Source organism: Zingiber officinale, chromosome 5B (assembly GCF_018446385.1).
Source record: "Zingiber officinale cultivar Zhangliang chromosome 5B, Zo_v1.1, whole genome shotgun sequence".
In the NCBI taxonomy this organism is placed as follows: domain Eukaryota; kingdom Viridiplantae; phylum Streptophyta; class Magnoliopsida; order Zingiberales; family Zingiberaceae; genus Zingiber; species Zingiber officinale.
In genome coordinates, this window is record NC_055995.1 from 119374659 (window position 1) to 119488831 (window position 114173).

Below are 114173 nucleotides of genomic sequence, written 5' to 3' on the forward strand. Positions count from 1 at the left end.
TTCACTGCTGTAAGAGGCTTCTCCGCCTGAAGGAGTATTTAGCGCGCTTCACTTCTTTGTATTAACAACCTCCCCGGTTGTAACCAAGTAAATCCTCCGAGTCTGAGTCTTTCAGTTTATTTCTGATTTTATTTATGCAAGTGTTCATTTAAGTCCGAGAAGGGTATTTTCTATTTTATTTTGCACATGGATCTTCAACCCTCCTTCTAGCCGGCCCAACGGTCCCAACAACATACACTTCTAAAGAGGAAGAAACACATCATAACACGTGTTTCATATTATGTGTGTTGATCCTGTCCGAACGCTGAATCAACGGACGCTGGGCACGTGGTGCTCTCCTAGTTGCTGATGTAGATCTCCGACCGGCAGTACAGCGCTCCGGCGAACCTGCACAGAAGTCGGGCCTGGAAGGGGTTCCCGGCGACGACCCTCCGACGCTCAAGTCAGGCAAGCAGGCAACAAAGAAGTGGCTCCAAAAATCGTAGCACGCGTACCTCTGGTGAAGTGCAAAGCTCCTTATATAGAGCTGGGGAGGAGCTCAGGCACACATACCTAGGCAAACACGTGTCCTCAGCCCATACCCCAGTAAAGGCCTGTCAGCAAGCTTACCTGACACCATACTGCTACAGTCCAAGCATGTCTTCGATGGGACCCGCTGTCAGAATATGTCCTTTGTCCTTTTCTCCTTACTCCCTGTCGGGCGTCCGGCCGGCCAGCACTTCCGTACTCCCTGTCGGGCGTCCGGCCGGCCAGCACTTACCTTACGTCCGGCCGGCCATATATGGTGATCTACTTGGGAGATACTCGGTAATGTGCTTTGTGGAGACTGTTAGCAGTATGCTACCTTATGTCTTCGGCTGAGCGTGCCATCCGCTCAGCCTTATAATCCTGTTTGACGAGCGTCAGAACCCTAACTCCTCGCCGGGTGCCTTTGACTCCGCTAGGACCTCGCTCGGCCGACCGGTCTCCTCTTCTCCGGTCGACCGTTCGGCCCTTTGACTTCCACGTGGCGTTGACTTCCCAGAACGGGGGTCCCCTGTTCTTACCGCCGGATCACTTGTCTCCCCTTCAAATCTAGTCGAAGGAGGCGATTAGTCCGACTGACTGGACTGCGAGTTTAGCCGGGCGGCTTCTTCGTGCCATTACCCTCCGCTCGGCTCCCGCAGGGATGGCCGTAAGGTTAGTCAACAGCAACATTCCTTGAATCTCCTCGCAATCTGCGCCAATCTCGGACATTAAGACTGAGCATGCGCTCATTAAATGCATCGAATGGCTGACTGCCATGTGGCGCACTGCCGTCATCGTACGGTGGCGACGTGGTCGAGCGATGAGATCGAGGCGGTTTGAAATGAACGGCGCGATGAGTGCTCCGATTCTCACGACCTGGATCCAACGGTGGAGGCCGCTCGGGCTCCACCCTATAAAAAGCTTCGTTCTCTCTTCGTCGCACTATTGCTCTTGCGTGCCTTCCAACTTCTCGCGTTCCAGTTCCCCGGCGATCTCCTTCTTCTGGTTTCGGCAATCTCCGGTGCTCTTTTCTTCGATCTTCCTCTTCGTTGCAAGGTTCTTTCTTTCCCTCTTTGCTTCCGGTATTTTCTTTACATTTCCTTCCAAGTTTCCATCTTTGGGATACTGTTCTGTTGCCATTTTGCCTTTATCTTCTGCTTCGTCTTTTTTGGTTTCGTCCGCTCGGATAATGGCTAGTTCTTCTCATCCTGAAGACCAATCCCTCGGCCCTTGGTACACTACCATGCAGTCACGATTCGATCGACGTGACTTTGATATTCTGACCGATAATTTTGAAATCCCCGGTGATTTTAAACTTCTTTTAGCCGGTCCCTCCGCTCGGCCACACAAGCCACCGCGCGGAGCTTTCTGTGTCTTCCCCGACCAGTTTACTGTCTGTCTGCGTTTCCCTGTACATCCCTTCATTATAGATGTTTGTAACTTTTTTGGTGTTCCGCTCGGCAGTCTAGTACCCAACACCTTTTGCCTTCTCTGTGGTGTTGTTGTTTTGTTCAAGATCCACAACATCTCCCTCCGACCGGAGGTCTTTTATTATTTCTATTACCCCAAGCAGTCCGAGCCGGGCACCTTCATGTTCCAAGCTTGGCCCGGCTTAGTCTTCTTTAATAAACTGCCTTCTTCCAATAAATATTGGAAGGAGTATTTTTTCTATATTCGTATGCCCGATCAGGCCAATTTCCGGACCAAGTGGCAGGTCGACCTACCCCCCACTCCTGAGCTGAAGAAGTTCAAGACCCGACCGGACTACCTCCATGCTGCAAATATGCTAGTCGGTCTGCGGCTTGACATCAATAAGCTTCTGCACGAGGGAGTGATGTACATCTTCGGCCTGAGTCCTATACGGACTCCTCTTCCAAGCAGCTTCGATAAGAATTTTACTTGGGCATATGCTTTGATTGTTAACTGATTTCTCTTCTTTCCTTTGCAGCGGACATCGTCATGGAGTCGGTAATGGCTGGCATTTTGAAGAAAAAGGCGGCGGCGCTCGAAGCCGCGGCAGCAAAGGAGATGGAGGCGCTCGACATCCAGCCGGTCGGCTCGCATGAAGGGGAGAGCGGTACTCATGAAGGGTCGGCCGCTCAGGCCTCTCATCAAAACGAGGCGAGAGGAGCCACCCCCAGTGGAGGACCAACTGTCCAGGAGGAAGGTTCCGCTCGGGAGGAGGAGCAGCCTCGACAAAAGAGGCGCCGAGCGGAGACTCCCCTTCGATCGGCTGGATCCGCGGTCCAACCATCTGCCCGAGCTACTGCACGGGCTCGTGGCAAGGCTCCAGAGGTCGAAGCTATTTCTTCCGACGGCCCTCTGAATGGGATGAGCCGGCAGCCCCTATTGAGGCTACTCCGGTCAGCATCCTTCCGCCCGCTCGTCAACCAGTCCAGCGTTCAACCATTCATTCTCAGTTTTCGGCGCCGGCCTCTGATCCTCTTCCGACCGCCGGTCAGACGACCCCTGGTCATGGCCGCACTGTACGGGTCACTCTGCATCTTCCGACTGAAGAGCTGCTGCCAGAGGCCGACCGCCCAACCGCGCCCGAGCACACCATCACCTTGAAGGGGACCCTAGCTGAGATGTGGGCCGACGCTCGGGCGCGCGTCGCGCTGATCCCCCTCCGAAATTTGGCCAATAGCCACATGCAGGAGGCCACGGGGGTAAGTTTGTTTTCTTCGAAGTTCAGTATGCATTATCTCCGCTCGGCCACTAACAACTTCTAATTTTCTCTCGCCAGAGATGGGTGGAGGAGATAGCTGTCTCCAATCGCCTGGTGATGGTGGACGAGGAATTAAGACAACTGAAGGCGGCTGGCGGTCCGTCCGGCTCTCAAGGCCCTTCGTATGCCGAGCTACAAAAGGAGCTGAAGAAAGCTCAAGATTTGTTGGCGGCCGAGCAGAAGAAGACAGCCGATCAGGCCCACGCCTTGGCCGAGTTCGAGCGACAGGTCAAATCGCTCGACACAAAAATAACCCTGGCCACTACTCGCAAAAACACGGCTATCTCCGACCTGGAGAAAAAGAATGTGGAGGCTCGGGGTCTAGAGCAGAAAGTAAAGGAGCTGATGGACCAGCTTGACGGCGAGAAGGCAGGCCGCTCGGCTGATGCAGTCAAGCATACAGACGAGCTGAAAACTCTGCAGGAGTCCCTCGCTGCGTCTCAATTGGCCTTCAAAGAATACCAAGAGGCCGAGCCGAGCCGGGTCGCTACTCTGAGACAAAATTACATCCGCTCGCCCGAATTTTCAAAGAAGGTTTGCGAGCGGATGTACACTGCCTTTGACCTCGCCATGACCGCCACCACCACATATCTGAAGTCTAAGGGTCTTCTTCCGGACTCCACTACTATTCCGGCCGGCGATCAAGTGGCGCTCCTGAACAATATTCCCAAGGACCTTTACGATTATATTGAGTAGACGTTTTTATATGTAATTAGGCCGCTCGGCCAAAAAATGATCCTTTTTTGTACTTAGGCCGCTCGGCTCAAAGTTTTATTTTTAATGCAATGCTTTCCTTTCGCGTACTTTGCCCCTTTACCAGCCAATGTGTGTTGTCCGCTCATCTATTATCACACCTCTAATATCCGAAAATCCCTAAGTATTGGGTGTGACCCTTCCGCTCGGCTAAATATATAATATTCCGCTTTGATAGCAGAGATCGCTCGCTATATGCCGATGAAGTACCTTTGGGTACAGAGCCGAGCGGATCGAATACAGGAGCGGTCGAATGATATTGACGCTTTGATAGCAAAATTCCTTGGACACTTGCCGTCCTTATTGCCCTCTTCCGCTCGGAAGATTTATAGACGCCGGCTTGTCTCTCGATTTTTAACGTCGGAGCTCGACGGTCTTCCGCTCAGAAGGTTTATAGACGCCGGCTCGTCTCTCGATTTTTAACGTCGGAGCTCGACGGTCTTCCGCTCGGAGGGTTTATAGACGCCGACTCGTCTCTCGATTTTTAACATCGGAGCTCGACGGTCTTCCGCTCGGAGGGTTTATAGACGCCGGCTCGTCTCTCGATTTTTAACGTCGGAGCTCGACGGTCTTCCGCTCGGAGGGTTTATAGATGCCGACTCGTCTCTCGATTTTTAACGTCGGAGCTCGACAGTCTTCCGCTCGATGGGTTTATAGACGCCGACTCGTCTCTTGATTTTTAACGTCGGAGCTCGACGGTCTTCCACTCGGAGGGTTTATAGACGCCGGCTCGTCTCTCGATTTTTAACGTCAGAGCTCGACGGTCTTCGATGATGAACTTGTAGCTCGGATAATATACTCCCGGCCGCTCGGCACGGGGTCTTCGCAATCGAGCATTTGGCTCGGATAATATATATTCCCGGCCGAACGGCGCGGGGTCTTCATAATGCAAGATTGTAGCTACCCGCTCGGTCCGCCAAAATCATGCATTTGCTTTGTTCTAATAGATTTTATTCCTGCATTTCAAGTATACAGCCGAACGGAAAGAATATAACATATATTACATTTGGCACACCTTTCGCCCCGCCCGGTGCGCTTCCCCTTGAATGCCGATCGGATCGTTATCTCGGCCCCTTGGTGAGATGTTCTCCGGTCGACACTCGGATTCCGCTCGGCCTCCTGACGCCGACGTCGCTTGTTGCTCCATCCGCTCGGCTTGCGACTTTTGTCTTTGTTCCACAAGCTTCGCTGCTCTCGTCTCGATCAAAGCGTCGAGCTCCTCTGTGGAGAGCTTCACCGAGTGCTGTCGTCCAGCTTCGTCCATTTCTTTCGATCGGATGCAAGAGCGTTCCCACAGACGGCGCCAAATTGATCCTGTCCGAACGCTGAATCAACGGACGATGGGCACGTGGTGTTCTCCTAGTTGCTGATGTAGATCTCCGACCGGCCGTACAACGCTCCGGTGAACCTGCACAGAAGTCGGGCCGGGAAGAGGTTCCCGGCGACGACCCTCCGACGCTCAAGTCAGGCAAGCAGGCAATAAAGAAGTGGCTCCAAAAATCATAGCACGCGTACCTCTGGTGAAGTGCAAAGCTCCTTATATAGAGCTGGGGAGGAGCTCAGGCACACATACCTAGGCAAACACGTGTCCTCAGCCCATACCCCAGTAAGGGTCTGTCAGCAAGCTTACCTGACACCATACTGCTACAGTCCAAGCATGCCTTCGATGGGATAGCGGAACCCCTTGTCGTCAGATTTGGAGTATGACCGGATTATAAAGCATGTCCGCTGTCAGAATATGTCCTTTGTCCTTTTCTCCTTACTCCCTGTCGGGCGTCCGGCCGGCCAGCACTTCCGTACTCCCTGTCGGGCGTCCGGCCGGCCAGCACTTGCCTTACGTTCGGCCGGCCATATATAGTGATCTACTTGGGAGATACTCGGTAATGTGCTTTGTGGAGACTGTTAGCAGTATGCTACCTTATGTCTTCGGCTGAGCGTGCCATCCGCTCAGCCTTATAATCCTGTTTGACGAGCGTCGGAACCCTAACTCCTCGTCGGGTGCCTTTGACTCCTCTGGGACCTCGCTCGGCCGACCGGTCTCCTCTTCTCCGGTCGGCCATTCGGCCCTTTGACTTCCACGTGGTGTTGACTTCCCAGAACGGGGGTCCCCTGTTCTTACCGCCGGATCATGTGCTAAAGCGACCATTTGGAAAATGAGTAGTTGAGTCCCAACTCATTGTGTGAGATTCATAGGTTTATATATACAAACCTAATTTTATACCCTTAAGACTTTCAACTGTTTCTTTTATTTTTTTTTATTTTAGTGATGCTATTTTAGCATGCTACCAATAGCCATGAAAGATTCGCCAATATGGTACATGTCTAAAAAGTAGCTAAAATAAGATTGAAAGATTCTGATGGGAAAGGAAAATTTATTTTTACACTTATTTTATATTCACAAGCCTTTCTTTTTTGGCTTTCTAAAACAAAGTGCGTAGCGGAATATAATTAAGTAAGAAATAATAAAACAAGACACGATTGATTTTACTTGCTTCGGAACCTTTATTGACTCATATTCCAAGACCTAGGTTTCTTGGACCTTTTCGATGGATAATCCACTATCAATTGTAAAATCAATACAGATAAAAAAAATGTAACAACCTTACACTTTCTTAAGTAATAAATAACTTAATTAAGATGTTACCCAACACATAAAGATGAAGATCGAGATTAAGCTCTAGTGATGGAGTTGGTCTAACTGTAGCCAAGTGTAGTAGCGTCATAGTAGAGTGAAAGCACAATGTCGGAACATCCTAACGATCAAGGATGCACGTTGAAAAGTTGATTCAAAGCCTTTGCTCGAAGCCCTCTTTTAAACAGTATTGGAAGCGCCTCTAAGGGTCCAGGGCGCCTCCAATAGCGCTTAACTGATCGCAACCTCCGATTTTTATCCGCGCGAGGGCGCCTTCATTAGTTCCAAGGCACCTCCAATGTGCTCTGAGACGCCTCTATTAGTACAGTTGACACTAATAATTGAACTTTGGTTTTGATGAACGATAAATAGTTAAAGTTAGATTATGTGTTATCTGATACCTTTACCGAGTGTGCAAGAATTGACGGATCTAGAGGACCTAACATTAGGCTGAAGCCCAGTTAGGTATGAGAACCTGATAATTGTCATAAAGCCCAGATAGGTCAAAGTATGACTCGATATCTGGCAAGAAGTCTAGTTAGGTCTGTGGGATCTAACAACTGGTTGAAGTTTAGTTAGGTCTACGAACCTGACAGCTGGCAGGAAGACCTAGTGGGTCAAGAGGCACGTCAAATGATTAAAAATGATAAGTAAGATAAGTCATTAGAGGAGAGTAATCCAGTGAGGACAAGTCCCAATAAGATTATAGGCGCCAGTCTAACTTACATCCATTTTGGAAGTCTAAGCCAAGACCATGAGTAGATCCTAAGACATGATCTAATTAATAATTATTTTATTTTAATTATGCTAACTCTGTTTTGTAGATTATTTTTTGTTATTGGGCTAACATGAATTTACATGATTGAATTACAAATAACCACCTTGGATAAACAATGTCTGAGGCGCAAATAATCACCTTGGATGAGCAGTTTCTAAGGAGACACCCTGGATTGAGAGGAGGCACCCTCGGACGGATAAACTTCGAGGATAGAAGTTTGCTATGCGAAGACATCTTAGAGCGCATTAGAGGCTCCTCGGAAGTGCGTTGAGACACCTTGGAGCATTTGGAGAAGCTCTCGTGCAGATAGAAACCGAAGGTCTCGAAGCTAATAAAATCCGAAGTCTGCACGATCAAATTTGAGATTGGAGGTGCCTCAGATAAGGGTAGAGGTGCCCTCAATACTCCTTATAAATAGTGTTCAGCCAACACTTGAGGAAGAACTTCCACACGCGCTCTAACAATCATTCCGTGACTTCATTTTCACGCTGCGGCTATACCACTACTCTACTGCACCCAACCACTGCCAGAAGACTGACATTAGGGCTGGATTTTTTTCCAAAATTCCCGACCCTTCCCGACTCCCAACCCGTTTCCGTCCCGAATTTTTCCCGACCCGATGTTTCCCGACCCGAGTGGTCGGGATTTTTCCCGACCCGACCAAATTTGGGAAAAGGATCGGGGCCACAAGTTTTACCCGGCGGGATTCCCGACCCGACCCGAATATATTAATAATAATTTTTAATTAGACTTTTAAAAAAATAATAATATAGAAAATTATGCTTAAAAGTTAAAACACACAAAAAAAATAGAAAAGTAATAAAACTAGGGTACCCGTACTTCACAATTCAGTGAGTTCACGCTGAAAAATCACGCCGCACACGAAGCTGTACTCCCTTTGCTGTTCGCCATTCACCACTTCACCCTTCGCCCTTTGCCCTTCGCCCTCGCCCTCGCCCTCGCGGTCTCGCCCTCGCCCTCGCGGTCTCGCCCTCGCCCTCGCGGTCTCGCCCTCGCCCTTCGTCGTTCGCTGGTCGCCGACTTATTCCACTAGATCCCTAGCCCTCGTCCCTAACAAGTCAAGCCGCGCTGCCTCCCCTGTTCCCGTATCGAGTCTTCACGGTTGACGTTTCCCTCCCTCCCATAGTCTGTGCTCTACTGGCCAGTAAGCCAAGGCAACAAAGAGCCACATTTATCTATAAAGGTATTTGCCAAAACTTTGCTGCAATTGCTACATTAGTTTTCTATTCTAATTTCTATGTACTCGATCTCCATTGAGACCTCGTGAACTACTCATTCACCTTGCAAATAAAGTTTACAAACTATGAGCTGTTAATTTCGAATTCATTGCAAATAAAGTTTACCGACCAACATTTACTGGAATTTTTATTTCTTCTTCTTTTGAGGTGAATCTATTTTGCTCGATCTTGTCAGATAATAAAAAGTTCTTATGAAATGTGAGTAATTGTGAAGGTTGCCATTACTTTTATTCCTCCAAGACAAGTAAAAGAAATTTAATTACAAGATAAAATACTTTACAGGTAAATTCAATTGAATTAAAAAAAACTAGGTTTGGTTAGTCCCACAAAATTAAACAGATAGGATTTATTTGACATAATTTATTTATCTTCAAAAGATATGAATTACCTCTCTAATTTTCATGTTATCGAACCTGTTAACTTCTGTTACTTTCTTTTAGGGCATACTTGAGGAATAAAAATGGTATTTCTCTTAATTATATATACCATGAGTTTGAAAATAATATCAAAGATTATGAAAAGCTTTTTCATATGTTTTTTTTCAAAATACGGCTGCATTTAATTAGTGAAAAATATTAACCATCTGAGCCTAATTAAATATTTTTTTTTAATATGCCATCTTTTTAAAAACTCTAAGAAAGGTGCTATCTGTTTCATTATGAAATGAAATGTTAGGTTAGAACATTGCTTCTGTTTGAATCTTGCTGCAGTAAGCCCCCATTGCTATTTTTCTTAAATCTTGCTCCCCTAGCATTATCTTTTTAGTAATATTTGAATGTTTCTAACTGTGCTATCTGATTCTGAATGATATTCGTATTATTGTAGCCGTTTATAAGTTCATTCATGGATGCATCTAGCGGAAGTGGTAGCTCTCCTTCCACCACTCAACCTCAACCTCACACTGACACAGTATTATCTCCATCCAAAACATCAATCATTCATGAGGAAGTAGTAGATATTGGAGGCAAAAGGAAAAAAGTAGCGGATGTATGGTCACACGCCAAGAAAATTATAAGGAGAAATGACAAAAATGAGGTCACTGCTGTTGTTGCTATTTGCAATTATTGCAAAACTGAAGTTCCTGCCCATAGCAAAACACATGGTAATAATGGCATTGATGGGCATGTGAAGAAATGCAAAAAGAATCCTCATAATGTGGTGAAGTCAGGTTCTTCTCAACCAATCTTAACACAGTCATCCATGAATAATGCTTTGACACCCCACATCTTTTGCCAAAAAAAGCTTGAAGATAAGGTTGTTGCATTTGTTGTTAAAGATGAGATGCCATTCAGGGTAGTGGAAGGGGCAGGGTTTGTAGAGATGATGAAGGAAGCTCAACCTCGATTCAAGATTCCCAACAGAAAGAAAATTACATCTCTTGTATGGGATTTATATGCACTGGAGGTGGCTAAGATAAAGAGTGTCATTGGTGATCAAAGGGTAAGTATCACGACTGATACTTGGACCTCAATTCAGAATATCAATTACATGGTAATCACAGCTCATTTCTTGGACAATGATTGGAAGTTGCATAAGCGAATAATAAATTTTACCAAGATTACCTCTCACAAAGGAGATGACATTGGCAAAGTTTTAGAAACGTGCTTGAGCTATTGGGGGATAGATAAAGTTTTCACTATCATAGTTGATAATGCTAGCACGAATGATAAAGCGGTGGAGTACATGGGAAAGAGGCTAAAGGAAATGGGCACTCTATTATTTGATGGTAAATACTTGCATTTGAGATGTTGTTGTCATATTATAAATTTAATTGTCAAGAGTGGGTTGAAGTTTCTTAATGAGTCAGTTGAGTCCATTAGAAACTGTGTGAAATACATTCACTCTTCTGGCGCACGATTGGACCAATTTAGGGAGTGTGCTATTCTATTGAAGATGGATAAAATGTCAACCGTTCCAATGGATGTGCCTACGAGATGGAATTCCACCTATACAATGCTTTCTGTAGCATACAAGTTTAAAAAAGTGTTTGGTAGGATGGCAGAGAATGTTCAATTTGTTGAATACTTTGAAGAGGTAGATGGTTCAGAGAAGAAAAAAAGAGTGGGGCCTCCTATGGAAAAAGATTGGGAGAAGGCACAAGTCTTTGTGAATTTTCTCAAGAGGTTTCATGATACTACATTGCAACTTAGTGCTACCAAGAAAACTACATCACCCTTGATTTGGGAGGAAATAGTTGCAATGAGGATGATCATTGATGAGACAATACTTGACACTACTGATCCTTCATTACAAGAAGTTGCTAAGAGAATGGAGAGTAAGTTCAAGAAGTATTGGGGTAATCTTGAGAAGGTGAACAAGCTGGTTTTCCTAGGTCACATTCTAGATCCTCGTTATAAACTTCAAATGATTGGGATCCATTTGGGAGATATGAAATTGGATGCTAGTAAAATACAATCCTTTGTTGATGGTTTAAAGAATTGTCTAATGGAGTTGTATCATGCATATAAAGGGAATTCACCTTTGGATGATATTAATGGGATTGATGATGGAGATGTTGACAAAGATTTGATGGAAATGTATAAGAATGATCCCATTAAACTAAATTATCATCTGAAAATGGCTCAACTAAGAAAAGCTCAAAAGCAAGCAGAAATAACTAATGAGGTGGACAAGTACTTCTCGGATCCTTTTGTGAAATGGAGCTCAAGCTTCGATATTTTGGAATGGTGGAAAGGAAATACAACGGCATTTCCAGTCTTGTCTAAGATTGCCAAGGATATTTTTTCAATCCCTTCATCTACTGTTGCTAGTGAGAATACTTTTAGCCTTGGGAGGAGGGTTGTAGATCCATTTAGGGCATCATTGCATCCCAAAATGGTGGAGGCACTAGTGTGCACTAGTGACTGGCTTAGAGGTGAAGAAATTAACTTATACAAGGAGCCTACAGAAGACGAATTCAACTTTTATAAGGATTGTGAAGAAGTGGTCACAAGTAAGTCAATATTTACTTGTTTATCTTGGTATAGACTATAGACTATAGACTATAGATTATGCTTATATGATATTTGTTGTTTGTAGGTACCCTCATTGCTTAATTGTGGATGCTCCTGCTTACCAGATAAAGGCAGATATTGAAGAATATGAATATCATCAACACTAGTGTTTTGTGAATGATGATCTTTAAGACATCTACTTAGTTATCTATTGACATTTTCATAATCAAGTTTCTAGTCATTTATGAAGATGTATATCTTTTTATTTATGACTGTTGCAGTGTTGCTATCTCCATCAATGTGTATCTTTAAGACTCTGCATTTTAAGCTTATTCTCTTTTTGTTGCTACTCCTCTATTTTAAACTTCAATGATTTCATTAACATTTCTCTTCATATATATTAGACTACTTTGTTCATTTACACGAGCTTTTAATGTGGTGAACATGATGTTAATATGTTATCACATGTTGTCAACTTGTCATATCTGTCATTTGATACATTGTTTTTCGATACATGCATTAGCTTGTGGATTAAACCCGTCCAAGTTTTGACTTTTGAGGCTATTTCTTTGTATTTATTGTTTCTTGTGAAGTGCAAGTTGACTTCATGTGAAGTGCAGGCTGGCTTCATGAAAATGTCATTTTCTGATGACACATTTGATGTAGTCTATGCAATTAAAGCAACTTGCCATGCTCCAGATGTGCTATGTAGTTCTATCTACTTCTCTCATTTTTGTAGATATTCTTATGACTTATGAATGGTTTTCAATTTGATTTAACAAGGTTGGCTGCTATAAGGAGATCTACCGAGTGTTAAAGCCTGGTCATGATTTTGCCGCATATGAGTGGTGCATGACTGGCCATTACAATCCAAGTAATGAAAGCCACAAAAAAGCCAAGGCTGAAATCGAACTTGGTAATGGACTTCCTGATGTTAGAACTACAAGACAATGTCTTGATGCTTTGAAGCTTGCAGGGTTTGAGGTAAATAATAAATGTGGCTTCTTATATCTGTAATCCGTATAACCTTGTTGGCCATCATTTGTGTACTCATCATGTTCCCTTTTAGGTTATATGGGAGAAGGATCTTGCATCCGATTCTCCTGTACCTTGGTATTTGCCTCTGGATACAAGTCGATTTTCGATAACTAGCTTTTGTTTGACAGCTTTTGGCCGATTTATTACAAGAACTATGGTACAATATTTTCTATTTTCTAAGTTTTTTTACATTTCAAATTGTGTTTTATTATAGTTGATGCCATCCTACTTTGCAAGTCAAGGCATTGGAATTTGTCAGAATTGCCCCGGCAAGAAGCAACAGAGTTTCAGCATTCCTTGAAAAGGCAGCTAAGGAACTTGTGGCAGGAGGAAGGTAAATAAAACTTATCATGCTGCAAAATATATATATTGCATATGATGAGTAGTGTTGATGCCAGCCAGCTTAGTCAAAACTACTTATTATGTTATGCATTTTTTTCTTTGTGACAAATTATTAAATCTTATGCATTGACACTGTCTTTTGTTCGAGTATTGCAGGATGGAGATCTTCACGCCAATGTACTTCTTTTTGGCGAGGAGGCCTTTTTTAGATCATTGAGAAAGACAGCTATAAAGCATGTATTGAAAGACATAACTATGAAGCACTTAAAGTTCTCATTCTGCTGTAGCGTTTGGAAAAAGTGTTATAAATAGTCAACAATGGAAGTCAGAACTCTTTAAGGTGTAAAATTTCCTTCTGCTTCAGCGTTTGAAAGGTACTGTCAAACCTTTTCAAAAATTATAAGCTCCATAACATCTTGTGGAAGAATCTTTTGATACTGATCTCATTCAAATTGGTTATTTTTATTCTTTTCTTTTCTGAAATGTAAGACTATCTACTTTGGATTGCGAGAATTGTCAACTCATGATGTTGGCAATTCAAGTCCTTTAAAGTTGCTTCATGACACCTCGAGATCGTCTCAACCTCTGCAATATACAATGTGCAACATGATCTTTTAATAGTTTGAAACACTCCAGTAATTTAGTTTGAAACACTCCAGTAATTTAGAATGGTGGCGGCGATTGACTGGAAGAGTAGGATCTGTTGGATTGCAACGTCAAGAAAGCTAAATTGAAGACGGATGGTTTCATGATGTCTCTCTCTGTATAATGAAAATATTTAAACATTCGGGATATCATCTCCCTACCCGACGGGATCCCGAACATTCGGGATCCCGAACATTCGGGTCCCGACACTTGTCGGGTACGGGATCGGGAGAAAAATTGATTCCCAATTTTTATCGGGACGGGGATTGGGTAAGATGGTTACGGGACGGGTCCCTACCCGATTCCACCCCTAACTGACATCAACACACGAGCTCATCCAGATCTTCATCTTTTGATGTTGGTAACAAATTTTCTATTATTTTTTTTATACCTACATAAAGGAAGTGTAGTTTTTTACACTATCTTATATTCTTCTTGTACTCGATTACTCTATCGGAAGTTTACTGGTAGAGATTTTAGTTGATTGCCCATTGATAGATGCGAGGAACTAAGTCTTAGAGTAGGAGTTGCTGAATGCTCTAAACTAAGTAACCAACCGTATTTTGATTTTTCTCGTGTTTTATTTTCTTTTATTCCGCTACATCGGGACCCCACATGGCGGGAGCTTCATGCACTGGCCTACCCTTTTTTTTTACTCTATTGCACACTCACTTGTTTTAAAAGTTTTTAAAAAAAGATTTTTAAATACACGTGATTCACCCTCTCATGTGACCAATGGTCCTACAACCTCCATGCAACGAACTTCTATCCTTGAATCGTATCTACGTGAGGGAGACTCCGCACTATCCAGGACGCCTCCATTCAGCTCTACCCCCCCCAATTAGCTCTGAGGTGCCTTGAGCATTTTCATCTGAGACTTATAATTTGTGCACTTTAACTCCTATAAAACATGTTAGTTTAAATACCAAAGATACCATGCAAAATAAAGTTAACACATAAATAAAATAAATTTATCACTTAGATCATATCTTACCAAGACAAGGTCTAATCATGATCTCAACTTAGATTTCTAAAATGGATCTAAGTTTGATCATCACTTATTATTCCCTTAATGGGGAATATGTCCTCATTGGATCTCTCTCCTCTAGTGCTTACCTCCAATTACCTGCCAAACATATGGTCCTCCAGACTTATATGAGCTTTCTCTAATTATGCTTAGTGTCTGATCAATCTGATCTACTAAAACTTTCTTGCAACACGAAGTTAGCATAATATATATAAAATATTAAAGTAAATCAGTTTTAGCATCTTTTAAAATTCACTGGTTTGGTCGATGATGCACTTCTCTTATTAGGACTTTCATCATCTAGCTTCATTATTAGGATCTGACTTCACTCATTAGAACTTCCTCTTGTCTAACCTCCAGTTAGGACTAATTACTTAGAAGACTTTTCACCTGCTAAACTTCTAGTTAGAACTTACCCTTGCCTAACCTCCAGTTAAAATTGTCACTTAATAGACTTCTCACCTGTCTAACCTTTGGTTAGAATTTACCCTTGCTAGTCCTCTAGTATTGACTAGACTTTTCTTTTCCAAATATCAAGTCATGTTTGGATTAACCTTGCCCCCATGGGCTTAGCTGAGTTGGTAAGTGGCAGGTTGATTGCCACATAAGGTATTGGGGTTGAATCTCGGGGCTGATGAGGCGTAAATCCCTACAACCCATGTAAACCCCACCTGCCACTTGCCTTCTCGGTCATCATGATTTACCTTATTCGTGTTGGTCCTAAGGCGAGTTGGCGGGGGCGAGCGTAATCATCTTTTACCACATGTTTGGATTACCCCTTAGTCAATCTGACCTGACAATGATATATTGTCAAATATTAAAATCCTAGAGGTCGATTATAATAATAGTTAAAACATAATTATGAAACATGAATATAGATAAATATTTTGAATTAAATATGCTCTTATTATTTTATCTGGGACAAGAGATATGTTGATTAGCAGAGTAGTATATCCTCGTGAATAGTTTGAAATAAGTTGATATATATCCTTAACAGGTGTATGACTATAAACTCTTATTTAATATGCTTATTGGTCACATAATCTATTTGCTTATATAAAATTGGTGGTATATGATTATGATTTATTTATATATTGAAGAAGTCTAGCCTTTATATGTGAGTGGGAGATGTAAAAAATTTATAATGGCTAAATGAGTCTTCCACGAGGATGGACTCCATCAGACCTAAGATAAATTTAAATATTAAATTTGAATGTAAATATATGAGGGGTATTTTAGTCATTAGGGAGGAGTAGGGTTGGGGTTAAAATGGGGCACTGTAGCACAGCGTGGTGGGGGGATGCTTGGCCCGAGAAGCTTGGGCGCCCTTCGACGCCATCCTCGAGCGCCGGTTGCTGTTCACAGTTCTCCTTCTTCCTCCTCCTCTCCTGCTGCTCACCGACTCCATCGTCGACCGCCACTGTTTTCACTGTCTTTGTCACAGCGTGCATAGCCTGCCGCTGGTAGCTTCTTCACGAGTTGCGCCGCCGCTTCACGCATGCAGCCGCTCCGGGCGTTGCCTTCCTTCTCTCCCTCCGGCCGCAAGCACCTCCTCTCTTCCTCGTGATTCCGCCACTGGACAGGCACGACGCCGCCTCTCGTGGCTATCGCCGCTGCCTCCAGCGGCTGGCGTCGCCTCCAGCGGTCGGCGCCGCCTCCTGCAACCTTCGCCTCCTCCTGCGGTCGTCGCCGCTCCTTTCCCGGCCGCTGCCACCTTCTCCCGCAGCCGCTGGCCCCACCTCCGGCAGTCGCTACTGCTTCCAACAGGGGTCGACCGCTGCCACTGCCTCCGGCGGGTGCTGTCGCCCCCAGCGGCCATCACCGCTACCTCACGTCGCCTCCGGCAGCTACGAATGCCACTGCCGACGCTCCCAGTGGGCATCGACACTTCTTCCAGTGGCCACCGGAGCTTCCCATCGCTGCCGCCGACGCCGACGCCTACAGCGGGTGTCACCTCCAGTGATAGACGCTGCCCCCGCTCCTTCCGGCACCCACCGCAACCTATAGTGGCTGCGAGTGCCACTACAGACGCCATCGGATAGCCTCCTCCGTCGCCCTTCGGGCGGCCGCCGTTCGAGCGCTCAGGTATCGTACTATTTATCTATTTCGGCCTGCGAGCCGATATGGTGTCCGACCTTCAAGGCGCTATGCTATTTCGGCCTGTGAGCCAATAGAGTGTCCGACCTTTATGCCACTGTTGTATTCCGGCCGCCGTTCGAGCGCTCAGGGCCATGACAATCTGATCAGCACCGCGATCAGTTCACCCATCCATCCGAGGGTACCTCCCGGGGCCAGGGTACGCCCCTATATTCATATCTCATTTACGTCATTATTCTACTATTCATTTATTCGATTGCTTATGCATTATTGGGATTCACCTCGAGTATCAGGGAACCAGAGATCGAGGCGACCCGGTCAATGGCTACAGGTGTTGTTGACCAGAGGATTCCGGGCGACTTGGTCAACACAGGAGACAGCTCACCATCCGGGTCATGGAGATGCGGTCAACATTCTGGACACGTCATTCCGGCAGATTCGTCTTCTCAACTTCCCGACAGGAACAAATTGGCGTCGTCTGTGGGAACGCACCTGGGCGGGAACGTGAAGATGGACGATGCCAAAAAAGTCTACCATCCTCATGACCTCGGTCAGTTTTTGCATTATCTTTCCTCTTTCAGTTATATGATTTGCCCTAGTTCCTTGATTGAGGACCCCGCGCCGATTGGCCGGGTGTATATTAGCCGAGCCCCGAGCTCGTTGACGAAGACCCCGCGCCGATTGGCCGAGTGTATATTAGCCGAGCCCCGAGCTCGTTGACGAAGACCCCGCGCCGATCGACCGGGCGTATATTATCCGAGCCACTGGCTCGATGTCGAAGACCCCGTGCCGATCGGTTGGGCGTATATTATCCGAGTCACAGGCTCGATGTCGAAGACCCTATGCCGATCAGCCGGGCGTATATTATCCGAGCCACCGGCTCGATGTCGAAGACCCCGTGCAGATCGACCGGGCGTATATTATCCGAGCCACAGGCTTGATGTGGCTCGATGTCGAAGACCCCGTGCCGATCGACCGGGCGTATATTATCCGAGCCACCGACTCGATGTCGAAGACCCCGTGCCGATAGGCCGGGTGTATATTATCCGAGCCACCGGCTCGATGTTGAAGACCCTGTGTCGATCGGTCGGGCGTATATTATCCAAGCCACAGGCTCGATGTGGCTCGATGTCGAAGACCTCGTGCCGATCGGTCGGGCGTATATTATCCTAGCCATAGGCTTGATGTGGCTCGATGTCGAAGACCCCGTGCCGATCGGCCGGGCGTATATTATCCGAGTCATCGACTCGATGTCGAAGATCCCGTGCCGATCGGTCGAGTGTATATTATCCGAGCCACCGGCTCAATGTCGAAGACCTCGTGTCGATCGGCCGGGCGTATATTATCCGAGCCACAGGCTCGATGTGGCTCGATGTCGAAGACCCCGTGCCGATCGGCCGGGCGTATATTATCCGAGCCAACGACTCGATGTCGAAGACCCCGTGCTGATCGGCTGGGTATATATTATCCGAGCCCCGAGCTCGTTGGCGAAGACCTCGCGTCGATCGGCAGGGTATTTATTATCCGAGCCCCGAGCTCGTTGACGAAGACCCCTCGCCGAGCGGCCGGGTTTGAGTTATATTTGAAGATCGTCGAGCGACGACGTTAAATCCCAGAGTTGAACCGGCGACTATAAAACCCCCGGCTTGAAGACCGTCGAGCGGCGACGTTAAATCTCAGAGTCGAACCGACGACTATAAAAACCCCGACTTGAAGACCGTCGAGCGGTGACGTTAAATCCCAGAGTCGAACCGGCGACTATAAAAACCTCGGCTTGAAGACCGTCGAGCGGTGACGTTAAATCCCAGAGTCGAACCGATGACTATAAAAACCCCGGCTTGAAGATCGTCGAGCGGCGACGTTAAATTCCAGAGTCGAACCGGCGACTATAAAAATCCCGTCTTAAAAATCGTCGAGCGATGACGTTAAATCCCAGAGTCGAATCGGCGACTATAAAAACCCCGACTTGAATACCGTCGAGCGGCGACGTTAAATCCCAGAGTCGAACCAGCGACTATAAAACCCCGGCTCGAAGACCACTTCATGGACCAATTCATCGGATATTCTATCTCCCCGTTCGGGGCCGAACACTCTTCACGACATCTATCTCCCCCGTTCGGGGTTGAGTGGTCGTCACTGGTCGTGGATCAGCTTATCAGATATTCTAGCTCCCCCGTTCGGGGTCGAGTAGTTTTCGTGAGCATTTATCTCCCCCGTTCGGGGTCGAGCAGTCTTTAACAGCATATCGGATATTATTATCTCCCCCATTCGGGGTTGAGTGGTTGTCACTGGTCGCGGACCAGCTTCGGATATCTTATCTCCCCCGTTCGGGGTCGAGCAGTCTTGGCGAGCATCTATCTCCCCCGTTCGGGGTCGAGCAGTCTTGGCGAGCATCTATCTCCCCCGTTCGGGGTTGAGCAGTCTTCACTGGTTTCAAACTAGCTCTAGATATTTTATCTCCCTCGTTCGGGGTCAAGCGTTCGTCACTGGTCTAGGACCAGCTCCAGATAATTTACCTACCCCGTTCGGGTCGAGCATGCGTCACTGGTCTCGAATTAGATTCGGATATTCTATCTCCCCCGTTCGGGGTCGAGTGACATCTATCTCCCTCGTTCAGGGTCGAGTGGTCTTCACTGGTCTCGGACCAGCTTCGGTCTCTTGGTCGCATTTTACGGCAATTTGATCGACATTTTATGATCACCCGGTCGGCATTCTCTAGGCCGCTCATACAGCACTCTCATAGTCATCCGACCGGTATCGCTTAGTCATCCGTTCGGCTAGACACTTGAACTACTCAATCGAACGCTCGACATTTTCTAGATGGTCCTGTCAGCATTTCGCGGTCTATTGGTCGACATCTACGAGGTCGTGTGCTCGACATCGCTCGTCCGCTCGGTCTACTCCCGCATGTTGCTCGGTTTACTATCATCGTACTCGCCGCTCGCTTAAGGTTGTGTCGCTCGCTTAGCATCAGTTCGGTTATCGACTTGGTCAGCTCGGCACGATTACCATCTTATGTGGCACCATAACTATAGCGACCGCTCGTGAAACATTATATGAGGGTTGCGACGATTTAACTTCGATATTGAGAGTGATTCAGCCTCTGCGGTAGATTGTCTAGTCAGTCGGACTCGCGCTTCTTTCGACTAGACTGGAAGGGGAGACTTGTGATCCGGATATAGTGAGGGGCATGGGAGTAATTAGGGGAGGAGGGAGGGGTATTTTAGTCATTAGGGAGGAGTAGGGTTGGGGGTTAAGATGGGGCACTGTAGCATAGCGTGGTGGGGGGATGCTTGGCCCGCCGCAGCTAAGGAGAAGCTTGGGCGCCCTTCGCCGCCATCCTCAAGCGCCGGTTGTTGTTCACAGTCCTCCTTCTTCCTCCTCCTCTCCTGCTGCTCATCGACTCCATCGCCGGCTGCCACTGTTTTCGCCGTCTCTGTCACAGCGTGCATAGCCCACCGCTGGTAGCTTCTTCACGAGATGCGCCGCCGCTTCACGCACGCAGTCGCTCCGGGCGTCGCCTTCCTTCTCCTTGTTGGTTGCTACTCGGAAAGCCTAGAGGTTCCACTGTACAAAAATTTTGTACAAAGGTCTGAACCTTTTCCTAGCTACCATGTGTTCTTTTAAATTAAATTTTGGATCGCCTGCGGAACTTAACACGTTTGATCCAAAACTTAATCTATTTGTTCTTTTAGGTTTTGACTTGGATCTCCTGCGGAACTTAACACGTTCGACCCAAATCACCTTAAGTTATTAATTTCATTAAATATTAATTTCCATAATCGGTTCCCAGTATTGACGTGGCGAGGCACATGACCTTCTTGGATATGGGAGCAACCACCACCGACTAGACAAAATCTTTTATAGAAAGTTAATATTTAATTTCCTAAAATAACTTTAGGTTAACCGAAAAGAACAATCAAATCACAAGGAAAAAAAAAATAAAAGAACACAACATCAAAAAACATATTCGAAATTCTAGAATCGTAAGCCTCTTGTATTTGGTATTATTTCCAAAAATAACTAGTATGATGCGGAAAGAAAAAATACTAGTTATACCTTTTAGAAAGACCTCTTGATCTTCTACCGTATTCCTCTTCTAACCTCGGAAGTTGTGTGGGCAACGATCTTCCAAGATGAGAAACCACCAACCACCTTCTTCTCCTCCTTGCTAGGTTCGGCCACAAAAAGCTTAACCAAGGATGAAGAACAAAACACCAACCAAGCTCCAAGAGATGCTAGATTTCTCTCCTTCTTTTTCTTCTTCTTCTCCAAGTAGTATCCGGCCGCCACAAGAGCTCCAAGCCTTTGAGAGTTTCGGCCACCACAAAGAGGGAGAGAGGAAGAGGATGGCCGACCACTCCAAGGAATAAAAGAGGGAGAGAAATAATAGAGGTTGTATCTTGTGAAGGCACTCTCACCCCTTCTTTTATATTCCTTGGCCTAGGCAAATTAGGAAATTTAATTACAATAAAATTTCCTTAATTCCCTTGACATGATTTAATTGAGAAAAATAAAATAAAATTTCCCCAATTAATCTCTAATGGCCGGCCACATTAAAAGAGATAAATTAGACAAGTTTTAATCAACAATTAAAACTTCCTAATTTGTTTCCGGAAATTTTAAAAAATTAAAATTTCTCTTTAAAAATCTCTTCATGGTTGATAAAAAGAAATTTTCATAATTTTAATTTTATCAACATGTGGATAATTTTAAAGAGAAAATAAAACATCTCACCAATCTACAAATAAGGAAAGAGATCTAATATCTTTCTTTAATCTTTTATAGATCTTTTACCAGAGAGATATTTTAATTTTAATTCTCTTTAATAAATTATTTCTTCCACATAATAAAAATTAAAATTAAAATTCCTTTTTAATTTAATTTGGCCGGCCCCCACTAGCTTGGGTTCAAGCTAGGGCCGGTCACCCCAAATTATACCTAGGCCGACCCTAGCTTGGTTTCCAAGCTAGCTTGGCCGACCCCCTTTGGGTGGGTATAGAAGGTGGGTATAGGTGGGTATAGTACTCTATAAATAAGAGGCTACGATAGGGACCGAGAGGAGGAATTGGTTTTGGTCTCCCGATAAAATTAAGCATCCCGTGTTCGTCCCGAACACACAACTTAATTTTATCAATAATAATTCATTCCACTAGAGAACTATTATTGAACTACCGCACCAATCCCAAATTACATTTTTAGGCTCTTTCTTATTATGAGTGTGTTAGTCTCCCTGTGTTTAAGATATCGAATGTCCACTAATTAAGTGAGTTACTGACAACTCATTTAATTAATGTCTTAGTCCAAGAGTAGTACCACTCAACCTTATCGTCATGTCGGACTAAGTCCACCTGCAGGGTTTAACATGACAATCCTTATGAGCTCCTCTTGGGGACATTATCAACCTAGTATCTCTAGGACACAGTTTCCTTCTATAATCAACAACACACACTATAAGTGATATTATTTCCCAACTTATCGGGTTTATTGATTCATCGAACTAAATCTCACCCATTGATAAATTAAAGAAATAAATATCAAATATATGTGCTCGTTATTATATTAGGATTAAGAGCACACACTTCCATAATAACCAATGTCTTTGTTTCTTTATAAAGTCAGTATAAAAGAAACGACATCAAATGGTCCTACTCAATACACTCTAAGTGTACTAGTGTAATTATACAGTCAAGATAAACTGATACATAATTACATTACGACCTTCTAATGGTTTGTTCCTTTCCATTTTGGTCGTGAGCTACTGTTTATAATTTATAAGGTACTGATAACATCATCTTCTTCATGTGGCACCACATACTATGTTATCTACAGTATAAATTAATTGAACAACTACAACTAAATGTAGACAATTTGACCAAATATGATTCTTTATTCATAATGAATGTTTACAAAGCTTAGACTTTCAGTATACACTCCAACACTCCTCTCCCTCCGGCCGCAAGCACCTCCTCTTCTCCTCGTGGTGCTGCCACCGGACGGGCACGACGCCGCCTCTCGCGGCTATCGCCGCTGCCTCCAGCGGCCGGCGGCGCCTCCAGCGGTCGGCACCGCCTCCTGCGGCCTTCGCCTCCTCCTGCGGTCGTCGGCGCCTCCTTTCCCGGTCGCTGCCACCTTCTCCCGCAGCCGTTGGCCCCACCTCCGGCAGTCGCTACTGCTTCCAGCAGGGGCCGGTCACTGCCGCTGCCTCCGGCGGGTGCTGCCGCCCCCGGCGGCCATCACCGCTGCCTCACACCGCCTCCCGCGGCTACGGATGCCACTGCCGATGCTCCCAGTGGGCATCAACACTTCTTCCAGCGGCCATCGGAGCTTCCCATCGCTGCCGCCGACGTCTACAGCGGGTGTCGCCTCCGGCGATAGCCGCTGCCCCGCTCCTTCCGGCACCCACCGCAGCCTATAGTGGCTGCGAGTGCCGCTACAGACGCCTCCGGATAGCCTCCTCCGTCGCCCTCCGGGCTGCCGCCGTTCGAGCGCTCAGGTATCGTACTATTTGTCTATTCCGGCCTGCGAGCCGATATGGTGTCCAGCCTTCGAGCCGCTATGGTATTTCGGCCTGTGAGCCAATAGAGTGTCCGACCTTTATGCCATTGTTGTATTCCGGCTGCCGTTCGAGCGCTCAGACCATGACAATCCGATCAGCACCGCGATCAGTTCACCCATCCATCCAAGAGTGCCCCCCTGGTCAGGGTACGTCCCTGTATTCATATCTCATTTACGTCATTATTCTACTATTCATTTATTCGATTGCTTATGCATTATTGGGATCCACCTCGAGTATCAGGGAACCAGAGATCGGGGCGACCCGGTCGATGGCTACAGGTGCTGTTGACTAGAGGATTCCGGGCGACTTGGTCAACACAGGAGACAGCTCACCATCTGGGTCATGGAGATATGGTCAACATTCTGGACACGTCATTCTGATAGGTTCGTCTTCTCAGCTCATGATCTATTTGCTTGTATATGATTATGATTTATTTATAGATTGAAGAAGTATAGCTTTTATATGTGAGTGGGAGATGCAAAAAAATTTATAATGACTAAATGAGTCTTGCAAGAGGATGGACTCCATCATACCTAAGATAAATTTAAATATATATATGAGTCTTCCATGATGATGGACTCCATCAGACCTAAGATAAATTTATATATATATATATATATATATGAAAAATGATATGCACAGTAAAAAAAACTTAAGGAAAACCTTAAGGATAGACACATAAAATGATGGGGCCCATAAAAAGTGAAATGATGGGCCATAACTTTATGTGTCTATTCTTGAGGTTTTTCTTGAATTTTTTTTCTTGTGCATATCATTGCTCTCTCTCTCTCTATATATATATATATATCAAAAGAAAGGTGTGTGAGAAAAAATTGAAAAAGAATTCTTATTTTATTACGAAAACGCCCCTACTTCATTCTAATTTTGTAAATAAAAAATATCATAATTATTAAATATTTGGATTGTCAGAATTAATCCTTTTCTGTTCGTGATCAATGTCAGACCATTGAGACATTTCTATCGCCCGTGAAGGAAGGTTAGTAAATTAACTATAAATCATCCTAAATCAAATGATGTCTTTTTATTCGATTTTCTAGTTAATTTTCCGTCATACCAACTTCCTTTGTCACGACATGTCTAGATCAGCCTCTTCTTGTGGAAGTACCCCTTTAGGTGCCGCAGCTGCAAAGCCGAAGACAAAATGCACACAACGACAGACATCAAACTGAACAACGCCACCCTGTAGTTCGCCTTCTCACTATCATTCTTCATTTTTTCTCCCCTGCAGAATCCATAAACCGAAACGCAAGTCAATGAGTTGCACGTACTCAAATGCCAAGTCGAAACTAAATTACGAACACAGAGAATTAGTACTGTTCTTACTTGCCGACCAGATGCAGCATGCGTTGATGGATCAATTTCGCATACACCACCACCTTCCTTAGCCCAAGCTCAACACCCTTTGGAAATCCACAAAGAAGCTAAGGTACTCGAATAAGAATTAATGAATTTAAACACAAGTTCCAACTCATAACGCATCATGCATGCCTCAATGTTTTCCTTCTTGGCAATGGCTTCCCAGTCCTTCGCAGCGAAACCGATCTTCCAGTCGATGTTAACGCCTGTTTGAATGCTCGTGTTCTCCGTACTGTCCAGCGTGAAACAGAGTTTGTAGGTGCCTTGCTCACTCGCGGCGAATCCAAACTGGCCTGTTGTTATATTTTCTTGATGGTGAAGGGTGTTCTCCGACGGCGAAGTCACCTGGAATTGAAATAGCTTTAGAATCTAGAAATGCCCATAAAATCGATGTCGCGGGCTTTCACCTTGACGGAGACGGTGGGCGTGACGTCGGACTTGTTCTGGCGGGCGACCGCGTATTCGGCCAAGGTGAGGACGCCGGCGTCGAGATCCTCCCAGATGCATTTGGTGCCGTTCGGCGCCGGCAGGCTCAGCCACAGCGCCGCCGCCGAGGGGGGCTTGACCAGTGCGGTCAGTATCCAGGTCGCGAGCAGCAGCATCATGCCTGCCGTTTCGTCCATTTTTTGTTGCTCCCTTAATTCTGGATGCATCGCATTAGTAGTTGGATTTGGCTTAATAACTCCAGTTAGATTCTAATTAACTGCGGGCATTTAATTCTTCTTTCGGTTTTGGATTTAATTAAATACACCATTAACTCTTCTAAATCTGGTTTCCAAATTTCGTAAAGAAATTAAAAATTAATCATTCTCTCTTTTTTCCATTTATATGCTTATCCAGAATACAAATAAATAAATGACTTTGAATGGATCACCACATGGGCATGCTCTATTCAGGAAAACAATTATTATGTATTTATATGTGAAGCTGACACGGCGGAGGTTGACGTGCACGATCGAGACGTGACGTCCGGCACGATGACGAGAAGTGGTTTATCAACTACGCCTGGTCAAGCAATTACGCTGGCGCTCTCCACTCTAAATTATATAAAACAAAGGTATATTACGAAGTCAGTTTATAATTGCATTTTTAAAATGTTTGGTGTGATGACGGGTTAATAACGTTAACGGGCAAGAATGATATTGGTTGACGAGCAAAGCATGCACTGGGTATCGACTAGCGAGTGGGGCCGGCAAGACTGTCAATTGCAACACGTCTCTATAACAAATACCATACGCGTATTCGTCTCCCGAACAAACCACGCAGGTAGCGCCAAATTGCTATTTTTTTCCCATTAACATACACGTATTTTTTCGTTTTGATGCCCGAGTCCCTGTACATTTTAAAATTGCAGATTCGTCATTATTTCTTGTCCTTTTAATTGCTTATTAAAGCAAGCACCGCCATCAGCCTGACAAAAATATCTCGGTGTCTAATGTCGCGGGCCCCCATCGTTAGGGCTGGGATATTTAAAGCTACTTAAAACTATAGACATTATTGATACTTGAATGAATAAAAAAAACGTGAGTCAGCGAAGAGAGGTTGCTTAAATGAATATAAAAAGTTGGAAAGTGGAAGCAAAATTAAGAGGTGAATATTGAAATATCTCATTTTGAAGGATTAGATATGCAAATTTCGCCGAGGATATATAAAAACAAGAAAAAGGCAGGCTTTATTCACGATTGCCACATTCCATTCCTTTACTTTCCGTCGTTGGTAAAAAGTAAGGCACAGTGGAAAAAACAAGACACTCCGATTCCGACGGCAAGCGGCAGCACCAGCGGCGGAAGAACGAGGCAAGAGGAAAACAACAGAGAGGGGAAGGTAAAGCCGACGTCGTGCTTGAAACGAAACAAAGACTCGGAGAGAGATGCGGATAAAATTATGGGGCAGGATCGTTGGATGGATTCCGGTCGGTGCGTCGTGACGGAATCGATGCCTCTTACCACTTGTTCTGCTCAGTTGGGAGCTCTATCCCTTTTTTGGTTGGAAAATTCTTGATCCTTGGCGCGTCCTGTTGGCGTTTTTTCGCTTCCGGATTCGCCAAGCTGGTTTCTCATTCTTTGGTTTCCAATTTCTCCTTTGCGTCCTGGTGCGGTTGGTGCTACTCGTTTTCATATTTCTAGTGCATCCGGAGGGAAGTTTGGGGTGCGAGTCTCGGCGAGGTAGGGTTTCGATTTGCTCTTAGCACTTTATGGTCTGATCGGTTTCTTCGAGTTCATGGGTGAAAGTGATTAAAGAATGATACTCTTTGTGAGGCGAATTTAATAGATTTGAGTAAGATATAGTACTTTATTCCGTTAGGACCTAAGCTCGTGGATAAATGAAAAGTGTAGTTTAGATATATTTGTAATATCTTTGATGATGAACTTGAAGCATTGTATTTCAATGGGAGGGTGGATTGATTTGCAGGGTGAAAGGCTTAATATATACGTAATAAATTTCCTTACTATTTCCACACTCACAACTTGGAGATCAGGAACCTCAATTCAGTTAAGATGAGGTTCAGATTTTGTGGTGATGGAGATTTCTTGGAAAGTGTTGCTTTATTATGTGGAAGCCATTTTCAAATTGAAGTTCTCCTGTTTATGTCTCTGATTACACTTCTTAAGGTTAAGGTTACCAGGGCGTGTTGTCCTGATTTTGTCTATCAGTTTTCAACATTGAGATCTCTCTTATACTCAATGCCTTCCGTAGCTGTGTTGTTCGGAGCTAATGGCATATCATTTAGAATTTTGAATAGGGAAAGTACCCAAATAGGACCTCTACCAACGAAAAATTATGAGTTCTGATACTCTCACGGTTTTAAAAAGTTTTTGCTTAGGATTTCTATGAGGTTGTCTAGGCAAATTTTATAGGGAATTGCATGGAAACCACATGTGGCTGCATATGGCATATGCACTCTGCATGTACTGTTAAAAAACCGTATTTAGTTTCCTCAAGTCTATTTAAACAAACAAATTTACTTAGACCCATAAATTTTCCTATTCAAAATCCTAGTGTTAACTTGATAAATATGTTTGACATCAATATAAATATTTCTTTAAAATTTTCAATACTGATGTGCATATGCTCTTGCATTCCACTATGCGATATAAAATGAGTCCATTGCATTACCACCTACTTAAACTCTTGAATCCTTGTGTCCCTTGTTTAAAAATACCCAAATTAGGCCCCTTCTACTAAAATACCCTTCTCAGTCCATGTAGGCAATTCTTCTTGTATAGACTTTACTGGCAAATCTATTGTTGGATCTGTGAATGTCAACATTCAGGTTCCACTTAGAGGTCTTAGAAATGGAACGTTAGAGCATACAAAAGCTAATATGTGATTTCATTAGTTATTAAAATATGTCAACCTCTTTCAAATCTTAATATGGATTTTGTATATGTTTAGTTGGATGTGTTGGCCAAATATGATTTTGCCATACATTGTTTTTCCTGGCCCTAAGAAAGATTAATTGTGTACTTCGCCAAGGGGAGCATACATGAGTGGGTGAATGTGATGGTACCTTTGTACTGTGCCTTCTTATGGTTCTCGTTTCCCATTTTCAATTATTGCGAGATTACTATCTAGCTTTTGGACTCATAGACTTTAATGCTACTGTTTGTTTAATGCTGAAACTGTCTTGCAGTCTCATATACGGAGATCTTTGCTTGTGGTTTTATCTTATCTTGATGCTTTTTTCATGTAGATCTTAGTCGGGAACATAACATGGCAGGTTTGAATATGAGCCCTGAGCTTGGTGGAAGGTGAGATGTTTTTGCCCTTGTTTCATCTACCTAGGTATTACATTATTTGCTCTCATCTTAAACAACACATCTATACATTCTAAGATGGTTGTTGTTAGAGTCTTCTTGATAAAAGCATCAAGTTAGACAAGTTTATGCTCTTCTTATCTTCTATTGAAATTTTATTTGTCACTTGCTTGCTAGCTATGGTGAGAAGGTACTCTCAAATGGTGATGTCTATGTTGGAAGTTTTGATGGTTTGCTTCCTCATGGGATAGGAAGATATACCTGGTCAGATGGAATGATATATGATGGACAATGGGAGAAAAACAAAATAACTGGTAGAGGAAAGATATATTGGCTATCTGGTGCAACATATGAAGGTGAATTTTGTGGAGGTTTTCTCCATGGTTCAGGTACTCTTTTTGGACTTGATGGTTCTGTCTATAAAGGTTTATGGAGGATGAATAAACAACATGGAAAGGGAGTCAAAACTTATTCTAATCTAGATGAATATGATGGTCTGTGGAGGGAGGGTTGCCAAGAAGGTCTTGGAACATACAGATGGTGTAATGACAATACTTATACTGGAAATTGGAAGGCTGGAAAGATGTATGGTAAAGGGGTTATGAAGTGGGCAAATGGTGATATATTTTATGGTGATTGGTCAGATGGATTAGAAAATGGCTCAGGCTGCTACAAATATGCGGATGGATCAATTTATATCGGAATTTGGAGTAAAGGGTTAAAGGATGGACATGGAACCTTTTTCCCTACCGGAAGCAAACTACCTAATGAACTTAGATGTCCAGAATCTGTTCTGTATGATAATATGGCACAAAGGCTTTTTCATTCTGCATTATACAGTGCCGAAGCATCAGTGAGCAAAAAGCCCTTTAACGGAAGATGTAAAATCACTAGATGGAGCACACTTGGTTACTTCCATAAATCAAAGCGAATATCACATAGGCCATCATCTCTTGGAGTCTGGAACATCGACACTAGTTGTAGCAGTTTGTCAGAGAGCACATCTCATACACAGTGTTCTTCATCTGATGGTCGCCATGTACTTGTAGATGCCTGTGTTGTAGCATATGATAGAGAGTACATGCAAGGAGTACTAATAACCGAAAGCATTAGTCATTATGATTTTGAAAAATCTCAAAGAAGTAAAAAGAAGTGGAAAATGAAGCAACAATCAAGGGGACCTGGTGAAAATATTTACAGAGGTCACAGGAACTACTATCTGATGCTAAACTTGCAACTTGGAATTAGGTAAATATCTTGAATTAGTGAGCTTGAGAACATTGTTCAGTCTTCTTTTTCATTCCTTAACTCCTTCATTTTGTAGTTGTGTAACTCATATTGCATCAAACTATTTACCAATCCTTTTATTGGATTACTCTGTGCTTTGAAGTTAATTTATTCTGATGACAGAGAAATTTTTAAAAAATTTGGTAGGTTTATTTCTACATAGGAATTCAAAACAAATCTCTTGCCTATTTATTAGTCTATGTAGATTTGGTTGAGCTGAGTTTTTATATATTTTGGTTGAAAAGCCCGTGCAAATAAATCTTCATCACATTGAGCCCTCTAGAGTGTTTTTTTCCTCCCTCACCCAGTTGACATCCTCTCGTTGAAAAGAATGTGAATCAAAATAATGAAAAAGGAGAATCTGAATTGAACTTGATTCAAATGCTTATGCACAAACAATTGGCTTAGTGATGTTACCAAGGTTTAAAATCTTGTTCCAAGCTAGGCTTCTCCTGGCATGAACAAAATGTGGCAACGCTACATCGAGTATGCCGACATGTGCTGGACATATGAATTAAGAGGAAGGAATTGGGGAGGAGAAGAGGAAAAAAATAGAAGGAGAGGAGAAGATGCAAAAATCCAAACCCTAGCTTCTCATGGTCGCCTCATCTAGCTTGAGATAGCCTTGAGTGAAAGCTCCAACATTGTCATGGTAGTTTCTATTATCATGGAAACCTCATGTGAAAGCTTTGATGCTATCACAATTAGCATCTAGGACATAGCCGAGTTGGTCACTACGTGGTACATTTATAGAAATGGGCAAAGGTTGATTCCCGATGAAGCCGGTGGAAATAACCTCCTATGTAGTGGCCTACTCGGGGCGCCTGGGGCTTTGACCTTTTGCAGAAATTTGATGCTATCACAATCATCACAAAGCCCACGTGAAGGCTCTAATAGCATTGCTGTCATTGTTGACCTCGAGAAAGTCAAATCTGTCTCAATTGTGGAATGGGTTTTGTCTTCTTGGCCACTTTTTGTGTGTTGGTCAGCAGTTAGATTGATATATCTCACCCATGTTGATTGGCATAGAACAAATAAGAAACTGTGGATCATATTAGTTATTAGCATAGTGAAGATTGATAAAATAATCATTTGATAATAAGAAAGTTAGCTTCTTTTCATTAGCATGTAACTTTCCTATTGAAATGATTCTCATGGGCTATCCTTTGTGGAATCTATCTTCCTAAGCTCTATATTTAACTTTTATTTGTTTTGATTATTATTTGTTGCTGTAACCTCAACGTTGAGAAACTGAGTTCTCCTTTTGAAACTGACAGGTATACAGTTGGGAAAATCACACCAGTGCCTATGCGTGAAGTCCGATCCTCTGATTTTGGGCCTCGAGCTAGAATACGAATGTACTTCCCTTGTATGGGATCTCAATTTACACCTCCACATAACTCCATTGGTTTTTTTTGGAAGGACTATTGTCCTATGGTTTTTAGGTAGTTCAGCATCATTCTTTCTGATTCTTTATTTAACTTAAAACAATCATTTTAGACATGTATTCTAGTGATTTACATCAGCTTAGGTATTGTTTTGGTCTTCCATGTTCATGCCATGCACAAGCAGTGAGAAATAGTTCTTTATCTTGGTTTTGATGCTAGAGGTTCACCCATTTAATCAAAAATATTATATAAGGAACTTTGCATGAGTCTTTCCAACATTATCATTTTGTATTTTCCCAACTCCCCCTCTTTCTGTATTGGAGTATAGACTTAATGACCTACATTTCCAACTTTACTGGCCTCGACAACATGGCATGCATAGCCAGGGATGGTGGGACAGTTGGTGCAATGGGGGTGACTGCCCCAACTATCCCATAGGGAGTTAAATGGCCTTTTTATTCCTACTCAATCTAGTGAATATATTAATGCAATTTAATTTTTTTCTGGAATCAATTTCCCCTAAAAGTACTTGGCTTTGCAGCAAAAGTTATGAACAGTAAGAGTACATGGTTTCATAATCTATCTTTCCTTATATATATTTTAATCATACTCTTCTTGCATTGCATTGCATTTCTGTGATATATTCCTTTTATTTTGTTCTACTGTAGAAATTAGAAGTTCAATCTGCCTCCTAGCCTTGGGTAAATTATAAGAAGAAGATTGTGTTGATTTTTGTTTTCCATCATCAAATGATAATAGAAGTAGAGGAAAGGGTTTTCATATATTATAAGTTAGTGGTTGCACCCAATGCCCATAGTGATTAGAGTGTCTACAGCTTTATAAGTTTCAGCAGACACTTGCAGGGACACAAGCAAAAGTGCAGATGTTACAATTTACACCACCATTTGTTCACTTTTATCATTTCTTTTTAATACACAATATATCTGAATATTTGTGCCCTAATAACTACTCTGTGTCTCTTTGCACTTGCTTTGTTGGGTGATTTCTTATATGCAACCTGTCCATTTGATTGCTTGAGAGTTGGTGCTCACTGTTTTTCTTAATGCAATATGTTTTCAGGAATCTTCGTGAAATGTTTAAGATAGATGCTGCGGACTACATGATGTCCATATGTGGAGGTGATGGTCTGAAGGAGCTTTCATCTCCAGGAAAAAGCGGCAGCATATTTTACCTTTCGCAAGATGAAAGATTTGTAATAAAGACTCTGAGAAAATATGAACTTAAGGTTTGAATACTCATCTATGCATTTTATCACAGAAAAAATGAATTTTTTTTCCCCCACAGGGCATTTGAGTGTTTTTTTTTTTTCAATTTTCAAATGTTGCTTGCTTTGGTACCATTTAAATGAAATTAGTCACATGATGTTAAATTGTCAAAATTTTGTTGTTTCCCTCCCGTCCTTGCTTTGGATTGATTGTGTAATAGATGTAAAAATGGGTATATATTCAGCGCAAAAACATTGTTATCTTTTAATTTGGCAGCATATTATACACTTTTTGTGAGCAAATCCTATACAAATTGCTAGTTGCAACTCTTTTGCATAATTTCTTATCCTGAATCCTTTATCCATGATATTTTTGTTTCAAACACACAGGAGTTTTCTTCTACATGCTGCTTGATGAAGCACCTAATATGTAGTTCTGTAGTATTCTTGGGCTCTAGTGCATTAATTTATAGGTACATCTCTTTTTTGTTTTAGAATCAATTCTTCTATCAGTTTGAATTCAGGAAGGGATAAGGTCCAAGGTCATAAGACGCTTTCAAACTGTGTAAATTTCCAACCTAATTTGGTCTAGTTTAGAAGAATTTTTAGTAGTTCCAGAAAAATGCTGCTTAACAAAGGATTCTGTCATTGCTTAACTGTGACAAAGTAGATCCACTATTAGTTGTTCATTAAACCTAGTTGGAACATAAGCAATAATTTGGATAGCAACTGCATTAGCATAAAATTTTCAATTTAACTGAAGGTTCTGAATTTCAACATTTAACTTGTAGATCCTGTTAAAGATGCTTCCAAATTATTATGCTCATGTTGGAGCCTATGACAATACCCTAATAACAAAATTTTTTGGTCTCCACAGACTGACTATAAAAGGGAGGAAGGTGTGTTGACAAATTTTCATCACAGTTCTACATTTCAAATGCTTTACTGCTATTTAACATGTTGTTGTTGTAGATTCGCTTTGTTGTTATGGGAAATATGTTTCGGACAGAACTGCGAATTCACCGTCGGTATGACTTGAAGGGTTCCTCTATTGGAAGATCTACAAGCACACATAAAACTAATGGGAACACAACATTGAAGGACCTTGACTTGTCATATGTTTTTCATTTAGAGAAATCATGGCGACAGTCACTTTTTAGGTCAGCTACTTAAATTCATTGTCTTTAAGATGATGTTTAGTATCATGTTAGACTTTCATTTCTACCAGAGGCAAGGAATACATCATTCACTCAAAAACGGGCCTATCCTCTTCTACAAGTACTCAAATAGTAGAAAGATAATGGAAAACATGAGGGAATATTTGAATTTAGATCCTGGAATGTTGCTAATATTATTACTAAGGTTGCAAAGACCTTGGAAGTAGTTGTGAAAATCCTAGGTATAAAACCAGCCTCCTCCAAATGAGGGCTTGCTCCCATAATATATAACTAAATATAAAAATTAGGCAAGCCGTTAGCCTTTCCCTTTACTCAAAAAAGGTATCCTTGTCATGTTTTATCCTTTTTATAAGATTTTCCATGTTTCATATGAATGCCATGTTTTATATTCTCTCATTCCTAATAAGTTACCCTTTGCATTATTAATTGTAGTATCATTTTCACATCACTAGCTTCTTTATGGCTCTTTGCATATGATATTCCCTTTCTCTAAAATCTATCAATAAGTTGATATCCTTCATCTACCTTGATAAGTATTGATGTATTTCTGCCTCGGTGCAATGATGCAATGGTTAGGTCCTCTAACGGATAACCAAGGGATCTAAGGTTCGAGTCTTAGTTGCGGCGCATTATAGGAGATTTCCCTTCCGTGAACGCTACTATTTGGATGAGTCTCCATGAGCGCTTATCATGAGCCGATGGGAAATATCCGTGAGGCTGGGCCGATCACCTCTAGGATTAGTCGGTTTGAAGAGCTGAATACCTAGATTATCAAAAAAAAAGTATTGATGTATTTCTGCATGTCATATCACATTACTAGCTTCTTTCTTGCTTTCTTTGAATGGTCATCCCCTTCTCCAAAACCCAAGGATAAGTTGATATTTTTTAATGACCTTGATCACCGTGAGATACAATTAAGTCTGAAAAGTTGGGGAAGCTTAGTTCTAAAATGAAACTTAAATGCATCCTTGTTAGAATTTATTTAAATTAATTAATGAAATAATAAATCTAAATGAATGGATATTTGAAGTAAAATGGGTCAAAGCAAATTTGAAAAATTCAAGAAAGGCATGGCCGTTGAAATGGAATGGGTGTGAATGAATAGTTGTGATACATTCAGAAAATTATGGCTGTTCATTTTAATTTGGAGCTTGGCAGTTTTTTCAGTTTTAACATTCAAAACTGAAAACAAGTTGTATCTTTTGGCACATGTCTTTTGGCAAGAGACGTATCTATTCATTGTGACTTTTGGAAGAGACTATTCAAGTCTATAAATAGAGAAGAGATTGTGAAGACAAAAACAACAAGTTTTTTGTTCTCTCATCTTTATAATATCGAATTTTTATATTCTCCAAGTTTCAAAATATTTTCTATTGTTGCTTATAGAAAATATTGCAAAGGCGTGTCATTGCTTCCTTAAGTAACATTGAGAGGGGACAAATATAGTTTTTAGGAAAATGTATCTCGTACGTGTTTCAAGTCTTCAACCATTTGTTTCCTAATTTTGGGAGATCACCTCATATCATTTTTCTAACAATTTCTTGCTCTACTTGGGAAATATGTCCTCAACTTGTTAAAGATACCTTGCCTTTCTTTCTCTATGCATCTCCCTTCTTCTATCTGTTCAATTGAGGGTTGAGGTTGAAGGATCGAAATAGTGATAGAGGGTGGGTGAATATCGCTCATTAAAAATCATTTTCATTTCGTAAAACTAAATCAAAGTATAACAGTGGAATTAAAAATAATAGATAAGGTGACAAGGTTGGTTACTTAGTTCGGAATTTGTGTCGACTCCTACTCTAAGACCCACGATCCTTGATTGCATAGTTGGGCAATTTACTATAATTCGTAGAATGAAGTTTACAAGTATTATGCAAGCTAAAGTAAATATACCGACAATGAAATTCAAGACAAAGATCGTCGAAGCTTTTTGGCGTCGTAGCTTGCACAGAGTTGAAGCACAGTAGAAAGATGCTCAGAAGATTACGCAGAAGTTTTGTAGTCAGCTCGGATCTCAAGGTCCTTTTATAAACTATGTTTGGTCAACTGAAAAAGCCTTTGGTCAACTGATCCTTTCGGTCGACCGATCTATCTATCGGTCGACTGATCACACAGAATTCCTTCTTTGCCGAGATCTGATCGTTACCTCATTAATAACATTTATTATTCGGTCGACTGATCCTTGAGTTCGGTCGACTGATCCGCTTGATTTCCTTCTTCGCTGAGATTCGATCTTCTTCATCATTAATGCTTAATCCCTGGGTTCACACTGATCCGCCCGACTTCCCAGTTTTACTCTGCGCGATCTAAATCCTGCCATATCAACTTGGTTCGGTCGACTGAATCTCCTATTTGGTCGACCAATCCCTTCGGCTTCTGCAAAACAGAGTTAGTTCCACACTTTATAAAAAAAAATCCCTGCAACACAAAGTTAGCACAGTAGTATAATGCTGCATGAGTAAGAAAAGACAGTAAGATTTGTTTTGATCTCAACTTGGAAATTTCTGGTTTTTTAAGTTGGATCAGCGACCTAGGGTTTGTCCCTTCCTAGGACACGACCTCCAAGTCACTCCACTCCAGTTGCTTACCTCAACCTACCTGTCAAACATTTGATCCTCCAGACCTGTTTAGACCTGTTTGGACTTTCTCTGCTAAGTGTTTGATCGCCTGAGCCATTAAGACTTTTCCTGCAATACTAAATTAGCCAACTGCAATAATAGTAACGTAAAATACTATGGTAACACTAATCTTAGGTTTACCAAGATCCACTGGTCCGCGGTCAACCGGAAACCTTTCGATCAATCTTGCTTGGAGTTTACTCCTCCAAGACTTCTCGTTACCTAAGATTACCTCCCCTAGGATTTTTATCACATGACGTCACTCACCAAGACCTAGGATTACTTCCTCTTAAGATTTTCACCACCTAACATCACTCACCAAGACCTAGGGTTACCTCTCCCTAGAATTTTCTTCACTCATCAAGACTCAACATCGGATCGGCCTGTCAAAGATTCGATATCAGGTATCAACTTTGACCTAACTAGACTCCTTTAAACATATTGTCAAACAAACATCAAAATCCTGGAGGTCGATTGTATCAATAGAGGTATTGGTTGGTCTGACAGTGGTAAAATTAACAATGCTAGATATGTATAGAATTATTATCTTCCTGCAAAATATTTGTCAAGAAACAATTTGATACATGAAAACATGATCCAGTATGCTAGTTAGTAGTCATAGTATGAATGGACCATTTTGTTGGAGAACTCTTGATCATGAATCTATGGTTTCATGCTTTTTGCAACTATTGATGCATACAACAGTTTTTAGGTTACAAAACCTATATATGCGAGAGCAATTAGGGGACTAATTGTATATAGTTCATATACTAAGTTGTTTTTTTTGTAAAAATGACAATAATGATTTATAAACATTGGTAGAGGGTATCAAAATCAGGTTATAGCTAGGAGTTGCTCGGATCAATTTGTGTAGATCTCCATCTACGATTATGAGATCTTCTCCATTTTTAATTTATGTATCAATGTTAGCCGGAACACCTTAACACCTAAGCTGCTGAGATTCTTGAGTCCACTTAAGGCCACATAGGAGTAGATTGATGCACAATTATCTAGCTGTCTATTGATCCCAACCTTATGAGCGTATTTTGTTATTTCTTCTCTTGACCTTATGAGTGTCTTTTCATGTTTATTCTCTTTCTATGAGATTTTGGCTTATGTAATATAGAAACTAATTGATTACAAGGGCAACCAACCTTTTGTTCCTGTCACAAGGGCAACCAAACTGTTGGTTTATGTAATATAGAAACCAATTGAAGAAAAGACTGACTACGGGCTTATTCAAGAAAAAAAATCCTAGCTGAATCACACAAGTACCTTGTATCTCTTTATGCTCGATCTTGTTTACATCTTTTCATATTCTTTCTTGTTGTCACTCCTCACTGACCAGGATACATTTGTGGCTTGTGATCTGCATTTCATTTCTGATTTTGAAGTTCATGATAATTTTTTTTTTTATATTTGCGGCTTCACAATGAATTTAACTTGAGTTTATTTTCATGATTACATCCTAGAGATAGCCTTCAACTCACTGAATTAACTTTCTTTCTTTCTTTCTTCTTTTTTTTTTTATAAATTTTTTCAGACAAATCTCTCTAGATTGTAAGTTCCTGGAATCACAATCCATAATCGATTACAGTTTGTTGCTGGGTCTGCACTTTAGAGCTCCTGAGCATTTGAAGGCATATTCAGAATCTCATAATTTACCAGCAGAGAATGCAGGTTTACCAGACAATTATTGTAAGTATCTTGTCCAGTTCTGGTATCAAAGATACATTTGTCTACTTTTTTATATTCATTTATAATATTTCATTCTCATGCTTATAGTTTGCCAATTAGAGATATTTTTATAGTCACTGAATTTATTTTCCTCCATTATGTAATATAAATTTTGTGCCTCATTTTTTAGATTGAGTCAATGATCTTTGTTGTGGATTTTGTGGTCCAAATTAGTCAGTAAATTTTGACAACCTTTGGAATTTGACTATCCTTTATAAAGTTACTTCAAAACCCTAATGAAGTTTGATATAAGATACTGCCTAATATTTACTGAATATTCGATAAAAGTACATGGATATATCACTTATGCACAACATTTTTGAACATATTTGTTTATGAATTATGGCCAGCTATAGTAGAACAGGATATTAATATGGATGTATGACAATGGTCTCAATGCTGCTCTGATGACTTTGCAAAAGATAAATATTGCTGAAACTTCATAAGTAATCATTGATTAGTCAAAATTAATTCTTGTGTATTTTATGATGACCATTTTCTTAGCCTTCTTAGCCTCAATACATGCATATTTTACCCCATTTAGTTAGTGAAAAATTAAGCAGTTCTAGAGGGACAGAACTTTACTTTTTACTACACCTTTAGAAGGAGAGACTTAACTGCCATTACCATAGATCCACACACCAAGTTCTAGGTCATTTTTTGTCAATCAACATGGCATCTACTGGTTTGCTGAATAACACGGATGATAATAAGTCTTGTAGTAGGCTTGCATGCTTATAAAGATCCATCTATCTTATTATGATTTCTTGCTTGATTTACTCTCTCTCAATGGTGTGGGGCACTCGTGGGGAGGCCGTCATGGTGACGGAGTTCACCTTTTTGTAGAATGATCTCTTGCTGTTGCACTTAGCAGTTGGCTATAAACTGACCCCGTAATTTACCTTCTTTCACATAATCTGGGGACGGACTGTGAGGGACGTCTAGGGTGAGCATAATTACCTTTTACTATAATGACCTCCTGCTATTGTTAGGGATTTGGAAGTGTGACCACTGTCATTGTCACACAAACACATTAATTTTCTGAACAAATCTTCAGTATATATATATATATATATATATATATATTTCAATTTCTGTATTGCTTGTGTCACATTTTCTTTTAACAAGTCAAACTATTTTCACATTCTGAAGTATGTGAAATCAATCCTTGTATTGGACGAGGAGTTGTAGAAAACATTTGAATAAAAAACAAACAAAGATGTAATCCTCATTTTCTTTTATGTTACCTATTCAATTTTTAGATGTTTTAAACCTAGGCCCTAAATCATTGGGCTGATCTCAAATAATTTGTTGTAGAACTATTTTTTTCGTTGACATACTCCCAAGGCGCTTTACCTTGCACCTTTAAGAAATGATTATCCGAAAAAGTGAAGTGAAAGTGGCATTGTCAGGCTATTTTTTAGTTGGCTGTTCAGTATAGCCGTGTTATTCCTAAATTGTTCTGCATGTAACATGACAGTAAGTTTGTGTATCTGTATGGTATAGGTGTGAATTCCTTATCATTTTCTAGCCAGGCTATTGACATGTCAACCTAATCCCTCTAGTGGGCAAGCTACAGCACCCATGTCACTCCCATCATAGATGCTACTTAAAATATATATTTTCCTCAACTTGTTTAATCTGTTATCAAGAATTCAATACATTAGGTCCTCATTTAGGTTCTGATATGACAAATTGGTGTGAAATGTTTCATAAGTCCATTTCTAAAATGTTGAACCAGCTAACACCGAACCTCGGGTGCTTAGCCCTACGGAAGTTTCCATGGGCCGCTAGAGTAAATCGGGAAGCGCTCGTAGCGGGTAGCCTAGAAGCCCAACATGATGTGGTTATGCGCCCCATTTGGAGGAAAAATCCTGAAAATATGCTATAGCTAGGGATCGAACCACAGGTGCCTAGGTGATAACTTGACGCCCTTCCGCTGCTCCGTAGCCTTAGGGGCTCATTAGTCCATTTCTATGTGACAAAAGACGATTCGCTCGCCCTAGTGCCCCCGCCAACTCGTCCCTAGGCCAACACGAAAGAGGTAAATCATAGGTGGCTACTAGCCATTAGTGTAGGTGGTCAAGGCACGGGGGAAGACATGCTTGGACGCCGAGTTTTGATCCCAAGACCTCATGTGGCAACATCTGTCAACCACCGCACCGTCCTGAGGGGACCCTATTAGTCCATTTCTAGAATTTTAGGAAACACGCTTTAATTTTGGAAAATATTCTAACATCATTTCTCAGATGCAACAAAACCTTATGTAAATCTAAATATAGTTGTTAGTTGTAGATCTGGGTTTTTTGTCCTAAATGATATGACAAATAAGCAAATCTTAACTTCGGATGAGAACATATTCATGAATTTGAAGACCCCCATACCATGCTACCCATTCCCTTGCTGATCAAGTGATCATGTAATGACTTTTATTGTTATTATGCTCTTCTATGATTTTCCTCTCTTGTGATTTGGTCATGGTCTAAGCTTGACCAGACTTTAATGTAAGAGATTGTTAGATTATGGTTTTGGTTGACGCGATCATAAATATTGTTATTACTTCACCAATCAATCGGAGAACAAAAATAATCTAATCTACAGTTCATGAGTATTCTTTTTTATATAATGGCTATTTGCAAGGTTCAAAATTCCATTCAGTGCTAGGTATATAGTTGACCAGCCTGAACAGTTCTATTTGGTGGTTGGCTAGAATGGTTCTATTTTGGTGTCAATGACACAAACAAAAAGGGGAAGGAAGAGGATGAAAGGAAGATGATTTGCTCTTGTCCCACCTGACTGCCGCCTAGCTTTCTGCTCACCTGCTTTCTGTAAAGAGAACTTTGCCTGCCTTCCCAGCCATCAAATTTTCCTGCTTAAGCCTCCTTGATGATCCTCTGTTGCTATTTCTGCTTTTGATTGCCTTCCTACGTGCTTCTGTTGGTGTTTTGAGCTGGAGGCTGCTTCAATGCACTCCTATGTCTCACCACCCAAGCGAAATGGTGAGACAGAATGATGCTTTAATCATATGGTTAAATATTGTGTAATTTATTCAAGATAGGCGCATAAATTGGAATTGTGATTCTAACTAAATGATCATTCTTTAGAATCAAAATTCACCTTATGAAAAAGTGGTTAAATAGCTTGACAGAGCCCTGGATAACAGATTTGAATATTTAATTCAAGTGAGCAATTTCTTAGTTGAAATTGTTGGGCTCATTTTATAGCATTTGTTTTCAATTTTCTTCCCTTTTTTTTTTTTTTTTTTGAGGACTATACAGTTTTGTTTTCTCTCATCCAGCTGACGCCCAGTTACATGAAGAAATCAGAAACCTTCCAAAGGGTTTGTACTTGGTTGCACATGAACCAAGTTCTGTCAGTAGTCTACCAGGTTCACACATCCGAGGCAGCACATTAAGAGCATCTGCAGCTGGTAATAAGGAAGTTGATCTTCTTTTGCCTGGCACAGGAAGGTACATATTAAAAAAATTTCAAGCTTGTTTACTTTTCACATGTAGCCTTTTCCAATTAACATGTATTTTAAACATGTTTTAAAACCTCAATAAAAATTCAGGCCAGTTCAGTAGTAGTAGAGATAAAAAGTAAAATATCATAATGAATCACTTATATGAGCTAATGAAGACTTCACATTAATCTTTAAAGAAAAGGCTCAACCCAAAATATATATATTGGATATTAATGTTAACTGATATTTGAAAGACTTGAAACCATAAAGAACTCACCTCGTATCTAGATAACAGACTAACAGAGTAGATGATTTCTCATGTACAAAGAATTACATGGGTCGTATTCTTGGCCCATTTCCATAACTGTTTGAAGTCTGAACATAGAACTTCTAGTGAAGCCAGAACAAACCCTATGCTAAAGTCCATATTGGTTTAGATAAAAAAAAGTAGCCATAGACTTCTAGTATTTGACGACCAGACTGTAATTATTCTATTTGACAATAGCTGTAGAAATATCAGTTGGAGATCTACCCAACTGAGTTTGTTGGTTCCCTGATCCAATCTCCATAGTTGAAAAGAGGGTGCTGTCCTAAAATTGTGATATTGTTTTCTATTATACTCTCACAAGTGTCATCTAGCAAGATGCTCAATGCTTTCTCTTGTTCATCATATCTTTCTTCGACAATTTTTACTTGCAGAACAATAGAAAAAAGTACAGTTGAATGAATCTCACATGCATTAATGTTGCTACTGTAGTTAGATATTAATGCCAACCATTCAGTGTTTTGAGCGTACGCATCTAATATTCTGATCAGCCTGCCTGTGGTTGGTATTTGGACGTATTGTAATCTTGTCAGATTTTCTGTAAGCATAGATCGTGTTATTTGAAAAGAACACTTCAAGAAACAAAGGCAACCTTATACTGCATGCATACAGATTAGATTTTATTACATCTACTAATAATGTAGTGGTGCTATTGGCAAAGATATCTAATAAGCAGTACAGGTTACGTGTACAATTAGGAGTTAACATGCCGGCTCAAGCTAATTCGAAGCTACTTCACAACGGGCTACTTGATTCAGCAGAAACTGGTCCCATTGAAGTCTATGACGTTGTTCTCTATTTTGGAATCATCGACATATTGCAGGAATATAACATGACCAAGAAACTGGAACATGCCTGCAAGTCACTCAAGTATAACCCCCTGTCGATTTCTGCTATTGAGCCAAAGATGTACTCAAAGCGGTTCATCAGTTTCCTGAAGGAAGTGTTCCCAGAATAGGTTCTATTTAAGAGGAATCATGGAGGTGCCCTGTATTGGCAGAGTTGATGGGTGAAAAATTGGTCAACAACGTGTGCTCGTGTATTCTTTTTCCTGTTGACTGCCTGCACAGCATATGCCATGACCCATTAGGTTAAAGCTTTGGCTGTGAATCAATGTTCTCAATCATAGTGGCGTTCCCCCCTGTACAATGTGTATCCTTGGAGTTTGGCAAAGATTTTCAAGAAATTTATACAGCTTCAGTCAATGCAATTAATCAACAGAATGGAGAGTCCATGAACATCTTGTCATCGTGCAAACATAGTGGGTTTCTCCAGCCAGGATGATGTTACTTCTGTGAGATTAATCAGTGTTTCCCGATCAACCATCATGTCCCATGAGCTGACAAAGTGATCCATGAGAATGTTGAGGAATTACTCCTGATACACCTACAGTTCATTTTGCTCACGTTCTTTCTGTCCCTTGATCTATTTTATAGTAGAGATGTGGAAGTCTTCATTTACAGAAAATAACTACAACCGCTTGTGGCTTGTTGTCAGATCTGTATGAGTGTTGTAAAGTTCAAATCAGTTGAGGATTTTAACTGTTCATCTCATTCATGAGTGAGTTCAAGTTCCTTCTCGATTTGTTATGCGAGAGACCTGTGCCATCCCAAACAAAAAAGCCTCGTTTAAGCACATTGTCGAGGATACTAAATAGGGATGATGTCATGGTGCTGGTAACTCAAATTTGGATCCTTTGGATGGTACGGTGGTTAAGGTGATGTTGCCATATAAGATTTTGAAATTAAAATTTGATGCGTCTGAGCATGTCTTTTTTTATACCTTGTCATCTACACCAATAGTTAATAGTCATCTGTGATTTATTTTTTTTTATGTTGGTATAGAGATAAGTTGATAAGAGTATGAGGACGAGCGAATCATTTTTATGCCACATGGAATTCAAATTTGGATTCCAAATAAAAAACGGCAGGTATATCTGTGTCATTTACCTTTTCTAAAGGTATTTGCACAACTCTACATTTTATAAAATAATGACATGACAACGAAATTGATTCACAAAGCTTAGTTAAAAATCTATTTTACCATCCCAGAGAATGATTAAGGTAGAGATGAAATACGAATGTGTATATTAACAAAATGAACAAGATGATTCTTTATATATACCAAATTGAAATGAAATCCTGCTCTATTGATGAAGGGGTTAGTTACATATGTAATAAGGTTGCATGAAGTTTAAAAATATTTAAGCCACTTAATTAATCTAAACTCGCACTCAATTTGATGAGTGGTCTGCTTGTTTAGCTTCTTTATGTTATTTATTAAATATTAATATTTTGGTCCTATTTTCCCACGTTTCGTGGCAAAAAAGACTCGTTTATCCGCTGTCCTCGGCAGTACGTGGCGGCGCAAGCTCCATGCTCGTAGCCATGGCATTTGCTCCGGCCCCCTTCGCTACTCCCTCTGCCTCCATTCCGACACCGAGAAGCCTCTTCCTGTGCCACCCTCAGCTTCCGTCTCCCTTTTTCTCGAGCAGGCTCAAGGAGACGAGCGTCGCTGCTCCCCTTGAGTTATCCAGCTCCGCCTCGCTGAGATGGAGGACTGGGGTTTCCTTCTTCCCTTCGTTCCTCAATAAGAAGGCCAGGTCCCGCGAGGAGATCAAGGAGGAGCTTCTTGCGGAAATCGCGCCACTCGATCGCGGTGCTGAAGCCACTGACGAAGACAAAGAAAGGATCGATCAGGTTTCGTCTTTTTCTTGAATAGCTTGTTATAGGCAAAATTTGAATCAGGTTTCTATCGCTTCTGTAGTTGAATTACCCGACTCAGTTCATCAAGGAATGGCAGTGGGTTGGATCTCTCTATAATTTTTTTCCTTTATAGAAAAGAATATCATATCACTCGAGATTTATAAGATTTTTTCCTCCAATCAAAGTAGCTCGGCGTAATTTGAAATCCTTTCACATCTTTCTTGGTTTCACTTCTGTTTAACAGAAATGACTAACTTTAGATGATATGCACCACACAGCTCTGTAACACATCTGGTTTCATAGTCTTTTATTTGTGGGCTAAACTGAAGACCCTTACCGTTGTCTTTATATAGTGTAATAAAGATTTAAGATGCACTTCCTTTAACAGACTGAACTCTTGCTGTTTGTGATGGTCAGATAGCATGTGAGATTGAAGCAGTAAATCCGACTAAGGAGCCTCTCAAATCAGATTTGTTGAATGGAAAATGGGAGCTTATATTCACAACTTCGAGATCAATTCTGCAAGTCCAGGTAGACGGTGTATGCTGAGATTTTATTTCCATTTGTCAGTACCTAGTTACTTTTCTTAGTATTTTTGGTCTGTTATGACTGCTCTGTTCTTTTTCATTGTTTTCACTGTTTGATTCTTCTTCTTTTTTCTTTCATTTTTCCATAAGGTTGATATATGCATATGGTTCTTGTATGCACTCTTACACTTGGGAAATATTTTGTCAGCCACCACTTTGTAAGTAGCTACTCCAGTTAATAAGCACCCTTATGCTAACCTACAGCAATCCTTTCAATTAATGCTTTCACACAATTTATATATTTGGTATAGAATATCATTTTCTTCTCTCAAAATTTATCTAATTTGTTCTCTCTCTCATTATCAAATTTTATATATTTTCCCTGATAATTAAGAATTTACTATAGTAGGTGTTCTTCCTGTTGTTTCATTAGTTATCTGAAAGTGGCTATACCACTTTAAGAAGTTATTTGAGCACTGACAACGAATACTCTCAGAGACCAAAATTTCTACGACCCAATGGAAAGATCTACCAAGCAATTAATGCTGATACCTTACGAGCTCAAAATATGGAGACCTGGCCCTATTTTAACCAGGTGATTCTTACTTTAAATTTAGTGATATTCTTGACAGGAAAAGAGATGTTTAAATTCTCTGAAAGGAAATGACAGTTCATGTCAGTAGAACTAGTCTAAGTCTCAAATGTGCTTAGACCATATTCACGCAGTTAATGCATGGATGTAAGAATCAGAATCTAGTACGTATGGTTCTTATTCTGCCAAACAAATTGTGCATGAAGTGACAATTTTGATTGCAGTTGGCATTGGGACAATCATTTTGAGAAATTTGGTTTATTGTAACTTGCAGAATTTCAATTGTATCTATATACATAAAATAAACCTTGTTTATATACTGGCTCAAAACAATCATCTGCATTAGAAATGTCCTCATAAGTATCATCTTTCTATCCTAATCTTGTTCGTTTGTCTCATGTACTGAAAGGAATTGATCCATTATGTTCATTCAAACTACAAAGTTGTAAGTTGCAAAAAAAAATTTCATGCATATACCATCAACTTTTCTTTTAAGGAATCATTTCTAACTTTTCCTAGCTTGCACGGATTTTATTCTGAAAATTTTAAGATAGGTATTAAAAAAGAAACTTTTTTTTTTGGTACATGCTAATAAAACATTCAGAATGAATTAAGGTTTTTATTATGATCTGATATTTCTGGTAGGATTTTAAGAAACTTTTACGAACTTTCTTCTAGTTGATTGAATTTTACATATTTGTTTTGTTGAACTCGATCTGTAATACAACTTTACAAGTTTACTTTTGCAGGTAACTGCTAACTTGATTCCCCTAAATGCTAGAAGAGTGAAAGTTCAATTTGATACTTTCAAAATACTAGGATTGGTGAGTAAATTTCTGATACTATGCCTTTGCAAAACGACAGAATGTAGTTCTTAGTCAACAATTTCCGCAACCTCAGTTTGATTAATTGCTCAGTTTAAATTCAGAGTATTTGAGGTTGAACCTAACCTGCCTGCAAATCTGATCAGGACAGTTGGTTGCTGGGTTAGTTTAGTTGAATAGAATTAGATTTGATGTGCACTAAAATTGAGATTTTATTTAGAAATGATAACCCATAGGTTTTCTTGACATATGTACATTATTTTTCATTTTATAGTTTTAGCTTTGATTTCTAACCAATAGCTCGTGAATATACACATATATTGGGCTGGCAGAAATTGGTGATGCCATTGTTTATCCTTATTTCTATTATGTTGTGCTTGTGTTTGTGATCTACCAAGACATCTAGCCAAGGTTTAAAACATTGGTTTCTCCTTGATCACAACATTACAACACTGGTTCAATAGTGTCGATACTAGTAGGCACAGGTTAAATCTGTTGACTTGTTGCATTGGTCTAAGAGGATGAACAGGAAGAACAGGAGGAAGAAAAGGAGATGAGTAAGAAGCAGCGGAGGAAGAACGCACGGAACATATATGAGCCCCTGTTCCTTGGAAGTTCATCTCTATCCTCCTTGATCTAGGGGAAGAGCTCCCTTGGCTATCCTCGGTTTTATCCAAGATCAAAACCAGATTTGTTAGTCTAAAACCAATTAACTTGTAAACAAAAGGGGAGATTGATCATTGAGGTTTCTATTGATTGCTCGAAACACTTGCAACCATGCAAGAACAATAAAAGAGATAAGGATGCAAAATGCAAGTTAACAAAGAGTGAGGAGAAGAGTTGGGACAAGTTGAGGTCCTTCTGTAGCTAGCATCAGGTATTTGGTTTTTCGGACTGATTAATCCCGCGGTCCTGTGGAGGTTTTTCATCGACTATCAGGATAAATTTGAAAGTGCTTACAACAGAGCAACCCAACATCTCAGGTTTGACATCCCACCAAAGGAAAATGCTTTATAGGGCGATGTAATAGGGAATCAAATCGTAGGTGCTTGGGAGACTGCATGAGCGCCCTGTCGCTGCTCCATAGCATGGAGGTAGTGGAGGTCATTGTTGTTTCATAACGTAGGGAACTAGTTTCAGATTCTTTCCTCCTGCCTATTGAAACTGAAGTGAAATGTTTAAACCATTCATCCAATTGATGCAAACTTTTAGCTAGTGTAGGAATAGACAAATGGGAAAGAGATAGTAAATTTGTAATTTTCAAGGCAACCTAGGAGAATTTTTTTGTAGTCTCTGGCCTTCTTTTATTTGATTGATAAATTTTACAACTCTAGAACTGAAAAACTCTCATTCTATGCTTTGGTATTTTCAAATAGTTTCTGGTTCTTGCGTAAAAGGCTGACAATTCAGGTCATCATGTAAAAAAAATGCTCTTGCAATTCCATGGTAGTAATATAAAGTTCTGAAAAATAAATACTTAATTCTATTATTTTTAAAATATTGTAGAACAGCGTTACATTTTCTAAAAGAAACCTAAGGTGATGAAACAGTTTGTATTTGTAATTAGTGTATGGAGGAGATATTTGTTAGATGTACTATAGCGTAGTTATCTGGTAAAAAATGGTTGGAAATTGACTTGACTTTGGTTTCGTGAGATAATGGATCCCGTAAATATATCCTCTCTCTCCATTTGTGCACAGATTCCAATAAAAGCCCCTGGAAGAGCCAGCGGTGAATTGGAGATTACTTACTTGGACGAGATGATCAGGTAATTTTGCCATGCGAATCTTTAGTTCCGACCTGAAAGATAGTGCCCTTTAGTTCTGGGTAAACGTACGTTATATATGTTCAAAGCTGCTTATACATTTGATCATTTTATTCCTTAACATGACTCAAGGACCCACGAATTCTGAATGCCTGGATTAGCATTTTCTAACTAGAGACTCGCATGACAGGGTTGTTTGTGACAAGGTATTTTTGCTCTATAGTCATTTTCACACACACACACAGAGCCAACTATGCATGGCTTGGATATTATTGATAATGCTTGGGTTTGGTAACTACGGGGGCGCGTGGTATTCACTTCACGAGCATTAGGGCCTATCGGCACTAGTTAGAGCATTTAGAATTGTCTGTTCATTCTAAATGTTGCCCGAGTTGTTCTTGTTCGGCTTCAGAGCCTGCACAGCTACTACGAGTTCATGCTTTCTTTGCAGGGTCTCTAGAGGTGACAAAGGGAACTTATTCATATTGAAGATGGTTGACCGATCATATAGAGTTCCACTTTAATGTTGACAAAGTATGTTTGATTTCACCTTCGCCACCTCTCCTTCATTAGTTTTCTTTTTCTCTTCCACAAATTACTACCGGCGAAGTTGTCCTTCCAAACTTACCTGCTAAGGGAATACATGCATTGTAAATATGCCTTAATGTGTTGTATACGAGGAGATTGTGATATTTAATGAATAGCATGGAACTCTTTTCTCCTACAGGTCTGGTCGCCTAATCATGTATGATGACGAACTTAAAGGATTCCCTCTCGCGCACGCACCATAAAAAAAATCCAACAAACAGAGGTGACAGGAGGATCTACCTATGAGAAGCAGGCCGATCGAGATGTTCCAAGTCAAAATTGGCTGCGAGTTTGAGGGCACCCGAATCATGGCGCCATTTTATATTTATATATTGAAGAATACAAATGGCGATCCACCGGGTTTGAACCATACATAACAAAAGCATGAAGGCTACGGAGCGAGGGAAAGGATTAGGGTGCAGGCTTTTGCGTACGACGCCGTCTCCCGCTACGCCATTTTGTTCCCCTGTTGCTGTTGACACGACACGCACGAGGAAGGACGGAGAAGAAGCATAAGCGGTGGCCTATCGGGCCCCCCCTCGTACGGACCTTGACTAGAAGGCAGGGCCAGTGGCTGGCTGGCTGGCTGGCTGTGGCAGGGCCTAGCAGCTCTGGTTCGGGCAACAAACCTCGTCGGGATTCGTGCGCCCGCCACCGTCATGCCGCCCGTTTCCAGCGATCCCACACCACGTTCTTCTTTATCCAAATCTACATCGCTCGGATTCTAAATAGGAATTCTCTGACAGGGATATAAATTCAAATGCCTGCTGTATATATTTCTCTTAACTTTTGGACGTCGTCCCCGCCTTCCTGTTTTATGTTAAGACAGGACGTGCATGCCTATTCAAGGTTCACGGCTGGATCCTTTTTCTGATAAGACGGCTCGAAAGAGACAGCAACAGTTAAACTTTTCCACAGTTGTTTTGTTCCCATGGCGATTCTTGTTTACGTCAAGTGTTGGTGCAGAGAGAGGGAGGGGGGAGGAGACGAGAGTTGGCGTGGCTTTGAATATGATTTGATGCAAGTTTAGTCAGTTTTGCACTAGCCTAATCGTATCATATTTTCAGTCAGTAAATCTAACTATCAGTAATGAATGACCACTACTTGAGTTTTAGAGCTTCGCTCAGAAGGTAACTTGTTGCCTCTCACCCTTTGAGCTTCACTACTGGCGGTCGTCTTCTTCTCAAGTTCGTTGGCTTTCTCACTCGACTGCACTGACACTTCGCTCGAAGGGCACTGGTAACTTTCGTCTCAGCTTCTTCGCGTGAGGTACGTCGATGCTTCTTCATTGTTTAGCTTTTTCTTAAATTTAGCTTCTTCCATAGACTTTGGCTGGCTTTTTCTTCCATTGTATCGGATTACGTAGGCAAAGTGAGTTTACCTAATGCCTTAAGATTTAGCAGTCATGTTTGAGATTTCAGAATCTGTAAATAAAACTAGGAATACAAATCGGTGTGAGCTATGAACGATCGAACTGTAACTGTCTACGTCTTGTGAACTGTGAATGTCTCACATGCTTCTCCAGATTACAACATTAAAGTAAAAATAGTTAAGAGAGTAGAGTTACTAAGGGAAAGATTCTGAATCCATGAATTAGACCTTGTGCGACGAACGCCTATTATGAAAGTCGATTTAGTTCCATTTGTAGCTAAGTACATGAATCACAACAAGTGTTCTCTCTTTTTACCATTGAGAAAACATAGTAGAGATCATTGATGGTGGCTGAAAAGAAAGGAACATTTGGCGAGATTTAAAAAATATAAAGGTTTGTCCTAATATTAAGAATAATTCTAAATAGTGTATTATGTTTATGTATTAACCGTTAAATTTAAGGTGATTACTGTTGGATAAACTTAATTATATATGTAAAATAAATAAACTTTCTCTTATCATCCATCTATTTGCTTTCTATTGGAATGACCTACCACTCAAAAGCAATAAAGTAAAGAAATTAAAATTGAATTATATCCCTCTTCTGACCATGAAATTTGTTTGTTAAATAAAAGATATTGTCCTCTGAGTCATTTTTATCTACCAAAGCTTCTCCTTCTCCATCCTTGAAAACCATAAACTTTGTTGGATGAGTTTTAGTCCTATTTGATAAATTCATCCTTATTGTTGAGAAATCAATGTTTAGGACGATATCAAATGAAAGAGTTTCAAAATCTTACCGTTAAGAATAGCTACAATTAAATTCCTCTTTGATTATTCTGCTTAGTGTCCAAACAACTAACTGCTCACGAAAGAAGGAACAGGGATGATAACTAATAGTCTTTTACTCCTAGAATAATAGGCATAGCAATCAACAATCCTTGCCACAAAAGAAGGCTATCAATTACTTTTAGAGTGAGGAAGATGGAAAGGATAAGGTTTAGTTCTGTAGATCCTATGTCACGGTATATATGTTTGAGTTAATCGAGTGAGCAAGACCACAGTCAAGAGACAAAGGGAAGACACAAACTCATAGTAGTTGGAGGGATTTACAATTTCTCACTTGGTAGGGATCATAATGGATGAAGAATTGTTATGTTAGGAATGGGATATGGATCAATTTAAAAAAAAAATAAAGTATGATAAGTTGACTTGTTTCACTCTAAATTTCATAATTCATAGATAATATACTTTACCTATTGTGGATGTATATAGACACTCATCTCCCCATATATTGCACGGGATTGTTGTTGGCACTTTTTTGTTGTTTTGTATTGTGTTGGTGCTTTTTAGATATCGTAGTTGTCGCACATGACAATGATGAGCTTTACCGTTCGTGCAAGAATTATAATTATGTCATAGAACATTGTGGAAAAGTATGTGCATCACCCCTAGAAAAGTGTAGAACTTTTTCCCATTGGCCAATCATGTATTTAGATATGCACTTGATGCATATATAATGTTATAGATATGGATTATGACTCCTACAAAGCAATTGATTTCGATATCATTTTAAGTGGATAATACTAGTCTAATGTTCATTCCATATAGTTCATAATACAATATATAGTTCATAAGACTATTCCTGATTTATCTGTTTGTATTTTATCATAGGGCCGGTGATACTAGGTTGTTTGGGGTGAGCGATATCACTTTTTCTCCAATAATACAATAATCTTGATAAAGATATCTCTTTAAATAATTTATAGATAATCTATGAAATTCTTATTGTATGTTTATGCTTATAAATCTCTTTATGTTGAACTTGCACCCCTTATATGTACCATCAAATCATTAATGGAGACTTGTTATATATATTAGTTGTTTTTTAATTGATTTTTTTATAACTATATGAACTCTTAGCTTTTTCGTATCTTATTCTTAACTTGTTATAGGAAAACTACTTAGCAACATGTATTTCAATTATTAACATTTTAGTAGAATGGTTTTGAAAATAATTATGCTCAAAGGGTTATATATATATTGGATTGGGTGCAACATTAATTGTTTGATTCACTTTCGAATTAATAACTTAAGAGTAAGACTAAGTCATCATCTAATATATGTTTAATAAGTGTGGAGTTTTGTCCACAACAAAAAACACAAGAAGAAACAACTTGTTATACAAACTCTTATTGTAAGGACATCTCTAATAGTTAGAGCTCTAAATGAGATTTTTTTTTATTATCCCAATGTCACATCAACAATATGTAAGCTTATTGAAACATCTTCAATGGTTAGAGCTGTAAATAAGCTTCTTTTTTTTTATCGAATTTATAGCATGAATTACATGGTTTCATGTATATTGTATCAATTTTGAGACAAAAGAGCAAGTTTGAGTTTTCACTACTAATCTTAAACTATAAATCTCAAACCTCACTTCTATAATGATTAAAAGTTTTTTATTCAACTTTTTAAATTTTACAAATCTCTTGTAAATCTTAAATGCCCTTATGTCTGTCTTGGTTTATTGCAGTAACGTATAAGTCAAATTTTGGGGAATGTTGATTCAGAAGCAATTAATGTGATTTCTCTACTTTTCCAATCATCTGACTAGAACTTTTCAAACCATTGAACTTTACTATTTCTACAGTGGTAGAGGTTTGACACGATAAGTAAAGCAAAACCTCGAATAGCACACCCAAGCTATCTGATGGTAATCAAATATTGAAATAGTCGCAATGAAAAATATTTTACATGCGAAGACTTGAAGATGCTTGATTTTGTATTTAAGAGATTATCATAATAACATGGGAATTTAGGTTGCATAGTCATAACTTTAAATAGATTATGTAATTTTACTCTTGTTTTGAATGAATGAATAACCTTGTGTTCTCTAATATTCTTCATGGTTTTTTAGTAAAGTGTTTTTTTCTCACTCTTTTAAATGTGAATTCCTTGATAATTACTCCGTTTTTTCTCTTCTTGATGGATTGCTTATAAAAAGAATGGTTCTTCTTCATTTGGTTGGGCTGTTTACTATAGTATCGATTACTATCTCATCATCCATTATTTTTTTCCTCGTACATCCAGTGTTAGAAATTATAGTATCTCGAACTTTGATATTCTCTTGATAGTTTCCATCTTTCTGATTCTTTTATTGGTGCTTGATCAGGAATTTTAATCTACTGTTTCCCCTATAATCTATCAAGTTTTTAAAGGAAGGATCCTTGAAATAGTAAAGTTGTTGAAAGGAGCTTTGATCTTATATCACTAAGAAGACACATAATTCCTACTCTTTCTTCATGAAACTTCAAAATGGTATTTAATTTTTGAGATAATTTTAATGTTATACCAGTGCTTTAACTTCAGTAACATATTGCTGAATTCTCACAAGAATTCTTCTTCATGCATGATTATGATACATAACTCTGAGATATCTTATGGACCAACTCAATATAATTTTCTTATCAAGAAAAAAATGGATAATGAAAATCAGATATTAGCTAATGTTTTAAGAAGATATAGATATTTCCTTGCTATGATGCAAATGAGGTTTGCTGGATTTAAAGTGCTCAGCTTTATGCTAAGAAATGCTCTCACATTCATCAATGTTCTTTGTGCATCCAATTTTAAAGCTAGGAATTCTGATGATGTTTGTGATGGACATTTTGTTCGAGAAGAATATTTATACTGACTAATTTTATCTGTTTAACGATAAACCAACCATGATTTGCACATCTGAATGGTGAAGAAGTTTCCTCCCATCTCTTTGATATCTTCCAGACTTGCACAAAGGTAAATTGTCTCCTCCCTTGTCAATCTGCTGATATTCCTGACAACAAATTAAACGCTAAACTTTCTAAAAATCTTCTCTGGTCTTATTATGGCACTTTTAGAAACTAAAACATGAGACCTAAATTGCTATCTCCAAAGGGATTCATCAGAAGAAAATATATATATTACTAAATTGTCAATAAAAGCTCTATCTGCAACTAATATGATAGAATATGTTTTCTGCATGAGATACATCTTCTATAATGTGATCTGTTCTATTAAAGTTAGCACTTTCATAGTTAATTAAATTAATTATTCCATATTTGAATTTGCAAACTTGTTACATTAGGGTTCATATATATATATATCACTCTTCAGGAGGCAACTTCAGGTTAATTCCAGTTCACTTAGATTATTCAGATGATAGACAGTTATGAATGCAAGTTCTGCCATTATTATTATTATTATTGCGTCTAGGTTAATTTGCATGATTAATTACCCATAATTTTTTGTTGAAAAAATTGCATGACTTGAATTTAACATTAACATATTAGCAATTGACAGTAGATATTAGCCTGTAATGGAAGTGTTCAATTTCTCAGAATCATTGTGTAAAAGCACAAATATAAATCATTCAATACCTAATTAATTAAGCTTCTTTCAGAGAAACTACTTTGAGGAAATAATAAACTTATCTCATTTATGATTTCGTTGGAACAAATTTCCTGAACACACAATTCACATAAACTTAAGATCAGTGATATATAGCTTGTTTAATATTTTATGCCCTCAGTGTTTCGAAGCTTAGCTATTACAGTTCGAGTAGTTCTAATTAGTTTCCAACAGTATCAGAGGAAAAACTTGCAAGATTGTTGAAGTTTAAGCTACAAATCAACAATTAGTTTCTTCTTTATATCACAAACATTTAGCCAGATGCCTAGTCACATCAAGTTTACAGTAGGCATGATCATATTAAAAATGAAAATTAAGCACACTGATAAACTAGCTAGCAAACTAGATTATAAGAGCACTAGAATCATAAGGCAATAAGTTTGATAATATTACTGATTGGGACGATATCGATTATTCTATGATCTTGAGTACAAGGAAAGGGTTTCCATCTCCCACTGTTCTTCAAAGATGTAGCTGGCGAAGTTCATTTCTGCCATGGTGGCCGGACCATTGCCGAAGATGGGGCCTTCCTCGCTCGAATGGTTGGGCGGTGGCACACGAAGGTCCCCTTGCACCTCTTGATCAGCAAACTGATCGAGTAGAGTCTTCAAATCGAACGAGCTCACGTCGACCCTAGTGGGATCCAGGGCGATCGGGAAGGAAGAAGACAGCATCCTTCGCTTCACGCTGGTCCTCTCCCTCGCCCTCTCCCGCGCCTTCGCTCGCAGTTCTTTGGCCTGCGCCGAGTGGAGCTCGGTCTTCTTCGCGGGCTTTATGGCTTCTTTCTTTGATTTCGTCTTGGACGACGACTTGGTAGCTTTCCTAGACCCGGAGGCATCATCGCGAGGTAAGGCTGTTGATGATCCAGTGCTCCTCAGGCTCTGGTTGCCCGAACATGTCCCGTTCTTGGATGAGGAAACGAAGGCGAGTTCTTTAATGGCCGCTTTGGACATGGTGAGGAGCCATTGCACCGTCTTGCTGGCCTTGTCGAACCCGAGCATGTCCTGAAGCCGGAAGAAGTTCCTCGCCACGTCGATCGAAAGCCGCATCCTGCGGTCCCTCGGCCCCTTCGCCGTGCATATCTTGCTGTGCCTCCCCTTTCTCGTACCTTTCTGAACTGATCTCTTATCCTCTGATCTCCTCGAGCCCTCGGCACCAGCAGCTGCCGCAGCAGCAGGAAGAACACTTGCACTTGCATTCGCGACGGCAGCCGAACCGAAGACGATCCGGCCGTCGAAGCCAGCTGCGGTAGTACCGTAAAAAGCAGGAACAGTACTAGAAGGGAAGTAGGAGAAGCTCGGAAGCAAATTAGGGTTTAGCTCCAGTTGCCGATCGTGATCAAAAGGCAGCATTTTTCTATAAAGCGATCGAAGATGAAGCGACTCGAAGGCGACGACGGAGTAGCGGCCGTGAAGCAGCAGTAGTAGTGGTATTTATCATGAAATCAAAAAGCCATAGATAGATAGATAGATATGGCTGGCTGGCTATACGTTCTTCTTTTCATCAATGGGTCAAGAGGAATGTGGGAGTGGATAAAATGGACTAGCTAGCTAGCTGCATCATATACTTAATTGGGGTTTGAGTTGAAAGGTGGTGAGATCAAAAACAACGACTGTTTATATTACAACAATTGGCCACCAACTAACAAATATATAATAAAAACATGTCGATCGTGTGATTCTTCTTGTGATGATGGGCCACAGTCATGCCTTGAAGCCGCCTCGTGATTGGCTGGATCCATGTGCATGCATGTATGCCTCTCTACAATAGCTTCTCCAAAAGCGAACAGGGCAGCGAGGCACACATATCCACCAACACGACTGTTAAATTATTTTTGGTAAAAAGCTAGCTAGCTGAAGTCAGTCGGAGGTGCATTCTGTGAAGCTTTAGTTAGGGTTTTACTGTCGAGGGAGTTAAGTTTCACATACACTAAGGACCACGGCCAGCTCTTGTCTCCATAAGGCCACAGTGAATTGTTCAGATCACGTACTGTCGCCCCTCTCCTAGCTTCATGCTACCCACGTCCTCACTCCTGCAAACAACAAGGACAATAATTTCACTGATTTAGCCCTACGCTACCACAGCCCTGCAACCCTAACTTTGACCATTCACCCCTCCCTCTCTCTCTTTCTTTCTTATAGTGCTCATGTGCACTATCTCTCTCTGCCCATTTATACTTGCTGCGGCTACCTAGCTCTTCTTCAACTCTCCTTATCCTGAACTCACTGTGCAAAAGGTCGCAAATCATAGCCGTCCCAAGTTGCTCGTGCCCGTGCATGCACTCTCTGCAGCTCCCACTTTCTGATGATGTGATTGAGCAAAGAACATGAAAGGCATATTCCTAAGCTCTTTACCTCCAGTGGTGAGATATATATAATTGCACCTCATCTGCCTTTTATCTTTGTCCTCTCCTCCCATGGAAGTTTGCTGCGATTATGGTTTTACTATGGTAAAAAGGATTTGGATGGAATAATTAATTAAACCAGCAGTCGGGCTCTTGTTCCTAATTCATCGCCGGCTGTGGGGGAGGCAAAACAGAGACTAACAAGAAATGGACACACACCGATCTATTAAACAGCAAGGTGAATGGCATCTTTAGCTGAACAGAGAGGATGGCGTACGAGGCCACTGTGAGAGAAACTTGTCCTTTTTAAACCTGATCCTGTTCTTCACTTTGTGGCTAGCTAGTTGCCTGCTGCAGAGTAGTGGATGGATGTCTTTGTCATATGATGATTTTGCTCTAGTTGAGCAATCACGAGGGGGAGAAAATTAAGCTATAGCTGAGTGGGGGGAAAAGAGGAGGGATGATGATCATGCAAGACTTTAATTTGTTTCTCTCTTTTACCAAATTGATATAGTTGACTTAAGGCTAATTAGGTGATTTAATTAAGGTCTAGTTGCTCTCTTTCTCTTGGATCTCTCTTCTCTAAAAGTCAACATATAATCTAACTTGGTCTCTTCCATGTTAATTTTGTCTTGAGCTTCATTTTGACTTAAAATGTTGGAGTGGCACCTCGCCAAATGTATTTGATTATCCAAAATTTTTACACACGTCCACTTCTAGCAAAAGTCCAACATAATGCTCCATAATCAGTAGTGCCTCCACTTCAAATCTCTTTTATCGAAGAACTAACAAACAAATCATTTGTTTAGAGTCCCTATTTAATGCAAAAAAAATTCTATTATAATATTTGGCTAGAGTAATAATTATTTCAACAAACAAATCATTTGTTTAGAGTCCCTATTTAATGCAAAAAAAATTCTATTATAATATTTGGCTAGAGTAATAATTATTTCAACAAGTACTAATTAAGATAGGAGGGTGTGGAGGGGTCCCGGCCTTAAGGCCTCTTTATATATCTTAAAACCATATATATTTATACCTTCTTGTTTTATGTTTTTAATAGAATTAACAAGGTTGCTTTTTTTTCCTTCTGTTTTTGTTTTTGTATCTTTACTCATTCCCTTTTGTTTCTTTATTGTTTTCATTTAATATTAGAAAAAATAATTTGAGAGGGAAGAATTAATGCACAATGGTTTTATTCTCCTTTTATTCTATAGTGATCTGCCTCCAAAATATTTTTATGAAATTGCTTAAGTAAACAATAATAATAAAAAAAAAGAGAATACCTCCAACCTTATCCTTCAAATAGACATATATAGTTGATGTTATTTATCACATTTTTCACACCGAATTTAATACCCATTCTCCAAACGTGGTCCCATATTAGTGGGCTCACTCACCAACCGCCGCGTGGATCCTCGAGATTCTCCTATTTAGCACTCTTTCTTACTTTTATCTGTTCAAGGCGATTCGCCGGATAAACGTCCTCGGAAGCTGCAGGGATTCAGCCGCCGACCTCGGCTGAGAAAAGAAACCCCTACCGGCGGAAGAATTGCCCCTGGTCCAGCCACCATCGTCCTCGCCACTGCTGCGTTTTTCTTCCTCTGTCTCCTGCCTCCTCCGAACTGCGAAGATCCATCTCCGTAAGCACTTCCATGAGCTTCGATATGATCTCTTCGGGTTTGACCATCAAAGTGTTGGTTTCCAACTCGAAAGAGAAAGTTCAATTTGACCAGTCTGGTTGCTTGATTGTGTCATTTTTAGGTGAAACTGTTGTTGTCCTTGTCGATCAGCTTTGGCCACTTTGAATTGAAGCTTCCCACTCACACAAAATATTCATATCAAGGTTTTAACGCATTGGTAATGACAAGCAGTATGAAGTCTCAGTATTGTATATAAGTTATTGACATTTACTGATCAAGCTGAAGCTATTTCAATTTATGCATTGAACTTGCTGACATTGTTGTTAAGCTGCCTTATTTGTTTCAGTGGAGACAAACCATGGAAACTTCACGACAATATCAATAAAACTAAACTGATGATCATTTATTTTGTGTGTCTTGTCCATTGTTTATATATTTGTTTCAAAAGATGGCTTCTCTTATATATGCATAGCTAGTAATCTTTAGGTTTGACAATGTTTCTATACTTCAGTCCACAAATAGCTGAGAAAATAAGCTGATTTATTGCTGAGACGTGTGCTTGGTTTGACTATTCCAATAAACATTGACATGATTTTGGATTATTAAAGGAGAGTTATGTAAAAAATGATTTGGGGATACATACTTTTTTGTAAGTAAAGAAAAGGGGAAATGACTGATTTGGTATTTACTTTCATGTAACTGGTAATCATAATCAGCTGAACAAATTGGTTATGTTTATGCTATTCTCTATAAGAAGACAACAAATGGTTCTATTTGTATTAGTTATCCTTCATCAGTCTATGTTGGTGATATCTACACCTACTTTGCTGGAATGGCTTCGGTGTATTTTGTATTGTTTGTTTCCCATATATGTCATCATAATATATCTCTATGCTGTAAAGGATCGATGGTCTCTATCAAAAGAACTTTATGTTGGCAATTAGTTGTAATAAAACAACTGTAGCTTGCCCTTTGTTGCTTAGTGTATGTCTACAATATAAATAAGGCAATAGGCAACCCTAGTAGAAAACTATTAACTACTGTGACACCCGTAGGAATTTCGATCTCCATCTTGGATATATGCAAACATTTATAAACACACGAGGACAGATTTTTCTGATGGATGGAAGCCTAACATCAACTTGAAATCAGTATTTTTGCATATGAACTCTATTTTTTCAAACTAGAAATAACTCTCATTCTTGCATTTATCCTGGTAAAATATAATGTTGTTGGATTTTACTTGATCTCCGTTTGATTTGATGGGTTTGCATATTAAGGTTATATAACACACTGTATTGTCTCTAAGAATTACAATAAAGTGATAATGAATGTTTTTATTATGGGTTTAATTTAATGGATGTGGATTATATAATTCATTTTTTGTTATTATTGATGAGCTAATAAGGGAATCGGGCTTAAGATTATATTAAATATAGGGTTGTGATTCATTTTTTTCCCAACCGGAAGAGGAATTTGACCTTTGTCTCGCTCTAACTACTCCTACAAAAGATTAACCCCTATTACAAGAAAAGCATTTTTTTACGTTGAAATTTTTTGTTGCTAAGTCATGTATTTTTGTCGTTAAAGTAAAGTAGCGGCGATAAATATTCGTCGCTAATATTGTCATATTATAAGATTGTTGTAAATGATATTTAGTAATGATTTGTAATATTTTGTCTCTAATATTACTGATATACTATAATATGTCGCTAACATGAACTCAATTGTCGTTAAAAGACACTTGGATTTTTGCAAGAAATATTATTAAATCATCGCTAACATTTGTTGTAATTAGTGATGGGTTTAGTTAAAACCGTTGCTAATTGATTTCTGAAAAATGCTAGATGGTGCGATAGGTTTTGTTGCCGTATGGTTGTTAGCGACGAGTTTGAGCCAATTTCATTGCTAAGAGTGATCATTAGTGATGAATTTGACTAATAGTTAGGCTTAGTGACGAATTTTGGCCTAATTCATCATTAATAGTTAGGTTTAGTGATGAATTTGGGCCTAATTTGTCGCTAATAGTTAAGGATTAGTGATGAATTTGACCAAATTCATCATTAACCATATTTAATAATAAAAAATATTTTTTATTTACATTAATAGCCTATATACAAATTTACAAAATCATAAACAAACTCATACACAACTCATATTTAACATCATCAAATTCACAAAACATTTACAACTCTAGTAACATTCATAAACAACTAATACAATTCTAACAATAACATATAACACAACAAATAAGTCTAACAAGTAACTCATACAGCTCTGACAAGTTCACAAGTCTAACATCATCAAGTTCACAACAACAAATAGTAACACAACAAATAAAGTTCACAACATCAAGTTACCATCCAAATTCACAACTCTAACAAAATTACTCAACTTCAAAGTCTAAGATCGAGGAGGAGGTGGAGTTGAAGATGAATCATGGATCAAGGATTGTAATGCGCTAGTTGCCAACTGATTTAGAATAATTTCAAATATATCTTGTCTTAATTTCATTAATGTGAACTCATCTTAGGTACTTAGTAATTGAATTCGAGTGTTTGCTAGCTTTTCTTCGATGCCTACTAGTTGTTGCTTAATGGATTCAAGTTTTTCATGTAATGATGTATTAGTTGATTTGGATGAGGTGACATCTAAAGATGTAGGCCTAACTAGCTTTGGCCTACTTCTAAGTTTTTTGATATATCCTGAACGAATATCGAGGATTTGATGTAATTTGATAAGAAAAATATCAAGTTATGAAAATGACCAAGATGAAACAACCACGATGGATATATGAACAAGAACTCAAAGCCAATCGATGAATCAGCGTAAGCTAATACTAAATACACATTGTCACTATATGAACTTTGAAATCAATGGCAAAGCTAGAATCATTAGGAAATACAAGGTTTCATAAGGGCATCTCCAATAGTTAAATTTCACCATAAGTTTTTTTTGTAATTTTCAATATGCCACATCAATGTCACATCAAAAGTGAAAAAATTAAACCTACTATTCTCTCCACAATAAAAAAAAACCTTCATACAACTTTTTTATGGGTCTTACATTACAAATCACACATCTTTATTTATTATTTTTTCATTTAATATTTTTATATAATTTTTACTTAATATTTTATTTAGTTCTCATTTAATTTATTTGTAATTTTAATTAATAAATTAATGAACTTATGATTTTTAATTTAATTTAATTTATAATTTTTATTTAATATTTAATTAACTTATGATTTTTAATTTAATTTAATTTATAATTTTTATTTAATATTTAATTAACTTATGAATTTTAATTTAATTATAGTCATTTGCATTTTTTTAAAATTTATCAAATATATTTATTTTCAAATGAAAAATATATAATTTAATTATTAAATAAAATAATTAATGAATTTAAAAGGTTAAACATGTAATATTAATTTTTCAATGATTAATAGCTCTATCTTCAAAAGAAAAAAACAGATTTGAAAAATCAAACCTGCTCTTAAAATAAAAACCTCAAAACTTATCTCTCCACTCATTAGAGTTTTTTTTTTTTTTTGAGTTTTTTTAATGTTACAAACTTTTTAAAAAGTTTACATTGGAGATGCTCTAAGTACCAATAGGTGTCAACTATCTTTCATAGAGAAATACAAAGATAGATAACTACGAATGTCATACTCGATGTCAACTTTGTTTTTTGAAAAAAGAAATACATGGATAGATAACTACCAATGGTATAGTATACTCGGTAGATCTTACATTAAGACATTTTCCTCCAAAAGGAAAAATTTATGAATAAAGAAGTTTTGATATATGAATAAAGAGTTTAAATTATATCAAATTATGGCAAATAATGCAAGTGTATCATGGACATGATCACGAACTACAAACTATATTTGCAATTTAAATTGTGTCGATGTCATTTTCTGTATTTATTTGTGTTTGAATATGCTCATCATGCAGTTTTACCATATCATTCTACAAATAACAAATATATTAAAATATCATAAAAAGTAATTATGCATAGTTAAGAACAAATTCACTAAATAAGGTCATAGCACACGTATACAATTTCAACCATCTACACAATCCATTTTTTTGAAGAGCTATACTAAGTTTCATTAAAGATAATAATTTGATCATTTTTCATGGTGTCAAATTATAATTCACAAGTATAACATGTCACATACTATAAAACTTTGACATGTTTCCAAACAAATTAAAATTGTTAGTAGTCAACCCTAAATGAATATTTAGTGGATCATTAGTAAATATTTCATATGACATGTCAAATTTTTTCCATAATTCACTATATGTTGGGTGCCTTAATACTGTTGGTGCAACCTTAGGTCAAGGTTGACCTGGTTGACGCGACTCGAGTTGACTTGACTCGAGTTGTATTTTGATGTTTGACTTGGGAAGATTGTTGATGCAATCTTAGTTCAAGATTGACCTAGTTGAGTTGTATGTTGATATTTGACGAAAAGAGAGTTCTATTCTTGATGTTTGACAAGAATAGATGTTTGGGAGATTGTTGGTGCAACCGTAGGTCAAGGTTGACCTGGTTGACCTGGTTGACCTGATTCGGGAAAAAGTCCAAGTATGGAGACTTGGCAACGGAAAAGTCCAAGCAGGGAGCTTGGCACCGGAAAAGTCCAAGTATGGAGACTTGACACTGGAAAAGTCCAAGTATGGAGACTTGGCACTGGAAAAGTCCAAGTATGGTGACTTGGCACGGAGAAGTCCAAACATGGAGCTTGGCACAAGGGAAAGTCCTGGTGAGTGAAGCAAGGCAGTGAGAAAGTCCTAACTAGGATGTTAGGCAGTTGGAAAGTCCTGGTGAGTGAAGCCAGGCAATGGGAAAGTCCTAACTGGGATGTTAGGCAGTTGGAAAGTCCTGGTGAGTAAAGCCAGGCAGTGGCAAAGTCCTAACAGGGATGTTAGGCAGTGTGGAAATCCTGGTGAGTAAAGCCAGGTGAAAATCCTAGTGAGTGAAGCTAGGTGAAAATCCTGGTGAGTGAAGCCAGGCAAGGGAAAATCCAGATGGATCAAGGGTGATCGGACATCTGGTGTTGGAAAGTCCAAGTAGATCAAGGGAGTGATCGGATACTTGGCACGAAGAGGAAAATCCAGATGGATCAGAGATGATCGGACATCTGGTGTGGAAAAGTCTAAGTGGGTCAAAGGGATTGACCGGACACTTAGCGGGAAGTGCTAGCAGGTCAAGGGAGTGACCAGATGCTAGGGATGATGTACCAACAGGTCAAGGTTGACTGGATGTTGGTGTGGAAGCCTTAGGTTTAGGGCTGAGAAGTTTGGATCGGTCTGGTGACCGATCCAGTGATATTGCGTTTGCCCTGATCGATCTGGTGACCGATCAGAATCAGATCAGTGGCTCACTGATTGTAATCTGATCGGTCTGGAGACCGATCAGGAGGCAACGCAACCTCGCGAGAAGAAAGCCGTGGATCGGTCTGCTGACCGATCCACCCATGGCCTGATCGGTCGGCAGACCGAATCAGGCATAGATCAGTGGCTGAGGAACCGAAGCCTGATCGGTCTATGGACCGATCAGGAGGTTCCCTGATCGGTCCACAGACCGATCAGGAGACCGAAGCCTGATCGGTCTGTGGACCGATCAGGAGGTTCCCTGATCGGTCCATGGACCGATCAGGAATCTAGCCGTTGCGACGCAACGGCTAGTTCTCTGCTCTTCTTCTTCGCAAGTATAAAAGAGGGCTACAGGACTTCGGTGAATGCTCTCCTTCTACTTCTTCTTCTTCCTTCCTGTTGCGAAGTGCTGTTGTGCTTGAGTTTTGTTGAGCTCCTCCTTGTCGAAGCTTCGCGTGAGCTTCATTCCACGACTGGATCAGCTGCTGCTGAGTTGCTTGTTGCATCTGTCCGTGAAGTTGCTACTTCATCCGGGACCCCAGTCGACGAGAAGGCAAGCTACTGTGTTTACATTCCTGTTGTATTTTGTTCTTGCTATTCTCCTGTACTCTTAGCTTGCTGTTGCAAGTGATTGTGGCGAGGTTTCTCCACCCACAAGGAGTTTGATTTAGCCGGTTTTCCGGGGACTCATCCACCGACGGATTGATAGGCTTCGTCCACCTTACGGACACGCCGAGGAGTAGGAGTTTCATCTCCGAACCTCGTTACATCCTTGCGTAGAGGTTTGATTTCTTCTCCTGTTTTCTTTCTGCATTTAGTTTCCGCTGCGCTAACCCTAGTTTGTAGAAAGAAACGCGAGCAATTGGGGTCGGCTATTCACACCCCCCTCTCTAGCCGTACGAAGAGATCCTAACAAGTGGTATCAGAGCAAAGGTTTGCTCTTCATCGGATTAACACCCGGGGAGCACGAGCTAGAGGATGGATCTACTCGGAGAAGATGTCACCATTCCACCCTTCTACGAATGCGGTGACTTCGCGTATTGGAAGGTAAGGATGAAGTACTTTCTTATGACTAACATAATGAATTGGTTTTATGTACAGGAAGGTTTTACTCCTCCGGTGGATAAGGAAGGAAAACTTCTTGAGAAGGAGTGGACCAAAGAACAAATTCACAAATCCGAAATCAACGAAGAGGTAACGAGAATAATTGAATTTTCATTGCCTACTAACATCTTGTGTAAGATAGGTTACAACAATGCCAAGGAATTATGAGATAAATTGGCCAAGTACCATGAGGAGAGCTCCACTTCAAATCATGAAGAGGAGACAAGTGAGTCATCAAGTAGCTCACATCATGGAGGAGAGGAATTAGAAGTTGAGGGTTACTCAACATCTAAGGACGAAGAGGAGGAGAGTTCTTCTTCAAGTTCGGAGCAAGAAGAAGAAGCTTCTACCTCCGAAAGGGATGAAGAAGAGAGCTCGCATCCACCCTCAACCCTAGGTAACTCAAGCAATTTAAGTTTAATTAAATTACACATTATGTGCTTTGAGTGTAGGGAACATGGACATTACAAGAGTAAATGTCCGAAGAGGGTAAGAAAGACTCCACCGGCGCCAAAGGTCAAGGAAGCCGGAGTCCCGAAACGCAAGGGCAAGGAGCACATTGTGTGCTTCCAATACAAGCAATGGGGACACTATAGGAGCCATTGTCCGAGGGGGAGGCAACCTCACAAGGGCAAGAGACCGGGCACATCGATAGGGGGAGCTAAGGCAAACCCTAAGGTAACCTCTAAGGTTCATTTTTGCAATTCTAATAAAATGTATGCTAGGAATTTTATTGCACTTGTCGATAATAACAAGCATGATAACCTTAGGAATCAATACATGTGCTTAGGAGCTAAACATGTGAGCCTAGATAAGGATAATTCTAGAAAGGCTAACCCTAGGATCAACCCATCTAAGGCTAAGGATAACCTAGGTAGGAATCCTAAATCAACTAGACATATGCCTAAGAATACCTCAAGGAAGAGTGATAAATCAAAAATTGAGGTATTAGAGAAGGAGAATCAAGTCTTGAAGTCAAGACTTGATACTTTGGAAAAGACTCTTAAGAACATGGAGAAGTCATCCCTAGGGTTTAAGGGTCAAAAACCAATGTCCAAGGACAAGAAAGGTATGGGTCACAAACCTAAGTCCCAAGTGGTCAAGCCCACCTATCATGATGTTCTATTCGATTATGGAACAAAACCTAGGGCTAGGAAGACCACCAAGGTCACAAGGGGAGTCACCCCTAGAGTTGATCTTGATGAGTCCCAAATGACCAAGGCTTCAAAGCCTAGGAGGGTCATTAGGAGGGTTGCTAGGGAAGTCATCCCTAGTGAATATTTAGTGAACCCAATGAGCTCACATAGATATTGGGTTCCTAGGAGCATCTTCTCTATCCCATAGATGGGTTAGAGAGTGTCAACTCCAATTAGAAGGGTAGTTAACCCAACTTTGAGGAAATTGACACTCAAGGACCATTTTCAAGGTTTTGATAACCTTTGAAAATGAAAAAGAATTATTATTTACTCCTTGAAGAGTAAATTGTGCCATATTTGAAAAATATCGATTTTAATCTTAGAAAACCTAGAGAAATACCATAATTGGGATTTTGGTTTTCTCTTAGGGATATATGGGCAATCTAGGGTTAGATTTTAAGTTAGCTAAGGCTAAGGATACTTAGATAGGGAATTTAGGTATTTTATTTGTGCTAACTTGCCATGATTGGTTGTCATATGCCATGCCATGACATCATATTTATTTTATTATCATTTGAAATGTCATGATAATGCTTAGGCTAGTTTATATGTCATGCTTTATTTAAGTTTTCAAACTTTATGCCATGACATCATGACATTGGCACATGTTTTTACTTATGATATCATTATATGCCATGTCATCATCTCTTGCATTATAATCAATGAAATTGATTTGAGGACAAACATATAATTTGATATTGAGATCAAATTGGTGTTTAGAAAATGCATGAGAACTTAGCCTAAGTTGACCTTAACCCATATCTCACATCAAATTGACTTGAATGTGGTTTGATACACCTTAGATGTGTGTGAGATATTAGGATCATGAGTTAGGATCAAGGTGCATTGTCCTTGTACCTAGATGACCCTAATTCAAGAAATTAAGGATCATAGGGAAAGCTTGTGTACAAGTCATGTACATCTAGCCCTAAGATTATGGTCCTAAATTCAAATGGTTTTAAAAGCATTTTAAAATTGATTTGAAAAACCTTGATGAAGCTTTCCTAGTGATAGCATTCATCATTGAACATTGTGATACAAAGTTGAGTTAAACTTGAACTATTTCAAAGTTTTTGAACTTTGTATCAAGATTGAAAAATGGAAGTTATTTTCATAGAAAACTATTTTTCCTTGATAGTGTATGATATGAGGAATGTATCCTCAAAGTTTCATAATTTTTGAAATTTTCTGTAATTTTCTGTGAGTTTCTGAACTTCTCCCGGGGAGAAAATCAGAAATCTCTGATTTCAGAGGCTGGATCGGTCACCGGACCGATCCAGGGAAGACCTGATCGGTCTGGTGACCGATCAGTGACGATCCAGTGCGATCAGTGAAGCGTGGATCGGTCTGGGGACCGATCCTGGGGGCTTCTGATCGGTCTGAGGACCGATCAGTGCGTGCCAGTTTCTGATTTTCAGCAGGTGTCTGAAATTTCAGTTTTTGGGAGTGAGTTTCGGGTTTCTAAAGGTTTGAAACTCTCCAAGACATTGTTGGTGCAATGGTCAAGGGGGAGTTGACTTTTAGGGGGAGTTTTTACTCCTTAAGACTTTTGAGGATTAGTGATATGGGATTATCACTAAGTTGATTGTTGAGTTTAGTATCAAGGGGGAAATTAAGAGTTTCAATGAAAAGTATGAGACTTTCATTAGGAAGAAACTCTTGACCCTGATACCCTTCTTTTTCTTTTTGATGTGTGTCAAAAAGGGGAGAGTGTTCATTGGAGAATTATTGGAGAACCCAAGTTAGGTTATCGGGTTAACCTAAGCTAGGGGAAGAATGTCAAGGAATGTTCGAGGAAGAACATTGGAATTCTTTTTGATGTGTGTCAAAAAAAGGGAGAATTATTGGAGAACCCAATTTAGGTTATCGGGTTAACCTAAGGGGAGAATGTCTAGAGAATGTTCAAGGAAAGAACATTGGAAGATGGTTGGAAAACCTAAGTTAGGTTATCGGGTTAACCTAACTTGATTATGGGTTTTTGTCAAACATCAAAAAGGGGGAGATTGTTGGTGCAACCTTAGGTCAAGGTTGACCTGGTTGACCCGACTCGAGTTGACTTGACTCGAGTTGTATTTTGATGTTTGACTTGGGAAGATTGTTGATGCAACCTTAGGTCAAGATTGACCTAGTTGAGTTGTATGTTGATATTTGACGAAAAGAGAGTTCTATTCTTGATGTTTGACAAGAATAGATGTTTGGGAGATTGTTGGTGCAACCGTAGGTCAAGGTTGACCTGGTTGACCTGATTCGGGAAAAAGTCCAAGTATGGAGACTTGGCAACGGAAAAGTCCAAGCAGGGAGCTTGGCACCGGAAAAGTCCAAGTATGGAGACTTGGCAACGGAAAAGTCAAGCAGGGAGCTTGGCACCGGAAAAGTCCAAGTATGGAGACTTGGCACTGGAAAAGTCCAAGTATGGTGACTTGGCACGGAGAAGTCCAAGCAGGGAGCTTGGCACAAGGGAAAGTCCTGGTGAGTGAAGCCAGGCAGTGAGAAAGTCCTAACTGGGATGTTAGGCGGTTGGAAAGTCTGTGAGTAAAGCCGAATGGGAAAGTCCTAAGCGGGATGTTAGGCGGTTGGAAAGTCCTGGTGAGTAAAGCCGACTGGGAAAGTCCTAACAGGATGTTAGGCGGTGTGGAAATCGGTGAGTAAAGCCGGTGAAAACCCTAGTGAGTGAAGCTAGGTGAAAGTCCCTGTGAAGCAGCAGGAAAATCCAGATGGATCAAGAGTGATCGGACATCCGGTGTTGGAAAGTCCAAGTAGATCAAGGGTGATCGGATACTTGGCACGAAGAGGAAAATCCAGATGGATCGAGGATGATCGGACATCCGGTGTGGAAAAGTCTAAGTGGGTCAAAGGATTGACCGACACTTAGCGGAAGTGCTAGCGGTCAAGGGAGTGACCAGATGTTAGGGATGATGTACCAACAGTCAAGGTTGACCGGATGTTGGTGTGGAAGCCTTAGGTTTAGGGTCGAAGTTTGGATCGAGCCGTGACCGATCCGGATATCTGCGTTTGCCCGATCGATCCGGTGACCGATCGAATCGGATCGGTGGCTCATCGATAATCTGATCGGTCCGAGACCGATCGAGGCAACGCAACCTCGCGAGAAGAAGGCCGTGGATCGGTCTGACCGATCCACCCATGGCTGATCGGTCGGCGGACCGAATCGAGGCATAGATCGATGGTGAGGAATCGATCTATGGACCGATCGAGGTTCCTCGATCGGTCCACGCCGATCGAGACGCCGATCGGCGAGGGAAGCGATCGATGCGTGGACCGATCAGGAGGTTCCCTGATCGGTCCATGGACCGATAAGGAATCTAGCCGTTGCGACGCAACGGCTAGTTCTCTGCTCTTCTTCTTCGCAAGTATATAAGAGGGCTACAGGACTTCGGTGAATGCTCTCCTTCTACTTCTTCTTCTTCCTTCCTGTTGCGAAGTGCTGTTGTGCTTGAGCTTTGTTGAGCTCCTCCTTGTCGAAGCTTCGCGTGAGCTTCATTCCACGACTGGATCAGCTGCTGCTGAGTTGCTTGTTGCATCTGTCCGTGAAGTTGCTACTTCATCCGGGACCCCAGTCGACGAGAAGGCAAGCTACTGTGTTTACATTCCTGTTGTATTTTGTTCTTGCTATTCTCCTGTACTCTTAGCTTGCTGTTGCAAGTGATTGTGGCGAGGTTTCTCCACCCACAAGGAGTTTGATTTAGCCGGTTTTCCGGGGACTCATCCACCGACGGATTGATAGGCTTCGTCCACCTTACGGACACGCCGAGGAGTAGGAGTTTCATCTCCGAACCTCGTTACATCCTTGCGTAGAGGTTTGATTTCTTCTCCTGTTTTCTTTCTGCATTTAGTTTCCGCTGCGCTAACCCTAGTTTGTAGAAAGAAACGCGAGCAATTGGGGTCGGCTATTCACACCCCCCTCTCTAGCCGTACGAAGAGATCCTAAAAAATACATCATCTCTTTCAATCCCTTTTTCTTTATGTCATCTCATATCTTTTACTGTATGTTTGCAATAAACAATCACGTAAGTTTGGGCTTCAAAGAAAAGTATTGAAGAGTTTTTTTAGCATTCTTTTTCTTATTCATCCCATTAGACTTGTATCTAGGTTCCTTGCACATTGGCAACGGCGGATGAAGGGGGGCGCGAGGGGGTGCAGAAGCACCCCCTTGCTTCTGGAAACAAAAGATAAAAATATAATACATGATTAACAAATAAAGGGTACAATTATAATTTTTTAAATTTAATGGACTTTTCTCAAAAGTGTCATTAAAATCACCTTTTCCTTTCCTTTCCCATTACCGAACTTTTTCCAGCCAACATCAAATTTCGTTTTCTTTCTTTCTCATACCCGAACCTTTTCCAACAAGCAGCAGCTTTGGTTTTCTTTCTTTCTCATTCCCAATCCTTTTTCCAGCAGCTTTTTCAACAGCCGAACCTTCTTTTTCTAAACCAACCTTTTCTTCCTCAAACTAAAAACCCTAATCGCACTAAGAGATCTCATTGTTTCCCCCTCTCCGGTCTCCTCAAATTGTTGTCCTCATCTTTGTCGCCTCTTCACTTCGTCGACACCTCGTGCCAGTGACACCACTACTGTTCGTGGTTCGCCTGTTCCGTCGACGCCGTTGTCACTGTGCTCTGCCGGTGATCCTCCACAACAACTCAACAAGCAAAATCTCTTCAATTTTAGGTGAATCTTGTTCCTTATTTCAACAGATGAACACTCGTAGGATCCAATTGGCTCCTTTTGTTTGTATGTCTAAATCTGATGCTGATAGTTCAAGTATCAAAAAATAATTACTTTATTGGTATACACATATTTTTATGTCTGTATTATTATCATTATTAATTTAATACTTTTATCTTTTAATATATTTATTTAGTAGTAAGATTTTTTTTTAGTCTTCTTTGAGCACTCCTCTAAATTTTTGTCTGGATCCGCCACTGCACATTGGACATGTATCCTTATTTTCATGCTTATCCCAAAATAATACACAATTATTTTTACATATATCTTCTCATATGTCAATCTTAACTTTTTAAATATTTTTTTACTTCATAATGAGAGTTTGGAATCACATTTGATTTGAAAAATACCTTTTGTAATAACTGAAGTAACATATCAAAAAGTTTATTACTCTAGTCATTTAACACCTTCACATGTATTATCTTGACCAAAAATTGAATGCGAAAAAATCAATACAAGTGTGATATAATTTTTTTTGTTTCTTCAAATATTAAGGTATAACTTCCTACATTCATGTTTTCATTAATATCATCTAATTGAGGTCCATTGGTGTTGATATTTTTTATATTTCTTAAATTAGTAAATATGTCTTCAAAATCATCTTCTTCAAAATCACAATTATGTTTTTCTTTATTGACAATATTTATATTAATAGATGATATAACAATTTTTTCATAAAAGTTTCAGTCTTTGTATAATTTATCAAATTCCCACTTATAAAGATGTTCTCGAATATAATCTAACTCATATTTAAATAAACTATCACACCTTCGACATGGACAACGAATTTTAGATAAATTCAAACTTATCATATAATTTTCTGTCACATTCAAAAACTAATTTAACTCATTTATTTATTCATAACTAATCCGATTTTGAATCATTATTCAATTTTTTATCCATATTTATAAATCTGATTCTCAATCAAATTGGTTATATTTGATTCTAGCTGTGTGGCCTATAGATATTATTTATGTACTACCTTGTGACATTGTATCTAAGTTTCATATGTTGTCTTAAGAGGGGAGATGTTGTTTGTTTATCGGGCAGGGACTCCTTCGAGGCATGACATTTATAACTTGCCCGAATAGCTCAGGATTCTAGGATAAGGGCCAAGTGCAACTTCGCTTATAACCCGATTGGGCGGTTTTGGAGTCTGGGATATAAGCACAAGAGCATGCTCATTTATAACTCATCCAGACAACTTGGGAGTCTAAGACAAGGGCGCGAGAGCACGTTCGTTTATAATCCGATCAGACGACTCGGGAGTCTAGAATAAAGGCACGAGAGCACGCTCACTTATAACTCGTTGAACGGCTCAGGAGTCTAGAATAAAGGGGCGAGAGCATGCTTGCTTATAACTCAACTAAACAGCTCGGGAGTCTGGAATACGGGCTTGCACGCTCGCTTATAACCCATTGAACAGTTTGGGAGTATGAAATAAAGGTGCGAGAGCATGCTTGCTCATAACCTAATCGAACGGTTTGGAAGTCTGGAACAATGGTGGGAGAGTAGGTTCTCTTATAACTCGGTCAAACAGCTCAGGAGTTTATAATAAAGTCATGAGAGCATGCTCGCTTATAACCCGACCGAATGACTCGGGAGTCTGGAATAAAGGCGCGAGAGCATTCTCGTTTATAACCTAGTCGAACGGCTTGAGAGTCTGGGATATAGGTGCGAGAACATGCTCGTTTATAATCTGGCCAAACGATTCAGGAGTTTAGAACAAAGGCACAAGTGCATGCTCACTTATAATTTGGTCGAATGACTCGGGAGTCTGGAATAAATGCACGAGAGCATGTTCGTTTATAACCTGGTTAGATGACTTGGGAGTCTAGGATAAAGGTGCGAGAACACGCTCGCTTATAACTTGGCCGAAATGTTTGGGAGCATGGAATTAAGACGCGAGAGCATGTTCGCTTATAATTTGGTCGAACGACTCGGGAATCTAGGACAAGGGCACAAGAGCATGCTCGATTATAACCCGATCGGATGGCTCGGGAGTCTGGAATAAAGGCGTGAGAGCATGCTCTCTTAAAATCCAGTATAACAACTTTGAAGTTCGGGATAAGTGCGCGAGAGTACGCTTATAATTTGGCCAGATGACTTGGGAGTCTAGGATATAGGCACGAGAGAATGCTCGTTTATAAACCGGCTGGATGGCTCGGGAGTCTGGGACAAGGTTTTTGATATAAAATTGCTTGCATTTTCATTAAGTGAAAATATTAAACATGCTACGTCAATGTATTACAAGCGCACTCTCGAGCCCTATAGGAATGCAAATGATTTGCACTCCTAGGCTGGTCCATTTTCTTTCCATTTCCATTATCTTAGTGTCGGGGGTGCTTCCCAAATGGCGCTAACCTCCTTTCACTATTTTTTATGAGCTATGTTGGTCTCGGTCTTGATGATACCACGTAGTACTTGCACGCCATCAACTGATTTCCATTGACTTCTTACCCTAGTCATCTACGGAGAATTTAATTTTTTGCAAGAGAGTTGAGATAATCATCCGGAACTCATTTAAGGCTGGTTGATCTTAAATGACATTGTATGTTAAGGGTGTGTCCACCACAATAACTATTGATTGACGTGTTCTCATTAGGGGCTCATTCCCTGAGGATATGATCAATTTAATGTGGTCGAATAGCTGGACCTCGTTGTTAGGATCTTAGATGGCTAGAGGGGGGGGGTGAATAGCCCCTTCAAAAACTTAAACAAAACTTCTACACAGATAATTGTTAGCACAGCGGAATTAGACAACTGAAAGAAAGAAAAACACAAGCACACTAACACTAGGATTTACGAGGTTCGGGGATAACTTGCCCCTACTCCTCGGCGTGTCCGTAAGGTGGACGACTCCTTGATCTTCGGTAGATCGCACCCCGGATAACTTCCGGCTATAAATCCTCCTTCTCGGTGGAGTAACCTCCCCACAACGTCTCAAGAAATATCTAAGTTAAAGCACGAGACTTACAGAAGCTCGGTGGCAAAGGAGAATAAAAATGCTTACAACCACGCGAGGATCAGTAGCAGAACAGAGATCACAGTTCACCCGAGAGCTCAAGAACTTCGCACAACAGCACAGACTTTTCTTTCAAGCTTTCTTTCGTGTGTTGTTCTAGTTCTCCTCTCGCTGTTTTTATCGCTTCTCAAAACCTGATCTCTGCTGCCACCGATCTGGTCCAAACTGCGCAAATCAGCGCCCTCTTCCTCCTTACGGTTCTCTGAACTCACACCAATGATATCACAGTCATCACTGGCGTCTTGAGCTCGAACCAATCCCCAGGAGTCAAGCAGTCCAATCGCAATCAGATTCGTCAGTGAACGTTGATGCCTCAAAAGCATCTGTTGCAGCAAATCACAGTGTAAAGAGCACTTGTCTTCTTCTCTTAATGAAGCTTAATTTGAATTCAACCATGAGAGTGTGACCTGCAACCTGCAAGCTAAAAAGACTCACAGCAGATGGTTAAAAACATATGGGTGAAAACAAATACGGCAATCGGAAAAAGTACATGCAAAACAGCAATACTGTAGGTCGATCTGCAGACCGATCCATGCTTTCTGGATCATCGCTGATCGGTCTGCAGACCGATCAGGAACTAATCTGATCGGTCTCCAGACCGATCAGATGTCGCTGCGCACAGCTTCTGATCGGTCTCCAGACTGATCAGACACTAATCTGATCGGTCCCGAGACCGATCAGATGTCGCTCTTCCCAAGCGCTTACAGCTTCCTGATCGGTCTCCAGACCGATCAGTAAAATCAAAGTAGGCTACTGATCGATTTCTGATCGGTCTGCAGACCGATCAGTAATCGCTCAGTAGCCACTGATCGATTCCTGATCGGTCGTCAGACCGATCAGGTGTCCAAGGTTTCACTGGATCGGTCTGCCGACCGATCCAGCTTCTTGACTCAGTCCGGGTCGAGCCCTCTCTGACCTAGTCCGGAGAAACGAGCTCCCTAGCCCTCTCCGACTTCATCTGGTCCTAGAGAACGAGCTATCGAACCCTCTCTGACTCCGCATGCCAAGTTTCCTTCTTGGACTTTTCAACACCAGATGTCCGATCACCCTTGATCCATCTGGATTTTCCCTTGACTGGCTTCACTCACCAGGACTTGCACCTAGCTTCACTCACTAGGGTTTTCACCTAGCTTCACTCACCAGGACTTTCCAACTGCCTAACATCCCAGTTAGGACTTTCTCAATCAGGTCAACCTAGATTAGTAATTAATCTGAGTTAAATATTTGATACAAACTTAAATCAGTGTCAACAGCAAAACAACATCCAGGTCAGATTGTATCAACAATCTCCCCCTTTTTGTTGTTTGACAACACGATTTAAGTTTAAATCAGAAATGCTCATATACCCATAATTTTAGGGAAATCAGGATCCTCCCCCTAAGACGGATATACCTTAGTTATCTTCTCCCCCTTTTTCATATTGACTTGATGAAGTCAATTCATCACTTAACTTAGTCGAATAGGTGCGAATTAGGTAAGAGGATTCAAAAAGACTCAAAGTCATCCTCTCCCCTTAAATCAAAGTCATTCTCTCCCCTTAAATCAACCTTTCATTCATTACTAAACTTAGTTATCTTCTCCCCCTTTGTCAAACATCGAAAAGGAGCGAACAAGGTAAGATAACTTAAAGAGCTCCCCCTTAATCCATACTGTCCTCTGCTTAATCCCCCTAGAGTTCCTTCTAAGTGTATTTTAGGACAGTAAATGAATAAAGAAATAAAAGACATATGAAGAGTATAGTAACAACCAAGAAAAGAGCAGCAAATATATAAAGAAGAATGAGTAGCGTAACAGTAAGTAGCATACAACCAGGTCAGACATAAGTATCTAGCAACCATCATCCAAAACATACAATCAATATGATATCATAGAACAGTGTGTCTCAGTCAGCCTCCTCATCATGAGGAGCATCAGCAATATCAGCGGGAGGAAAGGATCCCTGAGGTGGCAAGCCGCTGCTCGAAGATGGATAGCCCGGGAAATCCTGCGGAGGTGGATATCTGGCCATCCAGTCCATAAGTCTGACGGGTCGCCAGCTGCTGACTGAGCAAATCATCGTAGCGCTGGTCAATCCGGACGCGTAGCCCATCGAACTCAACAGCCATCATCTCCTCGTGGCGATCAAATCGGCTCTCCAACTCAGCGATCTGCCAGCGCAGATCTGGATCCACCTCGCCATATGCAGCAGCAGCAGCAACCTGTCGTCGAGGTAACTCACCTAGTGCCCTCCCATCCTTCCACCTAATCGCCCCAGCTTGTCCTAAGATTCCAGACTTGGAAAACGCACGTTTCCCAAGTCGACAATCCTGCCTAACCATCTTTACTATCCTCCCCTTAGAGACGTCAATACCCAGGGTCTCAAGCCAGTCAGTAATTACATGCCCATAAGGTATATAGATGGTGTAACCGCTTGGCTCGCTATGGGATATGATAGAAGTATAGACACTCGACATGATATCAAAGTCAAGACGCCTACGCAACCCATAAAGTATCAGACAATGATACGGTCGAATCTCTGCCAATGGTTTAGAGGTAATAGGTAGAAGACAGTTTGTGACAATTTTGAAAAGAATGTAATCAGGAGCAGAAAGGCCAAGGGCTGTAAATGTAGGAAAATCGACATCTAACTTATCTAATCCATCCGGTCTCGGATGTCCAAAGAAGTACTCATAAATCGAGTCAGATGAGACATCAAGAGGATGAGGCACGGGTTCAGGCAAAGCAGGATAGAATGAGAACACCGTCCCCGAACACATACGACAGCCTAAATAACCAAAGAAGGCAATTAAGCTGAAATCAACGTTTTGCTTAGCCACTCTTGATCTATAACTACCATCAATAGTCTGATGAAGGTTGTTATAGAATTCAGAAACTAGGTCAAAGTTGATATCCCTCTCTAAATATACCAAGGAATCAAGTTTATAGTAGGCTATGGTCTCCGTAATCGCTGGACAAAACTCATTCATGTAGTTTTTATCGACTGATCTACATGGGAGCAACTTGAAGGTCCTTTCCTTAAAGGATTTTTCAAACTGTTGGTTGAGGAATCTCCCCGAACTGGATGGTTGAGGTCGGGAGGTTTCTTTGGACTTGGATTTATCTTTGGACTTGGAAGTACCCTCACCTACTGGTTTCTTCCTAAGGGGTTAGCAATGTGATAAAATGGGGCAATGAGTGAGCACCGGAGCCACCAACAATCAAGAACCGAGACAACAGAACAACAGAAGATTCAGTGAGAAATGAAAACACAATGCCAAGTTCTAGAGAGGTAAGAAGTTACCTTGGTGTCATTTGAACTTTAGGCTAGGGCTTCCGAGGGCTAGAGCTTCGGCTAGGGTTTGGCGTGCAAAGAGAAGAGAAAGGGTGAGCTGGTGGGAAGAGTCGGCTAAGGTTTCGCGTGAACGAGGAAAAGAAGGGATCGGGAGGTTTTAAGGGTTTAGATGGGTGTACAGTGAAGAAATGATCGGACGATTGTCCGATCAGAAGGTATCAGAAGCCTCCTGAACGGTCCCTGGACCGATCCAGGAACATCCTGATCGGTCCACGGACCGATCTGGAGATGATCAGTACTCACTGATCGGTCCCTTGACCGATCAGAGATTGATCAGTGGCTTTTGTGCCGAATTGATCTGATCGGTCTCCGGACCGATCAGGGAACTCTCTGATCGGTCGGTAGACCGATCATAAAGGGATCAGTAGCGGGCTCGAGCGTTCCAGGCTGACCTGATCGGTCCGTAAACCGATCAGTGTCTGATACTAGTATCTCCCGTAATTTCAGTAACTGAAAATAGTAATTTCAGTAACTCGTGTTCGATAATTCGTGGAAGTTTCTCTAGGAAAACTTCCAAGTTCAGAGCTTAGAACCTGGAGGATCGACAAGCATAACTCTTACCTAAAAGTTATGGTCTGAACTTGTTTATAGCCTTAAGGTTGCAGACATTAGAAAACAAACAACTTAAGGCCTGAAAATTGAAAAAAAAATTTCACCTTTGTTATGTACAGTTTCAAGTTTGTCAAAATATATTCAAAATGCTAGAATTACTTCAATAGCCTGTCTTATTTTTCATTCAAAATCATTTACAGCCATATCAAACAACCCATTAATCAAAATCAGATCAAATCTAGGCAAAGGCCCAACCAAGTTTCTTTGGTTGGAATATATGAGAAAGATCTAGGAACCAATTACACATGAATTATGTAATGGTGTTCCCCATACTCAATTAATGTCTCTTCAACCTAATTATTCAAGAGATGCATGATACATTTTGAATAATTTGGTTGTTCCTAGCATCTCACCCCATTTCTAGCAAACAAAAATATTTTGTTAAACCTTATAGTTTGTGTGAGATGTTCCCAAGTTGCCCAAATTATTGTCCCAATTACTCTTGTCATTTTAATAGTCCTTATTGATCATGGTAAAGTTCTAATGACCTAAGGAGCCAAACACATTCCCAACTCCCTCCTTAAATGACTAAATTCATTCTCCGGAAGGGGTTTGGTGAAAATATCAGCTAGGTTTGACTTTGACTCAACATATGTGAGTGCAATGTCTCCCCTAGCTACGTGATCTCTTATGAAGTGATGACGCACTTCAATGTGTTTGGTCCTCGAATGATGGACTGGATTTTTAGTTAGGTTGATCGTGCTAATGTTGTCACACAACACTTGCACTCCCTTATACGAAAGTCCATAATCTTCTAGAGTGTGAATCATCCACAACAATTGTGATACACTCTCTCCCATGGCAATGTATTCAGCCTCGGTCGTGGAGAGAGCAACACAATGTTACTTCCGACTTGACCAACTAACTAATGATGAACCTAAGAATTGGCAACCCCCACTAGTGCTTTTCCGATCCAATTTGCACCCAGCATAATCGGAATCGGTATAGCCTATCAAGTCAAAAGACTCTGTACGAGGGTACCATAGACCTACTCGAATTGTGCCCTTAAGGTATCTCAATATTCTCTTAACTGCAATTAAATGAGATTCCTTGCCACAGACTTGATATCTAGCGCACATGCCCACAGCAAAAAGTATGTCTGGTCGACTAGCTGTGAGATATAGAAGACTACCAATCATGCTTCTATATTGCGTTAGATCAATTGGTTTTCCACTCTCATCATTGTCAAGGCGAGTGTTTGTCGCCATTGGAGTGGACACTTCCTTAGAGTCACTCATATTGAATTTTCTAAGCATCTCTTGAGTGTATTTTGTCTGATGGACATAAATTCCATCTCGAGTTTGTTTGATTTCAAGTCCGAGGAAGAATGTCAACTCTCCTACTAGACTCATCTCAAACTCACTTTCCATGTGAGAAATGAATTCATTCAAATAGCCCTTGTTATTTGAGCCACAAATTATGTCATCGACATACACTTGGGCTACAAAAATGTTTTCACCATCTCTACGCAGAAATAGTGTTGGGTCTATTTGGCCTCTTACAAAGTCCTTTTCTAATAGGTAAGTTGACAACCTTTCGTACCATGCTCGAGGTGCTTGTTTAAGCCCATAAAGAGCTTTCTTGAGCTTGTACACGTGGTTTGGAACTTCGGTATTCACAAACCCCGGTGGTTGTTCAACATAGACCTCTTCTTTGATGAATCCGTTTAAGAAGGTCGATTTAACGTCCATTTGATAGAGCTTGAAACCTCTATGTGCAGCAAAAGCTAGCATCAAACGAATGGAGTCTAATCGGGCCACGGGAGCATAAGTCTCATCATAATCGAGACCTTCGACTTGACTATAGCCCTTGGCTACAAGTCTTGCCTTGTTTCTTACAACTTCTCCCTTTTGATTTAACTTATTTTTGAAGACCCATTTAGTTCCAATAATGGTGGTCTTCTTAGGTCTAGGAACTAAGTCCCACACTTGGCTCCTTTCAAATTGACCTAACTCATCTTGCATAGCTAAGATCCAATCAGGATCGTGCAATGCCTCATCAACTATTTTTGGTTCAATCTCTGAAATCAATGCGACTTCATTAGACTCATTTCTAAAGAATGACCTAGTTCTAACCCCTTGTTGGATGTCTCCCACAATTTGGTCTTGGGGATGACTAGTGGCTAACCTAGACTGCCTTGGTGTTGGCGGTGCCTCATGAGTGGTATCACTCGGCACAGGCAAGGACTCAATATTAGGCAAAGGATCAGATTGAATTCTTTGTTGCCTTTGCTCATCAACATCAGAGTCAACTTCGACTCGTTCTTCATTTTGATCATTCAAACTTAGATTTCTAAGTTCAAATTGAATTTCTCCTGCATCCCTTGGTTGATCATTTAAGTTAGGGATTTCTTCAAAAGCTACATCAGAGGACTCTTCAATCAATTTAGTCCTATTGTTGTAGACTCGATAGACTTTGCTGGTAAGAGAGTACCCGACCAGTATCCCTTGATCAGCCTTAGCCGTGAACTTCCCAAGATGATCCTTGGTGTTCAAGATAAACACCTTACAACCAAACACCCTAAGATGTTTAATTGTAAGCGGTTTCCCAAACCAAAGTTCATGGGGAGTCTTTCCTAAAAACCTATGTATTAAAACTCGATTTTGCACATAGCAAGCTGTATTCAAGCCCATAAGTAGCTCGGTAGTGAGTACTCATTGAGCATGCTTCATGCAACCTCTTGTAGGACTCGGTTCTTTCTCTCACAACCCCATTTTGCTGTGGGGTCCTTGGAGTAGAGAACTCATGCCTATATCCCTTTCTTGACAAAACTCTAAAAACCTATGATTTTGAAATTCCCCACCATGATCACTTCTAATGGTTTTAATTGTTGTCGATTTTTCATTTTCAGTTCTTCTACAAAAGGAAATAAAAATATCTATAGTTTGGTCCTTATGTTTCAAAAAGAAAGTCCATGTGTATCTAGTAAAATCATCAACGATTACCAAGCAATATCTACTTCCATTCAATGATATTACACTACTGCAATCAAATAGGTCTATGTGCAATAAATCTAAAGCAGTAGATGTACTTACAGTGCTTTTACCTTTATGAACACCTTTTGTTTGCTTACCCTTTTGACATGCATCACATAGTTTGGTCTTGTGGTACTTGATGCTGGGTAAGTCTCGCACTAATCCTTGGTTGGCCAACTTCCGGATGTTCTTCATGTTTACATGTGCCAACCTTCTATGCCATAGCCAAGACTCTTCTTCTTTCGACATGAAACACTTAATCAAAGCATTAGTAGCACTTTTAAACGATACTTGATAAATATTATCAACCCTTGTGCCTACTAGTACTGTGTCAAGTGTGTCAATGTGTTTAACCAAACATTGACTTGAATGAAATTCAATTGTGTAACCCGTATCACACAATTGACTGACACTTAGGAGATTAAAAGTCATCCCCTTGACTAGAAGGACATTCTTGATATGGAGACATTCGGATATATGAATGTCTCCAACTCCTACAACCTTAAGGCTACCATTATTGCCAAAAGGCACATTACCTCTACTTTTGTTTTGAATGGTTGTAAATAGTGATCTGTCCCCGGTCATGTGCTTGGAGCATCCACTATCAACAAACCAAGTTGATAGATGCTCTCCCTCGACCAATGCCTACAAGACACGGAAGATAGAGGTTTTAGGTACCCAAATCTTGGGACCTAATGCTTCTACAACAAAAGACCTAGGAACCCATGCCTTGGTCATACCTTTCCTAGTTCCATGAGCCCTAGAAACATGTGATCTACTATTTTGAGTTCTAGACATTAGAGAAATGAAACTCGACTCCTTGGGTTGATACCCTAGCCCGGCCTTGTTGTAGACTGCCCTTTGGGCATTTAGAATCATGTCTAGAGTCTTAGAGCTAGTTGAAAATTTCTCAAGCATTTTCTTGAGTTTCTCAACCTCACCCTTTAACACCTTGTTCTCATCCTCAAGGACTTCTAGATGTAGGTCATCGACCTCATCTTCCCTAAGGGTCCTTAAGGTTTTTACTTCTTCTTTTAACACTTTATTTTCTGTTTTTGACTTTTTAAGCAATGTAGATAAGTGAGTGATAGTCTTATAACACTTTTCTATATGAGAAGAGGTTACCTCTTCATCATCCGACGATGATGAAGCCGCGGTTGAAGCGTCGCTCGAATCTCCCTCACTTTCGGAGTCCGAAACCTCCCTTGCCATGAGTGCTAATTGTCGGGTGCTCTTTTCCATCTTCTCTTCTTCCTCCGATGAGCTTGATGAGGACTCATCCCAAGTGGCCTTGAGAGCCTTCTTCTTCTTGACTCTTTCCTCCTTCTTTTTGGCTCGTTCCTCCTTCCTCTTTAATTTCGGACACTCGCTCCGAATGTGTCCTTTCTTGCTACACTCATAACATATAACATTAGATTTATCAAAATTTTGATCATTAGTTTTACCTTTTCCTTTGTATCTTCGGCTTCTTCTCATAATCCTTCTTACGAAGTTTGCCATCTCACTTGATGATGATCCACTTTCATCATCGGATTCGGAAGAAGAGGTGGATGAGGAAATCTCCTTTTCCTTCTTCTTTTCCTTCTTCCTTCTACCATCCTTGCTCTTTGGTCCTGCAAATAAAGCAATACCCTTCTCTTTTTGACCTTTGTTAGCAAGCTCATGAAGTTCCATCTCACAGAAAAATTCATCTAGTTTAACAATGGAAAGATCCTTGGATACCTTGTAGGCATCTACCATAGATGACCACAAGGCATTCCTCGGAAAAGATTTAAGAGCGTACCTTACTAGATCGCGATTCTCCACTCGTTCGTCCACAGAGTGTAGACCGTTGATGATCTCCTTGAATCTCCCATGAAGTTCACTTACCGTTTCATTGTCCTTCATGGTTAGATTTTGGAGCTGATTTAAGAATAGGTCCCTCTTGGCAATCCGAGAATCTCGAGTTCCCTCTTGGAGCTCGATGAGTTTGTTCCATAGGTCTCTTGCACTCGAGAACGGACCTACCTTGACGAGTTGGTCCTTGGCGATTCCACATTGCAAGGTGACCATAGCCTTGGCATCGACTTGTGCTTTGCGGAGTTGTTCGGTAGACCACCTTGACGAATCGAGTTCCTTACCTTCTTCATCCTTTGGTGGTGTGAAACCTTCCTTGACTGAGAACCACATGGCAATGTCGGTCTTGAGGTAATACTCCATGCGGCCCTTCTAATATTGAAAATCTGCTCCTTCGAAGTAGGGTGGTCGATTTGTGCTAAAGCCTTCCTTCATAGCCATCCTTGTTTGCTCTTTTGGGTGTTAATCCGAATCAAAGAGCCCCTTGCTCTGATACCACTTGTTGGGATCTTAGATGGCTAGAGGGGGGTGAATAGCCCTTCAAAAACTTAAACAAAACTTCTACACGGATAATGAATTAGACAACTGAAAGAAAGAAAAACACAAGCACACTAACACTAGGATTTACGAGGTTCGGGGATAACTTGCCCCTACTCCTCGGCGTGTCCGTAAGGTGGACGACTCCTTGATCTTCGGTAGATCGCACCCCGGATAACTTCCGGCTACAAATCCTCCTTCTCGGTGGAGTAACCTCCCCACAACGTCTCAAGAAATATCTAAGTTAAAGCACGAGACTTACAGAAGCTCGGTGGCAAAGGAGAATAAAAATGCTTACAACCACGCGAGGATCAGTAGCAGAACAGAGATCACAGTTCACCCGAGAGCTCAAGAACTTCGCACAACAGCACAGACTTTTCTTTCAAGCTTTCTTGTTGTTGTTCTATTCTCTCCTCTCGCTGTTTTTACTGCTTCTAACCGATTCTCCCCGATCCGTTCATCTCAAGCACCGAGTAGCATCGCCGACCAATCCCTCTTCCTCCTCCCTCCACACCTATGCCCTAGATCTCGCCTCACTGAGCACATCAACGCAATCTCTCGAGTTGTCATGCCGCGCCGAGACGAGGCCGAGCACCAGAACGTTGATGCCTCAAATGCATCAGTTGCAGCAAATCACAGTGTAAAGAGCACTTGTCTTCTTCTCTTAATGAAGCTCAATTTGAATTCAACCATGAGAGTATGACCTGCAACCTGCAAGCTAAAAAGACTCACAGCAGATGGTTAAAAACAGATGGGTGAAAACAAATACGGCAATCGAAAAAGTGCATGCAAAATAAACCATGCTCAAAGATCAGTATAACCGAATCCTACGCAAGAAATTGTCCTAGAAAGCAATCGTGATGATCGCATCAGATGACGCGGTGATCAAGGAGAGGATGCGATAATGGATCACATAGCTAAACGATCCACGCAAACACGGGCTCGAACAGATGAAAGCAAACAAGAGGAGGAAGAACCTTGACGATTGAAGCAGCAAATCCGCCTATGGATCGGTGAGATGCGGAGGGAGGCTGGCGAAGTTTCCGGCGGTTGGCGGACCGATCGGTGGTCTGTTGGAGAGGGCCAGCGGCGAAGTTGTAGATTGGGGCTTCTTTCTACAGCCGTCCCCTCTCTGACCTAGTCCGGAGAAACGAGCTCCCTAGCCCTCTCCGACTTCATCTGGTCCTAGAGAACGAGCTACCGAACCCTCTCTGACTCCGCATGCCAAGTTTCCTTCTTGGACTTTTCAACACCAGATGTCCGATCACCCTTGATCCATCTGGATTTTCCCTTGCCTGGCTTCACTCACCAGGACTTGCACCTAGCTTCACTCACTAGGGTTTTCACCTGGCTTCACTCACCAGGACTTTCCAACTGCCTAACATCCCAGTTAGGACTTTCTCAATCAGGTCAACCTAGTCAACCTAGATTAGTAATTAATCTGAGTTAAATATCTGATACAAACTTAAATCAGTGTCAACAGCAAAATAACATCCAGGTCAGACTGTATCAACACTCGTTACCTGTGAAGCTGTATAATGGCGTCATCATGGGTTGGAGCTCGCTCTTCTCTATTTGCAATTGCTCAAATGTCTTCTTGAAGATGATGTTGACGGAACTACCTGTGTTAACAAAAGTGTGATGTATGTTATAATTGACTATGACAAGCTTAATAATCAAAGCATTATCGTGGGGTACTTCCGCCACCTCAAAATCCTTGGGCCTAAAATTAATCTCGGGTCATGGTGCCAGTTCGTAGCTATAGCCGACTGCATGGATCTTCAGTCAATGAGTGTGCGACTTTCTCGCTGGTTGAAATCTTCGTCGATTGAGCCTCTGGCGATCATCCCAATAACCCCCGAGTGATATTATGACGATTTTCTTCTTTTCGCGTTGGGGGATGCTCCTATTTGTCCCATACGAGGACCTATGCCCAGTTATCTTGTTGCTACGGTGTTCGTCAGCACTGCTTAATGCCTCAGTAGTCATTTTGGGGTTGTTCGTTAGGTTGTTGATAGTGATGATGGTTGGGAGACGGCAAACGTCGACGAAATCCTTGATTAGCTCGCCTGGCATTTCTCTTGATTGTAATGATAACAATCTTGAGTATTATGCGTCTCTTATCGATGATAAGTGCAGAACTTTGGAGCCTACCTGGAGGCTTGGGAAATTACGTCTGACCAACCCCTACGTGTTGTTCAACGTGTTGTCACGGCTCATGAACAGGTGATGGAGGACCTACTCAGGCCATTTGTGTGGAAGGGGAAGAGGAGCCCGACGCTCAGGAGTGGCTGCCGGCGTGGGTGTGGTGATCTCCTTTTTTCGCGCGGATTGAGTTTCTTCTATATTGATATACTTGGTCATCTGTCCAAGTAAATGGTCGAAGTCCCTTAGGGCCTTTTTTTATAAGTGAGCAGAAGAACTCACTATTTGTGAGCCCTTGAGAAAAGACGCTCACCAGAATCTTCGGGGTGGTCGAGGGAATATCCAGTCACTTAGTTGAATTTTTTTATGTAGGCTTTCAATGTCTCCTTGGGCTCCTGTTTGAGCGAGAATAAGTTCAATGTAGTTTTGTAGTATTGGCGGCTATTAGTGAAGTAATGAAGGAAAGTCTTGCGAAAATCCTTGAAGCAACATATGGATTCGACCATGAGCCAAGTGAACCATCTCTGTATCGAGCCTAAGAGTGTAGTGAAGAACACTCGACACTTTACGATATCTGTATATTGGTGAAGGATGACTACATTTTCAAAGTTAAGGAGATGGTCTTTTGGATCATTTGACCCTCCATATTCTCTAATCGTCAGTGGTCGGAAGTGGTTTGACAACTTATTTTCCAAGATTTCGTAAGAGATCGGTATGCTTATCCATTCGAGGGATCTGCTGACCATATGGGCTTTTCCCTTGCACAGATCTCACACGAGCACGTCTCCTGAAGATGATTCTTGGGGCCTTTCTTTTTAGCCCATCTCCTTTGGAGGCATTTAAAATAATACCTGATGATAGGCAATCGGTAATGGTGGTACAGGCAGTAGATTAATTGGTTGCGCATGTGCTTTCATGAAGCTAGTTGGGGGAGAAGGGGTTGGTTGGAACCCAGTTGGCCCTCCCTCTCGCGTCCTTTGCTCGACATGTGGCCCTATCATCGATAGGGCCAGGTCATTTGGCAAGGGACGCTCTGCTTCTGCTTGTTGTTGCTATGCAAATTTCTGGATTCATGCAGCTATGAGTAACTCCAAATCTTCTTGCAATAGGGCGACGGTTGTGTCGTCCAATTTCTTTCATCTCTTTATTTCATATTCAGGTGAAAGTTCTCACAGATAGTGTCAAATTTGATTCTATCTGAAAGTGGTGGAGATGACGCGCTGGATAAGTGGCTCTTTTGTTGACTAGGAGAAGACCTCGAACTAGAGAAAAAAGGGCTCCTTCTCTACACACCAAAGAGAGGGCAAAGGGAACGTTAAAGCAAGAATCAAGGAGGGGGTCCCTAGCGCAGGCCCTCCAATGCTTAAGTCAGTAGGGTGGCCAGTGAAAAGTTAATAAAAAAATGAACTGTAGAAACGTGTGTCAAAATATGAGTATGGACATTTTTGCGTACCTCGTCAACGGAGAGAAATCCCCTTCTTATTTTATCTCTCATAACATCTGCAATAATTAGGTGACGATGACTATTGCCTGTCAGAAGAACTTGGGTAATTGAAGATGTACAATATGGAAGATGTAAAATCATCCTCTGAGGAATCTTCCATTACATGTATATGAATAGTTTTTTCTAGCATCCGTAATAATGATAGAAGATGTATAGCCACTCTCAAAAGAAGGTTCTATTGCAGGTATGTGTCGGATATAAGAATATTCCTTGGAGAATAGTTGTTATTTTCTAGCGGGTTGTTGCGATTCCCTCATAATATTTGTTGGTCCGCGTTGGCCGGTTAGAGGGGGGGTTGAATAGTCTTAAAAATAGTACAAACACAAAATACCCTTCTCGAACTTATAACTTAAACACATGCATAAAATTGAAAGCAATAAACTAAAAGAAGAGACTCACAGACTTGATTTGGTTACAACCGGGGAGGTTGTTAATCCAAGGAATGAATTACACACTAAAAAAATCTCATTTAAGCGGAGAAGCCTCTTACAGCTGTGAAAGCGCAAAAAGAGAAGTTAAACTAGAAATGAAAGCTCACAAGTGTTGTATCGCTAATTCTTGTTCTGTTGTGAAGGTTTTGAACCAAGGTTGTATTTATAGTCTTGGTTGGGGCGCTTGGATGAGTTCCAGCTACCTGAGAGAGGAAAAAACTGTATCCCCTACACAATGGTCAGCGCCCACGTTGATATTGATAGACTTAAGGTTCCGAGCGCCCAGAGTCTGAGTGCCCAGAATGGGTTCGGGCTCCCGGACCCTTAAAGTCAACTTTGTTGACTTTTTCGATCCCGGTCCTCTGCTCCGATTCAGTTCGTTTCGATCCGGGTATTCCGCTTCGGCTTCGCTCACTTGGGTGATCTCGGCCATTCGTAATAGGGCTCACTCGAATCCAACTTTCGGCCTTCTCGAGCAATCTTCTGCTCCGGCTTCTCGTCCCTCCGAAACGTCGCGCGCCTCCTTCTCGTTCATCCGCGTAATCTTTCGTTACACCTCGTTCCTCGGACGTACCGAGCCCCTCGGCTCTCTCCCGTGCCATCTTTCTCGCTAGCTGCGTATTTTGCTCGACTCCCTGTGCTCCTAAGCTCTTGCACACTTAGACACAAGGTTAAAACACCACAGGACCTAACTTAATTTGTTGATCACATCAAAACAACGTTGGGGTTCCAACAATCTCCCTCTTTTTGATGTGAGCAACTTAAGTTAAGATAGGGAAAATAGAAATAAAAGTAAAACAAATAATATTGCAATAAAGTGTAAAACTAAAAAATTGTAATCTACCTCTCCTAGACTTTAACCTTTTCCTTCTCCCTCTTTGATCACATAAAAAATGGGGTATCAAGAAAAAATCTAAGGGTAATAATTTTGAACACTTGAAAATTTTGAAACTTTATTTCAACACTTTTTAGAAAAAATTTCTAAGTAAAAGAAAATTTCAAGCAGGAAAAAAAGTTCCAAGTTAAAATAATATCCTAAGTTTAGACAATTTTGTAAAAAAATTATTCTAGAAATTTTTTTCTAAATTTTTGCAGGCATAAATATTTTTGAAAATTTACAAACGAATTGAGTAACCTTTTAAAGTATTATTTAATTAATGTTTTTTCAGTTAGTCAATTAAACTTTTTATTTCAATACTGGGCTCCCAGGCAGTGGCGAGGCACTAGATCTTCTTGGTTATTGGAGCAACAACCACTTTCTAGACAAAGCCTCATATTGAAATTAAATGTTTGATTTTCTCGCTGAAAGCGCTTTGTCTAAATTAACGTTAAAGTAAGACAAGACTTAGGAACCCAATATAGGTTCCAGCCAACTGGATTAATTAGATATTTTTTAGGGACATATTTCTTTGAAATATTTTTAATTTGTACCTTATGGTATCTAAGGTACCAATTTAATCCATAAAGTTTTCTAAAGCTTGTATTTGATGAACATGCCTGATTTTTCAAGTTATCTATTTGTCTTTTCAAATTTTCATTTTCTAATTTTACTTTGTTTATCTCTTCTAATGGGAAAGATTTAGCTAGAATTAATTTTAACATTTTAAACTTTTTTTCAAATTTGCAGCAATCTTTCGTTAATAATTTAATGAACTTAAATAATTTATCGGGAGGAAGAGATCGTACCTGACTTAACTTGTCGATCTCGTTATCCGTGTCTCCCCCTGAACAACTGCTTTTTCCGACGTAGTTCCCCCTTTATCGATGTTCTCGATTCTTTTTTTGAACGAGCTTGAATCGTAGTCCTCGTCTTGATGACTTGCTATTAATGCAAGTCTGGAAAAAGCCTTGACTTCTGATTCGGACGACGTATCGTCCCACGTCACTTTTAGTGTCTTGAATTTGTTCGATTGGACATGCTTCTTTCCTTTGTCCTTGTTTCTTAGTTTGGGGCAGTTGGCTTTGACGTGCCCTTCTTCGTTGCAGTGGAAGCATCGGATCGTCCTTGTCTTTCTACCCTATGGATGGTTAGTTTTTCTAGATTTATATAATTTCTTAAAGCGGCTTACCATCATTACCAGTTCCTCATCGTTGAGAGATGACTCTAACTTAGGTTTGTCTCTCGATGCTTTGAGGGTGACATTGTGCTTCGTCTCCTTCGTACCTGCACATCTCGATTCATGCACTTCAAATGTAGAAAATAATTTTTTCCAAGGAAATAGTTTCTAAGTCCTTAGATATATAAAAAACATCTACTAGTGATACTCATTTTGTGTTCCTAGGGAAGGTATTAAGAGTGTACCTTAGCGAATTTCGATTAATTACCTTTTCTTCGAGATTCAAGAGTCCGATGATGAACTCCTTAATCCTCGAGTGGAGATGCGCAATGGTTTCGTCCTCTCCGAATTGCAGGTTGGTGAGCTGGTTACGAAGTAAATCTTGTCTCGCGAGCTTGGCTTCGGACGTCCTTTCGTGTAGCTCAAGGAACTTCTCCCAAAGTTTCTTTGCTGAGTTGTAGGGCCAACCCGGTTGACTTCTTATGACGGAAGGACGCTTAACAGATGAAACTTTGCTTTGTCATTTGCCACGTAGTCGACCTGTTTCTTTTTCGTCCACTGGTATTCCTCCTTACCTTCGAGTGCTACAAAATCAAACTTCATTATTAAAAGTAATTCAAAGTTGGTTTAAATAATACCTGCATTCGCTTTTTCTAGCTAGCGAATTCCCCTTCAAACTTCGTCGGGTAAATGCTTGGTCCGGCCATTGATTCGGTGCTTTGATCGGCGGTTAGTCCTCCTGAAGCGTCCTAGCTCTGATACCACTTGTTGGTCCGCGTTGGCCGGCTAGAAGGGGGGTTGAATAACCCTAATAAAACACAAGCACAAAATACCTTTCTCGAACTTATAACTTAAACACTTGCATAAAATTGAAATCAATAAATTAAAAGAAGAGACTCACAAACTTGACTTGGTTATAACCGGGGAGGTTGTTAATCTAAGGAATGAATTGCACACTAAAAAGATCTTATTCAAGCGGAGAATTTTCTTACAATATTGAAAGCACAAAAGGAGAAGCTAAACTAGAAATAGAAGCTCACAAGTATTATATTACTAATTCTTGTTCTGTTGTGAAGCTTCTGGACCAAGGTTATATTTATAGCCTTGGTCGGGGCGCTTGGAAGGATTCCAGATACATGGAAGGGGATAAAATTTTATCTCCAACGCAACGGTCAATGCCCACGTCGATATTGACAAACTTGAGGCTATATTTATAGCATTGTTTGGGACGCTTGGAAGGTTTCTAGGTGCCTGGGAGTGGATAAAATTTTATCTCCGACGCAACGGTCAATGCCCACGTCGATATTGACAAACTTGATGTTATATTTATAACTTTGGCCGGGACGCTTGGAAGGGTTCCAGGCGCCTGGGAGGGGATAAAACTTTATCTCTGACGTAATGGTCAATGACCACGTCGATATTGATAAACTTGAGGTTTCGGGAGCCCGGATTCTTAAAGTCAACTTTGTTAACTTTTTCGGTCCGGACCCTCTGCTCCAGTTCAGCTCGCCTCGGTCTGGGTATTCCGCACAGGCTTCGCTCGCTTGGGTGATTTGGCCATCCGGAATAGGGCTCACCCGAACCCAACTTCCGGCCTTCTCGAGCAACCTTCCGCTCTAGTTTCTTGTCCCTCGGAAACGTCGCGTGCCTCCTTCTCGCCCACCCGCGTACTCTTCAGCAGCACTTCGCCCCTCAGACGCACTGAGTTCGTCAGCTCTCTCCTGTGTTGTCCTTCTCACTAGCTGCGTCTTTTGCTCGACTCCCGTGCTCTTAAGCTCTTGCACACTTAGACACAAGGTTAAAACACCACGGGATTTAACTTAACTTGTTGATCACATCAAAACAATCTTGGGTTTCCAACAATGTCCCTTGGAGGTAATCCAATTGGATATGTATCCGACCAACTATATGTAATAGGAGACTAGTAATAAGAATAAGGAACAAAGTCTCTCGAGTCCGACCGACTATTAGGCTGACCGAGCTATATGCTGAGAGCTGTATTGTAGTAGTGAGAAATGAGCCGTCCTCTAAGTCCGAACGACACCAAGTTTGGCCATTTGTACACTAAGAGTGCTTTTGCTGGGAAATGGGAGCTCATTCCTAGGTCCATCCAACACTTTAGACCGACCAACCGACCATATGTAATAATACTTGTTCTTGAACAGTTGTGCTGAGATCTGAGAGTTGCCTTAGTGTTGCAAGATTGGAAACTATGTCCTGTAAACCTGACCAGCCTTTGGGTCGCCCAAGCATATGCTGAGAGATAGGGAGTTATGTTTTGTAAGCTTAACCGACACTTGGGCTGACCGATCACATGCTGAGAGATAGGGAGCTATGTTCTGTAAGCCCGACCGACACTTGGGTCGATCGACCATATGTTGAGTGATGGGGAGTTATGCCTTGTAAATCTGATCGGTCATTTGGGCCGACTGAATTTATTCTGTGTGTCTTGACACTGAGGTAAAGAGCTCTGAGGCCTTTAAGTCCGACCGACTTTAAAGTGACCGACTCGGTACTGAATATCTTAGTGTTGAGAAGTGAGGAGATAGCTCTCGGTGAGGGTGAATCACCCATTTATTTAATCGTCACCTCATTTTGACTTTGACCATCACATTATCTTTACCATCAATCGTTCATTACCTCAGGATTTATTTACAACATACCGTATCACTAAAAATAATTAATTTAGATCTATTCCCATCTAAGTTTTTTTTATTGACCATCAAATTAAATCCGGGAGTGCGAACCATTTATGGTTCGTATACTCATTTCAAAATTATCTTCCATGAAAGAAATTAATTCTGCAATGCTTTATTATTAGTGCATTCACAATAGATGTATTAATGAAGTGTTATAACATCCTCTTGGTGTTAACACCATTGTGTTCACTAGAACGTGTTCAAGTAAATGTGGTATTAACACTGTATGTGTGTGTGTTTTTTTTAAATTTTATTTATTCAAAAATTGAAAATTTTAATATTATTTTTTAAAAATAATAAAAAAAATTTTTAGAAAGTAAGATTATTATTAAAATAATAATAATAATAATAATTGTAATATTTTAAAATATATTTAATAATGAATATTAATATTAAAAGGAATATGAATGGAAAGATATGTTGTTATAATGAATATGTGATATTGAATTTTATTTTTTTTATGAGATAATGTGTGATATATGGAAACTTTTTGTTGCACAGTCTCCATGATTTATGGAAAGAAAAGATATTATGGAAGCTTTTTGTTGCACAGTCTCATCTATGGAAAGGAAAGATGTCATTTATTTTTCTTTCTCTACTTCAATGTCATTATGGGTACTAATGATAAAGATCCATATTTGGTATGAATTTGTTTTCAACCATAAATATTTTTTTCACATTTTAAAAATGAGAAATGATTTACTCAAGAAAAAAATCTCAAAAAACAATTTAAAGATAGACATATAAAGTAACATGGTCCAAAAAAATAAAATGATAGACTATGAATGAACTTTTCCTTAAATTTTTTTCTTCAACATATCACACCTCTTTCAAAATATCCTCGTGCTCACTTAAACGCCTCTAAAATTTCAATAAACATTTCGTTAACCTTGTGCCTCGATCACTAATTTAATTTGAGAAAAATCCTTATTGGACTTTTCTTCAGCCAAAATCCACGGAGATAACATATGGCTGGTACAGATTTCAAATGACGTCATCAGAATCATATGACGCGCGCGTACCTAATTATATATATATATATATATATATATTAGAGATACCAGTTCTATTATATGCACGTAAAGTTAATTAGCGTGATAATTACCTAATTTCTTCTCGAGATCTGTGGAAAAGTAGTCTTACGTCTTGTTTAGTCGACAACTTGGTCATAAATATTAATAACATATAATTAGAGCATTTAAACCATCAAATAAGGACATGCAATGTCAATGGTCAACTTAAAAGGATTTTCTTTTTTTATTGGGAACGCAATTTTTTTATTTATTATTAAAAAGATATTTTATTTTTGCGTGAGTTATATTTTTATTTTAACTATTATGGTAGAAGTTAATAGTACTAGCTACTCTAACACATTACTCCTTCACCTTTGTTAATAATAATAATAATAGTAATAATAGTAGTATGGTGTAGCAATTATAATTTATACTACTTCTAATACATGGTAAAAAAAGTAATTTGTTCGTTCTTAGCTAGTATCTTTATCCGTTTGTTTCTATGTTAATATAGAGAAGATAAATCATCAGTAATGACTAACTATTAATGCAGATCATCAAAATATAAAAAAAAATTTACTTGACACATCGAACACATCAATATAATATTATACAAGTATGAATCATAAATGCATTTCCATAGCAATGTGGTAAAAAAGTAAAATCACTCGTCCCCCCATCGCATCCGACTCCAAGTCATCACAAGGAAGATAAATCACGACAACCGAGCGGACAAGTGGTGGTGGGGTGAGGTGCACAGAGTTCAGGGATTTACGTCCCGACAATCCTGTGATTCGATCTCGTGATCTCATATGATAAACATGTCACCATTTATCAACTCGGATGACCCTTAGGACCGCATTTCCATGAGCAATGTTATAGTGATAGGATGTCTTTTCAATAAACGGTGATAAAAAAATAGTTGGAGTAATAGATAATTTATTACGAGTATTTTTTAATTTATCCTAATAATTTATAAAAAAAATATTAAGTCAGACTGGTCACTCTAAGTTACTCAGCAATATTATAAACAGCTTATTTCTTATTATTACTAAGTTGTAACAGAATCGTTTTCGTTATAGTTAGGGGTGTCAATTCGGGTGGGTCGGGTCGGGTTGGGTCGGGTTGGATTTTTTTTTATTTTTTTTAACCCAACCCGAACCCGACCCGAACCCGACTTCAACCCAAAACACCTAAACCCGAACCCGAACCCGACCAACCCGATCAACCCGAACCCGACCCATATAACCCGAAAATCCGATTCAAAACGACTTTTTTGGGATATTTTCCCTATAATTCTTCACTTTTATCTCAATACTCCATCATTATCATACAAACATGATATTAATATACATAAAAACATCTAAATTTTTAAAATAAAATTTGATTTAACCCCAAAAAACCCCACAAAACCCTATATTTAAGTCAACCCCGGTCAACCCAACCCGAAAATATTTAACCCTCCAACCCTCCAACCCGAACCCGACCCGAACCCGAAAATGCCCAACCCGAACCTGATTTTTTTCGGGTCGACTCGGGTTGGGTCGTCGGGTCGGGTTCATTTTTGACACCCCTAGTTATAGTGGTGCAGCTTTAGAAATCACAGTATCATTCACGTTACGATGAGACGCTCAATTAATAATAAATAATATTCGACTAACTGCTCCTTTGATTTTTATCCAAATATAAATGGGAAGCGTCGATTATCTGTGTATTTGTGTCAACCTTGGAATCTGAAGCGATGAAAACTCATTTCGTGAGTGCATAGTAGAACACGTTTCTACTTTTCCTTTCTTTTTTTCCTCCTTAAATTCGTTTTCTGTGTGTCTGAGATAAAGTCAACAGCATGCGTGATTCAGATTCCAAATACAAGTGCAGAAAGCAGTCTGCTCTGGAGATGCCAAAAATCGACAAAATTGTCGTTTTTAATTGCCCTTATTACCAACCCCCTCCATTTCCACATTAATTTAACATGGCGGCTTAGGGTTTAAGAATACATCAATAATTTTCGACGGATATATATTTTTGAAAAAAAAAATTCCATTCCTGATAACTAAACATGTTTCATGTTTGATACCTCTAATAACTAAATTGCCTTTCGTTTAAAATAAAGACAAAAAATATATATATAGTTAAGGTTTGATGTGATTCCAAGCTTAAATTATGACTAACTAGAATGGTCTCCGGTCTACTCATTTGACAAGAATTATTGGGATCGACTAACTTGATTTCTATGCTTTCTTCCTCTTTTGATTTAGGATTTCGATGGTTCGGCACATTAATTGTTCTTCCAAATACAAAATACTCTTTAATCTTTCGACTATATATTACTGCTCTCTTCTCATCCAACTTGTATCTTAATTCCAATCTTTTATTTGTATCCATTAATTTGAGAATGAGGAGGGTCGATTGAGGTAGTGTTTCTTGACAATGTACAAATCTCAAATTGTCAATTTGAGAAGTTGAAGGTGATGATGGATCATCCAAACACACTACAAAACCTCTATGAATTGCTTCTTCAACAACTGGCAGCCGACCGCCGGCGGTTCCGTTATGTTGACACCGAACAACCTCGCCGCCGGAGGTGCGGATTGACGGGATCTCTCGGCGGCGCTGCTCCTCCACTCGATGTAGAGCTGCTTCTCCGGCCCGATGGACCGCCAGAAGCTGACGGTGTCCCCTGCCTTGAGCTGCTTCTCCTTGACGAACCGGCTCCACCCCTTGGTCAGCACGTAGCTCTGGCTGCTGTTCCAGTAAGAGTACTTGAAGCGCCACTTCTTCCCGTCGCCGTCCTCCTCCAGGTGGAGCAACACGCACTTGCCGGTGCCGCCGCCGGCAGGGAGACTTAGCGGGAAGTGCTTCACCGCGTGCTGCTTGGGAATCACCAGCCGATTCAGCTTCCCTACGTCGCTCGGCGTCACGGCCTTCTCGAACAGCATCTCCCTGGGCGAAGGCGATGGCTTCCGGTAGCCGCCGGCGGGGTTCTTCCTCTTCCCGAGCACGCCGCCCCGCTTGCAGTGCTCCAGCTCGTCGCGGTAGGTGTGCTTGCGCAACATGTCCACGATCTCGGCCTTGGAGTGCGCGTCGAGGAAGGACAGCTCCGCCGCCGCCTCCTCCTCGTCGGACTCCGCCAGCGGCCGGAAGTTGGTGGCGGCGTCGCGGCCGCGGAAGCGCTGCGCGGCGGCATCGTACGCGCGCGCAGCCTCTGTCTCCTCGGCGAACGTGCCGAGCCACACGCGCTGGTGCCTCTCGTAGATCTGCGCGCCCCATCGGCCGTTGGGCTGCGGGACCACGCCTTTGTACCCGGACGACGGCAGCTTCCTCGACTCCACCTCCATCCCCCCGCCGCCTCCTCCTCCTCCTCCTTTCGGAACAGGGTCGAACACCACGCCGAGGCCACTGCCCATTCTGCGAAGAGCGCCGTCGTCGACGATATCGTATCGCAGAGAGTCGCTGGATGCCTCTTCCACGCAGCTCCCATCCATGACTGACTTTTAGAATCGAAGAAGAGAAAGAGAACGAGAGAGGTGCGGTTGACTTCTGTACAAATTGCGCCGCGCCAAGAGTTTATATAGGGAACACTCAGAGGAAGATTCAAGGCAGCTGCTGCTTCCACCTCACTTTGATTCATACACATCTTAATTTAATTAATTCTTTTAAAAAAATTATTTTGGGATCCTCTTAAAGTCCTGATGATGGATCTAACTCACTGACCTGATCCAAATCACTTGAGTCGATCGATATTAGCAACCTTCGGAGTGACTGAGATGGGACGAGAGACAAGTTGGATTGAGTGGGGTGCTCGTGATTTGGACCACGAGGCCAAATGCATCCCCCTTCAGCTTTGTTCTGATTAGGATGATTATGACCTTCCTATTTCCCTTTCTTTGGAATTAATTAATTGTTTTTTCTATTCCACTAATAGCAACAAATATATATATCGAGAAATCCAATCGCACGGTTTGATCAGAGTGGACACGAGTCAATGAGTGAGGCTCGACCAAGTTGAGTTGGCTTTGTCCAAACTAGTCGACCATGGTGGACACAAGCTAAGTAAGATTTGAGTGACATAGTTGATGCTCAACTCAAACTACGAATCAGGAATTTTTATCGACGTCAATCACAAATTCTGTCTCCCTCTTGTTCCTGCACGAATCATAAACTGCTATAGTTTGACCACGCAGTTGACTTCAACTTGCATGAAATGAACGAGCGTTTACTTTTCAAAGCATGTTGAGGGTTTCTGTTATTATCCCAACTTGAAGAGCAAGACATGTCCTGACCCACTTGCAGTTGGACTTGGTATCTGAATTAATGAATGCACGCAGACTTCCATCGCCAAAGTGATCTGATTCATGTTGACCGAGCCCTGTTCATGCCACATGGTGCTCGTAGTTCCCTCTGCGTCAAAAGTAATCAGGAACTTTTCGTATGGCAATACTTCAATCTTTAATGTTCAACATTCAATTTTCAAGAATAATACAACCCCAGGAAGGAGGGTCACTCGATTCTTGAATCTGTATATGATAACCGAGTCAAGGCGATTAGAGTCTGCCATGCTTAAACAAAATTCAACTGTGGGTTTTGGAACTTTATAATAGAAAATTGTTGTTGAGTTATGCCTCGAGTGGAATTTGGAGGTTGAAACTTCAAGTCAGATAGAGATTAGTCCTCAAAGATCAACAAACATATTCAATTCCGATGATGATAGATCTTTTGACCTTTTCTTCTCACTAGTAGATTTGTCAAAGTCTATCAGTTTAGAAACAATAAGATTAAAAAATTATGTTTTCAGAAAATGCTAAGGTAGGAAATTAGGAATAGTTGTTATCACAGTCCCACCAGACTATCATGGGCAAGAGAATAACCCATAAATTCATCCGGGCCTAGTTAAGGCCGTGCTGTGCATCCTTCTGTCCCATTTAGTACTTCCAAAGGTATCCATTCCCACCTCAATGATCCCTCAATATACAACGATTCACAACAAGTTCATCCTTTCAATTCGCTCTTTCTAACTGTAGATTTACATTTTGTAGATTTACATATTCAGCAACATATGCCTAAATTTTGCTGCAGAAAGACTTGATAGAGAAGACTTCCTTCATGCTCAAGCATCCCCTCGGTTGAAGCTCTCATCCTTTTCCTCGAATGAGAAAAGTAAAGAAAATTTTATTTTTTTCATGTAATCATGTTTGATTTATAGAACAAATTTTAATTTAAAATTTTTCAGTAACTTCACTTATAGTTTTTTGGATGATGGCTAGTTCTTAGGATGTTGAATTCTGTAACCATTGGTTGAAATGTCCAATGAACTCTGATATTGTTTGTTTGTGCTTAACAAAAACTTGTGCATTATACTGAAGTTGCTCGTATCAAAGAGAAGAACCATCATTTCTTTATCCCAGTTATTGCAGATTACAATTAGTCTTTTGAATTTCTGATGTCACGAAGAGTTGGAGAAGTAATAAATCTACTCATATTTGGGTGAATAAACAAAAATTGAGCGATAATCTTGATTTTGTTGTGGTAATATTCAGTGGCATTCCTAAGATTTCATCTTAATTTGTTGATCAAAACTGAAGTAAATTAAAGTGTCACATATAAACGGAGAATTAAATGAAGATTTGCAATTCATAATCATGTAGGGGAATTTAAAAACAAAAACAAAATCATTACTGAGTGGGGGAAAAAACTCAAAGGACCACTCGAAAAGGCTCCTTCATCAACAGTGTCTATGGCTTTAATTAATCGATCCACAAGAAGAGCTGCCTCAGTGCTGGAGGAGATAACACCTCGCGCGATCCCATTCAATGCTCCTCCCCTCATTCACCAGTAAGCAATCACTCCACTCACCGTTCTATCGCACTTCAGTGACTTGTTCTTCCCTGAAAATTCTTGTAATGTTTGCCGCAGTGGAATTGCAGCATCCAACTGGTAGAATTATTTTGCTCCTGCACATTAACTGGCCACCATGTTAGCTACTGCATGCCCTGCAGTTTAAGCCAGAGAAGAGAAATTTAATTTGTGGACTGTCACTTTCTTGATGGTTGAGTTTGCATTCATTCCATTGGCACAGAGGAGTCATCTACCAAACTCCCTCGAGCTCCTATTGACACACACTACATCAAACAGACTAAATCTGCTGCACCAAGTTGTAATTTTTGTTTTCAACTTGTTGTTGAATTAACCTAAAAGAATATGAGTCGAGAGCTAGCCCATACCTCGAACAGAAGAAGTTAATAAATTTGGAGCAGAAGCTGGTGGTGAGAACTGAATGCTATTAAATATGGAGGCATATGTTCAGTATATTGAGGATGTAGCTCTGTCCCTGTGACTGTGAGGTGATGGTCCCTTTCTCCCTTGCAAGTTAATGCAACCCAACCACCACATCTACTAAGTCCCTCTCTGACTCCATCCATAATCAATTCATTCAGCCTCGCCTTCCTAGCCATTTGTTACTGCAGCTCGATGTACCTTTATTTTTTTCTCCTTATTTCTTTTCCTTTTCCAACCAAAAAAAAAAAAAAAAACTCACTGTCATCGAACAAAGAAGAAAACAATCAAGCACTTTAAAGTCTAAAAGTTACAGAGTTTTATGCATTCCAGATTCCACCGAGAGCAAAAGCTTTGGTCACTTCATTAAAAACAGTCATTAAATTCGGATCTCCAGAGCTTTGAATACGTGTGTCCTTTCCCTCGAATTTTTGTTTTTGAATTTCGGAGAAACTCGAGTTTACAAAGATAAAAAAAGGAGAAAGTTAAGCACCTCCTTTCACTCAAAAGTTACAGCATGTGGTCAAAGCATTATAGGGAACAAGTTAGGCGTGCAAGGTTAAAACTGAACATGGCTCAGCGTGTTAGAGTTGTATCATTACTTGTACAGAACAAAGTATTTACTTCACGAGCTAAGCACAGTTCGGATCAAACAAAACCTTAAAGACATGAATAATAAATCTGGTTTTGCTAGTAATCATGCATGTTCCAATGGGCCCATCAATCCTTCCTTGTTTCACTTTACCCAGCATCCTGAGGCTGTGACAAGAAATTTTAACTGAAGAGAAGAAGATGCTCCTCATAAAAGCTGGAGAAGAATTAAGATTCATTTAACTTTTATTTTGTTGACAGAGCTGCTCTTTCCATTATATATATAGCCTCTTCTTTCTTGCTCCATTGCCTCTTCCCTAAACTCTCTCTTTCCTTCCTTCCTTCCTTCCTTCCTTCCTTCCATGGGAACAGCTTGCTTAAGCTCTGGAATCCAACTTAATTGGGGTTGCAGAAGGAAGGAAACTAAGATAAGAGGTTGAGACATTCGATAGCAGTGTGAGTGCTTGTGATATATTATAATAAGAGGTATTGGCGTGTCTCAATCTGAAACCATGGTTGCATGCTGGAATAGCCATGTTATTTGGATTGAGCCGCGTCAATATCTCTCCTTTACTTCCATCACTCCTTTCAAGGTATTTTTCTTTTTTCTTTTTCTTCTAAGATAAATTCTTGGCCTGCAACCTTACTTTCAGATTTTTGATGCTGAACTGCACTTTTTCTTCATCAGCATGCATACATTTATTCAGGTTCCCGCGCATGGTAGTAAAAGGAAGGACCAAAAGAAACTTGCTGTTTTAGCTTACAGTATTTTGTTCTTCCATTCAGTTTGGCCATTAAAAGAAAAGTTAATTTGTCGTGGCTAAGCTAATGATTTTCCATCAGGCTAATTCGATACTATTTTTACTAGGTTGATTACTGATGGTAATAAACTGCAGAGTTAGTGTACATGTTTAGATTTATGATCTATTTCACTTTAATTTGTTTGGCTTCTCTCGAGGAGCAGTTGATGTGGGCAAGCTGTTAGATGTGATATATTCCATGCTTGAAGAATATTTTGCAAGAAGGTATGATTTTCATGACTCTTCATGGCAGATAACTTTCTATCTTTCAGATTTAACAGTTAGCTAAATTTGATGAGTATCCATTTGATACATTAATCTTTTTCCTTTTCTTCCCACATAGAAAATAACAGGCAGACAATCAATTTTCTCACTAGGAAGTGTGACTAAATGCAGTCAGGAAAAGCTTAATTCCTTTGTCTGTGAATCAAATCCAACAGTGTCAAAAACCCTAAACCATAACAAAACACAAATCTGACGCAAATTTAGGATATTGATCTGAAACATACATAAAAATTTTAAATTCGAATCAATTGAGAAGACATGGTATTTCCGAAGTAACTATTGGAGAATAACTTGGAATAAAGAGACATGTCTTCCTTTATAAATGCAACGTTAACACGGTACAAGCTACTAAGCTAGTGCAAGTTTTCATGGCTACACAGAGCATTTTAACAGTATATTCTCTCATAGAGGGCCATTGCAAAGAATGAATAAAGTATTTGTTATAGAAACTTTATTCCTTTCTCCCTTTAAAGAGAAGTCATCTCTTTCTTAAACTTTTGATCAGGGCTCAAACTGTACAAATCGATCGTCGAAAGCCATTGCTGAAACTGAAGTTTTCTACCGTAGGACGCCGGCAGCAGTCCTGTTCCAATCAGACTAGCCGGAGAAGGCCGATCAGATGCCCTCCACCCTTCGGTACGCATCCAATATGTCCTCGAAGCTAAATCCCGAAAACGGAGGCGTCTGCGTCTGCAGCTGCAGGCTCATTTGGTCAGCGCTCGGGTCCGATGGCAGTGGCAGGAGCGACGCCGATGACTGGTCGTTGTGCAAGGGCACCTCTGCCGTGACAGGGAGCAGAGTAGGAGGGGACGTCACCGGCGCAGGATAAACGGCTACTAGTGGTTGCGGCATCTGAGAGACAAGAGGAAGCATAGAAGGCAGCGGCGGCGGTAATGGAAAATTCTGGCCCTTGTGCCTTTTGTCTTGTTGTTGCTGGTTGAGTTCAGGTTCACCGGCGGCTTCTTGCTCCTCCGGAGGGTAGACATTGATAGAAGTCCTCGAAGGCAAATCCCGAAAGTTCTCGAAGTCAAATCCCTCCGCGGGTTCAAACGGCTGTGGCTGCAGGCTCCTCCGGTCAATGCTCGGGTCGGACGAGAGCGACGCCAAGAATTGGCCGTTGTGCAACTGCATCTCTTCCGTGACTGGGAGATGAGGAGAAAGGACCGTCACCGGCCCAGGATAACCGGCGACGACGGGGTAATTAAGATATTCCAGAGGAAGCATAGAAGGCGGCGGCGGCGGCGGCGGTAATGGAGAAATCTGGACCTTTTGCCTTTTGTGTTGGGGCTGGTGGATGTCAGATTCTCCGCCGGCGTCTTGCACTTCGGGAGGGTAGACGTTGACACCAGCATGCTGGCATCGCTTGACGTAGGTTTTCCAGTAGTTCATGCATTCGTTCTCCGATCTCCCGGCCATCTGCGCCATATCGATTACCAGAGAAATAATTAATTAAAAGAGAGAGAGAGAGAAAAAAAAACAGAGGGATCAGAGGAATTGGTGAGGAGCTACGTACTTGGGCAGCGATGCGAGACCACTTGTTACCGAGCGCGGCATGGAGGCGGCAGAGTTGGAGCTCCTCGTCGCTGGAGAAGGAAGCACCGTCCTTCTTGAGGCCGGGGCGGAGGGTGTTGAGCCACCGAGAGCGGCAGCATTGGCCGGTGCGCGCCAGCCCGGTGCTCTTTGGCACCGTATCCCAATTCCCCGTGCCGTGAACCCGAACGTGCTCCGCCAGCACTGCGTCCTCTTCCGCCGTCCACGTCTTTCTCTTCCTAATTCGCGACGGCGCCCATCCTCCTCCTCCTTCCGCCGGCGACAACTGCGGTACTGCGACGACACGTTCTCCTTCCCCTCCCTCCATCGAGAATCTAATTATTTGTATTCGCTTGAGACGTACGATGATTAATGTAAAGAATCTCTCAATTCGAACGTTAATTCTCAAGTGACGAATATAGAACAGTGCACGGGACGGGTTTAATTTTATCCAAAAACAAAAGAAAAAGAAAGAATAAAAAAGTAGTTAAGTTAATATCGGGTCGTTGAGAAATATTAGACCAGATTTCGGCGGTTTGAACAAAAGATTAGGTTTATTAATCTGTTTTATTTACTTGAATTAATATAGAACAGATTACAATAATTTCGGCAATTTAACAAAGGGCTCACTCAGGTTTATAAATTGACCGAAAAGGATACGATATTTTGGTATTTATCAAAAAGACATATTTAATTTACTATTCTTTTCATTCTATATCTCCATTATTTATTTTTTCTTTTTATCTTTCTTCTCCTTCTCTATCCTCTTGTCTCTTCTCTTATGTCCCCGGAGTTATGATATAATGGTAGGGTATCTAAGTTATCACCAAAGCACTCGTAGTTCGAACCCTAGTTATGACGAATTTGTAGAAATTTTTCTTCCAAATGAGGCACGTAACTAAAGGATGCTGGGCTCTTGGGCTACCCGCTGCGAGCACTTCCCGATTTACCCTGGTGACCGGTGGGAAACTTTCGTGGAGCCGGACTGGTTACCCCAGATTCGACGTTACCCAGCCTGGTTAATCATTTCTTTTCTCTTCTCTCATGCATCATAACATGGGTATTATATAATTTCATATTAGGCTTAATATTTTAAAAATATTTTAAAATCTCTAGAGATATCGAAATAAGCAATGAAGGACAGTGGTGGACTCTTTATAGCCTCAGAAATTTACAAGACTTGAAATGAATCCAATCGGAACTGTCTATGTTGATTAGTAGATTTTGATCGAAATTCACTGATCGAGCTAGAGACCTTAGATTACAATCATTTCAAGTCCTATGAATTTTTTATACTGCAAAGAGTTCAACGGTGCTATCATTGCATATTTCGACTTCTTCAAATGTTTTAAAATTTTATCAAAAGAATCATCTAAGCCATAAACTAATTCATATCAGGCCCATGTTGGGCCTAAAATCACACCATGTCCATATCAGACCCAACGTAGATCTGATATGTTTCATATCAGGCTTGCGGGGGTTAGGGTTTAGCTGATTCTTTTAATAAATATTTAACACATTCGGAGAAGCCAAAATATGCAATAGATGACACCGTTAGACTCCTTACAACCTAAGAAATTTCACAAAACCTGAATGGTTACAATCTAAGGTTTTTAAGTCGATTAATGGATTTAATTTGGTCAAAACCTATTGATCGACTTAAAGACCTCAAATTGCAACCATATTTTTAGGTCTTGTGGATTTCTGAGGATGCAAGCAGTACAACGATGGTATTCATTGCATATTTTAGCTTCTTGGTATTAAAATTTTATCAGAAAAATTAATTAAATCATAAAAACATTCATATCAGGCCCACATAGGTCCACAGGATATAGTTTAGTGGATTTTTCCGATAACATTTTAACACCTTCAAAGAAGTTGAAATATATAATGGATGACATCATTGGACTTCTTGCAGCTCACTACAAGAAAAACCCTCATAGACATCGGTTTTCCACCGCTATCTATTACAAAATCGACCAATGTCTATGAAGGCGATGTAAAAGGTCTGTCATTTTAGACATCGGGTTATAACCGATGTAGTATCACTTAACGACACCGATTTTTGAATAAGTTATGAACCGGTGTAGTATCACTTAACGACATCGTTTCAGCAACGATGGAAAATCGATGTAATACCAGTATTGTTTAACGACACCGATTCAATTTCCGAAATAGTGAAAAACCGATATTATACAACATTTTAATAGTATAAAATTTAATTAATATTATTATACATCAGTGTATCTAAACACACCAAGTCAATATCCATGTAACCAACACATAAATATTATTCTTACAACATAAAAAGATAATAGATATTATATACATCAAGTCCGTATCCACAAATTACACAAATATTCTTCTTACAACATCAAAAGGTAATAAATATTGTACACATCAAATCAGTATCCATAAAATATACAAATATTCTTTTTACAACATCAAAAGGTAATAGATATTGTACACATCAAGGTAGCATCCGTAATTTACATTCCATGCAAATATATGCATCATCCAAAGTTTTCAAAAATCAAATATCTTTCCTTACTCAAATGTAATATAGCATGCATTCAGCCCACTCGAATCGCACTTCATCAATTTCAGCTCTGGAGTACTTGAGATTTGTAAACTGTAACAACACATAAAAACAGATATTGCAGCACTTTCATTTTGTGAATTTAAAAAAAAAAATAAAAGAGACATCATTGAGGAAAATTAAAAAGTAAAAGGTGTTGATTTCAAAGAAACTTACTGAGACTTGTAAAATATCTTCACAAGCTAATGCAACATCCAGTAGAAGAAGGCATACACGGAGAGCTATTTGCTGCTCTTCAATTGGCTCGATATTCTGGAACAGCTTTTTGAGAACAGATAATGACTGTGCATACTCATGGATATGGTAGAGAATGATTGCCAGTGAAGAACCAAATTAACAAAAATACTAAGAAGAGAGCAATTTATTAACTCATTCACTAATTATGGAAAGAAAATTTTTGACAAAATGCGTTGAACTACATACAATATTCAGCATTGTTACTGAAACATCAAACTCTTGGGCATGAACAACCCTACTGCTATTTATAGCAGCACATTGATGAATTGAAGCACTATTAGCTTTAGACCCTAAAACCATATAGCCTAGGCAGCTATTCTCAGAGTCAATCTGATCCACAAAAGTATGCGCAAGCTCTTCACTCTGCTCCTATAACCAATATAGTTATTAATCAAAGAGTGCATGTAAAATATCTTTTCAGTTGCAAGAACAATGCTAGTTTAAGAAATTATAGAATATTGACTAAATGGAAAAACATGGATTAAATTATTTTCCAACTTTGAAAAAAAGATAGAGAAAATGGTGAAATTACATGAAATAGATAATAAAATATTAGCAATATTCAAAATACCATGATTTGGAGAAGACATGATTCCCAAGGAACAACAGACTTTTCTGCTATAGAAGAATGGATGATTCTAAATATCATGTTTAACCTTATCATACATGTTAAGTATAATCATGTCATATAATATCATATGTTTAATATGATTATAGCTTTAATGTTTAATAATTTGTTTCCTCAAGAATGTCAGTATGAAGATGAGAAATTATCTTCATAAATTAATTCAAAAAACCAATTACTTGTGATTCAGTCAACTTACTTTAACCTTGTTTAATGCATCAAGGAGATTCCTAGGATCAGTGCAACCATCTCAAAAGTATTCTGCAACAGCAATGTTATGAAGAGCCTGAAATAAATAGAAAATGATTAAGGTTCACACAAACAAGAACTACACATAGTAAATAAACTTCTTTTCTTTTGTATGCAAGTCAACAACAAATCATCATGTACTTTAAAAATGAGTAAGATATTAGTTAAAATAGAAATAATTAGAGGGAAAAATAGACATGTTTCATATAGCCGCCAATTAATACATTTTGACATGGAGAAACAATATCAAACCCTGAGTTGCAACTATTAGGGAGACCTAAAGACAAACAGTGTAAAAGCCTTCGCACAAAAATTAGAAGTGTGGATACCAAACCAGAGGGAAGGTTGTCCCCCTCTAGTATTAGTCGGGTGAAGCTCGGACCCCAGGATTATCAAAAAAAAAAGAATAATAATAGGGTTATGTGCTGCTAAATAAACAATACCATAAAAGAACTAAATGTTAATTGAATACTTGGCATAGTTAATGAATCAGAAAATAAGTTATAAATGAACTTTAAAAGGCAAGTGGTAAGGTAGGTTTCCTATTGCACTAGAATATTGATAATAAATAAATCATAATACAAATAAATTATCCAAACAACTAAACAGAACAAGTTTGTGTTAAATCTAGGTGAATTTCCTATTTTCACTTCACCCTTTTCTCACCAGACATTTAGACAACCATTTGAACCAAACGAAAAGGACAGCCCGGTACATGAAGCTCCCGCTATGCAGAGTCCCGGGGAAGGATCCATTGTATTCTTCTTCCTCAGAGGAACTAGCTTGCTGTTTGTATTGCATGAAGAAATGGTATGTAAGCATATTCCTTGTTACAACAATCGATGATTTCTAAATGACTTACTCTTTTTGTCTTCAACACCTTGTGGCAATGCACAGCACAGCTTATGTTGCTTATAAAATTGGATCCTAGACATCCTACCTTTTTTGTTTAGACATTAATATTTGTTCATGGAAGTGTGTAGATTGTGAAGCTTGGAAACAGGAAATAAAATTAAATGCCTTTTTTAAAAAAGAATAGTTTATCTTTGTTTACAAAAAAAAAAAAAAAAAAACTATATATTCTTCATAAAGAGCGCACATGAATGACACAAATTTGCGGAGAATGTCCATACAATACAACCAAGACTGTAACACACCTCATGATAGATTTCACAGGTTGTATCACCCTTCTCATTGCACCAACGTTGGATACATTCCCTATGAGCATACTGCAGCACATTGCAAAATTGTAACTGACTAGGCCAACTAAACAGCAGCAAAGTAAAGAAATACTATAACTGCAGAAAGAATTCATCATGCCATATTATCTATCTCATTAATGTCTGTTCAAGTTAAGACTGAAGAGACAACTAATCAAATCAGACCGTTGGAAATTTGTTTGCACCAATTGCTTTAAAAAAACAGATAACAAGATACTGATTTTAAAACTCAGGAGATGCAGAAGTTTCAGTGAACAAATGTTAAAAAAATTGGAGCTAGTATAATAAAATATCAAAGAAACAAGCATTTTTACTATTCACTTTGAAGTTGTACAAACTTGAATCTCCTGAGGTGAAAAATCAAGGTGCAAAAGTTAGAAAATAAATACAGACTCCATTTCCAATATCCCAAAATAAAATAAAATAAAATAGAATAGAAGCAAGGAAACTGCATTGTCCCTTAAGTAGACTGGCAAAAGCCATTCTATATTATGTTATTGTTTTGATCATCTCACTTAGAAGAATTCTACATCTACCATCGGAGAATCTAAGCCTAAAATCTGCTACTGCTTAATTGTGTTCACATGCCCTCCACTTAGAAGCATTGTAATCCATACAATAACAAGGGTGCATACATACTGGAAAACATATATGAGCCTACAAGAATTGAATCACTTCTAAAGTAATGTATCAAGCCTAGACATCATGCCCCATTCTACTAAAGCAAATAATCCAGATTGCAGAGTTCAACAACAAATCCATGAGTCCAACTATTCAAGCAGCTACATGGATCTTGTCCCACTGTTTAACTCATCATAGGTAACAAGAGCATATCAGGAATCTTGAGCAACAGATCCATGCAATTCATAAGCATATAAATTTTTTAGTAGATCAGAAGGTAATCTATAACTTTATACATTGGAATCCATGCAGTAATGCATGTCTATCAACTCTATCAGGAATCTGACCAATAGAGATGCATGAGCTAGCAGACATTGGAAGTCAACAACACATCATTTGTTTTTCGATGATCAGAAAACAGCATATAATTGGAAAGGCAACACATAAAGCTACCAGTTCACAACGACCCAAGAGCCAAGTACTAAACCAGGTCAAGCTTTATCAGAATGTCAATAGACCTCCAGGCTACCAAAAAGGGGGAAAGAGAAAGAGACCTTCAGACTGCCATTGCAAGGGCAAGGGACCTCCAAGTTCTCCACGTGATCCTCCTCTTGGCATATACGGCAGTCCACCAACTGAATCAGTGGCTCCTCTTCATCACCAATCAAGTTTTCCCCTTCCCCGCCCGACCCACTCACCAGGGCGGAAGAAAAGTTAGGGGAAGAATCCTCTCCCCCTCTGACCGTGTTAACCTTTCGAGGCTTCCTCAGTAGATCAAGGCTCAATACTACCTTTCGAGGCTTCCTCGCGAGGCGGAGGCGAGCTCCTTGGCGAAAGGCTTGCTACCACAGCACCGTAGCACATCCTCCTCCGTCCACGAAAAAGACGTCATCTTTCATAGATCTAGGAAGGGGAAGAGGGAGATCAGTGTGTTATTGGAAATTTATATGACCTAAAATAATTTCAATCTAAGGTCTCTAGATCGATCAGTGTATTTTGACTAAATTAAACCTACTTATGGAACTAAACAGATCCAATTTGACCCATTTTAGATCTTGTGAATTTTGAGGATACAAGGAGTCCAACGGTGTTGTCCATTACATATTTTATAAAATGTTATTGAAAAAATCAACTAAACCTTAACACCCATGAGCCTGATATAAATGGGTTTATACTTTATCTTATTTTTTTGATAACATTTTAACACTTCCAAGAAGTCAAAATATGCAATGGATGGTACCATTGGACGTTTTGCAACCTTAAAAATCCACACTACCTGAAATGGCTATAATTGAAAGTCTCTCGATAAATCAGTGGATTTTGACAAAAACTCATTGATCAACTTAGAGACCTCCAATTGCAACCATTTCAGTAAGTATGGATTTCTAAGGAGACAAGGAGTCCAACGGTGTTGTTCATTGCATATTTTAACTTTTTCGAAGGTATTAAAATGTTATTAAAGGAATCAGCTAAACCCTAATCCCCATGAGCTTGATATGAATGAGTTTATACTTTATATTATTTTTTTATTGTTGAGACCTTGATGTTTGCTAGAGGGGGAGTGAATAGCGTCTCATCCAAAACGTCGCTTCCTACAATGGTTAGTACGCACAGCGGAATACAAAAATAAATACTAACAATAAAAAGTAAACCTAACACGTTGATTTAATGTGGTTCGGAGATGAAGCTCCTACTCCACGGCTGTCCGTAAGGTGGACGATCTTGATCCGTCGGTGGATGACTCCCCGGAAAACCTCCGGCTAGCTCGAGTAACTCCTTGTGGGTGGAGAAATCTCGCCACAAACTCACACAAGCTCTTGATCACTCATGAAGACCTTGGAGACTTTAATAAAGGTTAACAACCTATATTTTCGTCAACTTCAACCAAGCTTCTAATGCTTGGTTATATAGGCCACGAGTTGGAAAATCCCGCTTATCAGTCGACTGACAAAACCATCAGTCGACTGCCCTTTGTGGAGATTCAACCATTACAATTCAACGGCTCGATACCAGTCGACTGATACTCCATCAGTCGACTGATCCACACTAACCGAACGAACAGAAGCATTCTGTTCACTCCCAGTCGACTGCACCAGTCGACTGATGAAAACACCAGTCGACTGCTACAGTACTACGCTAGTAACGCTACAATAAAACCCTGATCCTAGGATTTAACCCCCGAGTATATTCGCTCAGCACTCGTCCTCGCCCGATCAACCTAGACCTAGCCTTCTAGCCTCTTCCATTAGCCTTGCGTCTCTCGGATGTCTCCCCATCCTTCACGTCTTGCCTTCTGGAGCTTCCATCGGTCTTGTCATTATTGTCGGATCTTCCTTTGCCAAGAGGTCGCACCTCTGGAACTTCATCTATTGCCAAGTCACACTTGGACTTACGTTGCCAAGACTACATGCTTGAACTTATACCGCCAAGACTCATCCCTGGACTTTCCTCCTTTGTCAAGATCACACTTGGAATTTTCTTGTTGTACCTGTATCCTGCATACTCACAATGCATATCAAATACAACAATAAATCTAACTTAAACTTTTACCCAAACATCAAAACCTATGCTACCCAGATTGCTCCAACATTTATAACATTTTAACACCTCCAGAGAAGCCAAAATATGTAATGGATGATACCGTTGGACGCTTTGCAACCTCAAAAATCCACACTACCCGAAATGGTTGCAATTCAAAGTCTCTAAGTAGATCAGTAGATTTTGACCAAACCTCATTGATAGACTTAGATGTTGGTTGCTACTCGGAATATCGTACTGGTTCATATAAGGAAATAGGTTGCTAAACACACAAACGTGCAGCGGAAAAACTTATTTCCTCCAGAAGATCCATGCGAAGGGAAAAGAAAATTTTCTTCATATACTAAGTTTTCTAACATAGCATGAGATATTATACCTTTGTTGCGTGCTCACGGACTCCCGACAGCTCGGATCTCAGCACGAACACACACTCGCGCCTCTATGGTATCCACACAAACAAGGGTTCGTTTGTCTCACAAACTCACTAAGTGGAGATGCCTACCACCTAAGGTTGTGCTAGCAACCTTAGAAAGAGGATTAAGCCAAATGGAGAAGAGTGGGAGAAGATGATGAAGAAGTTATGAAAAATGAGAAGAAAAATGGCTTAAGTATTTTCATCCAATGAAAATACTTAATGATCATTAATTCCATTAATGAGCCTTAATGCTCATTCACTCTTCATTAAGAACCACATTTGAAAACTCCTCATTTTCAAAACTCCTCATTTTCAAATCAATTTCGAAAATTGAATTGAATGAAATAATTCATTCAATTCAAAATTCAATAAATACCTCCATTAAGTCTCACTTGAGTCTAACTCAAGTCTAATTCAATTGAGTCTTACTCAATTAATCCTCATACAATTCAAATTCAATGAATCACTATTTCATTAATTTGAATTGGCTTTCTCTAGTCTAGTTTGAATTGGACTTAATCCAATAATTAGATTCAATTGAGTTTAACTCAATAAGTCCAATTCGGATTAGACTTAATCTAATTATTCATCATATGTATATATCTCCAAATCTACTTGTTCTTTGTGTGTGACCCAATATGTTCTCGTAATGTTGGCAATGTATCCAAATCAACATTTAGATACATAAGCAATGAGTGACATCTAGCAAGACATCATTGCTACCCAAGTGACGAGAAGGTCAAGATCCGACCTAACCTGTCCGTGGCTATTATTTTGTATGACTTGGTCTCTCTATCCTTGATATCTAAGTTGATCAATAAGGCATAGATCGTGTCATCCTCTTATCAACCTTTGTGTTTCTTGATTTCTAAGTAGACACACTCAATCAAATAAGCTCAATATCTCATATTGACTCATTTGCGCATGACCATGCTTTCTTGTGTCCTACTAATCAAGGGGTCCACAGATATCACTTCCGTCATATAAAAGGGATAGATCCCATCTACATCACTCACATCCCTCCACATAATTCATTACATACCCAGTGATCAACTTTATTATCCACCTTGTTATAGATGATGTTTGTCGATACCAAAGTACACAACTCCTTATGTAGGGAACCATAGTGACTTCAGGTCAAAAGACTATTCATACCAATAGTCACATGAGAATATTTATGACACTCATATAATGATCCATGAAACATTCTCATGGTGAGTCATTCAGTATATATTCTCTAATATATACTCATGTGTCAACCTGATATTTCATATCCATGACTTGTGAGATCAAGTCATCCGTTGACCTACATGCTAGTCTCAACGCATTAATATTGTCTTTGTATATTAATGCTCGACTATGAATAGTTAAGAGTAGTGTTCTCTACAATATCTCACTATCAATTCAACCAATTGATATATTGTAGATAAGAACCTACTACCCAAGGACATTATTATGTAAGACCGTTGGGCCGGCTAGAAGGGGGGTTGAATAGCCCTGTAAAAAAAAACAAAAGCAACCCTTCTCGAACTCTTAAACTAACACTTGTATAAAATTAGCTAACCAGAAATACAAGAAAGAAACGAGGCACCGTGTTTGACTTGGTTACAACCGGGTAGGTTGTTAATCCAAGGAAAGTGATCGCACTAAAAACTCCTTCGGGCGGAGAAGCCTTTTACACCGGTGAAAGCACAAAAACAGAAGCTAAACTAGAATAGTGAGCGCACAAGTGTTTGGAATGCTAATTACTGAGTTGATTCAAAGCTTCTGGACCAAGGCTATATTTATAGCCTTGGTCGGGGCGCTTGGAAGGGTTCCGGGCGCCCGGGGGGATAAATTTTATCCCCCAACGTTCAGATCGAGTCAAAGCTCGATCCGGTCAAAAACTTAGGTTCGGGCGCCCGGCGCCCCGGAGGGGTCGGGGCACCCCAGTCAACTCCGGGCACCCTGGACCCCAAAAGTCAACTTTGGTTGACTTTTTTATCAGGGACCTCTGCTTCGCTTCAGTCCCGCCTCGGTCCGGGTCTTCCGCTCTGGATCCGCTTACTTGAGTGATCTCTGTCATCCAGAATAGGGCTCACCCCGAACCCAACTTCTGGTCTTCTCGAGCAGGTTTCCCTCCGGCTTCTCGTCCCTCGGAATCGCTACGTGTTTCCTTCTCGTCCGCCGGCGTACTCATCTGCAGTCTTCGTCCCTTGGACGCACCGCGTGCCGTCCTTCTCGCTAGCTGCGTCTCTTGCTCCCCGAGTAATCTTTCGCTCTGGCTTTCGTCCCTTGGAACCACCGCATGCTTCCTTCTCGTCTACCGGGGTACTCTTCCGCAGCACCTCGTCCCTCGGACTGTCGTCCTTCTCGCTAGCTGCGTCTTCCGCTCGATTACCTGTGTTCGTAAGCTCCTGCACACTTAGACACAAAGTTAGAAACACACAGGACCTAACTTAACTTGTTGATCACACCAAAACAACCTTGGGGTTCCAACAATCTCCCCCTTTTTGGTGTGATCAACCAAAGTTAAGCTAGTGTTAAAATAGACATTTAAATAAAATTAAGTAAATTAATTTAATTTGTAATTTAAGTGCAAACAGATAGAAAAAAAATTAAATCTATCTACCTCTCACTAGACTTATACTTTCTCTTCTCCCCCTTTGATTACAATAAAAATGGGGTTCGAAGAAAAACAATCTAAGGGTTAAAGATTTAGTAAATTTGAAAAAATATTTAAAAGAAATTCAAAAAAATAATTTTAAGTTTTTGCAAGAATTATTTTGAGAAATATTTCTAACTTAAAAAAAATTCTAAGTAAAGTTTTAAAAAAATCTGACTTAGGAAAAAAAATTTCTAAGTAATTTGAACATAAATTTCTAATTTCAGAAAATCTTTTAACTTAAGAAAGAATGATTTTTGAGAATTTTAAGCACATTTTTAAAACAAATGACTTAGTCAATTAAAAATTTCTAAGTAAGTAAATTTCTAAATTGAAATAAAATATTTTGAATAACCCTTTTAAAAGCACTAATTAATTCTTGTATTAATGTTTCATTAGTAAGTTAATTAAACATTTATTTCAATATTTTGGCTTCCAGGTCGTGGCGAGGCACTAGGCCTTCTT

At 40.3% G+C, this 114173-nt stretch overlaps 5 protein-coding genes and 2 long non-coding RNA genes across 12 annotated transcripts; 3 read left to right on the forward strand and 4 right to left on the reverse strand.

Annotated features, from left to right (window-relative positions):
- Positions 1-24417: 24417 nt before the first annotated feature.
- Positions 24418-25349, reverse strand: LOC121986980 (transmembrane emp24 domain-containing protein p24delta4-like). The gene is made up of 4 exons (XM_042540900.1): positions 25104-25349; positions 24829-25041; positions 24664-24761; positions 24418-24562 (listed from the first exon to the last, which is right to left on the reverse strand). The coding sequence occupies exons 1-4, from the start codon at positions 25347-25349 to the stop codon at positions 24418-24420; spliced, it is 702 nt and encodes a 233-aa protein (XP_042396834.1).
- Positions 25350-26376: 1027 nt separating this feature from the next.
- On the forward strand, positions 26377-43223 carry LOC121985591 (phosphatidylinositol 4-phosphate 5-kinase 1-like). Of its 4 annotated transcripts, none has more exons than XM_042539148.1 (10): positions 26377-26861; positions 28391-28448; positions 28632-29702; positions 31019-31186; positions 32210-32375; positions 33146-33253; positions 33327-33514; positions 37694-37848; positions 41186-41357; positions 42357-43223. In XM_042539148.1, exons 2-10 carry the CDS (start codon positions 28411-28413, stop codon positions 42631-42633), a joined length of 2343 nt encoding a protein of 780 aa, XP_042395082.1. In that variant the 5' UTR covers positions 26377-26861; positions 28391-28410; the 3' UTR covers positions 42634-43223. The 4 variants fall into 4 exon arrangements, with proteins under 4 accessions (XP_042395082.1, XP_042395083.1, XP_042395084.1 ...); XM_042539149.1 differs by having other exon boundaries at positions 42374-42510; XM_042539150.1 differs by lacking the exons at positions 41186-41357; positions 42357-43223 and adding an exon at positions 40546-40856.
- Positions 43224-44050: 827 nt separating this feature from the next.
- Positions 44051-56123, forward strand: LOC121985594 (probable plastid-lipid-associated protein 4, chloroplastic). 3 transcript variants are annotated; one of them, XM_042539153.1, is made up of 7 exons: positions 44051-44374; positions 44798-44911; positions 45404-45502; positions 46249-46323; positions 48024-48091; positions 48540-48622; positions 48816-56123. In XM_042539153.1, the coding sequence occupies exons 1-6, from the start codon at positions 44051-44053 to the stop codon at positions 48610-48612; spliced, it is 753 nt and encodes a 250-aa protein (XP_042395087.1). In that variant the 3' UTR covers positions 48613-48622; positions 48816-56123. The 3 variants fall into 3 exon arrangements, with proteins under 3 accessions (XP_042395087.1, XP_042395089.1, XP_042395088.1); XM_042539155.1 differs by lacking the exon at positions 48540-48622; XM_042539154.1 differs by lacking the exon at positions 48816-56123 and having other exon boundaries at positions 48540-48812.
- Positions 54697-55848, reverse strand: LOC121985592 (transcription factor TEOSINTE BRANCHED 1-like). The gene has a single exon (XM_042539152.1). It carries the CDS (start codon positions 55846-55848, stop codon positions 54913-54915), a length of 936 nt encoding a protein of 311 aa, XP_042395086.1. The 3' UTR covers positions 54697-54912.
- A 39346-nt stretch (positions 56124-95469) lies between the features above and the next one.
- Positions 95470-96608, reverse strand: LOC121985595 (AP2/ERF and B3 domain-containing protein Os01g0693400-like). Its single transcript, XM_042539157.1, has one exon. It carries the CDS (start codon positions 96564-96566, stop codon positions 95574-95576), a length of 993 nt encoding a protein of 330 aa, XP_042395091.1. The 5' UTR covers positions 96567-96608; the 3' UTR covers positions 95470-95573.
- A 3584-nt stretch (positions 96609-100192) lies between these two features.
- On the forward strand, positions 100193-102443 carry LOC121985596. The gene is made up of 2 exons (XR_006113217.1): positions 100193-100970; positions 101536-102443. It is a non-coding gene; the product is annotated as an uncharacterized LOC121985596 (long non-coding RNA).
- A 2552-nt stretch (positions 102444-104995) lies between these two features.
- On the reverse strand, positions 104996-109028 carry LOC121985597. The gene is made up of 5 exons (XR_006113218.1): positions 108666-109028; positions 107428-107499; positions 106221-106307; positions 105316-105765; positions 104996-105192 (listed from the first exon to the last, which is right to left on the reverse strand). It is a non-coding gene; the product is annotated as an uncharacterized LOC121985597 (long non-coding RNA).
- Between the last annotated feature and the right edge of the window lie 5145 nt (positions 109029-114173).

What these genes read in the sequence shown, in the direction of transcription:
- LOC121985591 (XM_042539148.1), top strand. Translation starts at nt 28,411, where the DNA reads ATGGCAGGTTTGAATATGAGCCCTGAGCTTGGTGGAAG. An exon ending in TGAGAAAATATGAACTTAAG is followed by an intron (nt 32,376 to 33,145) that starts GTTTGAATACTC and finishes TTTAACTTGTAG; the next exon opens with ATCCTGTTAAAGATGCTTCC. An exon ending in TGACTATAAAAGGGAGGAAG is followed by an intron (nt 33,254 to 33,326) that starts GTGTGTTGACAA and finishes TTGTTGTTGTAG; the next exon opens with ATTCGCTTTGTTGTTATGGG.
- LOC121985592 (XM_042539152.1), bottom strand. Translation starts at nt 55,848, where the DNA reads ATGCTGCCTTTTGATCACGATCGGCAACTGGAGCTAAACCCTAATTTG.
- LOC121985595 (XM_042539157.1), bottom strand. Translation starts at nt 96,566, where the DNA reads ATGGATGGGAGCTGCGTGGAAGAGGCATCCAGCGACTCTCTGCGATAC.
- LOC121986980 (XM_042540900.1), bottom strand. Translation starts at nt 25,349, where the DNA reads ATGCATCCAGAATTAAGGGAGCAACAAAAAATGGACGAAACGGCAGGC. An exon ending in CCAAGAAGGAAAACATTGAG is followed by an intron (nt 24,762 to 24,828) that starts GCATGCATGATG and finishes CGAGTACCTTAG; the next exon opens with CTTCTTTGTGGATTTCCAAA. An exon ending in ATGCTGCATCTGGTCGGCAA is followed by an intron (nt 24,563 to 24,663) that starts GTAAGAACAGTA and finishes TGGATTCTGCAG; the next exon opens with GGGAGAAAAAATGAAGAATG.
- LOC121985594 (XM_042539153.1), top strand. Translation starts at nt 44,051, where the DNA reads ATGCTCGTAGCCATGGCATTTGCTCCGGCCCCCTTCGCTACTCCCTCT. An exon ending in GATCAATTCTGCAAGTCCAG is followed by an intron (nt 44,912 to 45,403) that starts GTAGACGGTGTA and finishes GAATACTCTCAG; the next exon opens with AGACCAAAATTTCTACGACC. An exon ending in CCTGGCCCTATTTTAACCAG is followed by an intron (nt 45,503 to 46,248) that starts GTGATTCTTACT and finishes TTACTTTTGCAG; the next exon opens with GTAACTGCTAACTTGATTCC.